Raw genomic sequence first — 121,896 nt, forward strand, 5'->3', positions numbered from 1 at the left:
AAAACCTTCTAACTGTGGTTTTGACCTCTATGTCCGGACAGTCGTTTGTTCTCCTCCATTTCTTTCATTTGTGATCTGTTTCCTTGTCTCCTCATTTTCGCTGCTTCCCTGAGTTGGTAGGGTAGCTTTGTGTACTAGGTGTCCTATTGGTTCAATGGGTCAGCCTCCCAGTTACCTGAGGTGAACACTCTTGGTGCACCCCTTTGTGGACTGTGTGGACAGCCTTGTTGTAGTTAAGTGTTGATTGTTGTTGGTGTCACTGGGAGGAATTGACCTCCAGGCCTATTGGCTGTGAGGACCCTCTGTGTCCATAACAGAAGAATTGCTGTGCTGAAGACATATTTATGGGACAGGTCTTGTTCCAGTAGGGCTTTGGTGCTCACTGAGTCTGCCTCTTGAATGTGTCCGTTATAAGAGTAGTTGAAATCTGGTGTCATCTCACACCAATCACTAGATACGCTACTTTCTGGATCTCCAAAGGGGAGCAGGTCAGCTACTGTCTGAGGCCCCCCAGCAGGAGCTACAGCAAGAACTATAGTTTTCTCCTCTTTGCTTGAGGTTTGGCGGTTTTGGAGCAGTCTGACTAGAGCTGCAGTTTATTTGTCTAAGCTTCCACAGAACAGGCCATTTATATGCAAAAGCTGCCGTGTGGAGCCTGGGCAGGTTTGTAGAATGTGCGGGGCAGGGTCTCTGGGTGGGGCAGGGTCTCAGGGCATCACTAGGCTAGGGCGTGGCAAACGGCAATGGCTCCCGTCAGCCGTCTTTGCCTTTTCGCGTTTCTAAGTCCCTGAACCCCGCGTTCCAGCGCAGTAAACAATGATTGCTGGGCGAATTTCTGCAAAAAAGTCACTCTCACTTTCTGACCTGATGGCCCACAGTCCAGCTTCTCCCCGTAGGCGTCTGGGTCCCCCGCGTGTCCCCAGAAACTGGATTTCAGAGTGATCGGGAGCTTGTCTCCCTTCGGGTTGGAAAAAAGCCACGTGCCCAGTCACCCACCACCAGTCCGATTCGCGCGCCTCTGAACCTCAGCTTTTCAGTGTTTGTGCTCCTTTCTCTTTCCTTCTTAGTTGTAAAACTTCCACTCAGCCAGCTTTCCCGTGGTTCTGGGTGGTAGACGTTTTGTCTTTTAGTTGGAGTTTTGAAATTGTTGTGCGAGGTGGCAGTTTAGTTGTTTACCTTTGCCGCCATCCCGCATCAGGAACATTTCTGGTAATTTCTTTAAATGTGTTAAAGTCAAACATCTTTTTGACCAAGGAATTTCACTTCTAGTTGCATACCCCAAATAAATGGCTTATATATACATAAAAAATGTTAAAGAAATGTATTTATAGCAGGTAAAATGTGGAAACAACTGAAAAATCTGTCATTCAATTAGATAAATTTTGCTACATTTAGTCAATACAATGCGACTCAGCAAATAAGGGAAAAGAAGAAAGAACTGGGGCGGGGGTGGGGTGAGGAAGAGTATACATAGAAACTAGAGGCATGATGCAAGCGATTTGTGCACAGGTGGTGGGCGTGGCCTGTGGGGATAGGCCTGCCATGGGAGTGCCACTCATCCTAGTCAGTCAAGTGGCACTCCCACTGTGGGAGTGTACTGACCACCAGGGGGCAGCTCCTGTGTCGATAGTCTGCCCCCTGGTGGTCAGTGTGCATCATAGCCATTAGTCAACAGGTCGTTTGGTCCTGGGCTTTTATTATCCTATATAATAATCCTATCTAATAATAGACAAATATGCAAATTGACCGCACCTTCGCTACACATAAGCCACGCCCACCAGCCAAGCCACGCCCATCAACCAATCAGGACGAGTATGCAAATTGACCCAACAAAGATGGCGGCTAATTTGCATATCAAGACAGTGTCGAAAGAAGCCAAGAGCTGCAAAGGGGAGTAAAGCTTTGAAGAAGCAAGCAAGCCAGGGGGGCGGGGGGAGGAGAAGGGAGGAGTGAAGTCAGGGCCGTGGGCGAAGGGAAACGAAGGCGGGCTGGAGGAGAAGGCGGGGCCGGCGGCAAGGGCGGAGCGGAGGCGGGGCCGGGGGTGAAGGGAAACGCGGGCGGGCTGGAGGAGAAGGCGAGGCGGGCGGCAAGGGAGGAACGGAGGCGGGGCTGGGGGCGAAGGGAAACGCGGGCGGGCTGGAGGAGAAGGCGAGGCCGGCGGCAAGGGCGGGGCGGAGGCGGGGTAGAGTGCAGCAGGAAATCCCATTGCAGGAATTTTCCTGCAACGGGAAAGCTAGTTCTATATAATAAAAGGGTAATATGCAAATTGACCCTAATGGTGGAATGACCAGTTGCTATGACGTGCACTGACCACCAAGGGGCAGATGCTCAAAGAAGAAGCTGCCCTCTGGTGGGTCATTGTGCTTCCACAGGGGGAGATCCACTCAGCCACAAGCTGAGCGCAGTGGTGGTGGTGGGAGCCTCTCACGCCTCCACAGCAGCACTAAGGATATTCGATTGCTACTTAGGCCCCTTCTCCCTAAAGGTTCCCGGCTGGCAGAGGGATGTCTGACTGCCAGCTTAGGCCCAATCCTCCGGGAAGCGGGCTTAAGCTGGCAGGTGGACACTGCCCCCGTTCCCCCCTCCCCCCTCTAAGGGTCCTGGACTGCGAGAGGGTGAGGCCGAGCTGAGGGACTTCCTTGAGTGCACAAATTTTTGTGCACTGGGCCTCTAGTACAGGATAATACTGTGGAATTCAAACCACCAAGGATAAAGAGTAGAGCCTAATGCTTTAAACATAGGGAGATGACCTGCAAAGGAAGCCAGTAAGTTTAGTTTTTGTCTGACAGGCCTAGCAGTGAATAGGTGAGATTTGTTTAATAGTATCTACATGCCAGATTGTATTCTAAAGATTTTAAAATTACAAAATTACTTATTCTCTACAACAACTTCATGAACTTGGTCTCAACATCCTCATTTTACAGGTAGAGAAACTAAGGCACTGACAGGTAAGTGTTCATAGTGTAGAAATACAGACCCAGAACTTTATCTCTAGTCTTATTCACTATGTTAAACTAAACCTTAAAATATTCAGAGAAAGCCATGGCCAGTGGCTCAGTTGGTGGGAGCGTGGTCCTGTACAACAAAGGTTGTGGGTTCAATCCCCAGGCAGGTGTGTACAAGAGGCAACCAATCCATGATTATCTCTCACATTGATGTTTCTCTCTCTCTTCCTTCCTCTCTCTAAAACCAATAAACAGGTGTGGCTCAGTGGTTGAGCATCGATTTATGAACCATGAGGTCACCGTTTGGTTTCAGGTCAGGGTACATGCCTGGTTGTGGGCTCTCCAGTGGGGAGTGTGCAGGAGGCAGTGGACCAATGATTCTCTACCCATTGATATTTCTATCTCTCTCTCCCTCTTCCTTCCTCTCTGAAATCAATAAAAACATGTAAAAAATCAATAAATCTCTCTCTCTTTTTCTCTCTTCCTTTCTCTAAAGACCAATAAACATCCTCAGGTGAGGATTAAAACACATGTTCAAAGAAAATTATTTAAAAATCTAACAATTCTATACAAAGCCAATCTATCAATAAAGTATAGGATCTAAGAAAATATATTCTTTGAGACAAGCAGGAACACAGAAAATTTATCATTTTCTGCATCCATTTGTTTCTGAATAAAAGTGGATTATGTGCTTCAGCAAAATGAAACAAATATCCAATAAAGTTTAACTATTGCTAATCAACTACGAGTGGAAATTACTCCGGAGTGCCATGTAAAGTAATTCAGAAGTTAGAACTCAGAAGTTCAGAACTCAGGCTCCATCCCAGACATAATGAATTAGAATTTTCATTTTAATAAGGTCTTGAGGTTATTTGTAGTCACTAAATTTTGCAAACATTTAACTACCATTCTGAGTAAATAGCAGTAAGTCATGAATGGGATGATAAAGAAAGCCTGTCTTTATCCTGCTAGCAGGCAAAATGGAAGACAGTTTGAATTTCAGAGAAAACAGAAAGTGGTCTTAGAAATCCCCAATCCAGCCCTAATCGGTTTGGCTCAGTGGATAGAGGGTCGGCCTGTGAACTGAAGGGTCCCAGGTTGGAATCTGGTCAAGGGCATGTACCTTGGTTGCTGGCACATCCCCAGTAGGGGGTGTGCAAGAAACAGCTGATCGATGTTTCTAACACTGTATCCCTCTCCCTTCCTTTCTGCAAAAAAAATCAGTAAAATATATTAAAAAGAAAAAAGAAATCCATGATCCATTATAAATGAAATGAAAAAGTGATATAATTGAATCATGTACAAGGAAAGAATCTATTTTATTTTGATAAATAGATGCTTCCTTTAATAGAGATATGGGCTTAGTGATTTAGGATGATACACATGCATTTCTTTTTTAGTTACAGGAGAAAATGTCAAAGTCAGTTAAATCAAGGAAGTGGAGTAAATTGTTATTCTGTGTTACTCAAGTTTGGCATTTATATACTAGAGGCCTAATGCACAAAATTCATGCAAGAGTAGGCCTTCCTTCCCCGAGCTGCTGGCACCAGCTTCCCTCTGGCACCTGGGACCTGGGCTTCCCTCCAGCCACCTGCAGGCACCTGGGACCCAGGCTTCCCTCCAGCCACCTGCAGGCACCTGGGCTTCCCTCGCAGCCCCGGCTTCATCTGGAAGGTTGTCTGGAAGGATGTCCTGTCTAATTAGCATTTACGCTTTTATTATTGTAGATTTTATTATTGTTTCACTCAGATTTTAAATTTGGCTGTTTTCTAGAAAAATAAACTTTCTGAGTTCTTTCAGTTGTCAGCAGCTCCACCTTTTTACAGGGTCCTCACAGTCTGAGTAAATAGCAGTAAGTCATGAGTGGGATGATGAAGAAAGCCTGTCTTTATCCTGCTAGCAGGCAAAATGGAAGCTAACCTGGGTTTCAGAGAAAACAGAAAGTGTTCTTAGAAAACCACGACCCATTATAAATGAAAAGAAAAGTTGAAATAGTTGAATCTTGTACAAGGAAAAAATCAATTTTATTTTGATGAATAGATGCTTCCTTTAATAGAGATATGTGCTTGGTGATTTAGGATGATATATTTGTTGGGTAATGTTTGTTTAAGCTTATTTCAATAAAATTTATTTGCTTTACAGTTCAAACAACTGAAATACAAATACACAATATTTAATCTTAGCTCTAATGCTGTATATAAATTCATATATCTTTTCCAGGAAAATATTATGCTCTTGGTGACTAAATTTGGGAATAGAAAAAGAAGATGAGGAAAGTGTAAGGACATTTCTTGCCTGCACCCTACACAGCAGTAAATAAAAACCTAAAGTTAATGAATTAAAAAAAAGAATGTTTATATTCATTAAAAATAATATAAAGATAATAAAAACAATTAAAAGTGAGATGGTAAACATATTATGTAGACCTGCTTTAGTCTGGTGTGGTGAACCTCCAGGGAAATTCTAGTTCTCACACTAGGATCATGCTGCTCATCTGATTATAATATCTCCAAACCCCAAGGGTCTCTTGGCAGCAGGATTGGGTGAATTCTGGGCTCCTTGTAGAAACCAGATCTAAGAGCACCCACATAAGTACTTGGCTGGCAGATCGTGGAAAGAAGCTCTCCTTTTGTCGGGATCCAGGTAAGATGCTATGGCCAGAAACAGAAGACCAAGAAGAGGAATGGTGAGAGCTAACCTGGAGAGCAAGGCATGGGGAGAGGAAGGCAGGTACTTAGTGGCAAAGGACTGCAAATCAGAGGTAGAAGAGGAGAGGTATTGGGAAGAGGGATTCACAGTGACAGGCTGAAGCAGAGGGTTATGAGAATTAGTGAAAGATCAGTAAGAAGCTTGCAAACAAACATTTCTTTCTAGGAGAAAATGTCAAAGTCAGTCAAGTCAAGGAAGTAGAGTAAATTTTTATGATTCTGTGTTACCCAAATTTGACATTTCTTATATATTTTATTGTTGTCTCACTCAGCTTTTAAATTTGGCTGATTTCTATTTTCTAGAATTATAAACTTTTTTAGTTCTTTCACTTGGCATCAGCTCCACCTTTTGCAGGATCATCACAGTCTGAGCTCTCTGATAGCTTTCTTATTAGAATCCATTTATATTTAGAAAGGAGGACTTCAAATACATCTTCGCATTTGGCCATTACAGAAACAGCTGGAAACAGGCAGAGCAATTTTTAAAGTTTAAGGTTTATAGATGAGGAGTCTTAGATGGGAATGGGCTAACAAGGCCTTACCTCCTGTCAAGTGTTGGGAGTGAGGACTATGACTTTCATCCTGGTGGCCACCATGTCCTTTATGCCCCAAACCTCTGGACACAGAAATCTGTTTGATATTTTTGTTTCCTGTTCCCAACTCCCTTCCTTCTATCAAAGCACATGCTGTCCTCAAACAAAAGCAGACACAATCTATTTAAAGCAAATGTAACAGCATTGTTTGGTCTTGGTCTTCTAATGCATGTACATAGCATGCTGCACTTCTGATTTTGCTACAGATATCTTTTGCAATCAGTAAGTATTTAAGTTCGATGTGGTATTCTGTATCAATCGTTTACTTAATGGCTTTAATTTCATCTTCTTTCTTTTTAAAAAAATATATTTTATTGATTTTTTACAGAGAGGAAGGGAGAGGGATAGAGTTAGAAACATCGATGATAGAGAAACATTGATCAGCTGCCTTCTGCACACTCCCCACTGGGGATGTGCCTGCAACCAAGGCACATGCCCCCGACCGGAATTGAACCTGGGACCTTTCAGTCGCAGGCTGACGCTCTATCCACTGAGCCAAACCAGCTAGGGAAATTTCATCTTATTTCTAAAGGGATTCCCTAAAGGAGTCATGAATGCATTTTCTCTTATTCTAATATTATTATAGGGGTTTTGTTTTGCCTTGAAATTCTTAATCTAAATGCAGGAATATGGAAAATAGGGATCTTTATAGTTTTATAAATTGTTAGCCATTTGGTTAACCATCATTTTATCATATATCAGTTCTTTTTTTCTAGTGTTAATCATCATCATACTCTTTACCCTTATTTATACCTTTTTTTGAAACTCTTCTGGGGTTATTGGTGGCTTTTCCTGTCATTGTAACTTTTTCTCTGCTGAATTTAATTTCTTGGACTGGTTTGGTGATTGAAATTTTCCTATAAAGTTATCCATTTTGTATCTCTTGCAAATAAAATATTATACTTATGCATCTATCCCATTGTATTTACCTTTAAAAATTTATCATACAGTTAAACATGCTTTTTCTACCTTTCTTGACCATTCTGGAAAAGAAATGCACATATTTTCTTTTTAAGTAATTAACTTTGGTTTTTATTGTTAACTCATTTATTTGTGCTTTTTATTTTTGTTATTTGACTTTTTTGACATTTATTTAAATATTTCCTAGCATCTTATATTGAAAGCTTACAAAAATAATATTTTGAATCCTTGTTTTCCAATAAATGTCTATCTTTCATGCTATCCATTGCACTCCAATATGTTGCCTCACAAGTTATGATATGTGGTTTTGTCATTTTTATTTAGTTTAAAAGATTGTTTTTCTCATTTATATTTTCTGGCATAGAGAAGATTTTTAATAAATGGATGTTGTTATTGCTTTGCAACCCTTGTTATTTTGTATTTATAATAAATTAATATTATTTGTAGGTTAATTTAATAGTCCAGTATAATATCTGAAGGATATTATTTTGTGTTTAAATAAGAATAAGTAGAATAAGAAAGAGAGATATTAGAAAAGACTTGGTAATTAATTGGCGTGGTGACCAGTAGAAACATATGAGTACAAAGCTCCCAGAGCCTTGACTTAGATAATTGGTTAATTTTTGTGAAAATTATAAGCTTTGCATAGAATCTATAGGAGTAAGAACAATTATAGGGGAAAATGACCAATTTGGTTTTGAATAGAGTGAATTTGATTTATCCATGAGAAATCCATATGGCAAGTCCAGAAGAAAGTTCTATTTTCAGAAACCTGGAAACCAGAGATAGTTTTCAGATATTTTTAAAAATTTTGTCATTAGATAAGTAAAAGATTAAACTGTGAAACGGGAAAAATAATTATTCAAATGTCTTGAGGATGGACAAATGGCAGATCCTTAAAGGATTTCATATTTAAGGTTCTTGGGGGCAAAATTAAACCAGAAAAAGAAGTTTATGGATGGAGCTATAATTATTTTTTTAGGGTGGTTCTTTGGACTATTCTGTTATCACATATATAAACATGTGTGTCTTGAGGATGTCTTTGGGATTTTTCTGGACATACCCCAGGAAAAATCTAATAATATCTACATTATAAATGTGACTTGATTTTTTTGGTGCTTTATTCCAGGATTAATAATTTATTTAAAAAATACTGGAAACCAGGTTTTTCATCATATCTATTGGGGGCTTTTATAGTCATGGATAATTTAATTGAAATGTTTGATTTCACCAAAAAGAATTACAGACTTTTTAAAGAAAATTTTAAGTAGTATAATATGGAAATTCTCTCTTCTCAACAAGTGAGTCTCAGAGTACCACTATAATGTTCTAAGTGATAAGCTATATATTCATTATGCCATATTCAATTATTCAAATATCCCTGTCTTCTCAGTCCCTCATTATGTTGGTCCTCAACAATACCAGTGCTCAGCTTCTGACCTTCCTCCTGACGGGTATCCCAGGTTTGAGAGCAGTCCAGGCCTGGATCTCCATCCCTTTTTGTCTCCTGTATGTCATCGCTCTGTCTGGGAACAGCATGATCCTGTTTGTGGTCCTCCGTGAGCAGAGCCTCCATGAGACCATGTATTATTTTCTCTCTATGCTGTCAGCCACAGACCTGAGCTTATCCCTCTGCACACTTTCCACTACCCTTGGTGTCTTCTGGTTTGAAGCTCGAGAGATTAGCTTAAATGCCTGCATTGCTCAGATGTTCTTTCTCCATACATTTACTTTCATGGAGTCTGGGGTTCTGCTGGCCATGGCCTTTGATCGTTTTGTAGCCATCTGTGACCCACTGAGATACACCATCATCCTCACCAATGCCAGGATAGCCCAGATTGGGGTGAGCATGTTGATAAGGAATGTTGCTGTCATGTTGCCCGTTGTGCTTTTTGTCAGGAGGTTGTCCTTTTGCAGTTCTGTGGTCCTTTCACATTCTTACTGCTACCATGTTGATCTCATTCAGCTCTCATGCACAGACAACAGAATCAACAGCATCCTTGGCCTGTTTGCACTCTTCTCCACGACAGGATTTGACTGCCCTTGCATCTTGCTTTCCTATGTCCTGATCATCCGATCTGTCCTCAACATTACTTCCTCAGAGGGGCGGTGGAAAGCCTTCAACACCTGCATATCCCACATCAGTGCTGTTGCCATCTTCTACATTCCTCTCATCAGCTTGTCACTTGTTCATCGCTATGGACATTCAGCACCTCCATTTGTCCACACCATCATGGCTAATATCTTCCTGCTCATCCCTCCAGTGCTCAACCCTATCATCTACAGTGTGAAGACTAAGCAGATTAGAAAGGCTATTGTTAAAGTCTTAATTCAGAAGCAGCTGCAAATCTAATCATTAGTTGTCTCAGAGTAAGAATAAAGCAATTTATGAATGAGTGCTTTGATAGAATGGGGTAATTGTTCCCAAAATGCCTAGATATGCTTCCAATAGTTCAAACTATGCAACTTATTGTTTATATGATATTTGCTTAGTTTTCTTCCAGGAAGTCCATATTAATAAAACCTAAATTATGATTTTATTTTCAATTTAAAGTGAGACACTGTATATAAACAAATATCTATATTTGCAAGTCATATAGTACCTCAATAAAACATTAATTCAGATTCAGCATATAATTCTAAAAGTCTAGATTTATGTTGGAAACTTTATTAATACACCATTGTGCTTTTCTGAATGATATACAAAAAGCACTTCAATTAATTGGATTTTCCCCCCTTAAAATTCTTGATTCTCTGCATGCTTCCAAAATATTTAAACTATAGAGTGAACCTTAAAATGAACATCAGTAAATCCATGGCTTTATAGTCAATTAATATTTGACAAATGGGGCAAGAACATAAAATGGAGTAAAGACAGTCTCTTCAACAAATGGTGTTGGGAAAATTGGACAGATACATGCAAAAAAATTAAACTAGACCACCAACTTACATCATACATATGAATAAACTCAAAATGAATTAAAAGCTTTAATGTAAGTTGTGAAACCATGAAATTCCTAGAAGAAAACAGAGGCAGCAAAATTTCAGGCATTTCTCATAGCAATAATTTTGCAGATATATCTCCTTGTGCAAAGGGGAAAAAAAAGAGAAAATAAACAAATGGGACTACATCACACGAAAAAGCTTTTTCACAGCAAAATAAATTATCAACAAAGTGAAAAGGGAACCCACTGAATGGGAGAACATATTTGCCAGTGACACATTTGATAATGGGTTAATTTCCAAAATATATAAAGAACTTCTACTCAACATCCAATTTAAAAAAAAATGGGCAAAAGATCTGAATGGACACTTCTGCAAAGAGGACATGTAGATGGCTAATAGACATATGAAGAAATCACATCAGTAATCATCAGAGAGATGCAAATTGAAATCACAGTGAGATAGCCATTTTCACTCCTGTCAAAATGGTTATCATCAGTAAACCAACAAACAAGTGCTGGTGAGGATGTGGAGAAAAAGGAATCCTGTACATTGTTGGTGGGAAGGCAGATTGCTGCAGGCACTATGAAAAGCAGTATGGAGTTTCCTCAAACTATAAAAAATGAAACTGCCTTTTGACCCAGTGATCCACTTCTGGATATTATGTAGAGTCATGTTGCCCTTTATTATGTGGACGGTCATATTCAGGGTAAAAGCAAAACGAAGCACTCAGAATCAGTTACTGTTGCTGTAAGATAAACTTTGTCTAGAATTCCTGTAATCATCTTGCCTCTATAATCTCTTACTTTAACCAAAAAAAGAGCATGATGTTATGTTTGGTTGCCTATTATCAGTGAAAGATTATATCCTATGTCTATTTTTTTTAGAATATGAAAAATCAAAATTAAAAAGCTTATAGGCTTCTTCTCTTCAGTGTTCTGCCTCACCTAATTTATTTATGGTAGCTCTCATCTCAAGCACATCCTGTCTTGTATTAACCCGAAGACAGAGACATTATTGTTGGCTCATCAACATTGATTCACTTATCTGTTCTTACTTTGTTCTAGGTCCAAGATGTTTTTGCTAGATCTTATTTTCCATTCTCTGTGTAAAATCATATGTCCTCCTGCAACATGCCATCAGAATTATAGCTTTTATTTACTTCCAATATTTAAAATTGAGGGCTAAAATTGATATTCTCTTCTGAACCTGATGGTCTAAGATACCAGCAGTGCTTTTGACCCTGGTATTTCCTTTCTGTTCTGTGAAATTAAATGCCTTTGGTGGCCAACAAATGTGAAGAGACTATATATAAAACATTGAAGAAAGGTGGAGCCTATGATAAATCTGAGAGCTTGTGATCTAAATCCATTCCCATTAATAATAAAACTAGACATTCTGATGACCAAACAGAACATATAGGTGGGCAGATTTCCACATAAAGTCTGTGATGATCTTAGATTGTATCTACTATGGTGGCATCCACTTAAACTTGGAGCCGCAGACGGATATATGTGGCCTTACCAATGTCAGAGATTAGCTCTCCCCAAAGCTGGCACCTGATGTGGGAACAGGATCACAAGAGTTAAATCTGTGAGTGAGAGTCAAATCCTACTGTCTGCATTTCCATGGAAGAGCCCCTCATTGACAGGCAGTGATGAAGCAAGTGGAATCATTGTTCCCAAGGAAACTAGGCGTCTGTTAATTCTCAGGAGGATGTGCCTATACTAGAGATGAGTATGAGACTATAAATAAGGATATGGATTCCAAAAATGTGCTGAAGCAGAGAAGCCGCAGAACATGAATAATCTGAATCCTCTCCACCTTGCTCTGGGATAAGACAACCAGGAACTGGGTTGGTGTCCTAGACACTCAAACTGAAGTTCCTTCAGAGGATTTTGTGTTTCTCAATGAAAATGTTGCAATTTATAGAGATTAACCCTATGCCTTTCAGAGTGCTGGAGATAAAAATGCTTCATGGGCTGTACAGCCTACAGGACAAAGCTACATTTGAGACAGGGTTAACAGTTGCAAAAGATTAGGGTCCAGCCCTGGCTAGTTTTGCTCAGTGGTTAGAGTGTCAGCCCATGGACTGAAGGGTCGTGGGTTTGATTCCAGTCAAAGGCACATACCTTGGTTGGGCACATGCAGGAGGCAACCAATCGTGTCTCTCTCACATCCATGTTTCTCTCTCTTTCTGTCTCTCCTCTTCCCTTTCACTCTCTCTAAAAAAATCAATAGAAAAATATCTTCAGGTAAGGATTAACAACAAAAAAAAAAGATTAGGGTCCACAAGTGGGGTGGGGTACATCTTTGTATTTACATGATGAACATAATTGGAAAAAAACAGTGTTGTCAACAGTAAGTCATATCTTTAGTTAACTGAGTTAGGTGGAATCTTGTCAATAAAGGTTTCAGACATGGAATCTTAGAAATGATCCATTTTGAGGGGACTCGTTGAACAAGAATGGACATTGTGCTATCATTTTTTTTCCTGTCTCAATCCCACTCCCCTGATAAGGACACACTGTGAACTGCCTGAATAATTGGTGTATACATTAATGTTTGAAAATTATTTTCCCAGGGCAACATGGAAGGGGAACCTAGAGTGTGTGTATTTTGCTAAAGCCAATTTTGGGGGAAATCGTAGAAGGAAATTATAGGCGGGCATTGCATTTGGCAGTATTTTCAGTAAAGATAGATGCTGTGTCCTTGAGGTACAGTGGATGGAGACCCACAGGACCTCCAACATCATGCATATGTCTCTCTCACTGATGACATTGTGAACTTCCACAAGGAAAGGGCTGCACTTTATTCAACTTTAAAAGTCTTTGCAATAAAGTACCTTGTCCATAGTTTGTGCTTAGTAGATGTATATCAATTTGAGCTGAAAGAATAGTCTTTAAAAAGGGGGCATCACATCTGGTAAAATGGCTGGCATAACAGTTACTAAATATTAGAGAACACATAATAATTCTGGAAATTTCTGAGAAAAGAGAAAACTAGATCATAGTACTATAGGACATTCAGCATGAAAGCTCCTCAGGTTTTGCCAGGGGTGAAGGGGGAGGGGGGGCAGGGGATGCAAGTGTGATTCAGAGAAGTCATCATCTAGGCTCTACTCCCCACTCTCTGTACCTGTTACCAAGAAGTTAACATTGACAGGGACCTTAAGGAGCCTTTGTGAGACAGAGGTTCTTCCCTCTAAAGTGGGGTAGCCCATAACACTGTTAATAACTGTCAAGTCACAGCACAGAATCTGCACCTCTGAGGCCAAGTGCACATCCAAACAACTTTGCTACTTGAAGCCCCGTGGTCCCATCTGTCACCTCTGGCATTTAAATAAAACCAGACTCAAGTGTTCCATGGACCTCCTAATGAGAAAGGGCCAGTAAAGACATTTTAGGAGCCACTAGGACTATGCCATCCTCATTTAGGAGGTCAGAGTCCAGGATTACTGCTAAGCAGTAAGATATACCAATAAGGTAGCTCCAGACTGAGGATTTAGAAGCCAACCCATAGAAGAAAGAATAAAAAGACCCCAGCAGACATTTTATGCCCTTTAAACTATCTGCTGTGATAACTTAGTCTTTCTTGCCAGGAAGGAGGCAAGATGAGTAGACAAGCTAGGGACTTAGCCAGGAAAGAAGGCTTCTGGTGTCAGCTCTACCGTTTCCTGTCACATAACACAGAAAGTAGTGGACTGAGAATTCAAATCCTGGTCTGGGACTCTCAACTCTTTATTCACATCGTTCTGCTCTCAGTAAATACATGGGAAGCTGGAGGTGGGTGTGTCAGGGAGAAGGAAAGGGTGGACTTTGGGAAATGAGGGTTTCTTGGCGACCTCATCACTGATGAAAAACATTGCCTCAAGACCAGGCTGTTTCCCTGTTCAACAATTTTAAAAGATTTGCTTTGGATTCAGGAAAATCTGAAAATAAATGTTGCATCTCTAATTTTATAGACTTGGGGTATTCTTAAATTCTCAGCCTCAGTATTCTCATTTTTGAAACAGAGAGATTAACTTATTTAATTCGTTGACCAAGAGAATATATAATACACCTTGCAGAGAAACTTGATACAATATGAGTAGATAACTATTTCTGCATTCCTGAAATCTATACTAACATGTTATTGTGTGTTCTTTTTTGGTGACTAAGTGAATTCAATTTGCTAATTTTCATTTAGTATGTTTTTTAAAATAAACATAAGAGAACAGTGGTATTTCAATGTCAGGAAATTTTTCAAAACATTAAAGCAGACAATTATAATTATATTAGTGGATGCTGAAAAGCAGTTGGTAGGATTCATTAAGTACACTTATTAAAAAATTAAAATGAAATATAAATGAACTATTTAAATGTTATAAAATTTACACAAAGATATAGAAGTCAACCATCATTCTAACAGGTGAAATATTAATGCCACTTTTATTAAAATGAGAAACAAGATTTGAATGTTCACTTTCACTCTTAATCTTTCATAATTGATTGAGTCCTAGGGAATTCAATAAAATAATTGAAATAATGTGCATGAATATTAGACAAAAGTCACCAATCACTTATTTTTACTTATATATGCTGTATACAAATAAAATCCCAAAAAGTAAAACAAGAAACTACTATAATGCATATGATAATTGGTAAAGTAGGTATCAATTCAAGATAAAAATATATTTATCTAGCAAGATGTATGTGGAAACAGAAATGGGGAAATATTTTATTTATAATAGCAACAAAATTATACACTTAAAAACTACATGGAAGTAAATTTAGTTAAAACTAATAATTTTATTAAAAATGTAAAAAAAGATGTTAACTAGGTGAAACATCAATCATATATTATTGGATGTAAAAACTTATTACCAAATGTTGATTCTCTTAGATTTAATCTATAAAAACAATGTAATTTCTCTTAGTATTCCAAAGCTCTTGTTTACTTTGTGAGAGGAGGATCACTATACCACATATTAACGAAATCATACTATGAGGCTATTGTAACAGCTCAGTGGTAAGTGATCATATATGTGACACATATATACAAAATCCATTAAAAGATCTGTAAAGTAATATATACAGACAGACATACATATTGTAAGAAATGGCATTCATACATAGTATTTTATTTAAGTGAGAAAAAGAAAATGTATTTAATAGATGATTTTGCCACTAGTATACATTGACTCTGCCTAATATAAGTTTGGACTTCTGACACAGAAAAATCTAAAATTAAAACTATTTCAACAACTTTAGAAGAAAAGCATAAAAGAGTGTATGTAAAACAAAGGACTCAAAGATACATTTTTAGAAGCGAAATATAAAACAACAAAATTACAAAGAAAAATAAAAGTGGGTTTGATTATATAAAACTACCTATATTTGTTTGCAATTTAATTGCCTAAACAAGGCCAAAGACAAACATTATATTGGTAAAGGAATAAAAATAGGATCTCTTGCAAATTTATATTTCACATATAAACAATAAAATAGAAACATGGATAAAGCTACTGATAAAGGGGACAAAATAATCAATAGACATGTGAAAGACACTCATTTTTCTTATCAGGAAAATTCAACATAAAGGTAAATGTGATAATTTTTACTAATAAAATTGATGAAAATTTAAGAATAGTGGTAACAGTGAATTTTGGTGGGTATGTAGGAAAAAGGCACACTCCCATGTAGGGAAGAAATATAAATTAATATAGCCTTTGGGGAAATGGATCTACCAATACTCATTGAAATAAAAAAATGTACAACCCTTTAAAACCAGCAGTGATGACCTGAATATCAGTCTTATAGAAATAAAAGCATAAGTGTACATGGATAGCTGCATAAGAATGTTTATTACAGCATTGTTTAGAGTGCCATAATACTGAAGACAACTCCAATATCTATTATGAGAAAATAGTTGAGTTAAATACAGTCCATCTATATCATGGGATATTATATAGTCCTTGAATGAATCCATGCTTATTTACTTTGAGGGATTTCTACCATAAGAAAAGCAAAATAAAGAAAGACATGTAGATTCTTATTCAACTTTCATGCTACAAAGCACGGCCCTTCTGTATGTACTAGAGGCCCGGTGCATGGATTCATGCACCGGTGGGTCCCTTGGCCTGGCCTGTGGGGATCTGGCTGAAACTGGCTCTCTGACATCCCCTGAGGAGTCCCAGATTGTAAGAGGGTGGTTCTTGGGTGACACACCCCAGAATCGGGTTCCCTCCTCTCTGGTTCCAGGTGCATCACCCAAGAACTACCACTGCCAAGTGACCACAGCTCAGCAGCTCCTGTGTTGAGCATCTGCCCCTTGGTGGTCAATGTGTGTCATTGGCCAGTCGCTTAGACTTTTATATATACAGAAAATGATTGTAATAACAAAGAAAAAATCATTAGGAATTAACCATATTTATAGAAAAAAAACTAGTTATAGTGTTCCTTTTTTTGCGGCAAACAACCATAAATCTTAGTTGCTTACAAATACAGAATTTATTGTAATGCTTGCTGATCATCAGGTTGACAGAAGTCCTTTTGATGTAGGCTGTTTTGACTTGATGTTTCTGCTTCAGGTCTCTAGTCAGCTAGGATTGGCTCCAGTGTATAGGTTTGCTCCATATATCTCATCTTGGGGACCAGGTAGAAGGTGCACTACTACCTGAGCTTAACATTACTCACAGCAAAGAAAGAAACCCCATTGTAAAAATCACACTTGGGCCTCTGCTCTTATCATATCCACTAATATCCTACTGACCAAAACAATTCATACAGACAATGTTGACCAGAGCAAGTCATATGTCCAAGCTCAAAGTAAAAGTGAAAGTAAGTATAATCTGCACACTCTGATCCCCAATGTGGGTGTGGATATATGATACTACCACTAAGACCAACAATTTCATCTACCATGTGTAAGATTCCATTTATATGTTTACATTTGGATGGCAATTTAAAGTAATTTTTACTTTTCAAATTTCTTCTGAATCATTTGAAATTTTAATCATAAATACCAACATTTTGAACTAAATGAAGGCTCTTCTTTTTCCTGATATGATCAGAGTTATGTAGCATATCCCTTGACATGAAGAGCCTAAATGAGATACTTACTTGTGTCCTCCTCTTTCATCCAATCCCTGTGGATACATCAGAATATCTACTTTTTATGAAGGCCCAACACTATCCATTTGAATAGAATGTTTCTGTCTTCTTTTTTCTTTTCCATGTAACTGCTTAACTCCTTCAATTTCCTCAGTTATTAGGATATAGATGTAGTGTAGAAATTAACAAAAACAAAACAACAACCAACATATTTGGACAGTTGTGACAAGACCTAGATTCTGGTCCTTTTAATGCCATTCATATGTAGTGTAAGGTGGTTAGACCACTGCCATTCTCTGGGGTTCATAAGGTTTCATTAATATACACAGGCACACATTTAGGAACAGGTATATCCATCCATGTGCATGTGCTTGTTTGTTTCTGACTGGCAATTTCATGCATGATGAACTGAGTTCTCAGTCATGGAAACCTTTGTATCTGGTAGTATTGAGTCCCCAAATATGGAGAGACATCCTTCTCACTGAGCACAACCTACCTTCCTGGGCTGCAACCTCTTGAGTATTTTCTCTCTAATCTCCTTCATCTTGACACTATAGAGAATAGGGTTGATCAATGGAGGAAGCAGGAAGTGGACATAGGAGAGAAGAGTATGAGCAGGCTGAGGGACTGGCATCCTAAGACGGTCAATGAGTGCCAGGAGGATCATGGGCACATAGAAGAGAAGCACAGCAGAGAGGTGGGCGGCACAGGTTTGACCAGCCTTCCAGCGATCCTCACTTGATCCCAAACCCTGCAATACCCTGCCAATTAGGCCATAGGAGAAGAAAATAAGCAGAGGGTCTAATCCCATGGCTGACAGGACCACGAAGAGGCTGTAGACTGCACCCCAAGCTCCTGGACAGGCCAATCGGACTATATCTGGGTGCAAGCAATAAGAATGAGTCAGAGCCTGTGGGTGGCAGTAGGGCATGTGGGCCAGGAGAAATGGCAAGGGCAGATGGAGACCCAGGCATCGGAAAACAATGGTGAGGCCAATCTTCCTAACAACTTCATTGGTGAGAAGTGTCGGGTAGTGGAGAGGGCGGCAGATGGCCAGTGCCCGATCAAAGGCCATGGCGAGTAAGACAGAGGACTCCATGACAGAAAACACATGGACAAAGAACATCTGCAGGAGGCAGGCTGAGGCAGGGACAGCATGAGCATCAGCAAGGGCAAGACCCAACAGGGTGGGCATCAGGGCTGTGGCCAAGCCAACATCAGATACACTAAGCAGGAAGAGGAAGAGGTGCATTGGACGGTGTAAGGTGGGCTCCATGGCAATGATCCAGAGGATAGTACTGTTGCCCAGAACAGAGAGAAGGTAGATGGTGATGAGGGGTGCCGTCCACCAGGAGGGGATAGCTGACAGGCCTGGCATGCTCACCAGCAGGAAGGTGGGGGTCATTGAAGTGCTGCTGTTGGGGGCTGCCTGGGTGGGGAATGTTGACATCGTTCAGGATCCCACTTTGAACTCTGGAACCTGAAAACTGATTAGAAAGATTTACTTAATCTTATGACATGTTTGCATCATCTTTCTAAAAGAGCCTTTCTTTGCTCCCTGCCTTAATAGCAAACACCCGGGAGAGGGTTTACACTCCTATGAACACTTTTTCTATTCCTCCCAATCCCAGGCCATCTGACTTCTGTGCTGCCTTAAACACACTCACATTTCAGTTCACTTGAACAGTTCTCACAAGTTCACCAATTAACCCTTTATTACTAAATCAAGTCGTTTTCCTAAACTGATTTATTTCTCAGTGAGCTTTAATTGTTGTGAATCCACTTTCTCCCTTTCTTTTAAATTCTACCTCCCAGAATTTAACTTCTTAATTCACCCTGCTGTGTCCCATCCAATTTATACATTACATTGATATTTTTGAGAGATCATTATTTGGCTCTTCTTTTTACTTAGTGGTCTATCTACTCTCATGACTTCAAATAAATTCCATAAACTGATGAATCATGAATATATATCACAGATTATTCTATATTCATTTCACCCTAGAAAGGCCTATATAAATATTCTATGTATTTTAAATTAAAATAATCCAAAACAAATCTCAACAGATGCATTTTAAAACCTCTTCTAGCTTCCTCAGTTAGGAAGCAGAGGTGGGAAAATTACAAAAATGACAGAAGGAAAAAAAAGAAGAAATATGTCTTGGTTTCCTGAATCAGGAGATGGCATCATTAGTCACCAGTTTTCCAACATAAAAGTCTCATGATAAAAACTCTTCACAAAAAAAAAAAAAAAAAAAAAAAAGGAATGTCCTCAACCTGATAAAGGTTATCCATGAATAAAATTAACATCATACTTGACTGCAAGATTTAGAATGATAAAAAGTTATCTGCTTTTTGCCACTTTTAAAAATATTTTTATTGAGTTTTAGATAGAGAGGAAGGGAGAGGGATTGGGACATAGAAACATTGATGAGAGATAGAATTCAAAGATGACTTTGGCCTTACTTGTAATACTTTATTTTTTATCGGGAAGCTGTATTCTTATAGCAAATGAATAACTATCAATTATTCAGTAAGCGCCATTGTCTCATCTCAAATTTTTCTCCTGTATTCAATTATTTTTCCCGTTAACTGTGCTTTGGCTTTTGCTGAGCCTTTTGTTCGCGTGATCCTGAACGGCCTCCTTGCTGCCAGTCTGCCTTCCAATCCTTCCTCTGTACAGATCCCATAGTGTTATTTCTAATTTGCAATCTGATAATGTGGTTGTGGCATCTTCCCGGAAAACCATCTGACTTTCCGCTGCTTTAAAATGAAGGCCACACCTTTATTTGTCATAGAAACCCCTACACCATCTGGCCCCAGACAATCTTTACTGATTAACTTACTTCTATTCTATTTCTACTTGAGTCTTAGCCTTCCAGAACTACTGTGATTCCTCAGATGTGTCATTGCTTTAAATACTTTCAAAAAAATACATTTTATAAGTGGAATTTCCTTTTCCCTCTCTGTATCATCATACCTCATTTGTACACGAAGTTCCAACTCTGCTGAACACCTCTCCTCCAACAGGCCCTGGGATAGATTGTTTACCCTCTCCTATCACCCTATGACACATTTCCTAATGTAGTCCCTGTCATTCCTAATGATTCATGTTTCTTCCTTTGCCTTCCTCCTCAATGGACTGCTAACTTCCTCAGGCAGATGCATAACAAACTAATAGGAATTCAAACAAAGAAGGTAATTCAAACTCATACATGCATTAAAAAATACAGAAATATGCAAATAAGTTAGAAGCACCTCTGAGTATGTACTGACATGTATGCATGTCCTCACATGAATAAGCATGTGGAAATAAAAGCACCCATACGTGCACATATGTTGTTATTATGTGTCCACTTATTTCCACAAATCGTGAGTGGAAAATGGTCTTAACAAACCTTTTGCCACCTCACACAATGATAGCCAGGAAAATTTAAAGATTCAGTAATTGTTTCAAAAGACATGTATGCAGCCAATGAGTAACTCTTATATCTTCACATACACACACATGTTCATCATATGTTCACAAACATCCCTTCAATGGTCAACACATATACATACATCTATACACATCAGAAATGCAGGGAATTTTATACATCTTACAGTCACATCTCACATCACTCAATTAAGCCATTCTTATTGCCCTTCAAATATCTGATACGTTTCTATAAAGAAAGTAAGATTCCTTTTTCTCAAACTGAAATCTTAATTTCTATAGCTTTAATTTTATGACAAAACCAAAAGTTTGGACATTCTCACTGAAGGATATTTATAAATACTGAATAATGTTTTCTAGGAGATGAGAAAAGTTTTATATATTATCAGATTAATTCCCTGACATCTGAAAGACAAATGGCTAAGGTTACTAAAATGATGGGAAATAAGATATTTGATTATAGGGGAGATCTGTCATGGAAAGATTTTGCAGCCACATAGAAATGACAGAGTATTATGAATAAATTTGCTTACTTTACATTTGTGTCCAGACCTGCTGTTTGGCCCCTCACCACAATCTTCCTTGCTACTCACCAGACCAGCATTGAAGAGTGTGTGTCAGACAAGGTCTTTGGTTGGAGATAAATGCTGCAGAATTATAATGGCTTCAAGAAGTGACCAATGTGAGAGGATTTATAGCATAAGCCAGAGTAGAAAGAAATGGCTAAAAAGTGGACGTATCTCCAAGACGGTGATTGCCCCTCCACATCTTGAGAGATCCCCCATTTGTCTCCACATTAATCCTGTCTGTACTAAGAGAGATATCTTCAGTGCTGAGTACCAGGAAATCTGCAGGAGCCAGGTGGTATGACCCATGGATAAATACCTAACAAAGTACGAGATCAAATCAGGTACATTATAAAAATGGATATGGTAAGAGACCTGTATATGCAGAAAGCATTTAAAAAAACACCCATCATAGCATGTGAGTGGCAAAATAAAACATTCTAGGGAAGAGAAATGATTAGAAGTCACAGGGCCCAATTTTAGAAACTAACTTCCCCCATTCTTAGTCTCAGATCCTCATGGATAGTTGAAATATAAGGCAATGATCAGTTTTGCTGCTCAGTATGTTCAAATTCTTTCTCATGCTGTGTCTTTACTAGGATTTAGCCTTGCTCTGAATAAACCAGGGGCAAGGACCCCAGCAGATTATCTTTGGGGTCAGGTAAGTAGAAAGCCAGCCCATACATAGGGTATAGAAGATTCCACCACTGAATTTTTCAAGGTTGCCCAGGTTCCACCATTTTGGCCTCCAGTAAACGTAGAAATGCACTATATAATTTTAACACATTCTTCAGTGATATGTTTGTCAGCAAAGTCTATCCCATGTGACTTCCTAAAGTATGATTTTTTAAATTAAAATTATTGGAGTGACATTGGTTAATAGAATTACATAGATTTTAAGTGTGCATCATCTGAGTGCTGCATTGTGTTCATAACCTAAAGTCAAGTCTCCTTCTGTCACTATATATTTGACTCTATGTTAAATTTCAAATAGTGCATGCTTGGTCATAATCCTTGCCTTTCTATCTGCAGTTATCTCTCTGCCTTCTCTCCATTTTCCATTTCAGGAAACAACTTATCTTTATTAGACCTCAGATGCTACCAGCTCCCATAGGCCTTGTAATATTTTACTCCTTTCAAATGAATCACTCCATCTCCTACCTCTATTCATTTCTCTAGCATAGTCTTGCACACTTATACCTCTTCCCATGCCATCTTACTACTCTGAGCTATTAGAAGACAAACACTATCTCTTACATTTTTTCATTCCTATAATAAGAACATCTTTCCATTAAACATGAAATAAGTTTGTTGAATTTTATGAGCTGTTTTAAAGAGTCTGCCTTTTTTAAATTTTCATTTTGGAATGTAAAGCTATTTTTAATTCAAGTATAGTTGACATACAATATTATATCAGTTTCAATGTACAGCATAGTGATTTGACATTTATATACCTTATGATGTGATCATCACAAGAAGTGTAGTAACCGTCTGTCACTGTACAGTTATTGTGATATTATTGACTGGATTCCCTATGCTGTACTTTACATCCCTGAGACTTATTTATAAGTTTGTACCTCTTAATCCCCTTACCTTTTGCCCATCCTTCCACCACTCAACTCTCTGGCCACTATCAGTTTGTTTTTTGTATCTTTGTCTTGTTTGTTCATTTGTTTAGTTTTTCTAGGGGGGAAAGAGTCCAAATACAAAAATGTTTCTCACTGCCCAGATTCTGAGCCCCAGATTGCCTTCTACAAAGGGCCCTATGATTTTCCGTTCTCTCCAATTGGTCCTTCCCAATTTCCAAGTAACAATATACTTTCCCACTCTTTTTTGAATGAAATAACTTCCTAAGAACAATCAAATTATTTTCCCAATCTCCTTTCTGTTCTTCCAAGCTCAGAAACAGTAAGTTCTACACTACCCCCCACCTTTTTTTCTCACTTTCTTGTTTCATCTCCCCACACACTAACCTCTCCCAATCTCAGTCTCACCTGGGGTCTGATCGTTCTTTCCTCCTGCTACTCCCTTTGTGCAGTTCACTCCCCACACTCGGTTCTCCCTCCGACCCTCACACTGGTGTTCTAGTGGACCGCCTTAGGTGTATTCTTTATGCTACCTTTGTTGTATCCCATCTGGGGGAGAGAAAGGGGGGTGGGAGACAGGAAAGGTGAGCACAGGTGTCTAGCCTCTTGTTGCCAGAGCCCCAGGGGGAGCCTCAGTGAGAATGCTGTGGTTAGTTAAGGGCCTGCTGTTCTGCCCAGAGGAAGCACCATGATAACCTTTGGACTGCAGCAAGAATGAATGAATCCTTCCATCCCCAGCATCCAGCCTTGCTCTCATAGTCCCTGAAGCAAGTCCTTTTCGACTCCACACTAATCCTGAGCTCAAAGGCCCCATAGGTCCTGAGGTCCTCTCTTGTCTGGGCCTGTCTTCCCTTTGACAATTACCACAGTTTACCCTCAGCCTTTTTTTAAAATTTTTTTTTATGAGCCCCAGACAGTGCCCCAAGCTCAGTCCACAGGGACACCTTCTGTTTTGTTGCTTGTCTTTGTTTTGACTAATTGTCATTAGCACAGTGGAGTGCCACATGGTACTAATAAGCGGGTCACGGTCACAGATTCCATCTCTGCAGAGATCACTTAGTCACTTTGCTTTGCATCCTTAGGCTAAGGCCTGAATCACTTCAAAGACTACCTGGGATATAGAATGACCTCTTCTCCTGTTAGGGTTTGATCCCTATCCCTGGCACATGCACACTGCTAAATAAAATCAGATCTGTCTGAAATTCAACAACCAGCCTGACTGGAACCTCTTACTCCTCTGGCCCAGTTATTTTGACTCACTCTTTTTTCCTCTATGATCCCTGTACTTGCACTTTCTTATTTCCCTAACATTTCTTGTTCTTTATAGATGCCCTGCTTTCTAGTGGATCAAGTATCATTAGACACCGCCACTCCCCACACCAGCTTGTGGCTTTTTCTTCACACCCTAAACTTAATCAACCTGGGCATTCATTGTGTGCCATGCCATCCACTGCTCCTCCCCTCCCTGAGACCTTTCAAGGGTACTTTTGTTTCTGTAATCCCTGAAGCAGACCTTGGTAACCAGATCCCAGCCCATGGGTTTATCCTGGCTCATCCCTGTCACTTCTGATCACCTTCAGAAGACGGTTCATTAATATCTCTGTGTCCTGGGTACAGGTAAACTTCTTCTGACTCAGATTACTGCATCTCTCTTCTCACTTCCTTTCAGACAACTCCCAACAGGTGTGATCTATTGGACCTGGGAGCTGCCCTCAAACTCTCCTGCTCAAGTTTAACACCATGGAGAATGGAGCTGAGGACATTGACTAAATCTGTCTTAGCTCCCCAGAACACTCACAACCCCATATCCAGGCCTCTGTTAGCTCTCCTGTTTAGTTCAATGTACAACTACCTAGGATCCAGAGCTGTCTTTACTCTGATCTCTAAACTATAGAAAGGGCCATTTCTCTCTGTACTCTGCTCTCTGTGATGATCAGGATAGCCATTATTAATGTGATACATGAATCTGGCCTAATAAGTTGGAGGGAGGGACAGAATTAAACCATCCCTGGCTTCTTCCCTTTCTCAGATCAACATGGTGTCATTTCATATTATTTATGATCATCTAGCTTTCAGATTTAGAATAGCTAGTTAAAAATTTTCACTTTGCCACATTTTGGCTGTAAGGCTGTGGACAAGTACTTTACATCTCTAAGCTCCAATTTCCTCATCAGTATAGAGAGTTTACATGTAATGTTTGTGAAGTGTCCAGGACAATGCCTAACTCCTATTATTACTGTACTAGTAGCCCGTTTGCACGAAGATTCATGCAATAGACCTTCATTCACCTGGCTGCCTGCACCAGTTTTCTGCCGGCACCGGGGACCCAGGCCTTGGCTGTGGCCACCGCCTTCTGCCTTCTTTCAGGGTCTGGACGGTGGCCTTGGGCTCGGCTGCACCCAGCGTCCCTGCTACCCGATCGCAGGAGCCGACCCGCAGGTTGGCTCCTGCGATCGGCGCAGGCACCCCGCTGGCGCCCAAGGCCGGGAAAGCCTCAGGCAGCTTTCCTGGCCTTGGGCTCTGCCACACCCCAACGTCCCTGCAACGGTTTCCTGGTGGGCGTGGTTGATGGGCGTGGCTTGGTTGGTGGGCGTGGCTTGGGCGTAGCGAAGGTGCGGTCAATTTGCATATTTGTCTATTATAAGGTAAGATGTGCCCATCAATTTTGGTTCTCTAATCCACCTCTTTGTATAAAATGGCTTTCTCCCAACAGATAATTTCTGAGCACTTGTTATATACCAGGTTGTCAGGGCCAGCCTGACGGTTGAACCGGGCTGAGGTAGGGAGGTGGGAATTGAGAAAAGAAAGAAAGACAGGACAGCGGGATCGGGAGGACTATGAGTCAATCGAGGAACTGTAGTGAGTTTATTAACTCTGTAATGCCTTTTATACACAAATACTGAATAGGAGGTCTGTGAAGAGGAATGTATTCTTTGTTCCTCTTAATCTCTAAGGGAGAGACAAAGCAGGAGGACAAATTCTTGATACAGTAAATCAGGCAGATTCTTAGTATAGTAAATTTCAGTAAATAATTACAGACTTCTTGGCAAGCCATGAATGGTTGCTCTCATTCTACTGATAACCGCCATCCAAACAGGCCTTGGAAAACTGTGTGGGTAGGAGGCCAAGCCTTGCTAGCCCCTTCAGGTGCAAGGACCGTGTCAGCTTACACCCTGTCTTCAATACCAGGTATCAGTCTAGGCTACAGTAGTCAACAAGGGAGGTAAGATCCCTTCTTTTATGGACCTTACCATCCAATAGGGAGTGATAGACAATAAATGAGTAAACAATGTGACAATTCCAAATGACTCTATATAGGGTTTAGGAGATAAGCAGAAAAAGGTCATGGGATAGTAAGTGGAGAGTGACTAAATACTATAGACAAGTTTACATTTCTGAAGGTGATATTTAAGCAGAGATCTAAATAGGGAAAATGAACTAGCCGTGTGGCAATATGGTTGAAATGTGTTCCAGGCAAGTTCTCAGGCAGAGAGGCAACAGAAGCTGGCTCAAGGCTGGCCAGCGCAGCAGCGGTGGTGGGAGCCTCTCCCACCTCCGCAGCAGCGCTAAGGATGTCTGACTGACGGCTTAGGCCCACTTCCCACAGGAATCGATCCTAAGCCATCAGTTGGACATCCCCCGAGGGATCCTGGACTGTGAGAGGGTGCAGGCCAGGCTGAGGGGCCCTCCACCCCCTGCCCCCAGGGGCCTCTAGTATACATATAAAAATTTCTATGGAATTCTTATAGCAGGTTATTAACAAAAGTTTCTTCAACAGGCAAATGAATAAATGGAATATCACCTATATCCATATAACGGATATCCATACAATAGAACACTTTATTAATAACACAAATAATTCTCAACTGTATTATGTTAAATGGAAGAATTTAGGGTTAAAAGATTATAGGCTGTATAATGAACCAAAATTCTAAGGTCAGACAACAGATGGGTAGCTGTAAAGGCTTGTGGTGGGTAGAGGGGTTGACTACAAAGGGATAGCAGGAAGGAATGTTTTGGGGCTGATAGAACTCTCCTGTATTTGGACTAGGCTGGTGGTTTTATATATATACTAGAGGCCCAGTGCATGATTGAATCATGCACGTGTAGGGTCCCCTACACGCTTTCGATCGCGGGGGAGCTGGGTGCCTGTCCGCTGGTGCACCAGGCCTTTCAGAAGCTTCCAGGCTTCTGAAAGGCCTGGTGCTGGAGCAGACAGGCACCCAGCTCCCCCGCTTTTGATGGTCCGCAGCGAGATGTGGGCTCGCTGCCCCAGAGTCCCCTTCTGTTCCGCAGCACAGGCATGGCGCAGATGCTGAGTTCGCACCGCCACTGGCGACAGGAGCTCAGCGTCCGGCTGGCCCAATCGACTACCCCGGACACCCTGAGTCCCGCCCCCTGCGCCTCCTGCTGGCCCAATCGTGGGCGTAGCGGAGTGATGGTAATTTACATATTACCATTTTATTAGGTAGGATATATATTCTGCATTTGTCAAAAGTCATAGAATTGTTCTACAAAAAGTGAATTTCAGTACATATAAATTCTAAGAAGTATTTTTAAAATACAAATTCTCATTAGACCACTTAGCATTTTAATTTAAAATTTACCTTTCAAGGCACATCCATCTTTTCTTAAATCTTTTGTGTTTCTCCCATTTTTCTCATTATGTATTCCTAGCTTGTTTTCTGCTTATTTACTTTTTTTTCCCTTCTGTCCTTAATTATTGGCATTTGGATTGAAGCATCTGTGACAAATTCTAGTAATACAGTTTTTCAAATGCCTCAGAAATGTATTAAGAATGAATACATAAAAAATAATATGTATTGAGAGAAATATTCACTCATTAATGCTAAAAATTAACTTGGTGTTATGAAACTGCCTAAGGATAGACAAGTTATATTATATGGTCTTACACATTATTTGCAACTGTGTTATCAACTTCTCATGTTTTTTTTAAATGAGGCTTTCATACAAAATCAAATTATGTGGCAATGAAATTATTTAAGTAGATGTAATAAGACATCTGTCTAATTCAGATTTGTTTAGTGCCAAATGTTATTAGAGTAATATTTTCTAAAGAAAGTGACAAGAAAAAAGAGAAATCTCATTTTCATAGTTAAAAGAAAGAAGAAAAAGGAAGAAATAAGAATAAGCAAAGCAATTTATTTTTATGTGAATAAAAAGTTAGGATGTTATTAAAAAATCCACACAGAATAAATAGAGAATTGGATTTGTATAGCATTGTTAGAAAAATATATATTAAAATATTTAAGGGGTAAAACCTTAGGATTTATTATTTATTTATTTATCTATTTAGTTAGTTAGTTAGTTAATACTCACCCAAGCACCCAAGGATACTTTTTCCATTAAATTTTAGAGAGAGTGAAAGGGTGAGATGGAGAGGGAGAGAGAGAGAGAGAGAGAGAGAGAGAGAGAGAGAGAGAGAGAGAAACATTGATGTGAGAAAGACACATCAATTGGTTGCCTTCCACTCATGCCCCAACCAGGCTGGGGATTGAACCTGCAACCCAGGTATATGCCCTTGACTGGATATTGAACCTGAGACCCTTTGGTGTGCTGACACTCTAACCACTGAGCACACAGGGCAGGCCAGGCGACATTATTTATTTAATGACATATTTTCCTATTTACATGTCTAGATAGATTGATTTATCAATGAGATATAAAAATTATCAAAATACCAGTTATGGTATATAAAAGAAAGCATAAACATTCTTTTTAAAGTTATGAATTTATGGATTTTGATAAATATGTGTGATACAGAGGTGAAGATGATGACTACCAAGCAGATACGCATAACTGTCTAAAACTCAACACAAGAATCAAGATCAGAAATGTTGATTTGGAATAAATCTTCTTATATTTGTAGAAGAATAATATGTAATTTCAATTGCCAAGGGATAAAGTGAAATGATAAAAGCAAGTTGTTAAATAGAAGAGGGAGTCAAAGACATGGGAAATGGAGTTGAGTTATATTGAACCTGGGAAGAGGCAATTTATTTATTCTGGGAATGTAAAAATGGGTGTGGTTGTATTTAAAGAAGGAGCTGAAAGAGGTGGATATTAAGAAAGATTGGATGAAATTATCAGTTTTTTGAGTGAGTAGGGAAAAGGTTTTTCTATAGAACATGATGGGGGAAGATGGAATGGGAATGGGGATCACAAATGTGAATATTTGAAATTGCTTTAGATAGGAATGGGATTAGTATAAAATTAAGAAAAATTAAAATAATTAATAGAGATAGATTCTCTAAATTTACAGAATCATGCAATCTGAGCTATTGCAAAATCAGTCTTCTCTATTCATCTTCAACTTTGAAGATGTTAAAATAAAGAAAAAGAGAGATGGTATCATTTGTTTAGTTTTATATTTGTGCTAGAAGTATATGACAGAAAGTAAAAAGAAATCAGAGTCCATGTGAGATACAAATGATGAACCGGTTTAAGTAAAAACCAAGAACAAAAACTTACTAGGTTAATAATAAAAATTGAAAAATGCAGTCAGACAGCAAGAAAAATTTATTCATTAGGGAATCATCTTAACTTTAGAATTCATGAGAAAATGGAATGGGAAATCATGGAGTCATTTTTTTTTCTTGGGGCATTTTTGTTCATTAGTTTTGCTGTGTTTTGAGACAAATAAAGGCAACTATTGTTTATTTTAGGGAATGGAAAGAGTGAAGTGGCTAAGATGGCCCTGAGAGACTGTGATTGAGCACTAATCAGCCTCTGGAATGACCCCCCTCCCCTCCCCGACACACACACCCCTTTTTCTATAGCCTCCTCAATACTATCTCATTTCCTAGACATGAGAATCTAGGAGGTAATTTGACAGCCCTAGAGAGACTCCTGCTCAATCCTGGAGCCACAGGGAATAACTTTGTTCATAGATCTGTGAAACTCTCTATGGAATGGTTTGGGGAGGGGTTTTGGAGCAGCTCAGAAAATAAAATTCCTCATGTGGAAGGTGGCAATGGTTTTGCCAAGAGAACTTCTGATTTTTAAAGAATCCTCTGCCAGCTGAAGATACTCTTAGCAACCAAGTAAGTTTTAGGGCAAAATCAAACGATAAAGTTGGCCTATCAAAATAATATAGTCAAATATCATCACTGGAATTTCTAATTGTTCCTCAACCATTTCTTTCCCTTTTCCTTATCTCTTATTTCTCCTTTGTTCTCCACCCCAAGCACTCTATGTTCTTGTATTCTTTCTCAATCACACATGCTTTAAGGGAAAGATGTGAAGACAACTTCTTTAACCTCATGATGAATAGGTCACTTTTTTTTAGAAGAGATGATATCTGTTTTTCTCTAGTGAATGCATTGCTTTAGAAATCAGGGAACTGCTAATCACTTGAACTAACTAATGTTGGAAGAAGGTAAGTGTCACCTATAGAATACTGCATATTGGTTAGACATTGGACTTTAAAAATGCCTTTCATGTAGAATGATTGCAGTTTGAGAATTTCCTGTTGAGAAGCTAAACTACCTCTACCATCAGGTGAGGAGTAGTTATTACAATTAATCTCTAGATCAGGAGGGTTTTTCTTCCTGTTTCCTCAGGTCCTCCTTGTCTATCATATATCCTGGCCTAATGAAGCACTAATCAGAAAATTTTATTTTCAGACCAGTCCCTTATTCTATTAATCATAAATACCCTAGCATGCCTAGAAACTTGGAAGTTTCCATAGTACTTATAGCAAATGGAACTCTCTTTGTTTGCTGCTATTCACACAATTGGGAAATTTTATTGTTCACCTGCTTTTTCAATTTAGGATCTATAATGAGGTCATGTACCTTGTGTTAGTCACAAGATACAGATAGAAAATACTTACACAGTGAATTTCTTCATAAATGTGTCAGTATGGACAGCAGAGGGTCAGGTCTAGATGAAACTTTTAAAGGAAGAACTTGGGATCTAAGAACCTAATCGTCAGGGGACATACTTGAACTCTAAGACACAGTGATTGTTCAGATGGCATGTTACACTCTGTTTGGGGGTCAGTACAGAGGCCCTAAAGGGGATCTGGAAGACATGTTCTTGTTGTCAGAATCAAAACAAAATCTAAAGACCCATATCAGGGAGTAAGAAACTTGCGAGGAATGGAGTTTTGACTTGGTCTTCTCTAACTGAACCCCTCAAGCCTTGTTACACTTATTTGCAATTTTTCTCAACAGGCTCTATTTCACATACACCCCTCCCCACCTTCTCATCTGTTTTGATACTAATGAGATGTTTGACTCCGGGAAAGTTATTTTCTTTACCTACGCTTCAATTTCTTTATTAGTAAAATGTGAAATGGATCAACTTTTACTTTTGCTATTTGTTGGATTCTGGTTTTCTCTTATTATTATTTTTCTCCCCTTCCCTCTCCTCATTCTATTTTCTCCTTCCCTCTTTCATTTGTTTACCTCTTAAACTTTTCTCTCATTTCAGCTCTTTCCTATAATTGTTTGAAAAACTTAAATATTTTTTTCTCACAAAACATCAATATACACAAAAACAAAGACAACAATTTAGTGGGAACACAGAAAAATGTATGTTGTTAATCTAATAGTCCATATATTTGTACTACTGTCTTTCATAACAACAATGGAAAGACATGCATATTTTATAGAAAAGGGGAAAATATGCTAAGATTAAAAATGGCTGAGGAGATCTGAATCAGAAATCTTCCAAAGAAAATCTGATTTCAAAAATAGTTCTAATATGTGTTTTGATGCATCATGAGCAGGGGCATCCAGAAGTGTATACATCCCTGGGGTTGAGACAACTCAATATTTGTAGAGCAGAAGATAGATTATTAAAAAGTTATAAGAGCCACAAAGTTAAATATTATTCTTGTTGATAGAAAGTATCTATCAATTTTTACTTCTACTAAGTGCAAATAATTCTGACCAAAAAATCCAAAACAGAAAAACAAAACAAAAGATAAAAAGAGAAACAAAATCAAACCCATTATTATGCTAAGAACATATGAAGAAAACTTTTTATTCCAAGTAATCATAATTAAAAGTATATATATATATTTTCCAAGGTTTTTGCATTTCTAATCCTCACATGGTCCCTGTAAGGTATTAGTATTGTCCACGGATTACATGTGTAAGGCTATCCTGAGGAGCAGGGGGAACTGGAATCTGATTTTTAAATGTGTGGGTCTACATGGCCTCTTAGTCAATTTGATTCCAATCAATTGTTGAAGGCAATTGATGAGTGTCTGAAGGTTGAGAGCTTCTCAAAGAGAGTCTACTCTATCTCTGACTGGCATTCATGTTTAAAGTTGAATGGCCCCATCAGGCAGTCTTTTGGAATAAATATAGTTACTGATTCTGACAACATGAGCTTTCTTCCAGATCCCTACTAAGGCCTCTATACTGATATCAATCAGAGTGTAACATGCTACTGATATCAATCAGAGTGTAACATGCTATACTGATATCAATCAGAGTGTAACATGCTAAGGCCTCTATACTGATATCAATCAGAGTGTAACATGTTATTCAGGTTGGTCACTGTGCCTTAGCAATAGGATTGTCAAATGGTCCTGGTTTAAAAAAAAAAAAAAAAGGCTTCAGGTAAGCTCTGGAAATCTCACTTTTTTTTTTTTTGGAAAAATAAAGTTACTTTATTTAAAAAAATATTTTTATTGATTTTAAAAAAGGAGGGGAGAGGGAGAGACAGACAGAAACATCAATGATGAGAGAGAATCATTGATTTGGCTGCCTTCTGCATGCCCCACACTGGGGATCATACCGGCATGTGCCCCAACTGGGAATCAAACTGTGATCTCCTGGTTCATAGATCAACGCTCAACCACTGAGTCACACTGGCTGGGCTAAAGTTACTTTAAAAAGAGAATTGCTCTCCTAAGTATAATTTGCTCCCTATTTTCCTAAAATTTCACTAGATTAAATATGACAAAAAATTTTATTTGCTATAATTAGAAGCTGGCTGTATGAGGTTCCTGGGATGAGAATGATTCTGAGGCCACATTCAGGCTCAGGGTAAAGGAAGGAGGGTTATGTTAAAATAGAAGCATAGACATGTGCACTAAGCATTTCTAACCCTGTCCTACATACAAAATTCATTTCCTTCATGAGAGTTCTGGTCATTTCCTTCATGAGTGTGATCAGTGGGAATGGAATCCTTTAGGGGAGCAAGTAATTCATATTTTATATTGATTTTGTCTTAGTTATTGTGTACTCAGTTTTCTCAACAGGGTATACTTTGTAGTAGTAATTTTAGGGATTGAGTTATCTCTTACTTAAACTCTCCCTGCCCCATGTAAAAATAAAATGGTTCTACTCGCAGGGAAGTCAGATTCTAATATCTTAATCCCTATGGCTGTATTTTCAGGAATCCATCCATCAAGATCAAGCTCCCTTCTCACGCCTATGTCACATTGGCTTCATGGCAAATGATAATTACTCCCACTTCCAACACCTTTATTTTGTCTTAACTGGAATTCCAGGGCTTGAACAAAAGTACTACTGGATGGCCTTCCCACTGGGTGCTATATATGTCATTGCCCTCTTTGGCAATGGTGTCATCATCTCTACCATCAAGTCTGAATTGTCGCTGCATATCCCCATGTATTATTTTCTGTGTATGCTGGCATTGGCAGACATGGGACTTGCCCTTTGTACTTTGCCCTCTATGCTAGGCATATTCTGGTTTAACTATAAGTTTATAGCCTTTGATGCCTGCCTTGTTCAGATGTACTTCATCCACACCTTCTCAGCCATTGAGTCTGGTGTGCTGGTGGCCATGGCCTTTGATCGGGTGGTGGCAATCTGGAACCCCCTGAGGTACAGCACCATCCTAACCAATGGCGTGGTCCGAAAAACAGGGGCAGTCATCTTGATAAGGGCAGTCTGTGTGGTCTTCCCTGTGCCTTTTCTTATCAAGCGACTCCCCTTCTACCGCTCCAACATCCTGTCCCACTCCTTTTGCCTCCACCAAGATGTCATGCGCCTTGCCTGTGCCAGCACCCGTGTCAACAGTCTCTATGGCCTCATTGCTGTCATCTTCACCAAGGGCTCTGACTCCCTCTCTATCCTCCTCTCCTATGTGTTCATACTCCAAACAGTAATGACCATTGCCTCAGGGGAAGGCCGGTTGAAAGCACTCAACACCTGTGTTTCACACATCTGTGCTGTACTCATCTTCTACGTGCCACTTATTGGGGTGTCTGTCATTCATCGTTTTGGAAAGCACCTTTCACCACTAACTCATGCCCTCATGGCTAATGCCTACCTTCTTGTACCCCCTGTGCTGAACCCCATAGTCTATACTGTGAAGACAAAGGAAATAAGAAGGAAGATCATCCAAGTATTTGTTAAAACCAAGATTACTTCAGAGAGTTAAGGTCTGCTGATTTGAGAGAGAAAGAATCTATTCTTTGAAAACTCAATTATGACTGACAAATAAAGGTTTACATTTTTTTTTACACTTCAATGTGATTTGAATTGGGCCAAAGGAGATTTCCCTGATCTCAGAGCATACTTTCTTATTCCTGTGCCAATCTGTCTTTTGCTCAGTATAGAAAGAGTAGAATCTATAGGAACTGTCCAATGTTTTGCTCTTTAGCCTTGCATTTATGAGTTGACACATAACAGCTGAAGATAGAAAATATTATTAATTTCATTTTGTAATAACACTTTGAACAAAATAGGCCATTAGTTTTATGCTTTTAACATTAAAGCTCATTAATTTAATTTAACATTCTAAATCAAGAGTTATGAATGGCTTCTATTAGCTCAATGGGAAAGAAACAAACTATACTCATTAAATAATAAGAGAATACCTGGTGAGGATACATTATTAAATAAGATATGAATCAGAAAAATGATCAAATTTTAAAATTAAGAATATAAATGTATATAATTGAGCAGGGGCCATGTTGCGTAATTTGGGATCAGAAGATTAAGGGTGAGTGTTAGCTCTTCTGTGTGTGACACTGGGTATTAGTTCTCTTACTTTCTCTTTGCTGCAATTTTTAATTTTGAAAATGGAAATATCCCTTGGTTTCCAGTGTTGTTACAAAATTAAATTTAATCATATAAATACAATTATTTGTAAACTTTGAAGTGTTGTTCACCTACAAGAAGTGTTCAAAAATATAAAATGCAAGAGTCTAAGAGAACATATATTTATAGATTGGCCACTAGGTAAAAGACAGTGTCAGAGTCTTTCCATGTTATCTCATTTGTTAATTATAGCATCCCTATAAGGGACAGTGTTATGTGCTCTTTTCAGATGAAGATATCAAAGCACAAAGTTATACTAGTATTTGTTGGCCGAGGCTCATGTAGGCAGATTTCTTGGAGAATGATGAACACCATGTATATTGTGGGTAATAGATAAAATGGGATAGGCAGAATATAGGAGATACTCATAATAGAAGTTTAAAAATCATTATGGATATTGATTGAAGGCAAACTACCTACATAAAGTAGAAGGAACAAAGGCACATGTGTACACTGAGCTATTTGTATCTCCTTACATGATCCAAGTGGCTTTTTCTAAAAATATTTACTGTTTTGTTGTTAAAATTCTAGACAAAAGATTCTTTGTGACTTGAGTGATGAATGTAATTATCTATTACTCAAATCAGTAGCTACTTGAGAAGTTTTCTAAGGCAGACTCCAGCCTAGTTAAGATTAATTCATTAAGATTATGCATACAAGAAATGAGAATTTCCATTTAAATACTGCAAAGAACTTATATGCATAGCCAATGGACATGTGGGATAGGGTAGTGAAGACCTGGAGGAGTGAGTATGGGCTAAGATGAGGGGGTTAAAGTGGGGGGGGGGAATGGCAGATATCTGTAATAGTATCAATAATAAAATATATTAAAAAATAAATACTGCTTTTGGGTTCAAGAGGCCCTACTGACTTAATCTTAGATAGGTTCATAAAAATTATCTTTATTAAAAAAACATAAGCACATTGCAGACATGCAACAAAATCATAAAGTATAAAACATAATTTACATATTCTGGATGTTGTGGGAAGATTTGAGCTTTACCACTCCTGGAGGCACAGTCCTGAGTCTGGAGCAGGGAACAGAACCCAGGGCTACTCTTGTTATTAAGAGGTTAGGTCAATCTGTTCTTTCAACATGGGGAAAGGTCCTTAGAAGCAGTGTAAAGTGACCAATATGCTCAGGAGATGAACAAGTCTCTTTGAGGACTTTCAATTCTTGGGTGTTTTCACCCATATGTGGTACTTGAAATTTAAGCTATGCCAAAATTTTCTAAATCACACTCTACCTTTTAGAGACAGATAGAAATTCCCTTCATAGCCATTATCTTTGGTGTCTTAAGTACATAAAGGCTGACCTCAGAAACAAGTGTACTGGTGAAGGAGTAGGTAGGTTTCTCTATGTCCCTTTTCTTCTTTAAAGATGAAGATGATGATAGCCACAGCAACAGCAGTACTAGCAGTAGTAATAGCTACAATATCACCTACTAAATAACTACAATAACTGATGTTTTAGACATGGTATCATTACTCCCAGAATTAACTCTAGGGGTGAATACAGGGTGGGACAAAAGTAGGTTTACAGCTGCAAGTATGTGAAACAGATTTTATTATTGTATTATTTTTTATTAGTCATTGTATTATTTTTCATATGAAAAACTGTAGACCTACTTTTGCCCCACCCTGTATATTGAGGGCAAGGGCTTAGGTGTCATACACCTCTGGGTTTAAGTTCTGGCTGTGCCACTTATTATCTGTGTATTCTAGGCAATATATCTAATTTATTTAATACTAATTGTTCTAATCTACAAAACCTGGATTGGACTATTATTTATTTTATAAAGTTATGGAGATTAAAGGAGTTAATGCATGTATGGCTTTGCCCAGGGCCTGGAACTAATAAGCATTGGATAAATATCAGTTGGTATTATTATTATTATTATTATTATAAATTGAAAAATACACACTGAGGCACAGGATATTTATGTAGCTTGGTCAAGTTCACATAGTAAGTAAGTGGGCACAGCCATAATTAAAAAAAATTTTAAATTGATTTTTAGAGACAGAGGAAGAGAGCCTAGGGAGAGAGAGAGAAACATCAATGTGGGAGTGAAACATCATATGCCCTGACTGAGAATTGAGCCAGCAATCTTTTGGTGCAGGGGACAAAGCCCAACCAACTGAGAGTCGCACCCACCAGAGCATACACAGCCACAATTTGAAAACACATCATTACTCCAGCTTTGAGATTAATAAGCAAGGGACTTTAAATATTTGTAATTCATTCAAATAAATCAAGTTGAAGGAGGATTGAGGGGGAAATGTTTAATTTGTTAATTGGAAGGAGGTCTGAGCCATGGAAATCACTGCTTTCATATAGCAATGGAAACAAAAGTTAGATTACAGGATCTAGAGAAGGTATTGCAAAGTGATGATGTGGAGTATATGTTCAAATTGCCTTATCCTAAGACAAACAATTTCTAACTAGATTAGAAACAGAACTAGATTCAAATTTAGATCTGTTGATTGTAAAGCCTGTGAATTGAAACTCGACTCATGTATCAAGGTTTCCTAGGCTTGCAAACAAATTCTAGAGACGGAAGGAACCTGTGATTTTAAGTTACAGATTAATGAAAGATAAGCTAGTAATAAATATTGTTGAATCTTTAAGAGGTTCATCTTGCTAAAATGAAACTAGACAGAGAGGCAGATTAAGAATAAATTTGCAAGACTGGTGTAGAGTTTACATTTTCCATGGAAATTACTAAAAATTGTTGGTGTGTGCAGAATGCAAATATCAACCAAGGTCTTAATATTGATGCTATCTAAATGGAAAACATGAATCTCAAACAGAACACATTTTCATCAATTTGCCTACAAAAAGAAAATAATGGAAATTTTATTTGTATTTAATTTTATCCCATCCATCAAAATATTTATTTTTCTTAATGTGTTACCGTATACATAAGATAGTAGTATAGTAGTATCTGTATATACTTTATATACAGATAAATATAATTTATATTTTTTATTAAAAAATAATTTATATTTTTTTACTTTGGTCACATCAGAGAATGAGAGGATGATGGCATTAATGGGCACTTTCAGCTAATTGTCTCTGTTATCACAGTTTGTGAATATTGGAAATATGGTTGGCTTTTATGCTTAGTCTGGTGATAGTTTTCAAATTTTTGGTTATGCATCTGTACAAGGAAATGAAAAAGACACTTCCTAATATATTTATATTCTATTTTATTCATTGAAAAAGTATATACAGATACTACTATACTACTATCTTATGTATACGGTAACACATTAAGAAAAATAAATATTTTGATGGATGGGATAAAATTAAATACAAATAAAATTTCCATTATTTTCTTTTTGTAGGCAAATTGATGAAAATGTGTTCTGTTTGAGATTCATGTTTTCCATTTAGATAGCATCAATATTAAGACCTTGGTTGATATTTGCATTCTGCACACACCAACAATTTTTAGTAATTTCCATGGAAAATGTAAACTCTACACCAGTCTTGCAAATTTATTCTTAATCTGCCTCTCTGTCTAGTTTCATTTTAGCAAGATGAACCTCTTAAAGATTCAACAATATTTATTACTAGCTTATCTTTCATTAATCTGTAACTTAAAATCACAGGTTCCTTCCGTCTCTAGAATTTGTTTGCAAGCCTAGGAAACCTTGATACATGAGTCGAGTTTCAATTCACAGGCTTTACAATCAACAGATCTAAATTTGAATCTAGTTCTGTTTCTAATCTAGTTAGAAATTGTTTGTCTTAGGACAAGTTACTTAACTGCTCTAAATCTCATTTCCACCATGTGCCGAATGTTGATAACACTTATTCTCAAAGATTGTTGGGAGATAATACATAAAGGCAACTAGCATTAATAGTTATTATTAACAAATTAAATGTGATATTTTTATGTAATACCTACTTGACTTATAATTGTATATATATTTCCTGGAAGAGAAAATGCCAGGGTTGAGCAGAAAATTGGTGGGTCTAGAATAATGACTGATATTCCATTGGTGTTAAATGTATATTTATTGAATGAGTAAATAACCTCCCTACCAACTTGATTGTGTACTGATTAATAAAATACTCAAAGCAGGTATTAGCATCAATACAAAGGTACATTGCATTTGACATACTCATCCCCACACTGTACACACTGCTTTCTTTTTTAAATATATTTTATTGATTTTTTACAGAAAGGAAGGGAGAGAGATAGAGAGTTAGAAATATCAATGAGAGAGAAACATCGATCAGCTGCCTCCTGCACACCCCGCACTGGGGATGTGCCCACAGCCAAGGTACATGCCCTTGACTAGAATCGAACAACCCGGGACCCTTCAGTCCGCAGGCCTACGCTCTCCACTGAGCCAAACTGGTCAGGGCACACACTGCTTTCTTAAAGTTTTTCCTAGTGCTGAAAATTTTCATTTGTCCTCATATGAAGCCCAGCAATAATTTTACTTGGTAAAGTTTTGCTGGATTCTCTAGTACACAGAAAAATAGATTTTACTAATGCTGAGAACATCCTATAAGGTCAGAACACTTATCATTCTATTAAATATATGGCAGAAAACTAGAACTATTATAAATCTGTAAAGAAGTAATAGCCCTTAAAAGAAGAGGTATAAAGTAACCACAAGTGTGTCCTTTCCAATTTTATTATAGGCACTCTTTATCCAATCAACACTAAAACATAAAAACAAATCTACTTAATTCTGTAACAGTTTTCTTTGCTCTATTTTTTATAGAAAAAATACTATCTCAGAAATCTAGCCTTCAACAGTGCTATAGGGCTTCTATAATTCTTTTAATGTAATTATTATTTTAATGATAATTAATGAAACAATACTTAATATTATATGAATAAACATAAGCATTATCTGGATAAACAGGTGATAATTTATGTCATCACTGATGCTCATCTTCAGGTTCAAAGAAGAAATATTATGTTGATTAAATTAGATTTTGCATGTGATTTAGCAAAATACAGTGTATATATGGAGTGTATATAGACCAAGAATGATGTGTGTTGTATCTTTACCCACAAGCCTTGCCCACCCTTTCATTTTACCCGATGTGTATAATTTGACTGCATTGTAACTGCTGAAAATGCTACATATTCTGCATCTTCCATTTGATTCCATTACTCTAGGTCCTGTTCCTTCTTCTCTGAAACATGTGGATGATCCGACTTCTTATCTGCTTGGTCTTCACACTATAGACAATAGGGTTTAGTACGGGGGGCAGTAACAGATAGATATTGGCCATGAGCATGTGCACTACTGGTGATAAATGCTTCCCAAACCTGTGGGTCATGGTGACACCAATGAAGGGAATATAGAAGAGGAGCACAGCACAGATGTGAGAGAAGCAGGTGTTGAGGGCTTTGAGCCTTTCTGTTTTGGAAGCAATGCCCAGCACAGTCTTTAGGATGAACATGTAAGAAAAAAGAATGATGAGAGCATCCATTCCCAATGTGAGGATGACTACGATGAGTCCATAGAGGCTGTTGATGCGGGTGCTGGCACAGGCTAGCCGCATTATATCTTGGTGGAGACAGTATGAATGAGATAAGATATTAGAATGGCAAAAGGGTAGCCGCTTTATAAGAAATGGCACAGGGAAGACAACACAGACTGCCCGGGTGAGGACAGCTATTCCAATCTTGCCAATGATGCTGTAGGTAAGGATGGAAGCATAGTGTAATGGGTTGCGGATGGCCACAAATCTATCGAAGGCCATGGATACTAATACTCCTGATTCTACCAATCCAAATGCATGGATAAAGAACATCTGTGTGATGCATGCATCAAAGGGAATCTCATGGGAATTAAACCAGAAGATGCTGAGCATGGAAGGCAAGGTGGACATGGAGAGACTAACATCAGTCAGAGCCAAGATGGAGAGGAAGTAGTACATAGGCTCATGGAGGCTCTGATCTACCTTGATGACAGCTAGGATGGTACCATTTCCCAGGAAAGTAAGTGTGTAGAGAAATCCCAGGGAAAAGCCCATCCATGGATTTTTACCTGGTATCCCTGGGATACCTGTCAAAATAAAACTATGGTGATTGATAAATGATGCATTAGAGTTCATCATGGTGTTCTCACCACCGGGTGAGGCTGGACTCTCCCACTTTGCTCACAGCTCCTAAATTGAAAACAGTTTCATAAAAGAGGGACAGGTAAGTGGCTTTATGAATATACAAGTGGAACAGCAGAGGGGATAATTAAGCTAAAAACAGCATCTAAAAGATTTTTGTATCACTGTTTTCTTACTTCATAGATAATCACATGGGATGACTTTCCTTCCCTTGAATTTAATTTGTTCATTTGAAAAATGGAAATAAAACGAATCCTCTAGTATTTAGACAGTAAAACATATGGATATCTCCTGTTTTAACAGCTCTTAAGGTTTGGCAAAAAAGAAGTAGCAACAACCAAGGACTTAATACCATAGAGAATTTTGCTAAATCATAAAAAAATTACTATGTTTACATTACCACACACACAGTTACACATATTCTACTGCCTTCACATATCCATGTCCACATGAATTTATGTGTGTGTTTGAATATGCATGTGTATACATATGTACATTCACATACATGCTCATATGTGTGCATATATTCTTCCACATGACTAGATATATATTTCACTGTATTTATAATGGCCTCCATTTGTAAATAGACACATTAGTGGATAAAACTGTTCAAAGTAATATTTAATATTCACAAATTTTAACAATTCTTAATTTTCCATTACCTCATTTTAAAGTTGCAAGGAATAGAAAATAAAGGTTATTGACCCACGAACAACCATACATGAGATATGAGAGTAACCACTCATAGGATTTAATTTTCTTATATTTAAAACATACTTTTATTGATTTCAGAGAAGAAAGGAGAGGGAGGAAAAGAAACATCAATGATGAGAGAGAATAATTTATCAGCTGCCTCCTGCATTCGCTCTACTGGGGATTGAGCCCACAACCTGTGCATGTACCCTTAACTGGAATCAAACCCAGGACCCTTCAGTCTTCAGGCCAACACTCTATCCACTGAGCCAAACAGGCTAGGGCAGGATTTTTATTTTGAGAATCTCCTATCTCGCCAGAAACTTGGGGCCATTTTTGAAGCCCCTTCTGTCATCAAACAGCATTTAACACTTTCAAACTCGTCTTCAAAACATATGAGATACAAGGAGGCATGGATCAGACTGTCGGGCCTCAGAGGGAGGGTTAGGGAGGGTGGGCGTAAAGGGGAGAGATCAACCAAAGGACTTGTGTGCATGCACATGAGCCTAACCAGTGGTTAAGGAAAACAGGGAGGTGGGGGCATGCATGGGGAGGGGTGTGGGATGGGAATGAGGAGATGAGGACAAATATGTGATACCTTAATCAATAAAGAAATTAAAAAAACACATATGAGATAATTATCTCCATTTTATATAGCCAATAAATAGTATTGCCCACTTCTCCCAGGCTAACTGATCATCCTCCTTCCAATAATTCTTCATTCTGTAGTCAGAATAAACTTTTAAAAATTACAATATGATTTACTCACCACACACAAAAGCTCCTTTAAGGACTTCTATTATACTTAGAATAGAGTCACAAATCCTTATCTTAGCCATCAAGGTAAGTCAAGAGTCAGCCTTATCTGCCTCTGGAGTACCAACTCACACCCTTTCTCTCTGCTTTGGTCTCTTCAATCCAGCCAAATTTGTGGTGTTTACGTTCCTGGATCTCACTAAAATACTTCCTGCCACAGGATTTTCACATATGTTCTTCCCTGTTCCTTAGGCCTTTCTCCACCTCCTGTACAGTTCCTCTTTGCCTAATCAAAGTCTATCTGTCCTTCCCAAGTAAGCCTTTTCCAAATGCCCACTGCTCTTTAAGACTCCTTAGTATACTGTTTTCACATTCTGGGCTTTTTTTTTCCCTTATAAATGAATACAGTCAATTAATCATTGCATAAGTATTTATTTAATGTCTATTTCTCCTACTAGAAGTTAAACTCCCTGAAAGAAAGAAATATTTATCAGCTCATCACCTAATAGGTCATATGCTAAACATATAGTAACTTTTTCATATGTGTTAAATAAAGGATTGAAGCAATGAATAAATTAGTTTGGATGACTGAATGTCATTCTTCTTTCCAGAAGCCTTAAAAACCCCCAAACTTCCACCTCATCTTCTCCATGTGGGTTGACAATTATAAATCAAGAGAAAAATCTGCTTTTCTAGGAGGGTCCAGACAAAAAGCTTATATGAGAAGTCCACTTACAAAGTTTGTGATGTGTGTTGCAAACAGAATCCAGACCTCTTTCCCAATAAATCACAACGCTAAGATCTAAACAAGTCACGCTGTAGTGATTGTCTACCCTGTGGCTGGAATTTGAAGAGGGGCTTTTGAATTCTTTGCATGGTAAGTGAGAGCTCTTCACTGCTGATTCCTCATCTCAAGTAATTCTGATGGCTTTCACTAGGGAAGAGTCAACTGGCTCATCCTTAATGATAATTTTTATTGGAAAGACTTGAAAATTCTTTGATATTCTTTAAATAAGCCCCAGGATCTGCCGAACTACTGTTGTTCTATGGAGAGTGTTGATTTTTGTTTTTCTTTTAACTTTAAAAAAAAAATGATTATTTTAAAAAATATATATCTTTATTGATTTCAGAGAAGAAAGGAGAGGAAAAGAGAGAGAAACATCAATGATGAGAGAGAATGATTTATTGGCCGCCTCGTGTACGTGCCCCACTGGGGATCAAGCCCACAACCTAGGCATGTACTCTTGACTGGAATCGAACCCGGGACCCTTCAGTCAGCAGGCTGACACTCTATCCACTAAGCCAAACCAGCTAGGGCTTTCTTTCACCTTTACAGCCTTTGACTCTGCTTATCCAAGTGTGTTTTACCCCATCTTCTCTTCTTTCCTCCATTCAATTTTCTATGCTCTATCTTCCTTTTCCATTTTCCCTAAATTTTCAGCCTCCCTCTTTTCTCTAGTTCCCAATTTAATTCTCATTTACTCTTCCATCCAATTTTTATTTCATTCTTCTCTATTCACTAGATCTTCCCCCACAGTATATGTCTTTCTTTTCTTAAGTGCAACTTCTATATTTTACTTTTTTTCTCTTTTATTTGCTTTCTGCCTCCCATGACACTCTATAGACTTCTCATCTGTTCTTATCATTTCTCTCATTAGAATTCCTATGAGGATTTAATAAGACAATGTTCATAAATAATCCTACACAGAGCCTGCTATGTGGAGGGCATGTAAAAAGATTTTAAGATTAATATATTACCTGTATCAACCTCTGGGCTCCAGTTCAGAATTAATTCGGCTTCTCTCCTTCCTTGAGACTAGCAAAGAGAGTACTTATAAGATTGCTCAAACCTCTGGTGGCAACTAGAGCCATCATGATTCTATAACAATTTCACAACTGCTCTGGAAAAATCCCTTGAGGAGTGTTATGTACTGCCACCTGGATTTTCCTGAGAACTCCAAACCCTTCCTCCATCTGTTAAATTATTTTTAATTCTGAAAACACATCTCAAAATTCTTTTTTCATTTTGATTTTATTTGCATCTTATCAACCAAGTTTGAAAATAAAAAAAGGATCTATTTCTCTCATTCTTATGTACATACACATGCATATGTCTATATCTGCCTTGTGTTAAATCACTAAATAAATTCTAGCATCTGTCCAGGTCTTCTGACTCCAAAGTCAGTCTCAGTCTCAGTGGTGACATAATGTGATTTTCTCTGAAATAGGGCTGTGGATTACTGTTGTTTTTGGATGGAAAGATGGATTGCCTGAACTCTCCATCAGGAACACAGAAGACAAAATTTTAAAAATTTGTTGGACTTGTTTGTAATGATTATTTTTCATCAATGAGGTAGTTCTTAAAATCACAGAAATAGCTGGTTATTCCATCAGTGTCTTTATGTGGTTAGTCCTTAAATAGCTTACAGACCCTTTCCACTAGCTCTTCATGTCCTTTTTCGTCTCACTTATTTTCTTCCATAGGCATAGTCACATTATAAAATGCATGATAGAAAATTATGGCAGAAGTTTATCTATTTATTTTTAACTTCTAAACCCATTTATTTCCCAGTGTGTATTACAACCTATAGGAGACCACCTATACCATAGACATTATGAGCAGTTGCTTTTTATTAAGTACTAGAGGCCTCGTGCATGAAATTTGTGCACAGAAGGGGCGGGTGTGTTCTCAGCCCAGTCTGCACCCTCTCCAATCTGGGACCCCTCGAGGGATGTTTGACTGCCCGTTTAGGCCCAATCCTAGTGGAATCAGGCCTAAACAGGCAGTCGGACATCCCTCTCACAATCCAGGACTGCTGGCTCCCAACCACTCGTCTGCCTGCCTGCCTGATTGCTCCTAACTGCTTCTGCCTGCTAGCCTGATTGCCCCCTAACTGCTCCCCTGCCAGCCCGATTGCCCCTAACTGCCCTCCCCTGCAGGCCTAGTCACCCCCAACTTCCCTCCTCTGCTGGCCTGATCATCCCCAACTGCCCTGCCCTGCCGGCCATCTTGTGGCAGCCATCTTGTGTCCACATGGGGGCGGCTATCTTGTGTGTTGGAGTGACAGTCAATTTGCATATTACTCTTTTATTTGATAGGATTTCTATATATTTTGAAATAATATGTTATGAATATGTTTAGACAATACCATGTGTTGTCAAGAATGTGGAGTATAGAATGTTTCAGCCACATTAGTAAACATTTGACATTTTCTTCAAAATTAGACAAATGCCTATCATACTACCCATTAATTTTTCTCCCATATATCTGTCAAAAAATGTCCACACAAAGACTACATGCTAATATTTGTGTCGGCATTTTTCATAATAGTCAAATGCTGTAAACAATCCAATGTATGTCAACTAGTGAATGGATAAATAAGTGTTTTATTTATATAATGACATACTCAGCAAGAAAAAAAAATAGACTATAAATACAAAATTTTATGTTAAATGAGAGAAACCAGACACAAAGGTAATTTATTGTACGATTCCATTTATATGACATTAATATGAAATTTCTAACAAATGCAAACTATAAAAAGAGCATAATCATGGTTTCCTGGATCTGGAGACAGGCCCATGGCTGACCTCAAACTACCATCTGGGAATATTTTTCTATGATGGAAGTTTTGTGGGGATTTTTTGTTTTTATTGTTTGATTTTTGTAAGTGAGTTAGTTTTATTTGTTATCATTATTATTTTATTTTTAAAATATATTTTTATCGATTTCAGAGAGGAATGGAGAGGGAGAGAGAAAGAAAAAAAATCAGTGCATTAAGCTGGGCTTATTGGTCTTTTCTTCTTGATCTTAAGGGACCTAATTTTCCTAATGCAAACCTTCCAGTGATGCCTTCCAGTGATGGCAACCTTCCAAATACAGAACCAATCTCAGTCTTACATGAATAGTACCTCACTAGCTTTATGAGTAAAAAATACAGCTTAAAACACTTTTGTTGCAATAATAAAACTTGAAACTCATATGTAGTGCAGGGGAGGTGGGTGAGGGGTAGGCAGCAATAATTTCTCTCACCAAATCACTGCGTAGGACAGCACAGGAGTGAGAGGAGAGAAGGAAAAGCCAGGAAACTTTGAGCTCAGCAGGGGGAGGTGAGCATCAAAAAACAGAAGATGCTGAAGCTGTGATGACCAGCATCATTTTCTTAAGACAACACTCAGGATTGTCATGATGGCTGGCTTTCATATGGGTTTTAAGTGTCTACAAACAGCACCTTCAATTTAAACTTTTCTATTAAAGTTCTTAAAATTTAGGGAGTGGGGCCTGGATAACTATGACATTATAAAAGGGGGGAGGAAGGGGAGCCAGGTCATGAAGAAGGCTTCAGAGGTCCCTGCTGGTCTGGGGACAGATACCTGAAGTGTCCAACATTGCAGTGAAAACTATTTACTTTTAAAAGGCAGAGAGTTTAAGAGGAGAGTGGGAAGGGGCAGTGCAGGTGAGTGCTCTCCCTTCCTTACTTCAGTTTTGGGTAGGGCTCTTAATTCATCCCAAAGACATCTTTCAACTTGTAGATTATTATTATAATTTTAATGAGTTAAAGAATGAAACATAGAGGTTATTAGGTAACTTGTCCAAAGTTGAAGAACCATGATTCAAACCCAGATAGTCTCTCCCTGGGGGATCTCATCTGACTGAACCAGCTGTTATTTGTAAAACTTAGCAAATTCTTGAGGGCGTTTCTGCTCCATTAGGAGTAGCAGATAAATGGATCTCAGAATTCCTTTCCAGATGTACCTCAGGACAGAGAAGTTTAATTGCGGAGAATGAAGAACATACTGTAGAAAAACAAAAACAAAACAGGGTCTGAGTAAATAAGACTGAATGGAAGACTTGGGCTATTTATGAAAGGTGCTAAAGCAAGTCTTCTCTGGCTCCTCTGGCTATTTTTTCTACTTCTACAATAACATATTACCACATATATTTATTATTTTACAATTCTGTAGGTCAGGAGTCCAACATGCCTCTTACTGGGCTAAAAGCAAGGTGTCAGCAAGTCTGCATTTTTTCCCGAAGATTCTGGGGAAAATCCTGTTCCCTTGCCTTTTCCAACTTCTAGAGCCTACCCACATTTCTTGGCTTCCAGTCCCCTTCCTTTAACTTCACAACTAACAAGTGATATGGGTCTTTCTGATGCTGCTATTTCTCTGGTTTTCTGAAGTGGGGAAAATGTCTTCACTCATATGATTAGATTTGACCTACCTGGATAATCCAGAATAAATTCCCCATCTCAAGATCTTGAACTTTAATCACATCTGCAAAATCCCTTTTGTCAGTGCAAGCTAACATATTCATGCTTCAGTGATTAGAATGTGAGCATCCGTATAAACCATTATTCTGCTTACCAGGGTATGTCCTTCTAAAGTTCTTTGGGAGGCAAAGTAACTTCTTCCTCCACTATCTGCTGCATGCTCAGGTCTTTTTAGTACCTATACACTCCTATGAGTGCAGAAGGTCAGAGTTTTAAAGTTCTTAAATAATATTTTTCTCATCTGTCTGTCCTACATCATGCAGGTGGAAAAATTGAGTCCCAGAGAAGATCATGTCTAAGTTCCAACAATTTAAGATCACAATCAAGATACACACATTTGTACACACCTAAATATCTGTGTTTATGAGCATCCATATGTCATGTTTGTGCTTGCTAGTATTTTCTGTATAATTATTGGCATCAGTATTCATTACCCATATAAATGTACAATGTCAAATTCTTCCTTATCAAAGAAGCAAGACAACTAACTCCTTGATGTTTCCAGATGTATTATATCCACATTGAATGAGGTGTTGATTGAAGGTTGGTGTTTTTTCTGCTAGATATTTTAATATATGATGTTCAGTAATAGAAATATTAGAAACATTGCTTCAGTGGTAGAAATATTGCTTCATGGGACAGGGCCATTTGTTTTTATATCAGATTGTGGACACAAGTGTGTTCAAATAATATTTAAGTCATTCTCTCTTATGACTACCATCTTAATACTACTGCCACTAATTCTAACTTCTATTGCACTATGTTACCACTCAATCAAACTACTGATAACCACCAGAGCTTCACCTTGACTGGGATTCCAGGAATGCCAAAGAAGGACTTCTGGATGACCTTGCCCCTCTGTCTTTATAATACCACAGTCTTGGGTAATGTCATCTTCCTTGTTGTCATCAAAGTTGAACAAAGTCTTCATGAACCCATGTATTATTTTCTGGCTATGTTAGCACCATGGATCTCTGCCTTTCATTTGATGCCTGCATCACTCAGATGTTCTTTAGCCACAGCTTTGAGGAAGTGGAGTTAGGTGTTCTGGTGGCCCCATGGCCTTTGATTGTTTTGTGGCTATTCGCTTCCCTTTGCACTATGCTACTATTCTCACTTATGCCTTCATCAGCAACATTGGGGCAGCAGTCCTGCTACGGAGTGTCGTGGCTGTGCTCCCTGTGCCTTTCCTCATCAAAAGGCTACCTTTCTGCCACTCCTATGTCCTATGTCATGCATACTGCCTTCATCAGAATGCCATGAGGCTTGTCTGTGCTGACACCCATGTCAATAGATTTATGGTCTGCCGACTGTGATCTTCTCCATTGTATTAGATGCCTTGATCCTTTTGGTTTCTTACATTCGAACCCTCCAGGCAGTATTGTGCATTGCTTCCCAGGAAGAGAGATTCAAAATTCTCAATACCTGCCTCTCTCATATCTGTGACTCTGATTCACTGATTTGGAAAGCATTTGTAACCAGTAGTACATACACTCATGGCCAATATCTATCTGTTGCTCCCTCCTGTGCTCAATCCTGTCATGTACAATGTTAAAATCAAGCAGATTAGGCAGAGGATTATCTGAATGTTCTGTGGGGTCAGTATTGGCCCTTAATTGGCATCTACTATTTCTGTTGAAATGCACAGAAGTCAGAGAAGAGTATCAAATTTAGCAATGGCTAGTAGAAATCCCTGCAGTCATGGAAATGGTCTAAATCTCTGTTGTTGAATACAGTAACCACTGCACAGGCTTTAGAGCACTTGAAACTTTGCTAATGTGACTGATGACCTGAATTTAAAAATTTTAATTAACTAAAATGTAAGTTTAAATAGTTACATGTAGCTCATAGCCACTCTATCAAACAGTACAAATCTAATGGGTTATGAATGCCATTGCCTAATGGTTTTGCTGAAATAAAGAATTTATATTAGATAGTTTGCTAAAAATACAAACTTTCCTTCCTCAAAATGATGCATAAAAACTTTTTCAACAATTTTATACAATAAAATTTACTCTTTTTGGTATAGAGTTATATAAGCTTTGATAGACACATAGAAGTCATGAAACCATCACTGACACAAGAAACCAAAAAATTACATTACTTTCCCAAATTCCCTCATGCTACCCTTTCATAGTCAACTTCTCTATCCATACCTAATCCCTGGCGGGCACTAATTTGTTCCCCATGCCTATACTTCTTATTTATCCAGAGTGTCATCAAACCCCGAAGTATGTAGTCTTCCATGTCTAGCTTCTTAGCATAATGCACTTGAGATTCACATATGTGTTGTGTATATTGAAAATTAATTTCTTTGTATTGCTGAGTAGTATTCCACTGTATGCTATGCTATTGTTTAACAACTTGGGGGTTGGGGGTGGCGTAGAGATGGGCAAAGGGGAGAAAATGACAGACATCTGTAATAGTGTCAACAGTAAATAAATAAATAAAAATTTCCAGATTGTTTTTGCTTTATTATAATTCTCTGGTATTCAGTGCTGAGCATAGATTATTTATTTTCTTTTGCCTTTTGTGTTTATTTATATGTTTTTTGAATATTTTAATAAACATAAGGTATGTATATGCAATGGGCTAGAAACAAGAGAGAAAAACATTAAAAAGAAAGCATGTGAAGAATATGAGAACATGGTGCATTCAGTGAGCTAGAAGACTAAGAAACTCTCTATATATTTTTAGATATCAGTTTCAACATCACCTCAGTCCAGAAGGTTTTTCTGACATGTCCTTTATTATACTAGAGTTTCTCACACTGCACTATAATTGCCTAGCAGAATATTTTTTCTGCTACTCTATATACTTTATAAGAACAAGGACCCTTTTTATTTCACTTCAGTCTATCCCAAGTATTCAATACAGTTCAGAACATATGGAAAACATTCGATGTATATTTTTGGAATTAAAGAATAAGTGAAAACCGTATCAAGATTGATCTCATGCTTTTTAACCTCTTTGTTTCATTTAATTTTAGGGGATGGGTGAAAAAAAGGTGAAGGGATTAAGCATTTAAAATTTCCAGAGGCACTCATCTTATTTATTGGGAACCAGTGAAAAGTGGTAGCATTTATAATACATTAATCAGATTACTTATTATGTAACTTTACGAAGTTACTTAGTCTGTCTAGATACTCATTGGGATAGGCAGCTTTGTTCGGTGAGAATATGGATTGGAAAATGTTTTAAGGAGGATAAAAAGTCAGTAATTACTAGATATGGTCAAGTTTATTTATTCCGTGCCTACTGGGAGAGTAAATTTTGGTCAAATGAGGCTTAAATCAGTTGTGGGGATGCAATTGGGAATCAAGACATCCATAGGATGGATAGGTTGAAGACCAGGTATTACAACCATAGTACCCAAATTTTTGATCAGAAGCAGTTGACCACAGAATGTACTTTAGTAATATTGGTTAAGATCAAGAAAGAGTTTTGGAATAAAATAGACATGGGTTTAAATATCAGCTCTGGAACTTGTTAACTTTTAGGTAAATAAAGTTGTTTAAAACCTCTCTGAGTTTCAATTTTCTCAACTGCAAAATTTTGGAGAATACTAGTAATACTTAATCCATAATCTTGATAATAAATAAATACAATATTTTTAAAGGCTACAGTACAATTTTTGGTATGAACTTATCAAGCACTAGATTATTTATTTTATTTTTTATTGAATTTATAGGGTGACATTGGTTAAAAAAACCATACAGGTTTCAAGTGTACAACTCAACAAAATATCAAAGGCACACTGCATCATGAGTCCATCGACATAAGCAAAGTCTCTTTCCATACCCCTTTATCCCCACTTTTCCCTCTTCCATTTCCTTCCAACCCCCTCCACCTTTCCCTCTGGATAGCACCATATTGTTGTCTGTTCTATGTATAATTTTATATATATACTAGAGGCCCAGTACACAAAATTCGTGCACGGGGGGAAGGGAGGGACCCTCAGCCCAGCCTGCACCCTCTCCAATCTGGGACCCCTCGGACACCCCTCTTGTAATCCAGGACTGTTGGCTCCTAACCACTCACCTGCCTGCCTGCCTGATTGTCCCTAATCACTCTGCCTGCCTGCCTGATTGCCCCTAACCTCTCTGCCTACCTTCCTGATTGCCCCTAACTGCTGTCCCCTGCTGACCTGATCACACCTAACTGCTCTCTGCTTGCCTGATCACCCCTAACTGCCTCTGCCTCAGCCTCCGCCACTGTGGTTTTGTACAGAAGGATGTCCGGTCTAATTAGCATATTACCCTTTTATTAGTGTATATATATATTTTTTCTTAATCCCTTCACCTCCCCCCCCCCCACGCCCCTCCTCAGCTGTCAGTCTGTTCTATATATCTATGCTTCTGTTTCTATTTTGTTTGTTAGATTCCACATATAAGTGAGATCATAGGATAATTAGTCTTTCTCTGACTGGCTTATTCCACTTAGCTTAATACTCTCCAGGCTCATCCATGCTGTCATAAAAGGTAAGATTTCCTTCTTTTTTATGGCTGAGTAGAATTTCATTGTGTAATTGTACCAAAACTTTTTTATCCACTCATCTACTGATGGGCACTTAAACTGTTTCCAGATCTTGGCTATTATAAATAATGCTGTAATGAACATAGTGGTGCATGTATTCTTTCAAATTAGTGTTTTGGGTTTCTTCAGATATATTACTAGAAGTAAAATCTTTGGGTCTAAAAGCAGTTCCATTTTTAATTTTTTGAGGAGGCTCCTTACTGTCTTCCACAGTGCCTACCTCAAGAAGCAAGCACAATCTCAAATAAACAATCTAACCCTACACCTAAAAGAACTAGAAAAAAACATAGCCCAGAGTAAGTAGAAGGAAGAAAATAATAAAGATTAGAGTGGAAATAAATGACATAGACACTAAAAAAAAAATGATAGAAAAGAGCAATGAAACCAAGAGCTGGTTCTTTGAAAAGAAAAACAAGATTGACAAACCTTTAATCAGACTCATTAAGAAAAAAAGAGAGAAGACCAAAATAAATAAAGTCAGAAATGAAAGAAGTAACAAGTGACATCACAGAAATAAAAAGGATTGTAAGAAAATAATATGAACAACTATATGCCAAGAAATTGGACAACCTGGGTGAAATGGAAAAAACTCTAGAAACATACCATCTTTCATAACTCTCAAACACTAGTTTAATTCTGCTTAGAAGTGGAGGTGGGCTACAGATATGACTCAGTTAATAGGATGGCTTCTTAGGAGAGGTGCCTGTATAAGAGGAGGTAGTTGGCAATGGCCAGGGGAACAATGACACCTGATAGGAAAAGTACAAATTAGAGCAAAAATAATTTGAGGGGTGGCTTTTCTTGCACACTCCTGATCCCTCTCTGACATTCAGGGAGCCTCCTTGGTTTAGAATCTGTAGCCTAAGGCAGGGTGAAGAGGAATGGTTATAGTTACCTGATCCAGGCAGGCAGTTTTTGAAGTACTCATTACTGTCAGCCTCCAGGGCCAGAGGACTCTGATGTATGAGGTTTGTATGGGCCCCCGAGCAGGGTTTGAACCTGTGTCAGGAAGATATGTCTGAGCTATTGTAGAGGAACATGCTTATAAGGGTTTGGTAACTCTTTGCTCCAACTCACTTATTGATGAAAATAGCTCTCTCTTGCCTAGTGACTCTACTGAGCTGCTTATAAAGCTCACACCCTTGGGAGCCAGGTTAGTTCCTGTTCTGTGATGGGAAGAAGAGAAGTTGGTGGTGTTTCCCTCTGATGTGAGCAGGTAAAAAGAATGCATAAATGGAAAGGTTTGGGAGGAGAGGGGTTAAAGAATGAGGAATGCTAGAAGGAGGGAAGGGTGTAATTGATTAAATGATAGAAGATACAAGTAAGATGGGATGAAAAAAAAAAGGATGTAATGGAGCCTGGATGAAATTGAGATAGGGTTATGAAAGACATAAGGTTAATAAAGGAAGAAAGAGGAAAAGAAATAGGACCCAGAACTTTCTGTCTGAGGTCAGTATTATTCAGCAATCAGTCAACATTATTAACTGAAGGTTTCTATTATTCCAGATCTTACTTCAGTAGCTTGCATTGAGAGGAAAAACAACAGGTATGCTCAAACTTTCAAGGGACTCACCCTTCAGGCAGATAAAGAAGATGACACTTGCACATAAAAATTACTAATCTCAGCCATGCCTCATTATTGAGAGTCAAATAAAAGATACAAGCATGAAGTAGTGCAGAGACTTAGAAACAAAGGGTAAGTTTCAGGTTAGCATGACCTGGAGCTGTCAGGGCAGGTACCAGATTTTGGAAAAAATAAATTTCAGTGTTGAGAAATAAACATTAGATGGGGACTTATAAATGAAGAGGATGGGTCTATATCATTATTAATGCCAGAAAGTAGGGATGTTGACCTTTGGATCACTTAGTTATTGAGTTGGGTGGATTCTATCCTCGTTTAATCTAGCCTTCTGTATATTAATTGGAAGATATTACCATCTTCCTTGATACTCAGAGGGAAAACTGAAGATAGAAAGCTCTCGCCTATTATTCTGGTTAGTAGTCAATGCAGAGAAAACCTTGATGAACTGAGGCACAAATTTTGTCTTACAACTGGTCCCAGAGTGTCTGAGGTCACTGAGTCTGGAGGAGGAGGAGCTCCGTTCCTTATGTTCACCTATCTGTATTCCATACAAAACATGTTCTATACCAGCAAAATGAGCCATTGTCTCCTCTCCTCTTAACCCTCACATCACCCAGGGTCATCTTCTTGCCTTTATGAGATATAATTTAAAGAGCAGAAGATAATGATTATCTACTTTATCTCAATTGCTCTTCTATTCCAAAACTCCTTTCTACATGCACCAGTACATAGAGACCCACAATACAAACATATGCAAAAATTCAAATATTCCCTTAAACACATACAGACTTACTTCATAAATATTCTTTTAAAAATAAGCTACGAGGACACCTTTCTTCCTTTTACTTATTTTTTCATTCCTTCTCTAAATCATATAGATGTATAATAAAATATAAGCAAGTCTTGTATTTTAAAATAATGAAATCATGCTGTCCAACTGTTTAGCTACTCCCATAAGCCTGGCTTCTCTAATGTTCTATGGTTTAGTAAAAAATAAGGAACTTTGGAGTTAGTAAATCTGGTTTGAATTTTGAATCTGTATCTAACTCTTTTACCTTTGAAATACTATTTTACCTTATGGAATCCTTTCTTTAAAATAGGAGAAATATATCTATATAATCCCCCCTTGGATTATATGAAATTATATATAAGGTGGCTATCAAATGTTGATATATACAAAGGATCTTAACTCTTTTCTTTTTCTTTTAATCTATCTCTGCTTTTTCTCCCAACCAAGGAGAGGAAAATTGCTCTCCTATGTTCCCTGGTGTCTGGAAAAATGTTTTCCCTAAAGCCCATCCTTCCTGCAAAACTTCCAGGCTCAATCTGTAGTTTTCTCATCTAGTCTTTATCCATCTCTGTTCAATTATCATTTATCCATCCATTAATACTTGTAGTATAAATTAGATTATTTGAGTTTTTATCATGTAGCAATATCTGTATTTATAAAAATTAACACACATGTTTTATGTTCCCAGAAAGCTAGCATTTTAGAGGGAGAAAGAAATGTGATCAGGCAATAAGATTTTAGTGGTATAAACAGCATACATAAAGTACCTTTGGAGAAGAGTGACTAGATTGAGTGATTTTGCATTCCAGAGAGATTCCTGAATTGTTACCACAGAGAAGGAGATAGATTCACTCTTAATACTGTATGTATATGTTTTTCAGATTGAGAGGAAGAAGAGTGAAACAGAAATCTTAGTAGCCTTCTGCTTTCTTGTTCCCTCATGTTCCCATGTAGTAATTGCCTTCCATGAATATTTTGCCTTGACTTCTCACACTATACATTCCATTAGGTTGAGAGACTTTAGAATACAGAAACTATTCTTAACTCATTTCTGTCTCTCTGGCCATCCTCATAATAACTGGCATCAAAATAGTCATTATGAGTCTGAGTGGTTGATTTTATTCAGCATTCTTATCCATATCTCACTTGGTACTAGTTTTCCTGATTCTTAGTGTTATATCTCAGCCATGTATAATATAATAATACTAAATATTATACCTGAAAGAGCAATTAGTCTATTTCCCCCTTTGGAGTAATAGTGATTATTTCTATCACTATCTTCAGTAGACTGAAGGAAGGGGAGAAAATTACTAACAATCCCTCATATTTGTTCTTATATAACAACTGGCAGGGTCTGTTACTAGTGAATTCCTTATAGCTATTCAGATGCAAATTCCTTGTATCTACTCAGGCAAAAAATCATAAAACATAGACAACTGAAAAATAAGAATACTATGGCTGGCCAAATCCACAGAACAAGTGGGCTAGGTGTATCACTCCTTGTTAACTGTCTGTTGAGGACTAAATGTCTTAAGTAAACATTTAGAAATTCGTTAAGATGACACCAACACTCAGTGAACAAGTCCTGAACAGAATTGTGATGGCCATCTTAAATATGGATTACGGATCATGTCTCCTTTTTGACACCATCTCTATTTTCTTTGCAGCTATCATTCTGTGGACTTTTTCCACATAGTGAACTATTTGATATTCTCATTTGTAATGTCACCTCATCTTTGTAATGCCTAATTGTCCCTAACTGACTCCCTTTTAGGTATTAGTTCCTATTTCTATCCAAGTCATGCTTTTTACAAAGTCATTCATCGCATGTTGCTGTGTTCCCATGCCTTTTATATGGTATTTTATCTACTATGCCTAGATTAGGACACCTCAAGTCATATATTCCAGAATGCTGTTTGAAATTTTTCACAGGATTCACAGGGCAGTCAACTCACTATGGATTGGCTCAAAGTCACATGGTAGATTTCCATGGGAAGGAGTAGAAACAAATACCCCAAGGTGTAAAATGGAATAAAGGAGACAAGACCTATTATTTCAGTGGTTCTAGAAAAGAGAAACAGAATTAGAGCACAAGATGAATCTAAGTCGCATATGCATATGGAGTGGAGAAGACGGGAATTACAGGAAAAGGAATAAAGAATCGCTGATACAAAAGGATATTTTCAATAGAGTATACTAGAAGAAGCTGATTGATGATTCAGGTATAAGGATACCTCTGGCTACAACATCCTAGAATAACTTCCAGCAAGGACATCACAGAGTTTGCTATTATAAGTACCTCGTGGCTCTTATGTACTTCCCATTATTTCTGGAGCAACTTATATAGTTTGGAGACCTAATACAAAGACCTATTGGTTATCACTGTTGTTCTATAAGTGTGTGTGCATATGTGTGATGTATGCCTATAAACATTGTCTATTTCAGATCAGGGCTTATCTGGGCAGTAGGGTGAGGATGAGCCTAGAGAGCTCGATGGCTGTAATTGGGAAAGGGTAGAGGGGAAAAATGAAACCAGATTCTGAAAAGAAAAATTAAAGATACAAGGGAATGATGTTATAGGTACCATAATTAAATTGGGGGTTTGAATACAGAGAAATAATTTTATGATTTGGAGTTTATAAAAGAGTCATGGATTGCAAAAAGGCTCAATATGACAAACAATCTCATTTTTGCTTCCTTTTCAGAGTGCATCCTTAACCCACCATGGTAATTTTCAATAACACCACATTATCCTCTTCAAACTTCCTCCTCACTGCGTTCCCTGGACTGGAAGTGGCTCACATCTGGATCTCTATCCCAGTCTGCTGCCTGTATACCATTGCCCTCTTGGGAAACAGCATGATCCTGTTTGTCATCATTGTTGAGCAGAGTCTCCACAAGCCCATGTACTATTTCCTCTCCATGCTGTCAGTTGTTGATCTAGGTCTGACCATTTCAACCCTCCCCACTGTGCTTGGGGTTCTTTGGTTTCATTCCAGGGAGATCAGCTTTAAAGCTTGCCTCATTCAAATGCTTTTTGTACATGCCTTCTCTTTCTTGGAGTCCTCGGTGCTGGCAGCCATGGCCTTTGACCGCTTCATGGCCATCTGTAACCCACTGAAGTATGCCACTGTCCTCACACACATGATGATTATGGTGATTGGACTGGTCATCTGCCTACGACAAGTAATTTTTCTCTTTTCCATGACTCTAGTATTGAAGAGTATTTCTTTCCACGGAGGCCAGGAGCTTTCCCACCCATTTTGCTACCACCCAGATGTGATCAAATACTCATATTCCAACCCTTGGATCAGCAGCTTTTTGGGCATGTTTCTTCAGCTCTACCTGTGTGGCACTGATTTATTGTTCATTCTTTTCTCTTATGCCCTAATTCTCCGTACTGTCCTGAACATTGTAGCCCCTAAGAAGCAACAAAAAGCTCTCAGCACTTGTGTCTGTCACCTCTGTGCTGTCACTGTTTTTTACGTGCCAATGATCAGCCTGTCCATTACACACCGCATCCTCAACTCCACCCCTAAGGTGGTCTGTGGCATTTTGGCCAATGTGTACTTGCTCTTACCACCTGTCCTGAATCCTGTAATTTATAGCTTGAAGACCAAGACCATCCGCCAGGCTGTGCTCCAGCTGCTCCAATCTAAAGGTTCATGGGGACCCAATGTGAGGAGTCTTAGAGGTGGGTAGAATTGAAGGGGAGAAATTGCAGTACATAAATCATATTTAAGGGGAGGGGTTTGGGTTCATCTCATCCTCAGGCATTTTGGTTACAGAGGCAGTTTCAATTAAATTCTTGGAACAGAAAGAAGAGAATAATTTCCCCCTAAACTTATCAAAAAGTTTTTTAAAAACCACTGCAATTCAAAACCAAATTATTTATGTATATGTTACTCAAATATTTAAAACAATTACACTGACTCCTAAGCACATTAAAAGAACAATTAGGTAATTTTATTTTAGCTGAACAATTTACTTATGCTTAAAAATGGTAATTCTTAAACAGAAAACAAATAAATGACAATTTTATTTTTTGCATTCAGTTGAACAAAATCATTTAGTCAAATTTCCTAGGGGCAATACAGATTTTTACTTGAACTGGTAAATGAAAAAGTTACAGGTGTGTGCAAAGGCATGTGCATAGAAATTTGTGATTTTAAACTGTAGGACAATGTTGCACACTCTTCAGTTCCTAGAGTCACCTCTAGAGAGCTCTGTTTCTTTACAAATGCATTCCTCTATCTTTTCTTTAATCCCCTTTCTCTTTAGTAAAAGTGAAATTTTCACAGTTTCAATTGCTCTTTATTATACCTCCAATGAATTCAATATATAAGATCACACATTGCCTTATTATTTTCTTCATTGCCTAGATATTCTAATACAGTTCTGATTTTGATTCCACAGATCCTTTGCACCAGGACTATACCTTTTATCTCTTTGCCCTGTTTTTTTGGTTGAGCTGTTAGGCTTCTCAAACTTTTACTATTCTTGTCACTGTAGAATTTCATGGTGACTGATATTTTATAATGGGAAATCTTTGAATGACCTTTATTTGTTTTGTGAAGAAGTAACTTCTGGATAGGGATGATAGGATGTTGGGAGAACTTTTCTTGCATACACCGAGTTATGAAACTCTGATAATTATTCTGATAATTGTTTCCTCGTGATAATTCATGTCTGAGCCCAAGGAACCAAGCAGTTATTATGATTTAAGATACTTGTCTCCGCCCCTACATCAACTTCTTACTCCTGTCCAACTGGGACTACCACTCCAAAACTCTGGTTTGTTTGGTTCAAGCTTTCTGTTCAACTCAAACACTGAAAACTTTTTGACTTTACTTTTCCCAAATCACAAACCCCTTTTCTCAACTCATTAATGATAATATCACATATTATTTCTAGTTAAAATTGTTTGTGTGATTTCCCTTTTAGCCAACATATTCAGGTACTTTTGATATCTCCCTGGTGTTGTGTCCCATACACAAAAGTGTGTGGCAGAAGCCAGTATTTTAAGTGGAGACTAAGTAGTGCAGGATCATACAGAAACTAGTGCAACTGGGAATAAAATTCAGTTTTTCAGAATTCAAGGCCAGCATTGCCACTGGAATGTCTCTTGGCATCATGCACTTTGTGGGAAGTCTTTGTATTCCATTATACCACAATTTTGTATTTCAAATTTCAGGTCTTTATTCTCATATTAGTTCCGAATAAATGTTTATTTGGTTCTATCCCCCTCAACAGGATAAAACATGACTGCTATGCCAAAGTTCAAGAGTCACAAGATGCATCTGATTTCTAGATATCTTGTTCCAGAGCACAGATTAAGGATAGAAAATGTTTTCTTAGTCACATTGTCCCTTAGTAAGCCCAGAATAAAACAAACTAAAGAAAAGAGACTACAGAGAATTTGTGAATTTTGAATATGTGATTTAGCTAAGAATTAGAGGCATGGGGATGGAGAGAAGAGAACTGTCATAGAATTGAGCATGTTAGAAGTGCTAGATTAGGTGACATGGTATTCTCTGAGGACTTTAGGGGATGATATAAAATGCCAAGTATTTCTCAATATTCATGATTATAAGCCCAGATCTTGCTGTGCTTAGAGAGGGAAAAGGACTTGTACTGAAGCAAAGAATGGCCAGTGGGGATGAACTAGGAAACAGGAGAGAAGAGAACATCACACAACAATGGAGACTGATCCTGAAATCAATCTGTGTGAGTAGAAATCCCACACCACACCCTGACCTGACCATCCAAACTTGACCTCATCAGTTCTTACGAATATCAATGGCTCCTTAATTGCTCCTTTGGAAGACCTTTGTAAAAGTTTTGTTTGTTTGCTTGTTTTAAGATCCATAGCTATTCACAATTTATAAATTTAAAAACATCTGGAAAAACACTTAAATTTTTTTTCTTAAGTTTGTTGCTAAAACTTATTGGCAGCAAAAGCTAAGATAGACTGATCCTATCTAATAAAAGAGTAATATGCAAAATTGACTGTCACTCCAACACACAAGATGGCCTCCCCCATATGGCCAAAGATGGCCACCCCCATGTGGACACAAGATGGCCGCCACAAGATGGCCAGCAGGGGAGGGAGGGACCAGGCCTGCAAAGGAAGACAGTTGAGGGCGATCAAGCCTGCAGGATTGGGCAGTTAGGGGTGACTGGGCCGGCAGAGGAGTGCAGTTGGGGGCAACCAGACCTGCAGGAGAGGGCAGTTGGGGGGAACCAGGCCTAAAGGGGAGGGCAGTTGGGAGGGACCAGGACTACAGGAGTGGGCAGTTGTGGGGGGACCAGGTTTGCAGGAGATGGCAGTTGGGGGGGGACCAGGCCTGCAGGGGAGGGCAGTTAGAGGTGACCAGGCCAGCAGGAGAGGGCAGTTAGGGGCAATTGGGCTGGCAGGGGAGCAGTTAGGTGTCAATCAGGCTGGCAGGGAAGTGGTTAGGGGGTGATCTGGCTGGCAGGCAGAAGCAGTTAGGGGCAATCAGGCAGGCAGGCAGGCGAGCGGTTGGGAGCCAGCAGTCCTGGATTGTGAGAGGAATGTCCAACTGCCCGTTTTGGGATCGGGCCTAAATGGGCAGTCAGACATCCCTTGAAGGGTCCCAGATTAGAGAGGGTGCAGGCTGGGCGGAGGGAAACACACACCCCTGTGCATGAATTTTGTGCACCGGGCCTCTAGTGTGAATATAATTATGGTCATTATTTATTCAGTATTGAGTGAATATTCACACATTTCACTTCAGAAATATAGCTGTGTTTGACTATAGAGTAATGCCTCAAGGGTTGTAGCGTCTTTTTAAAGTATAAAAAATTGTAAGATAAAAAATTGTAAAAATGTGCAATCATTCTTCCAGTTTTGTGATAATCAATGTATAAAGTAATCTGCAGTATGTATGTTAATCTTTCATTGTTCTAAATAATACTTTTCACATCAGTCTCAAAATGCAACTCACTTGCTCAAAACAAAAACATTTTCTATAGTAATTGTTAATAAAACATGAAGTTGTCCATTATTGTTATTTCAAGGAATGTATTTAATATGTTTAGAGGTTGTTCTAATTGCTAATGTCACATTTATACATATATATTTTCCACATATATGCAGGTTGGGGCAAAAGTAGGTTTACATTTGTTTGTATGGAAAATAATACAATAATTACTAATAACACAAGAATAAACTGCGCTTTGTATACTCACAACTGTAACCTACTTTTGCCTCATCCTGTATTGTATTTCATTAAATTTTTGTGAATATATTGAGAAACTGAGAAAAATATTACAAATTTTCAGAAATTACTCTTGATACTATTGAGAGATTACATAAAATATGATCTAATCTCTTTATTAAGCCAATACATATGCACATACATATACATTTATAAATTAGTATAATAGTGAATACTCAAGTGTATATCTTATTTATTTAAAAATTGTTTTTGTATTTAATTATTAATTTATTTTAGTTTATTTTTGTGTGGATAAAAGATCAGACACAAACATGGTTTTTAAAATAGGTTGTAATTTTTTCTACCAGTATTATTTGAATAATCAATCTATTTTCAATGTTGTTTGATAGTCCTTAAATATATATTATTTCATATTATACATAGTATATTATAGTGTGTTTGATCTATTTCTTTATTTTTCCTATTGATTTGGTGGGCAAACTACTCACAATTTTATACTGTTTAATAAATGTCACTATCATATGAAATTTATTTTAGTTTTTATTTTTTAAAATTTTATATTCTCTAGTTTCCGCTTGTAAATGTAGTTTTAGAATTATTTTGGTAAATTCTCAATAAAATGTTGCTGGAAGCTTGATTGAAAAATGCATTAAACCTATATTATAATTGAGGAAAACAAATAAACTTTAGCCTCTTCACTCTTCTAATCCAGAAATAATGTCTATTGACATCTTCAGACGCGGGCTGTTTCTGCCTTGTAAAGATTTGAATTTCTGAGTTGAAGACAAATACTAGAAGGAAGATTAGTATTCCTCCATATTTCTTTCATGACAACCTGTTTGCTTTTTTTGTCTGTTTTTTTTTTTTTTTTTTTGTGTGTGTGTGTGTGTGTGTGTGTGCATAAATAGGACATGAACTGTTTTTCAGGGCATCTCTTTTGACTTAAAGACTATTAATTACTGCCTACTGATCTTGGCAATAGTTTTCTATCATTCCAAATGTTCTGCATGCTTGTAATTATCATCATATTCTGAATTGTCAAAGGCTTTTTGTTGTTTTTACTGTTTTTTTTTCCTAAACAAGTTGGGAAATGTATCATTGGTATACACTGCACAAGTACTGGAGCTATGCCAACACACTTGATGTGTACAGTTCCTTTGAAAAAAAACAGAGTGCAAGTAAGAGAGACAGACATGTGAACTAGCAATTAGAACACAATTTGAAACAACCTGGGAGGAAGTGCAAAAGATTGTCCCTCCCTTCCTGGATTAGGCTACGGTTCTAGATAGGTTCAGTTATTGAACAATAAGAATTCAGTTGAACTCACCTGGAGACACAAAATGTATAAGAATATTTATTAATCAGAGAACTTCTTCAAAATAATTTTTAAATGGAAATAATATTATTTGTGAGTTCACCTTAGACAGTAAAACATTGAAATTTATTACCAATGGTTTTCTCCCAATACACAATACAAAATTTTTAAGGGTTGATTGACTTATTCTAAAGTTTATGTTTTATACCTTTGTCTGCTCTGAAGTACTTAAAAATAACATATGAACAAGAAACAGATAAACATTACAGAAAATCATTTGAGATAGCCATTCATCTTCAGTTTGCTATTTATCTTTTTATAATAGAACCACATATGCATGAATACAGTTTCATATTATCATATTTTCCACTAGTATAAAATGATTTATAGCTTGTTTAGTGTAATTGAAAATATCAAAATTCAAAATAACAAGTACCTGAACAAGCATGAAAGCCATTATTTAGAACAAATATTTTAGAGTAATCAATAACATCAATGCTTTAACATTTTCTGTACTGTTACTTTCCTATTTCTCTCCATCAGTGAAGTAGTCCCTCTGTGCCCCTTTTAGTAACTATACCTTTTTGGAACTCTGTTATATACAGAAAAAAGATGGTCTGTTGTAAAGAGGGAGTTTATTTGTCATAATTCAAATGGGAACGACCATGATTCTTTTAACTGAAAAAGAATCACTGGTGGTTCCCATTTGATTATTAAGGAAAGAGCAAAGAAAGAAAATCTTAAACAACTCATATTTGATAACAAACTTCTTTCACTTAAATGGGAGATCAAGGATTTGCACTAAATTGACCGCAGACCCCTCAACAAATACAATATATCTGAAGACTCTCTGAAAGAAAATCAGTAACTGGATTGGAGTAACATCCTTTAACTTCTAGCTCCTTTAATATTCATTCTCTATAAAAGTGTACAATTTTTACTTCCAAGTATGCTTATCCTTATGCTGTAAACATTGTGTCTAAGATTCCATATCAGTGTACTAATTCATGATTTTAATGATATTGCAGATGTACTTGTCAATGCCCAGATCAATCCCAAGTTCACAGATCTCAGTGCCCAGTCCGTGTATTGTGCTGATTGCAAGAATGATTAAGAAACGAACAAATCATCCATAATACTTTTTTAGAAAGGTATTATTTTAGTCTCTGATCTTGGCTGGCCCTGCCTCATTTCCCCTCAGACCTTTATTTTATACCAAATTTCCCTAGAATCTTCTCACGGATTTGCCGTGTCTTGACACAGTATACAATGGGGTTCATCAGAGGTGGCACTAGCAAGAAAATGTCAGCAGCGAGGATCGTGGCACTTTGAGACTTGTGTTTGCCAAAGCGGTGCATAAAGGCCAAAGCAGTTATGGGCACGTAGAAGATGAGCACAGCACAGATGTGAGAGACGCAGGTGTTGAGGGCTTTGAGCCGTTCCTTATGGGATCCAATTCCCATCACGGTCTTCAGGATGAATACATATGACACAGCAATGAACACACTATCTAACATCATACAGAGGGCAACAAAAAAACCATAGAAAAAGTCAATTGTGTTGTCAGAGCAGGCTAGGTTCATGACATCCTGATGGAGACAATAGGGGTGAGAAAGCAGGTGTTTCTTACAATATGTCAAGCTTTTGAGAGCGAAAGGAAATGGGAGCACTAACAGCAGGCTTTTTAGGAAAAACACCAGGCACAGCTTGGCAACTCTGGCATTGGTGAGGATAGAGCTGTATCTCAGAGGGTTGCGTATGGCCAGAAAGCGGTCAAAAGACATAACCAGGAGCACGGAGGACTCCATATCCATGAACCCATGGATAAGGAATTCTTGAGCAAAGCAGGCATTTGGGGAAATTCCGGTAGCATTGAAAGCAAAGGTCCTCAGCACAGTGGGGAGGGATGAGAGGGACAGGCCCAGGTCAGAGATAGCCAACATGGAGAGGAAATAATACATGGGTGCATGGAGCGAGGGTTCTGTCCTGATCACAAAGAGGATGCCACAGTTGCCGAGGATGGCCACTAGGTACATGAGGCAGATGGGAATAGAGATCCATACATGAGCATGCTCCAGTCCTGGGATTCCAATCAGAAAGAAGGTGGGCATCTCAGTGTTAGAGGAATTGATAATGTGCATGATACATCAGTTGGAAAATATTTCCAGATTTGAAAGGACACTTTCAACATGAATCTATTATGCTCATCTCACCTCCTTTCAGCACTTTTATCTGAGACATAAACAAAAAAATACAATTTTGAGACATTGCTCATATTGAAGAATGAAGAATGAGATATTTCTTCTAAACAGACAATTGATAATAGAGACAGATAATGTTTATTGACAAAGACAACCACAAATATAAGTAGTGTCTTGATCAATCACACTTCTTCACAAGGTCCTCAGGAAAAAAATACCTACATAAAAATGAATTCCCCCTTTACTATTAGGCTTTGCCCCTCCCTATCCCCAAACCAATGAAAAAATTTTACAAGGTAATTCTTTTTGTTTGGTTCTGAGTGAGACTAGAACTTAAAAAAAAAAAAAAAAGCCCTAGCTGGTTTGGCTCAGTGGATAGAGCATGGGCCTACAGACTGAAGGGTTCCAGGTTTGAGTCTTATCAAGGGCACATGTCTGGGTCGTGGTCTTGATCTCCAGTCGGGGGCATGCAGGAGGCAGCCAATCAATGATTCTCTCTCATTATTGATGTTTCTATCTCTCTTTCCCGCTTCCTTCCTTTCTGAAATCAATAAAAAACATACAAACAAATAAAACATATGGTAAAAGCAATTTTAAAAAAGGAAACTGCAGGAATTAGATTTTAAGAGAGCCAATAATAAATGGTTTTTCCAATTTCTAGAGTTTTTTTGCTCCAAACAATTTTCAGGCCAAGCCTGGAGCTTCCAAAGGTGATTTTATTCACAATTTCTCCACAGGAAGCAGTACCAAGAAAGGACAGAAAGTAGGTGATGTGAGCTTCACTGTTAACCCTATCCTTAAGTACAGTGAAAAATCCCATGTTTTTGTATGGAAGCAGACAACATGTTCTTAAAAATGACTATCAATAGCAGTAGTGCTCTCTATCCTTGAGCATGGGAGGAGAGAAGGGGTTCTTGAACTCTGTCTACAGTCTAACACAGACTGTCATAATGTGGTTTAGTCAACTGGACTGTTGATGATGAGGGAGATTGGTATTCTCTAAATCTATTTTTTTTTGACACCATAAAATAAATAGATGTTCTATAACTATAGAACTTTTTTCATGGACAACTGAGTTAACTATGTACCTTTGAGAGGTTTCTCTTTGTGGAATTAAGTTCATCACGAACAATCTACACTAATAAAAGAGAAAGATGCAAATTTACCGTACCTCCATGACACCCACCAGCCAATCAGGAGGGAATATGCAAATTAGAAGGACAAAGATGGCGGCAGCCCCACCACCCAGCCGCTCCGCAGCAAAGATGAAGATGGCAGACTCTGGCTAGAGTTAGCAGCAAAGGCGACAGACTCCGGCTGGAGTGAAGGCAGAAGGCGGTGGCCAGAGCGAAGGCCTGGGTCCCGGGTGCCAGAGGAAAACTGGTGCTGGAAGCCAGGGGAAGGAAGGCCTATTGCATGAATCTTCGTGCAACGGGCCTCTAATATGGTTCTAAGATACATAAAGCATACTAGTTTCTACCACTTTTGGCTAGAGAAAGTTCGGGTTTAATTGAGAGGCTCAGCTTTGTCAGATGACTTGGCAACAGTATTAGGAATTAGAAACCCAGCTTTCAGCTAGTTCAGCCTCTAGAATGAGACATTAATGAGTAGTCATTTAAGGACCAATCTTCTTCTAGGAGCCTGAACTGCCTTCCCAAAAGGATAAAGCAGTGGTTAAGTCATGATCTGAGTATTGGCCACCCTCTCACCTCTACACTCCCCAGCATGAAAGTATGAAGAGGTCTTTTAAAAGTGTTTTCAGCTCTTTAGCAACTCTAATCAGGCCAGCTCAGGAGTTGCTTGCTCCTTGAAGTCTTCATCCTGATCACTCCAAGCAGAATTTATGTACTTCTACTATAACTTCTATCTCTTTTACTCTATGCATCTGAAATTGTCCTGTGGCTTGTTATTTACTTGTCTGCCTTCCACAGTAGCCAGTAAGTTCATTAAGATCCAGTTGTGTCTTAATGTTAATGATCTTGATTAGGGGGTGAGGGGACATCCCACACAACATCAAGCAATTGTCAGAACACCACCAGGTATGTAAATTGCATGGTGGTGTTCTGGTAATTGCTTGGTGTTGTGTGGAAAGTCCCCTCCCCACTAATACATGTTGGAATTGGGTCTCAGAATAGAAATTAATTCAGTTTAATAAAATTCAATTAATAGTAGATTGAATGTGTTCTATTTGTCAGGAAATGTGCTCAGTGTTGCTAATATAAATAGATAAGATTTGGAAACAGCCTAAGTGCCCATCAGCAGATGAGTGGATAAAAAATATTATGGTACATTTACACAATGGAATACTACATGGCAATAAAAAATAAAGAGTTCTTACCATTTGCAACAGCATGGATGGACCTGGAAAGTATTATGCTGAGTGAAATAAGCCAGTCAGAAAAAGATAAGTATCACATGATATCATATGTGGAATCTAATGAACCAAATAAACTGATCAAAAATAGACCCAGAGACATAGAAGCATGAACAGACTGTTGAACCTCAGAGGGAAGGCAGGGAAAGGTAGGTGGGAAGAGATCCACCAATGATCCTGTATACATATATGCATAACCTGTGGACACAGACAATGGGGTGGTGAGGGCCTGGCAGGGGAGGAGGAATGGGAGCAAGGTTAATGGGGGGAAAAGGAAGACCTATGTAATATTTTCAACAATAAAGGTTTTAAAAAAAAAAGAATAGCTCCAGGGTGTTATAACATTATTCACCTCAATTCTGACACTATCTAATTTGAAATAGCATCATATTACACAGGTTAAGGGCTCAGTCCTACAAGATAAGCCCCTTCCCCAACTTTAGCTGCCAATCAAAAGTCTAGGTTATCAATTGTGTTTCTGACGAATTGGCTACAGATATTTGCATATAAAACCCCCTCCTTGGGCTTTATATGCAAATCACAAATCTGGGTTGTTATCTGTACTTATGACCAACTGGCTATACTAGTACATGAGAAGTTCCCAAGCCCTTAACATGGGTTTGATTTATTTGCTAGAATGGCTCACAGAACAAAGGAAACCCATTGACACACTAGATGATCAGTGTGTTATGAAAGGATATAACTTAGGAACAGCCAGATGTAAGAGATGCATAGGGCATGGTCTGAGGAAAGCACCCAGAGGTTCCATGCATCCCTGAGCATGCCATTCTCCTCTGCATCTCCATGAGTTCATCTTCATGTATTTAGCAACCTGAAAGCTCCCCAAACCCTGTTCTTTTAGGCATAATTGATTATTCATTAGCCATTGACAATTGATTCAATCAATTGCTCCTTTCCCCTCCCTGGAGGTCAGAGGTCAGGAGTGGGACTGAAAGTTCCAACCCTCTAGTCTTCTGGTTGGTTCTCCTGGCAACCAGCCCCAATCTCAGATGAGGTCCAAAAGTCACCTCATTAACATGACAAAAGACATCTTTATTGCTCCCATCACTTAGGAAATTCCAAGAGAGCTCTGTGCTAGGAACAGGGATGAAAATCAAATGCATATTTCTTATTATAAATCACAATATCACAATGAAAAATTTCTTTAGCACACAAAGCATTTTATGCCCCTTAAGTATCCCTCTGCTACAGTTAATCTTTCAGCATGGATTTAACCCTCTGTCTCTGGGAGGATCGGAAGTGATGCTTGTTTCTTGTCTCTCTCTTCCCGATTCCCTGGGCCTTTTTCTCAACTTCATTCTCTATGCCATTGTCAAAGTTATTTTTAATGCCTCCCTTTCTCCCCCCAGCCTGTTTGCAAAACTTTTCTATATAATATATAGATTAGATATACTTTTATTTAAAAGTTTAATTATCAACATAAAAGCAGCAAAAGTCATACATGGAAAAGTTTTTATTATGCATCTAGTGTCTCATTTCTTTGATATTATCTTTCATATTTATAATAAAATCTATATGTATTTTTAAAATTTATATTATAATTGAATTATTACATATGTTCCTCCCCATTCTCCCATCAACCTCCTTGATAAGGACTAATAGAAACCTCTCTAGTGTGCTACAACCACATTTCTTCATGCTGTTTCTCAAACATTGCAATAGGTTTCCCCTCTCAGGACTACGGTAATTGCTGTTTCCTTGGCTCTAACTGCTCTTTCTCAAAAGTCACATCCTAAGAGAGGACTTCCCTGACCACCCTAGCTGCCTCAGTCATATGCTATTCCATTGTTATTATTTTATGTAGTTCTTATCTAGTTTTTACCATAAGAAGGCAAATTTCATTGCACAACTAACTTTGCTTTGTTCACCTCTGGTATGAGGACTTCTAAGAACTTTAATATCATACCTCCTGGCCCCAAATTTGGATTTTTGTAGCTTGAGCTCTGAAGCTGCTTGTAAGGCATGACTGCTCTTTTGGGCTCCAGAACCACCACAGAGCCAGCAGCCCCATTGTGCTGATTGTACTGTTTGATAAATTGTACTTGCATTGTTGATAAATCAGGCTTCTTGTGCCATTATTGTGTGATCAGAGATAGTTTTATTGTTCTACATGCCTGGGCTGAAACTAGGACTTAATAAATGTTTAATCATATGTATTACCCATTGTTCTCACTTTACAACCCCACTTGCTCAATCACTGAGTCAGCCAAGTATTGAAAGTTCAGTTGCTTTCACCAATCAAAAAACAAATGATGTAAGTTTATGGCCTCGTTTCCCCTAGCAAACCATCTCTTTGATCATCACCTCCTTGCAACTTTTGCCTTTATGAGCCCTGCCCAAATCCCTCCATTCTGGAATATATTCTCAGTTCATACTGAAGGTTGCATTTCTGGGTTTATAAATTATTGCCTGAATAAACTCCCTTTAAAAGTTTAAATTTTTGTTTATAAGGATACATATAGTAAACTCTCAATAATATTTATTAGATAAAGTAAATAAGTGAATATCTTTATTAAAAAACTATCTGTATTTATGGATGTAACAAAATATTTTATTTTTTTTTATTTATTATTTTTAAAATATATATTTTATTGATTTCAGAGAGGAAAGGAGAAGGAGAGATAGAAACATCAATGATGAGAGAGAATCATTGACCCGCTGTCCCCTGCATGGCCCCTACTGGGGGTTGAGCTTCCAACCCGGACATGTGCCAGAATAGGGAGTCAAACTGTGGCCTCCTGATTCATAGGTTGACGCTCAACCACTGAGCCACACCAGCCAGACTATTTTTTGTATTTTGTAAATTCAATTTAGAATATTGTAAGTTTAGCATTAGTTGAAAATTTTTCTTTATAAAATATTAAAATAATTCAATACAAGTACAATAAATAAATACATAAAATTAAAAATACAATTATCAGGATAACTCATTAGCCTTTGCATATGTTATTATGTCACTAGTAAATAAATAAATAAATAAATAAATCATTTCAAAGATAGATAGATAGGATAATTCATCTTATTCCCAGATGTTTAGTTTTGGAGAAGAGAGGGAAAAAATTAGAGTGGATTGAAATAGGAAATAGGGAAACATGAGAAACAAGGGATGAATATTAACCTTTATTGCATTGTGCTGGATGTTTTATATTTGTTATTTTATTTAATCACTACATGGTACTATTATTCCTGTTTTCCAAATTTGAAAATGAAGCACAGAAAGATTAATTAATTTATTGAAAAAATCCTCTACATATTATTATGAACAGACATAAGTTTTGAACTGATGTCATTTGATTTTAAGCTTTTTAATTATACCATGCTTTCTATGTTGTATTACTTAATATGTTTAAAAATGGAATAAATCACAAGGAGACTGCATTATAATGGAGGACATATAAATAATTAGTGATTTAATAAGTAATATAAATATGAAGGTAGCCTGAAGCCTTGAACTGTACTACACAGCCAGTTCCAATGCTTTACCTCTAGAGCAGTGATGGAGAACCTATGACAGGCGTGTCAGCACTGACAAGCGTAGCCATTTCTGATGACACGCGGCTGCTGAGGTTTATTAAATATAATTATATATAACAATTATACATTTATGTTATTTAAACTATAAATATCACAAAATAATGTTTTTTCCTCAAAGTGACACACTACCCAAGTTATGCTCAGTTTTTTGGCGAAGTTTGACACACCAAGCTCAAAAGTTTGCCCATCACTGCTCTAGAGCTATTTTAATTAACACCAGTCATTTCAATTTCATTTCTGAAAAAATGTCATTAGAGGGGAGATAAATGGCCCATAGAAATTGTTGGTAGCAAAGTACAGCAAGTAGCATGAGCTGTGAAACAGTAAAAGCAAAGGGGCATGATCAATACCTGTTCAGCCAGATCCAGAGGTGAGGAAGATAAGAGATGGCTCTTAACAAGGTGGGGGTGAGGGAGGGGTAGATATTTTTAAAAGTAGGGAAAAAGAGAACATTGGCAGGGATTACTGTGTGCAGACATTGTGTTAGATAATTTTAGCAGTCAGATAGTTCCGTTTTCAAAATGTTTGCTCTACTTTTTATGTGACCTTGAAAACAGATATTTATCTGTGAGGCCTTGTAGCCTTACTGATGCACAGGAAGTAGTAAAACAGCAGAATTATTTTGAGGATAAGAGATATAGTTGGCAAATCCCTAATCAACCTGAAATATAATAAACATCTTACTAGCAATAGTTATTGTTAAAAAGGACCCAATGAATTTCTCAAGAATGGTGTCTTATGTAGAAAAATTACTCAAATATTTCTTAAGTAAATTGATTGTCTTGAAAGAAAGCCTCAAACTTTTGTTATTGATAAGAATTAAAATTCAGGGATACTTTCTCAGATGAATGACATATTAAACTCTCTCTATACATACTTTTATTTAATTCTCAGAGCAAGTACTATTATTATCTCTGCTCTATAAGTTAGGAAAGAAAGCAACAACTCGTAAGAGATAGAACTGGATTCAAACCTAGTTGTGTCTTACTCTCCCGCAGAATGCCACTCCACTGTATACAGCTCTTATATTACTTCCTTTCCAATTTCATGTGACTCATTTGGCATAACTAAGTCGCTCTCTTGTTTCTAGTCTAAAGTTCTAATAACTTGAGATCATAATGTCATATTACTTGTCCTCACTTCTCAGACTACAGCCTTCTCCTCTGAGTTTAGTCTAGTGGCTAAGATGGTTATCCATGGTCTGACTTCTGACCCTGGGATGTCTGACTTGCAGTTCTTTGGTTGGGCAGATAAAATGCAGCCTTTCATCAGACTAGTTTTCTCTATCTCACATAGAGTTCTGACTCTATCTAGCATTTTGTCTAACTGTGCTGAATAAATGGATACTTTTTAACCATAGATGGGTGAAATGAATAGTGACAATGGGTGGCCAAAAGGAGACTTAGTGCATTTTAAATGTTCGTAGTTTCTTCCCCAAATTTAAGTTAAACTCTCCTCTTCTCAGGAAAACATAGCTCAAAGAAAAAATTCCCTTCATTCCTCATGCAACTAAACATTAAAAAAAAAAAATTAAGTCCCTCCTATATAAAAACTATGGAAGCTTTCAGACAGTCAGCCTTATTCAGAATCCTCTCTAAGTCCCGGTCCTTAGAGTACTCTTGTTTCACACACACTTCAGGAGACAGACACATTGTAAGACAGTATTATGTTAGGATCCTGTTGAACTTACCATTTCACCACCGAGGGAAACAGAAATGACTGGAGGCTAGAGGCTTCTCAGCTTCTGTGCCCAAGACCTTTACTTATAGGTCCCAGGCTCCTGGAGCTGTCTTCTGAGCTCTCCACTCATGGGACACCAAGTTCTCCAGCTCTGCGGCCTTCTCTAAAGAAGTTATTTCCCTAAGGAAGATCCAAGAAATTCCCAGCAGAGGGCCTGGATCAGGACCATAGTTTGTGGAGTCCTGAACATATCAAGGAGAACCTGCCTTGCCCCAGGGAAAACAGCTGAGGATACCAAGAAATCATTTCATTCCAAATAAATTGACATTTTAGTTTAGGTTCACCATCTTTGTTTCTTTTTATTCCCTTATAATCAATGATGATTTTCCCCCTTTATTATTAAAATATAATTTACTTATAGTATGATGCAGAAATCTGAAGTGACCAGCTCAAATGATTTTAACTTACATATGTAACCAAGTAGCATTCAATGGAAGGAAGTGCTAAAATCTCCAAATCTGATTATGAATTTGTCTTTTTCTTTTTGGTTCTGTTACTTTTTCTTTGTGTTTTTTGAAACTTTCCTATTACATGTAAAGCATTAAGGTTGCTATGAGTTCTTTTATCTTTGCAAAATCTCTCCCCCCCCTTTTTTTTTTGGTGACATGGCTTGCTTTAAATTTCATATGCTCTGATAATAATATGGCTACTTTCACCATATATGTTGGTATGTAAGGCATATCTTCTGCATCCATGACATATCTTTTTACTTTTAACCTGTGTCATTATAGTTCATATGCAACTTTTATAATCAGCATGACTTTTAATTCAGTGTGACAAGTGCTGTATTATAATTGAGGTCTTTAATCAAGTACATTTAATATAATTATTAATACATTTATTTTATGTCCATCATTGTTTAGTTTCTTCATTGTCCCATCTGTTTTATCTTCTCTGTTATAGCTTTGCTCATTTCTTTTGAATCTCAAGCACTTTGCAATGTTGTGTATAAGCCAGAGCCTACCCATCGAGGCTCTAACTTAAAAGGAAGCAGATATTGGCAGTTGGAAGTCTGGCTGTCTTATAATAAACTGTTAAGTCACAAGAAGACAGGATGGTCAGCAAAAATATCCTCTAGAATGGCCCATTCTGATTTTTAAGAAGTCATTTTGGTTCAGATGCTCTCATATCTCATGGAGAATGTTTAATCTCATTTTTCAGATGATAATTGATTGTCTTATCCAGACATGAAAACCAGCAATGAGTAGGCTTATCCCTGCTCAATGTTTTGAATTTCTGTTCCTTTCTTATTCACAGAGATGTGTATCATGTATTTAAGCCTGGCTATAACTATTTAAATTACACTTTTGAATTTTATCAAATATATCATTGTTTATTATTAATATATGATCTAACTGCATTATTCATACTGAACTTTCTCTTAAGTAAGGAATATATAAAATCAATATGTATTGATTTTAGAGAGGGAGAGGGAGAGAGAGATAGAAACATCAATGATGAGAGAAAATCATTAATTGGCTGCCTCCTGCACACCCTACACTAGGGATGGAGCCTGCAACCAGGGCATATGGTCTGACTGGGAATTGAACAATGACTTCCTGGTTCATAGGTTGATGCTCAACCACTGAGCCATGCCACTGAGCCATACACACACACACACACACACACACACACAACACACACACACACACACACATTCTAGTATATTTACTTAAATTATCATCAAAATATCATATCACTTCATAACCTTCAGTAACTATTATTTAATTTAGATATTGAACCACAATATAGGACTTGTATAATTATAAAGATATAATGAAACCCTGAAGATAGCATTTAAATAGCTTCTAGTGAATGCAATATATACTTAGTATAGAAGGCATGTAATTTTGGGATACCTGGTTGGAAATCCAGCACTGAGTGGCAGGACATGTCTATTTCAGTGGCATTTGTCAAACATTCAAAGGAATAAATGGAATAATCAGTAAGCCATTCTGTAGTTTGTAAGATGCTTGCATGGATATTTGATACTTGTGTATTATGATTTCCGTTTTGTGGCTAATTAAGCTGAGGTTAAATAAATAAAGTAGTCTGACCTCAAACTGAGATTAAAATATTTTGCTCTTTTAACTATATTACATAATCTCTATGAATGTTACATGTCAAGCTTTCTCGATCAATGTGATTTCCACCTCTCACTTGAGTGGTTTTCCCTTTGCTTTGCATTACACCTCATCTCTTGCTCCAGCTGGGGATCCTGGATACCAAAGAGTTAACACATTCAGCCCAACACTTTCTCTGTAAACTCATTCAGAGATCCCAGGGAGCAGGCTGATTTCTATTTCTCCCAAGAGTCTACAACCCTGAGGGAAAGAGGAATAGGTACATCTATATAAGGTGGAAGTAAAAGTTGAGACATATTGAGAATATTGACATATTGAGCATCCAGTTTTGGTAAGTGCTAGTAGCTGAAAATCCCTTTGGAAACTTAAACCTATGGCTTTGTTAAACAGTTTACTTCTGAAGAAATGACTAAGAGGAAGTGGTGTGTGTGTGTGTGTGTGTGTGTGTGTGTGTGTGTGTGTAAGGGGATAGGATTGCATGGCCTGAAGGTTAAAAAGGATTTTATTAACTCTGATAGCAATAGAGTCCCATTTACTTGATAGTATGACAAATAAAAGTAAGTCTTATTGTCAATTAAAAGAAGAAAAAAATCCCTCTTAAGGCAATCAAGTACTTGACATGGGAATGATTTTATAGGAAATTTTTGTTGAAATAATTTGCACTGCTATTGACTGATTATGTAAATTATGTTAAGTCATTTATAATAATATATAAAATTACTACTTTAGATAGATACTGTTTTCTACAGTATTTAACAGAAGAGCAAATATCTGCTTGGAGGCCTAAGCAGCTTATCCAAATTCAGTGCCAAGCTGACATTTATACCTAGATGTTTTTGCATCAAACTTGAGGGCTGATTTCTTTTAAGAAATTGAAATTCTAAGTGATCTGGGTGATGTTAGACCTGATGACTATCCTTCTTGGGATGTTGTCTTCTTTGTTAGCCACTCCATCCACTCTCCTAGATTTTTTCCCATATTAATGGATTGGGCAAGATGCTCTGAACAATCTTGCTACTCATAATTCTAACTGAAATTTAAATTTTGTGTTTGTACATTTTCCTGGGTGATATCATCTACTTTCATGAATTCAGATACCAACTGCATGTCAATATTTCTGACCTGACAGCTCTATAGGGTTATTTCTCTTGAAATTCAGAGTCCATGTCCAAAAGCTCACTTTGTGTAATGTCAAGTTTACCACTGAAAATGGTGAGTAGAGTGAGCATAAATTTTCCTTGGGTACTATCATAGAAGAAAGGGAGAAGGCACTAAGAGATGATTCTACACGTCTTACATTTTTTTCCACTCACATGCATTCTTTGCATGTTTGCTGAGAAACTATGTTGATGACAGATATATGAATATAAATAAAATCTTATCTATGCTTTGTAGTATTTGGCAGTCATTATATATGGCGGTAGTGGGGTTGTGTTGGGTAGAGATACATAAAAACAATACATTATAAAACAGTGTAGAAACTACCATAATAAATATGCATGACAGAAATATTTCCTGGAAGAACTAAGGCAATATTCATTTGCCAAAGATGAAAATAAAATAAAATAAAAATTAAGTGTTTGTGAAAATGAGAACTTTTCTTATGACTCCTGGGAAAGAGGGGTTAGAATAAAATTCGTTAAATAGGCATTCTGACAGCTTATATACAGCTTATATATAGCTGCTACCATCTAAAATATAACTTCTCTGGGCTTGGCATTTGGTTTGCTGACATGATAAGAGATAAAAAGTCATTACAAACTCCATTTGCAGATGCAGTTCCATTCACAAGCTGAAAAAAACAAACACATATTTGTGTATAATGTAACCCTAAAATATTAAATATCAGTCAAGGTCTGCTTGTTATGTATTACATTTTTCTTGGTTATTCTCTAAAGAATTGTAAATTACAATTTTAATTCACAATCAAGCTTTAATTTAGAGTATCCCCAAAATTTTTATTGTCCATGTATTTTCCATTGTACAGTGATGATTTTTCCTCTATACAATTTGAATTTAAAAAAAATTCTGGAGTGAGGTTAACAATTCATGTGAACTCTTGCTTTCTGTGGCCTCTCCTTTTATTTTTGCACCTTAGTCTTTTATATTTGCATTTTAAATTATAAAAATAATAATTTCTATTTACTTATGCATGTATTCATCAGTCTTACTAAGTATAGATGGGATTTATGATGGTTAACTTAGATGTGTGTGTTTCTCCCATAATTTATACTGATTATTTAACATTGATATACCATGAACTCAAAAAATTGAAAATGTCATAAGCTTGTATATTTACATTGGATAATATATGTTAACTCCTTAAAAGAGACCCTAACAACAAAATCAGGGTTTAATTTAATATGTAGGTGGATTTAAACATTTTACATTACAAAAAGAAATGGAGTTATTTGAGTATTTTTTCACTTAGAATTTCTTTTCCTAATTTGCTCAGAGATAAAATATAAGATAATTTGCTTAAGAGAGCTAAGATTAACAAGCCCATGATATTACTGTATGGCTTCAACACTTTCTCTTGGGATAATAAAATGAAGTGTGACTCATAGGTGCTTGAGCTAGGAACTATCCATTTCATGAAGGAGTACAAACATGAAGACAATAAGGATACATAACTCCCAAAGGTGTATCTGAGCTCTTTTTCTCCCACTTCTTTTGGAAAAAAATTGTATAATCAATATTAATATTTTTATGTTTGTGCTTTATTGAACCTAGATTGGTGTTTATACTCACATATAAAATATCCTATCTAATAAAAGAGTAATATGCAAATTAACCATCACTCCGCTATACCCACAAGCCATGCCCACCAGCCAATCAGGAGCGAATATGCAAATAAACTCAACCAAGATGGCTATGGCCACAGAGAGTAGGAGGGAGGCTTGGGTTTCCCAGGCAATGGAGGAAGCCAAGCTTTCTGCCTGCCCTTGCCAGCCTAGGCCTCCACTCAAGGCTTCAAAGTTTCAATGATAGAAGATACATAAATCCAAACAGAAATGGCTGCAGCCATGGAGCTGGAAAGAGCAGGAGGATAGGGTTGCCCCCGGCAATGGAGAAAGCCAAGCTTTCCACATACCTTGGCTGGCCCAGGCCTCGGCTTAAAGTTACAAAGTTTCAATTATAGAAGATACATAAATCCCAACAGAAATGGCTGCCCCCATGGAGCAAGCAGAAGGCTTGGCTCTGCTCCAGGCTACAAAGTTTCAATTGTAGAAGATAAATAAATCCCAGATACCAGGGCCTCCGCTTGGGTTGCCAGGGGGCGTGGCCAGCTTGCAAACCACCACAGGCCCCTCTCCCAGGCCACCCCATGCCCCAAGTGAACCCCCACCCTGATCCAGGACACCCTTCAGGGCAAACCAGCCGACCCCCACCTGTGCATCAGGGCTCTATCTTATCTAATAAAAGAGTAATATGCAGATTTACCATCACTCCAATATACAAGATCCTGCCTCCATGTGGACACAAGATGGCCACCACAAGATGGCCAGCAGGGGAGGGCAGTTGGGAGGGACCAGGCCTTCAAGGGAGGGCAGTTGTGGGCGAGCAGGCCAGCAGGAGAGGACAGTTAAGAGGGACCAGGCCTGCAGAAAAGGGCAGTTAGGGGTGACCAAGCTGGCAGAGGAGAGAAGTTGGGGGCGACCAGGCCTGCAGGGAAGGGCAGTTGGGAGAGACCAGGCCTGCAGGGGAGGGCAGTTAGGGGTGACCAAGCCAGCAGAGGAGGGAAGTTGGGGGCGACCAGGCCAGCAGGGAAGGGCAGTTGGGAGGGACCCAGGCCTGCAGGGGAGAGCAGTTAGGGGTGACCAGGCCTGTAGGGGAGGGCAGTTAGGGGCAAACAGGTTGGCAGGGGAGCAGTTAGGCATCAATCAGGCTGGCAGGGGAGTGGTTAGTGGGTGATCAGGCTGGCAGGGAGAAGCAGTTAGGGGCAATCAGGAAGGCAGGCAGGCAAGCAGTTGGGAGCCAGTCCTGGATTGTGAGAGGGATGTCCGACTGCCAATTTAGGTTCAATCCTGGTGGGATCGGGCCTAAACGGGCAGTTGGACATCCCTTGAGGGGTCCCAGATTGGAGAGGGTGCAGGCTGGGCTGAGGGACACCCCCCCTCGTGCACGAATTTCATGCACTGGGCCTCTAGCAGATAATAAATACCTACCTCATAATTGTAAAACTTAGTCTATACATGTACTTTCTAGCATTTAATACTTATTTACCATAGTGTAGGTGTTTTCAAGGATCTCTGATTATTTTCTATACATGTACTTTCTAGCATTTAATACTTATTTACCATAGTGTAGGTGTTTTCAAGGATCTCTGATTATTTTCTTAGACTATTATTTTTAAACTTTCTTCCAAGAAGTTAGGGATTTTGTCATGAAACCAAGAGAGAACTACTGAAGATCATGTGAGAAAAGAGAGGGAAAGATCCTAAGTGCCTGTCACTGACTTAATCAAAGCAGCTCTGTTTTGAAACAATTTTCATATTTGGATAAAACTATTGGAAAACTACCACCTTAGGATAAATTGTTGTAAGTAAAATTCCTGTGTTGGAGTCATAAAAATGTTTATGGACTTTTAAGAAATATAGAAAATTGCATTTTATTAATAGAATGAAAAAATATGTCTCTAAATAGAGTACATACATGAACTACTTATCCATACTACACTGAGTTTTATCTAAAAGTGTGACTGTTTTTGTTTATGTGATTTCAGATCTAGATAAAGAGCTCATATTTTCACTCATGTCTATTTTCAATAACTCTGAAGTCCAGCTTTTTCTTTTGATTGGAATCCCAGGACTGGAACATGCCCACATCTGGATCTCCATCCCCATTTGCCTCATGTACCTGGTTGCCATCCTGGGCAACAGCACCATTCTCTTTATCATAAAGACAGAGCCCTCACTTCATGAGCCCATGTATTATTTTCTTGCCATGTTGGCCATCTCTGACCTGGGCCTGTCATTTTCCTCCCTTCCTACCATGCTGAGAATTTTCTTGTTTAATGCCATGGAAATTTCACACAATGCCTGTTTTGCTCAAGAATTTTTCATCCATGGATTTACTGTCATGGAATCTTCAGTGCTTCTGGTCATGTCTTTGGATCGTTTTCTTGCCATCCACAATCCCCTGAGATATGTTTCTCTCCTCACTAACAACAGAGTTGCTAAAATGGGACTGATTTTAGCCATCAGGAGCCTTCTCTTAGTTCTTCCATTCCCCTTCACTCTAAGGAGGCTAAAATATTGTCAGAAGAATCTCCTTTCTCACTCATACTGTCTGCATCAGGATACCATGAAGCTGGCCTGCTCTGACAACAAGATCAATGTGATCTATGGCTTCTTTGTTGCTCTCTGTACTATGCTGGACTTGGCATTAATTGTTCTGTCTTACATGCTGATCTTAAAGACTATACTCAACATTGCATCTCTGGCAGAGAGACTCAAGGCCCTCAATACCTGTGTTTCCCATATCTGTGCTGTGCTCATTTTCTATGTACCCATCATCACCCTGGCTGCCATGCACCGCTTTGCCCAACACAAAAGCCCCCTCATTGTAATCCTTATTGCAGATATATTCTTGTTGCTGCCACCCCTAATGAACCCCATAGTTTATTGTGTAAAGACTCGACAAATCCGGGAAAAGGTCTGGGGAAAGTTGTTGACCACATGTAGGAGATACAAACTTGAATATTGAGGTAATAAATTATCAAACAGTAACTATTTATGGGCACCTACTATGTGTTCAGTGCCCCAGTGGTCATTATCTCATGGAAAACCCGAATGGGAGTATGAAAAGCTGTGCTGTAGAGAATTTATAATAAAGTCAAGAATACAATATTAAACAGGAAAGATGAAATAATCAGGTGACATATTATATGATTCACAGAGGTTTAATGAGTATTTTAAGAGTAGTTGAAACAAAACACTATGTAATGGAGCAGGTAGATTTGAGTCAGCCTTTAAAGAAAGAATATAATTTGTAAAGATTGATATTATTTTTCAAATAGCATCTATTAAATTTATAGGTATACAATGCACAGTCACTCCATACTATGGAGGAGAAGTAGACTAGCAGGGAACATAACAGCTAAGAAGGATGTTGGTCTGACTAGAATAGAGAGTATAATTTGGCAAATAATGAGAAAAAATTTTGTATAGTATGAATAAAGTAGATTTTTGAGTACCTAGAAAAGCCTTGAAATGTCTAAATTTATGAGGTCCTTGAACAGACAATTTCATTGCTACAACAAACACCTAACATGATAAATCAAATTTTAAGAATGGCACGTCTGCAAGCGCGAGTAACATGGACTGATTTGAGAGAGATGAAGAAGAGAGATCAACAGAAGACTGTTGTAATAATTCCACTAAAGTGGTGATTCTGAGAATGGGCAGAGAGAGGGTGAAGGAAATTATTTAGGGTTTCTGTTGTTGTTTTGATGTTATAAGACAAACGTAATTTATATGTAACTCACAAATTCCACTAAGCAACTATGTACAGACATATGTGACTGATTTTTCGAAGACAGACATCTGTATATAGAGTTTTAAATAGAAGGCTGGCATGGTGCTTACTTGTCATGACTACAAAAACAGCCTTGTCCTCAATTGCAAGACAATAACGATTGGGTGTAGGCACAAAAGTAAATACCTATTTTAAACAGGATTTGATCATCAAACTGTGAAGATCATCCATTGGTAAGATTCTCTTTCCCCCATTTACGGTATTCCCACTGCAGCTGTTTTAATTCAGATTTAAATCTTCCCCAGGATTAGCCTATCATCTTGAACATTAAGATTAACCATTAGAAAGATCTTTTTAAAGGCAAATGTAACCACACTTGAAACCTTTCAATAGCTGTCCAAAAAGTTTTGAGATAATGGCAAGGCTCTCAATATGCACAAAGCTTTTCCGTCATTCAATACCTGCTTTCCTCACTACCTTATCTGTAATCACTTGGCCTTGTACTTCAACACTATCAAACAAGTACACCACCATGTTACATATAAAGCTTTTCTTATGGTGTGTTTTATGTCAGGATGCTATACTAGTTTTCTATTGTTGCATAATAAATTATTATAAACAATGGTTTAAAACAACTCACATTTATTCTATTACAATTCTGTAAGTTAGACACCTGACGTGATTCTTACTGGGCTAAAATTAGGCTGTTGGCAAGCCTGCGTTCTTTTCTGGAGGCACTAGAGGAGAATCAAGTGCCTTTTCCAGCTCCTATGGTTACCTGCATTTCTTGACTCTTGGCTCACATCCTTCATGTTCTCTCTTGCCTTCCTTCTATAGTCAGGTGTCCCTCTGACCACAGCTAGGAAAGGCTATCTGCTCTAAAGAATTTTTGTAATGATGTTGAATCACCTGAGAAATCCAGGATAATCTCCATAACCCAAAAATCTATAAATTTAATTACATGTGCAAAGTATCCTTTTATCAGATAAGGTGATATATTCACAAATTTTAAGGATTAAGACATTGAAATCTTTGTAGGGTGGGAGGGTGAGGAGGATTTAGTATGCCTAAAAACAAAAGCATTTCCTCAACTTTTCTTTCTCCCAATTAGCTTAGCAGGATGTAGCTTAAATATACGTCATCTGTTATTTTGCTAACATCTTCTTGCTCCAAGTATACCAAATTTATATCTGAATTTTGTCTCCTTTCACAGTGTACTGATTTCTACAATATACTTTTTTAAAAGAATACATTTTTATTGATTTCAGAGAAGAAGGGAGATAGAGACAGAAACATCAATGATAAGAGAGAATTATGGAACGGTTGCCTCCTGCATACCCCACCTTGGGGACTGAGCCCGCAACTCTGGCATGTGCCCTGACTGGGAATCCAACCATGACCTCCTAGTTTATAGGTCGACACTCAACCACTGAGCCATGCCGGTTGGGCACTACAACATAATTTCAACAATCATTAACCTTTAATTGTTTGAACATTGTTTGCCTTTGCTAAATTATAAATCCCATGACTTATAAATGTCTGTAAGTCTTATTTATTTTTGCATTGCTTAATACATACTTGGGCAAAGAAGGGCCTGAAAAATATGTCAGTTTGTGAATTCATGAGTAACCATCATTGAATAAAAGTACTGTTCATTTTCTAAGCTCAAAATCTGGAGCATCTCTGCGACCAGAGGATTGAAATATACCATGTCAACCACTTCAGGTTAGAGCACATGATCGCAGCCTTAGGCAGCTCCTTTCCTACTGCTATAATCACACCGAACCTAAAGCAAAAGCTGTGGTGTTTGCCTAATTTTGCTGTCTGCTTTGTTAAAGACCAGAGAACTTAACCTCCCCTATTACTTCTCTCAACCCAAATTTATTCTTACATCAGTGTTCACTACCTCACCTTATTTTCCATATTTAAACTGGCACAATTGCTATAGAAGTTTCTCAACCAATTATCATTTTTTTCTGTTATTTTTTTCTCTCTCAACCATTTATTATTGTTTCTGTTTTTTTTCTATCTCTTCTGCAAGAATAATCATCTTAAATCATAATCTTATGCAAGAACTTTTTATGGACTCCTAATTTGGCTGCTTGCATCAATCTCACCCTCCACTCATTCTACCTTGGTACTTGTTACGACTATTTGTTTTCTGGATGACTTTAACGGCTTCCTATTTACACTTCCTTATCAATTCTTCCCTAATTAATTTTCTATATTATAGACAGTGTGAATCTCTTATGTAAATGTGTTTGTTTTTTACTTTCCTAGATAACTACTTCATTGATTCCTCATTACCCTGAAAGTATAGTTTCTACTCTTTTTAAGACATACACTACCCATGACACTCACATAAGTATTCCATTTTACTCTATTTTCTTTGTTTAAGTAATCTAGGATCTTCTGCATGATATACCCATCATTGCAGAAACAGACAGGATGAGTTAAATGTCAAATGTGCTAGGTAGTCATGAAGAGACCAATCTCATGTGAGAACTAGCTCCATATAAACCTCATAGAGAAAGATTTTGCCTTTGGCTCTTTGCCACTCCCTTTCTTGATCCTGCACTAAAACTGCAGGAACATGACATCCTCATACTTCCCTCTAGATGTTCAAAGCTTTTCTTGATAGCATCTTATCCAGGCTTGCTTTCCTAAGAGATACCTCAAGTCAAACTTACAAATACTGTATTGACATATATTACTCAAAAGATTTTTTTTTTTCAAAATCTGGGCAATGTGGAGGTACGCTTATAATGCAAAGATAAGAGGGCATAAGAAATTGTCTCTTTTTGGTTCATTGACTCCTGATCTTTCTGAGATAGTCAGTGCCTCAACCTGTTTTCAGTTAGCCCTTCACCCCCACCCCATGTTTTCTACTCTTTTCTGACATGTGTGAAAACGACAACATAAAACAACTTCAGATATTTCCCTGAATGCATTTCCTCTCTCACACCTTTGCTTCAGCTTTACACATGCTGTTCCTTCAGACTGGACTGTAATTTCCTACTTTGACTTCCCAAGTCTTATATGTCCCTTAAGGCTCTCAAGACAGGGAAACCTTTCTTGACACTCTCTTCCCCCTGCTGGAGGAAGCTAATCTCTTTTTGCTTCTATATCAACTTCTTTTTACTATGAGCAATACAATCCTATGTATATACTAGAGGCCCAATGCACGGAATTCGTGCAAGAATAGGCCTTCCTTCCCCCAGCTGCCAGCACCGGCTTCCCTCTGGCACCTGGGATCCAGGCTTCCCTATCAGCCCCGGCTTCGACTGGAAGGTTGGCCAGAGGGACATCTGGTCTAATTAGCATATTATGCTTTTATTATTATAGATTTGTTTAGTAAATAAGTAAAAGCCTCCTTCATTTTATGCACATTAGATATTACAAAGATAGAGAAGTAAGAATACACTTAAGGAAATAATGCCTCTAAGACTAGAGCCAGCTAGTAACAAAAGACATGGGTCACACGATCTCGGATCTGTTTGGTCTTCACACTGTAGATGATGGGGTTCATCAGAGGAGGGAACAGAAGATACACAAAGCCCATGATCACTTGGACCAGATGAGGTGCCTGCTTCCCAAAGCGGTGGATGATGGACAAGCCGATCATGGGAGTGTAGAAGAGGAGCACAGCACAGATGTGGGAAACACAGGTGTTAAGAGCTTTGAGTCTCTCAGCCTTGGATGCAATGGACAGCACAGTACGCAGAATCAGGGCGTAGGAGAAGAGAATGAGCAGTGAGTCTATACCCACTGTGGATACAATGACAAACATGCCATAGATGCTGTTGTCTTTGATGTCTTCACAGGCCAATTTCATCACCTCTTGGTGGAGACAATAGGAATGGGAGAGGATGAGGGAGCCACAATAAGGGAATCTCTTGAGCATAAAAGGCAACGGGAAAATGAGTGCTACACTGCGGCCCACGGAAGCCAGGCCAATTCTGCCAATGACCGTGTTGGTGAGAATGGAAGCGTAGTGCAAGGGGCGACAGATGGCCACAAAGCGGTCAAAGGCCATAGACAGTAGCACAGAGGACTCCAGGAAGGACAAACAGTGAATGAAAAAGAGTTGAGCAAAACAAGCATCCTGACTGATATCTCGTGCCCCAATCAAAAAGATGCCAAGCACTGTAGGGAGTGTGCAAAGAGACAGACCCAGGTCAGTCAGAGCCAGCATGGACAGGAAGAGGTACATTGGCTCATGAAGTGAGGGCTCTGTTTTAATGATAAAAACAATTGTGCAGTTGCCCAGGATGGAAGCCAGGTATATGAAGCATAATGGGATGGAGATCCAAATGTGCATGTGCTCCAGCCCAGGAATGCCACTCAGCAGGAAGGTGGAGGAAATGCTGCTGCTGTTTGCCAGGGATCCCGATGTCATTGTGTGTGGAGGGAAATGGTATTGGATTCCCTCTCAATTCCTGAAATGAATTGAGAAAAAGCTAGTGATTGCACCTGGAAACAAATTTTAAAAGAAAAAAAAAGATTAGAACTGTACAGCTCTTCCACAGAACCATTTCCTTCTGGACCATGGTTTCCTCTCAACATTTTTATATAATTTTATAGAAAAATTATTTTCTTTAAAGTTTTTTCTCCTTGCTCCTTCAGGTTAAGAGGTTTGAACATCTTTACTATTCCCATTAGTTATACTTAACTTTGCCTACCCCTTATGAGAAGACCTTTAATTAATTTTTTTCTCACATGTATGTTTTCTGCCAAGACTTTCACGAACATTACACATTTTCTTTAAATTCTCTTCCTTTCTCTTATCTTACCTTACTTCCTTTGCTATTTATTTTTTCCTACTTTCCTCCCTCCCTCCCTCTTTCTTTATTTTTCTTTCTTTCTTTCTTAGCCACATATAATTGTTAACCTTAGAGACAAATTTTTTACTCACCCTTTTCTCTGTTCTTTCTGATATAGAAGCCTAGCTTAATTCAGATAGAGCATAAATGCTACCCAGCTCACAAAACTCCATAGAGAACTGGAGAGTATGTGAATGGCTTAAAGTTATTCTTGATGGATGGAATAAGAAATCAAAGCTCTGATCCTCACATCAGTCAGTAAGTGGCATTTCCTAGAAGTTTAGGAATCATCTGATGTGAACGTAAGTGGGAGGAGAGATTGAAGTACCATCAACCATGGGCACACTGCCAATCAAAATGCAGAGTCCTTGAGAGTCCACAGAACAAAAGGCAATGATGCTGGTAGGGCTCAGTCTTCTACAGATGAAGAAAAAGGGCTCAGAAGGGGACAGCCACTAGACAGGGGCCATATATTGATTTAAGTCTCCTGACTTCCAGAGCAGTGGTCATTTCACTCCCAATTAATAATCCCACTATAAAATGAGCTCAAAGATAGCAGGGGCTTTGCTTTGTTTACTTTGTTAAAGAGTGCTTAGAATGTGCCCTGGTATGCATATGTGCTCAGCAAGTTTTAAAAATGCATGAATAAGAATCAAATTTTATTTAATTAGCTGTTGCCAACTTGACTCACGTTTTATTTACTTAAAATAATTCTGTGAATAAAGTTATATTAATATTATAATGTTATAGATGAGGAAACAGAGGCCTAGAAAAAAATAATATTTACAAGATCAAAGGCATAGTAAATGGTCAAAATGGAATTTGAACCGAGATCTAATTTTTCTTTAGATTCCAGTCTCTAAACAAGATTACACATTCTTCTCACATTGATGACATGATGACATTTCACTGTCACGTAGCAGAAATTAGCACAAAATCAAGGGCTTAGTAGGGACAGTCAAACTACATAGTGGTTAACAATCTAACTCCTAAATCCTGAGGCAGAAGAAAGTTTTTGTCATGCAAATGAAGTAGAGTGGTGAGAAAGAACTATAATATCTGATGAACATTCACTATTTATCAGACACTGTACTAGGAACATTGCAAAAGAAATAGCATGAGGCCTTAGTAAAGCCTTGAAAGTTAATATTATTACCTCAATTTGCAAATGAGGAGAAGGAACCTTAGAAAATTTGATGATATGCCTGAAGTCATTCAGCCAATCAGTGGCAGAGCTGGAATTCAAACTTAAATCTCGGAGCTCCAAGGCACATTCTGAAAACTTGGAAACATTTAGGTTAACAAATCCAAACAGTGAAGAGATGTGAGAAAGCTGTTGTCTTCTTTCTCAGTTAGTTCTAAATGAGACCTGGGATCACATGAAGTCAGCAATCTCTGACTACAGCAGTCTCCACCTTGGGCAGGTACCCGCTATAGCCATTCTCGTGCCTCAAAGTCTTTTCTCTCCTTTCTCTCTCCAGAGCTCTGGCTGAGCATTCTGGGATTTCTTCTTGGTTCTACAACTCAACATCAAGTACCTGCCTACTATTTTGACTCTTCACACACCACGGCTACATCCAAAGACTCTAGGCCTTACATGGGAAGAAGGAAGGCTAAAACTAGAGACTCTGGTTCTGGGAATATGGAGAGACTGGAGGGTGAATGCTTAAATCCCTGATTTTTATGCAACTACCTGAGGTCCCCATGGAGAACCTTTTAAGGATCTTTAATCATTTCCCTACTCTGTCTGTCTCCCTCAACTTCATTATCTCAGACCTTGGGGAAAGAGGAAAGAGAGGAGAAGAGAATGATCATGTTAAATGTCTGGAAGGGGGGGCCCAAAGGATACTATGTACTTGTAGCTACAGTTGAAGGGTTTGGTAAAAATTTTAAACAACCTCCACTACTTCAGGAAAGAAGAGCGGGTACTATTGATATTTTTTTATGTGTGATGTATCATAACTGTATAGTTTATGCACATTGGATGTGAGAGTGTGAATGTTGGGTATATATAACCATATGCAACCTTTAAAAGGGCTATTTAATTAATGCTTTTTCTATCACCAAAGAGAAAGCAAGAAGTCAGCCCAAATTCTTGGAAATCTTAACCCTGTGTTTCTAATTGGAGAAATTAATCTATTCTCAGAACTTGTGGGCAACATAAACCATTGGGAAGGATATTAAATCCAAAAAGGAGTTTTACATGTTAAAACAGAGGTATGAAGAGTTAATCACCTAGTTTTGGACTCTGAAGCCTGAGGATTTAAGGGCCATTTCAGTGTTTTTATTTCCCAGGTTATTAGTATCCAGTTTATTGGATCCCTTTTGGGATTATAAAGGTATAACTAGTAAGGGATACTCTAGAATTCCTAATCCAGCTGTAAGAAATTATTCCAATTCATTGGTTTAACTGGATCCTTTGGACTGGGGTGGTCATCCTCTTCTGGCCACATTCCATTAATCTCTGGTTGAGCATGTATATATATACATTTGAGTGTTATGAAATAGTATTATTCAAGTCATAGTACCCAGATAAGCAGGATCAGAACCATCTGGGATGCTTGTTAGCATACAGGTCTCTTGGGCCTCATCCTTGCAGAATCAGAAACTGACATTTGTGACAACCACAAAAGTTTAGGAATTTCATGTATCCTTTTATTATTTATTTATTTATTTTTAAGTCTTGGTGCATTTATTTATTTTTTAATTTAAATTTTTTATTGTTTAAATATTACATGAGTCTCCTTTTTCACCCATTGGCCTCTCCCCAGCCACCCCAACCCTCCTGCACAAGCCCTCACCCCACTACTGTCTTTGTCCATTGGTTATGTTCATATGCATACATACAGTTCTTTGGTTGATCTCTTACTCCCTCACCCTCCGCCTTTCCTCATAGCCTTTTATTAATGATTTGTTTTCAACTCTGATTTCAGAATTTTCTATTTCCTCTATAATTAAAAATGTATCTTCAGTTTTAGCCTGGAATTCATTCCAAAGTACAGTTACCTCTTATATTAGATTTTTAAAAAATATTAGATTTATAGGACTACAGTTACAAAATACCACAGAATGGGTGGCTTTAATAACAGAAATTTATTTTCTCAAATTTCTGTAGGCTGGAAGTCCAAGATCAAGATGTTGGCAGGTTTGGTTTCTTCTGAGGCTTTTCTCCTTTGCTTGCAGGGGCCACCTTCTCACTATGTCCTTACCTGGTCTTTCCTCTATGCATCAGTATCATTGGTGTCTCTCTCTCTCTTTTTTTTTTTTAATATTTTTATTGATTTCAGAGAGGGAGAGGGAAAGAAAGAGATAGAAATATTAGTGATTAGAGAGAATCATTGACTGGCTGCCTCCTGCACACCTATCAATGGGGATCGAGCCCACAACCCGGCCATGTGTCCTGACTGGGAACCGAACTGTGATCTTTGGTTTAGGTCAACGCTCAACCACTGAGCAATACTGGTTAGGCTCTTCTTCTAATAAGGACACCAGACATAATAGATTTGGGCCCACCCTAATGGCCTCATTTTCATTTAATCACCTTTTTAAAGACCTACCTCAAAATACATTTAGCAGTACTAAGGGTTGGAAATCAACCCTTTTTCGTAGAAGGATATAACTCAGCTCATAACATCTGTCTATGTATATATCCTATCAGTTTTCATATATTTAGAAAGTATTTTATAAATAATACTCCTCCTACTCACAAGTAATATGTATTTACAGCTTATGAGTCTAAGCACTGACAAGAGATAGGTAGTACTAGATGTGCTTTGGCAGAAAAAAAATTTTAATCTCAGTTGTTATGAAAAGAAAGAAATATAGAAAAGATGTAAGGGAATATCTCATACACAAAGGTGGTTCCTTGAGAGGAGACAGAACTAAGAGAGAATGAAAATGAGCCACAGTCCAATCCAATGAAAATACTATTGGATTAGACTGAAAGAATTGAAGCTAAAATTAGTGTGTGTGTGTGTGTGTGTTTTTATTTCAGCATTTTTTTTTGTTATTGCAATTTTTCCATGACCATTAATTGGTAGAATTTTATGAAGAAGACAGGCAATTTAGAAAAAAAATAGTTAACAACCCCCCTTTGCTTCTCTTCCTTCTCCCCCCGCCCCACAAACACATCCTAGTTGTAGTGTGAGTAAAGTTGTTTCCATCTACATTTACTTGGTGCCTGCAGTATATAGTCCTCACGAATGTTCCATGCTTTTTTACATCTCTTTGTCTCTTTATTTCTATTACTGCAATAAAGAAGTCTCAGTTGTACCTGTGGGAAAACTAGAATTTGGAAAGTCTAAACAGCAGAAAATCTAAATATTTGTTGAGATTTGATATGTGGTAGGCACCTTTAGAAATTTGCATGAATTATCTCACTTAATCTTAAAAATGTCACTACATGAAAGGTATTGCAACTATTTCCATACTTATTATGCATTTGAGGGAACCAAAGAACAGAGAAGTAGGTAATTTTTATAAGGTTGCACATACATTACGTAGTATTGTTAATTTGCTTTTTTCTTGATAATTGGAGTTTGTTACTTTTGCCACGGCATAGCTAGAACCAAAAATACCTATGAGCTATATGCCACAAACTTTGTCCCTACTGAAAACACCTAAGGGATTTTATGAATGCAAACTTCTTAGTGATGCGTTGGCGGATTTGCTTAGTCTTGATGCTGTAGACAATGGGGTTCATGAGAGGTGGTACCAGCAGATACACATAAGACATGAGGAGGTGGACCATGTGGGGCAGATGTTCACCAAAGCGGTGCACAAGAGACAAGCCAATCATGGGGATGTAGAAGAGTAGCACTGCACACATATGGGAGACACAGGTGTTGAGAGCCCGAAGTCGCTCCAGGCGGGAGGCAATGCTTAGTACAGTACGAAGGATAAGGGCATAAGAGAGGAAGATAAGCAGCGAGTCTATACCCACGGTGCAGGCCACAACAAAGAGCCCATAGATGTGATTAACAATGATGCTAGAGCAGGCCAGTTTCATGATCTCTAGGTGCAGACAATAGGCATGGGCCAGCACATGGGAGCGGCAGTATTGGAAGCGCTTCAGGAGGAATGGCAGGGGGAGGATGAGTAAGGCACTTCTAAGCACAGAGATCAGCCCCATCTTGACAATTCGAGCAGGTGTCAAGACTGTGGAGTAACGCAAGGGGTTGCAGATGGCCACATAGCGGTCAATGGACATGGACAATAGAACTGAAGACTCCACTAAAGACAAGGTATGGATGAAGAATAACTGAGTGAAGCAGGCAGGAATACCAATCTCTCTGGCATCAAACCAGAAGATTCCCAGCACAGTGGGCAGTGTAGAAAGGCAAAGGCCCAAGTCTGTGAGAGCCAGCATGGCCAAGAAATAGTACATGGGTTCATGAAGTGTGACATCAGTACGGATGACTTGGAGGATGGTAAGGTTTCCTATAATAACTGTCAAATAGATGAAGCAGAAGGGAATAGAGATCCAGCCATGGAGATCTTCCAGACCTTGGAAGCCTGTCAGGAAGAAAGTGGCTTTTTGGAGGCTGCTATTATAAAGGATTGTCATGGCTTTGCAATCTTGGATTCATCGATCTGCAATATAAAATGAGATTCCTGGAGAGTGACAGGGCCCAGAGAGTCAGGGTCTGCAAATAATTGGGGGACCTGATCTATTAGCCTTTTCTGGGGGGCTCAGGAAGGGCTTTTAGGAGGGTTTTTAAAATATATATTTACTTAGCATAATGCTCTCCAGTAGAATATAATGAACAACATAAACTGATGAACAAAAGCAGATCTAGAGACAGAGAAGCATTGATCAGACCGTCAAACCTCAGAGGGAAGGCAGGGGAGGGTGGGGGTAAGGGGAAGAGATCAACAAAAGGACTTGTACGCATGCGTATAAGCATAACCAATGGACACAGACACCAGGGGAGTGAGGGCATGAGCGGGGGAGAGGGGGGAAGTGGGGGATGCAATAGAAGAATAAGGACACATATGTAATACCTTAATCAATATATATACCCACACACACACATACATACTAATAAAAGGGTAATATGCTAATTAGACCAGGAGACCTTCTGGGAGACCTTCCGGACATCCTTCCAGACAAAGCCATGGTGGCAAGGCTGAGGCAGAGGTGGTTAGGAGTGATTAGACCAGGAGAGGAGGGCATTGGGGGTGGCCAGTTTGGCAGGAGGGGCAGTTGGGGGAGAGCAGGCTGGCAGTGGTGGCAGTTGGGGGCAATCAGGCCAGCAGACAGAGTGGTTAGGGGTGATCAGGCAGGCAGAGGCGGTTAGGGGCAATCAGGCAGACAGACAGAGGGGTTAGGTGTGATCAAGTAGGCAGGCAGGCGAGTATTTAGGAGACATCCCCCAAGGAGTCCCAGATTGGAGAGGGTGCAGGCTGGGCTGAGGGACATCCCCACCCTGTGCACGAATTTTGTGCACTGGGCCACTAGTGTGTGTGTGTGTGTGTGTGTGTGTGTGTGTGTGTGTGTATTTATTTACTATATAAAAGTAAATATATATATTTACTTTTACTTTCAGAACAGTTTTCAATTCACAGAAAAATTGAGAAATAGTAGTGAGTTCCCATATACCCTGAACCCTGTCTCTTTAATTATTACATCTACATTAGTATGGTATATTTGTTAAAATTATTGAACTGATATTGTTATTAACCAAAGTCCCTCTTTATTCAGATTTCTATCGCTCATGGCACCACGTGGCTTACCTTTAAGGTGGTATGTTCATCAGTGTTGGACTCTTAGTGGTTCAATGAGGTTATCTCAGATGGAACTTATTTCATGTCTTTCTCCCTGAAAAAAGAATCTCCAATTCAATCAGTAGAGCATTCAGAATCTGTCTCACATACATGGGGAACTGGTACTACACACCGTTTTTCATAGTTGATCAGGTGCAGAGCATGTGCCTTTAAGATGTATTTATATTTTAGCTGGGGATGGTGTTTCATTCCACAATGCCTGGCCTGCAGGGAGTGCAAGGGAAGCACTGAACTCCCTGAACTTGTAACTTGTGACCAGAGCGATGCCTTCCCTGAGTGCACATGAAAGCCTCTGGTGGCTCAGGAGGGAGGTGTTGATGAGCAAATCTGAAATCTGGGACTGAGAAATGTCTGGGAAGAAGTGGGGTTTCTGGAAAACGATTTTAGAAAAAGGTACTTTGGGGCTTAGTTCTGGTAGGTATCAGCAGAGATATGTGTCTTTAACATGAGAACAGTTAAGCTGGGGCTAGATGTAGACATGGGCATGGTATGCACCAGATCTGAAACAGAAATATCCCAAAGAAACCTAAAATACAGAGGAAAAACCTCTAATCTATAGCTTATAAAGAGGAAATGAAATCTTTAGCGTCTCAGAGTGAGCTATGCCTTTGGGGCTTGGATCAATATGATACATAAGTATTGATCTGTCCTTGTTACTCACCAGGACATTCCTTTACTCCTGCTTTGGAACTTTTATTCAACTGCATTTATTGCAAGCCATACCATAATGTGTCTATGAAAACAAATATGGTGTGACTAGTATATTTTCATCACATGCATAAAAAGCTTAAAATAGCTAATACTTATTAAATCTGTTGTGTTTCTGATTCTTTACTAAGTGCCCAATGTACATTATGCCTTTCTACTCTCATAGCCTTCATATGAGAGAAGTTCTATTCTAAGGAGCATATTACAGGTGAGAAAATGGTGACACAAAGAGGTGAAGTGACCTGTGTATGGTTATAAAGAAAGTAAGTGTTGAGGATGGAATTCAAACCCTGATAGTATACTTCAAGTCTGTATTATTGTCGTACATCATATTTTCTCCTCCTTACAAAAGTCATGCAATTAAAAAATAATTTAAAAAACCCAAACTATAATTTTTATACTTTGGCACATCTTTGGATAGCCATTTCCATTATATGCATAACTCTAAATGGACAAAAATGGGTAACAGTAGCCCAGACAGTGTAGCTCAGTGGTTGAACGTCAACCCATGAAACAGGAGGTCATGGGTTCAATTTCCAGTTAGGGCACATGTCTGGGGTAGGGGCTTGATCCCCAGTGTGGGAAAGTTAGAAAGCAGCCGATCAATGATTCTCTCTCATCATTGATGTTTCTATCTCTCTACCTCTCCCTCTCTAAGATCTCTCTCTCTCTCTCTCTCTCTCTCTCTCTCTCTCATATTTTCTTGATCCTCCCTTCAGCGAGAGAGAGAGAGAGAGAGAGAGAGAGAGAGAGAGAGAGAGGAAGAGAAGCCTTTTTAATATATACTGTATATGTATATGTATATATATGCATATATATATATATATATATATATATATATATATATATACAGTATATATTAAAAAGGCTTCTCTTTTTCTCTCTTATTAAAATAGAGGGACATTGAAGGGCTAAGGATAAAAAAAGAAGAAAAATCCATACCCACCTTTTGCCATTCATACTTCAAATCAAAACAAGTAATAATACTAATACGACAAAGAATAAGAATAAAGCCCCTCTGGTTTTATGATTCCAAAGGAGAAATGGGAAATGGATATAAAGAGGCACATATAGGAAAGTGGAGAAATGAAGGAGACAAGTGGAGACTTGGAAAGAAGTAGGTCTGTGAAGGAAAAAGAATATTTTAGGATTTGGAGAGCATGCTCTGGGTGGCAGAGGCAACAATGCAATCTCACTCTAATACTGAAAGGAAACTTGTAAAAAAATAAAGAAGGCAAAATTTTCCATCAATTAAAGGGAGATGCAAAATTTTCTATCAATTAGGGGGAGATGGGTGGCTTTTCTGCCATCAGACTTAAGTAAAGCTGGTTTCTATGTATCTCACACTGAGTCATTTCAGGAAGTTTGTGAAATAGAAGAAACATGTAGTGGTCATTTATTTCACTCTTACATCTCCAGACAGAAAGAATCATTGTGCTTGCTTAGTGAGGAGCTATAGCCATAGTATCCCATTCCAGTTATTATCCTTCTTCCAAATACATTACCTGCATATTATATTTTGGGTATGAGTAAGAGGCTAGTGTGCCAGGTAGGGGGATGCAGAAAAACATCGAAGGAAGTCGAGCTGCACTGAAGAGATGGAATTTCTGTATTACTAGAGTCCTGCAATCCTTGCACAGGTTTGGAACCTAATACAGTATGCTGAATAAATGCATGAATGGATGAATGAGATAAAATGCAGTAAGGATTAAATAGAATAATTTTTAGTGCAGTGACTCTCCAGTTTCTTCTCAAAGGCACTCACCTCCAGACTAATGAATCAGAGAAAGTGTCAGATGATTTCTCCACTAGAAGATATCATATTTTCTTGATCTTCCCTTCAGCTCCAATTTCTTGAGGTAAAGGGATGTCACCCTAGGGTCTATGGTGGAAACAGAGGAGAGACAGGCTGAGCAGAGACTTTGATAACACTCTACTCTCTCTGACACTTATTCATCATATAATTGCAAACAGAGCTAATTAAGATGATCAGCATCTGTGTTGATGACGCTCTGCAAAATTACTTCCAAGGACAAGCATGACCTTATAGGAATAAAACACTTGATTGTTAAAAACACTGCCAAATTCATTGTAATATTTAATTATCTTAATACATTTAAGGCAAGGAAGGTAGAGATTGCAATTTCAATTTTAAAGATAAAGGAACTAATGCCCCAAATGACGAAAAAAGAGATGAGAAGCAGCAAGGATTAAACCGAATGATTAAGATGACTTAAAAAACAAATAACACACCTCAGTTTATTGGAGTGGCAATGGTTAATAAAATTATATAGGTTTCAGGTGTACAATTCTATAATACATCATCTGTATACTGTATTGTGTGTCCACCACTTCAGGTCAAGTCTCCTTACAAAATCACACACAGGGACAAAATAGGACTTGACCCACAGGTCTCCTATCCTCAGTTCATCTGCCACTCAAAACTCTCTTGACTAATTTGCTGTGGGGGATTTACTAGCAACTAGCAAAACTGAGAGCTTGGTGTACGGTCCAGGTTAGATGTGCCCCAGTTATCTCGCTGTTTCTGACTATTCTCTGTGATTCTTATAATACATACCTGAGCACTAACAGCTGCAGAGAGAGGGGCTTGGAGTGCATATTCCTCTCAGTCGGAACTCAGCTACAGCAATATTCCCTGCTTAAAACACAGGGTCTTTTTGAAGAGTCCAGCAGCTTCTCCCCAGAGGCCTTGGTGGAGGCTGAGAATCCCCTGAGGCGTTCTCAAGACCCTTAGCTGAGGATAGAAGTCCTGGGAGGCTGAGAAATTTCCATCCAGTATGTGAAGGAATAAAGATGTTGGGATGTTTGTATTTATAGATTTCAATTTCTGAAACTGGTTAAGAAAGACCTCACTAGGCCTGGAGAGCAATATTCTGAGAGAGTATTTTTTTTTAAATTCAGATTCAGATAAAAATAAAGCTGATTCCAATCTTGTCTCTGGTACTTTCTACCAATGTGACTATACACTCTAGGACACGTTAGTTAATCTCTTAGAAAGATAATTTCCCTATATCTTAAAAAGGGAGCATCTCCCTTCCTTTTGTACACAGTTCCTGGTACTTTTAGGCATTTTCATGTGGTTTAGAGTATAATTTGGTTTACATTTAGGGAGAATTATGGCCCTCAGTCTTAACTATAGGTTTATTAATTTCTATTGACCATTTCTTGTGTTTTCTCCCTAGCACACATGTGGTCTGTGTCATAATTCAGAAGGCTGTACTCCAAAATGCTAATTTAAGACCTTCAAAAGGTTTGTCAACCCATTTTAACTACCACTATCTATATTGAGAGTTCTTCCAGAATCAATTTAAACAATTTTGAAATATCTGAACAGAATAACTGATACTTAATGGATTTTCAATAAACACCATTTAAAAATAATCAGGAGTGTGACCATGATTATAGTTTGCCAAGAATGAGCCTAATTTATACTTACTATGTTGGTTTCCCAAATAGTTTGGAATCTGTCCCATCTTTTTCATTTTACCTCAAGTGTTATATGTAACTGTATTAAAATCAGCCAGGATGGGTAGCTAGATCTTTCCTTTGTGCTTCAATTTTCTGCTGCAGTTTCATCTAATGGCCTATGAGATATGTGTACAGTGAACACAGTTCCTACTTTAACACATATCTAAATCTGATAGATGATCAGTATTGTCTCATCTCTCTCCTTGACCATATCCAATGCAATATCAGTAAAGCTGCAAAGACAGCAGGTGATAAAATAAAATTCACTGGTATACAAGCAGGTAGATAAAGTTAACTGTTCCCAGGTTCAACTGGTGGTGGTAGACATATTTGGCAATGCTACCCTTACAGGTACTCATTTTATTTTTTTTAAATCAACCACTTGTGATGCTTATCTTGCCAAAGACTGTGAAATGAATGAAACCACTGGGCTGCCAGTAGCCTGGGATCAATAGGGAATAACTTAATTACATGAACAACAACAACAACAAAATGCTTGGGGAATAAAGACTAATGAATGTTTAGTGTTAATCATTTATTATAAACATATAATTCATTTCATTGTTTGGTAATCTTATATTTTAATAAGTCCATTGATAAAAAATGAAAGCTCATACTTTGAAGTTAAATTCTTTATTCTGTTTCTCAGGAAATTTGATGATGAACTTATAATGTAAGCAAAATTTTTGTCAATATGTGCCACTGCTATGGTGGCTAAATTGATAAAATTGATCACATGATGACCAGAAGAAAAAAAATCAGCATCCACTTAAAAAATGTCTGAATTCTCGTAAGAATATGGTATCTGGAGGTAGTAATTTAGCATACATAGTTACTGAAGATAGATTTTATGTTATATTAGAGGCCCAGTGCATGATTCACTCATGCACGTGTAGGGTCCCCTACACACTTTTGCTTTCGATCGCGGGGGAGCTGGGTGCCTGTCTGCTGGTGCACCAGGCCTTTCAGAAGCCTCCGGTGCGGCAGGGGCTTCTGAAAGGCCTGGTGCCGGAGTGGACAGGCACCCAGCTCCCCCACTTTTGATGGTCCATGGCGGGATGTGAGCTTGCTGCTCCAGAGGCCCCTTCTGTGCCGCAGCACAGCCATGGCACAGACGCTGAGCTCGTGCCGCTGCTGGCGACACAAGCTCAACGTTCCACTGGCCCAATCGGCCACCCTGGCCACACCAAGTCCCGCCCCCCCGCGCCTCCTGGCCAATCGTGGGCATAGCGAAGATTCCTATTTGCATATTTGCATATTTGTCTATTATTAGGTAGGATATTCACAATTTTTCATGTAGATTAAATAACTTCATTTAAATGAATTGTGTTTTCCTTTTATTGCAATTTTCCCAGTCATTGTGAAAAGGGAAGGGATAATTGTTAAGGTGTTGGCTCCATTAGCAGAAGATAAATTATGTTCATTTTAAGCCACTGCTCAGATGCTTCAGAAAGAAAATCAGTTTTTTCAACTTTATTATTTTATTAATTTTTTCAGCTTTATTGAGATTTTATTGAGACATAAAATTGTGTGAGTTTAAGGTATACAGTGTGTTGGTTCAATACACTTATATATTGCAAAATGATTACCACCATAGAGTTAGCTACTACCTCCATTGTCACTTAATTAACATTACTTTTAGGTAGTGAGGACGTTTAAGATCTACTCAACATTCAAGTCTGTGATACGTTACTGTTAACTATAATCACAACACTGTGTATTAGATCTCCAGAAATGATTCCTCTTCTAACAAGTTTGTACGTTTGACCAACATCTTCTCATTTCCCTGTGGTTAACCACCCAACATTCTACTCTTTGTTTCTAAAAGTTCAGGCTTTTTTAATTTCTATTTAGATTCCACATAGAAGTTATGTCTTTCTGGGTCTAACTTATTTCACTAACAGAATACCCTCAATGTCCATCCAAGTTGTCACAAGTGGCAGTATTTCTTTCATTTTCGTGGCTGAGTAATATTCTATCATATATGGATATACCACATTCCTTATTCATTTATCTATTGATAGATAGCTTTTTTCCTTATCTTGGCTATTGTGATTAATGCTGGAATGAATACTGTAGTATAGATGTGTCTTGGATATCCTTTTATATATCTCTTTTAGATATATACCCAGAAATGAAGTCACTGGGTTATATTATAGTTCTATTTCTAATTTTTTGAAGAACTTCCATACTGTTTTCCATAGTGGCTTCATCAATTTACTAGTATAGTCCCACCGACAGTGCACAAGGATTCCCCTTTTTCCACATTTTTGCCAGCACCTGCTCTCTCTTAACTTTTTATGACAGTCATTCTAACAGGTATAAGATGATATCTCATTGTTTTTATTTGTATTTCCCAAATGATTGGTGATGTTGAACATCTTTTCATGACCTATTGGCCATTTGTTTTTTGTTTTGTATTATATTTTTAAAATATTGTTGAAAGTATTGCATATGGCTCCCTTTTCCCCCCCACATTGACTCCTTCTAGCTCACCCTGGCCCCTTCCCCAGGCCTTTACCACTCTATTGTCTGTGTCCACGGGTTATATATATATGCAGACAAGTTATTTCGTTGATCTCTTCTCACCCACCCACTCACCCACCCCTGCCTTCCCTCTGAGATTTTGCATATCTTCTTGGAAAACTATTATTTAGCTCCTCTGCCCATTTTTAAAAGCAGGTCACTTGGTTTTTGTTATAGAGTTGTATTGTTACAGAAGACTGGAGAAAAACCAAGCAATGCTTAGAGAAAGGGAGTTACATTTTATTATTAAACTAGAGGCCCGGTGCATGAAATTCGTGTGTGTGTGTGGGGTATGTGTCCCTCAGCCAAACCAGCACTCTCTCCAATCTGGGACCCCTCAAGGGATGTCCGACTGCCCATTTAGGCCTGATCCCACCAGGCAGATGGACATCCCTCTCACAATCCAGGACTGCTGGCTCCCAACCGCTTGCCTGCCTGCCTCCCTGCCTGATTGCCCCTAACTACTTCTGCCTGACAGCCTGATCACCCCCTAACCACTTCCCTGCCAGACTGATCAACGCCTAACTGCTCCCCTGCTGGCCCAATTGTCCCTAATTGCCCTCCCCTGCTGGCCTGGTCACACCTAACTGCCCTCCCCTGCCAGCCTGGTCACCCCTAACTGCCCTCCCTTGCCAGCCTGATTGCCTTTAATTGCCCTCCCCTGCAGGCCTGGTCACCCCTAACTGCCCTTCCCTGCGGGCCCAGGCATCCCCAACTGCCCTCCCCTGTAGGCCTGGTCCCTCCCAACTGCCCTCCCCTTCAGGCCTGGTCCCTCCCAACTGCCCTCCCCTGCAGGCCTGGTCCCCCCAAACTGCCTTCCCCTGCAGGCCTGGGTCCCTCCCAACTGCCCTCCCCTGCTTGTCTGATTGCCCACAACTTCCCTCCCCTGCTGGCCATCTTGTGGCGACCATCTTTGACCACATGGGAGTGGCCATCTTGTGTGTTGGAGTGATGGTCAATTTTCATATTACCTTTTTATTAGATAGGATTCTGCACAGGGCCAGAGAAAAATGTGTCTTTCAAATTCTGAGCCCCCCAACATGGAGGAAACTTTTTCTAGTTATACTTTTTCTAGCTCTTTGTCTCCCAAATTTGGAATGAGACTTCCGGGCCTTCTGAGAAAGAAGGCCTGTGTGCTGAGAAGGGGCCATGAGATCATATCTCAAGGCCTAGCCTGGTGCCAGCACTGACAACTCTGTCTGGGACATAGTTTATGGCCTCTCTGGAATGGGAGTAGTGTTGTTTTCTTTATTATTTAAGCAAGCAAGCATTTACAGAAGCCAAAATAGCAGGGTTAAAATTTCAAACAGCAGTTTTTATATAAGATGTATGCTTCAGTATGTATTTTAGGTATTAACATTTTATCAGATATATAGTTTGCAAATATTTTCTCCCATTAGGTAGCCTGCCTTTTCATTATGCTACTTATTTCTTTTGTTGAGCAGAAGCTTTTTGGCTTGATGTAGTCTTACTTCTTAATTTTTGCTTTTGTTATCATTGGTTCTGCAAGTGATGCTTTTCTATTGGCTCATGGGAGGACTTCCTGATGAAATTCACAACACAGTCCACAATGTCCCTTAATGCTCTCTGAGAATTTAATCTTCCCCTCTACTGATCCCTTCCCTCTCTCCAGTCATGGAGATTCTGATTCAGTATTCTGGATGCTATAAGAGAAATAAGTCTCTTTGGCAGCATCCTGCACAGCTGTGAAAGCGTAGCACTCATCACCTGATCTTCTTTTCACTTGCAGGAGAACTCAAGGGCTAAGAAGTTCTTGTCATGCCCTAGCCAGTTTGGCTCAGTGGATAGAGTGTTGGTCTGTGGACTGAAGGGTCCCAGGTTTGATTCCATTCAAGGGAACGTACCTCGGTTGCAGGTGCAGGAGGCAACCAATTGATGTGTTCTTTCTCTCACATCCATGTTTCTCTCTGTTTCTCCTTCTCCCTTCTACTCTCTCTAAAAGTCAATAGAAAAATGTCCTCGGGTGAGGATTAACAATAAAAAAGAAGTTTTTGCTTAGCTCTAGACTTTGCTGCCTTGAGGAGGGGTGATGCAGACACAGTCAAGCTGTTCCTCTAACTTCCATTCATCTACACTCATTTTATTTTTTTGCTCTAGTGGAGTATTGGAACTTCTCTGGAAATATAAACTTCTCTTGTCTCGGAGTGACTGCCCCAGCCAGTGTTTTCCAGAAAGTAGCAGACCAAGGCCAAGAGAGGCTGGAGCTGGAGCATAGGTTTTTGTGGAGACCACAGTCAGTACTGAGGCCTATCTGCCTATTACTCAAAGCATAGGTGGGTATGACCTCTTCTGAGTCCCTTGACATATGGTGCTGGATCCCACAACTCCCACAGAGGCATGTTTGTTCATGGATGAATGCTTAATTTGGGGGGTGAAGGACAAATGAAAGACATTTTCTGTCACCATGTTGCTGATGTCACTCTGAAAAGCAATCCTATCTAATAATAGACAAATATGCAAATTGACCATACCTCCGCTACATCAAGCCACACCCACCAGCCCAAGTCACGTCCACCAGCCAATCAGGGCGAGTATGCAAATAAACCGAACCAAGATGGCTACAGCCACAGAGAGCAAGGTTTCCCAGGCAACAGAGAGAAACAAGCTTTCCGCCTGCCCTTGACAGGCCTAAGCCTCCACTCAAGCTACAAAGTTTCAATTATAGAAGGTAAATAAATTCAAACAGAATGGCGGCAGCCACGGAGCTGGAGAGACCAGGCCAGGGTTGCCTGCGGTAACGGAGAAAGCAAAGCTTTCCGCACACCCTGGCCGGGCTCAGGCCTCTGCTTAAGGCTACAAAGTTTCAATTATAGAAGGTGAATTAACTCAAACAGAAATGGCTGCCGGTGGAGCATGCAGGAGGCTTGGCTCTGCTCCAGGCTACAAAGTTTCAGTTGTAGAAGGTAAATAAATTCCAGATACCAGGGCCTCCACTTGGGTCACCAGGGGGCGTGGCTGGCTTGCAACCCACCACAGGCCCCTTGTTCAGGCTGCCCCATGCCCCAAGGGAACCCCCACCCTTATCTGGGACACCCTTCAGGGCAAACCAGCTGGCCCCCTCTTCTGCACCAGGCCTCTATCCTATCTAATAAAAGAGTAATATGCAGATGACCACCACTCCAACACACAATATGTCTGCCCCCATGTGGTCAAAGATCCTTCCCCCATGTGGACACAAGATGGCCACCACAAGATGGCCAGCAGGGAAGGGCAGTTGGGAGGCACCCGGCCTGCAAGGGAGGGAAGTTGGAGGTGATCAACTCTGCAGGGGAGGGCAGTTAGGGGTGACCGGGCCGGCAGAGAAGGGAAGTTGGGGGCAAACAGGCTGGCAGGGGAGCAATTAGGCATCAATCAGGCTGACAGCAGAGTGGTTAGGGGGTGATCAGGCTGGCAGGCAGAAGCGGTTAGGGACAATCAGGAAGGCAGGCAGGCAAGCAGTTGGGAGCCAGCAGTCCTGGATTGTGAGAGGGATAACCAACTGCCCATTTAAGTCTAAATGGGCAGTCGGACATCCCTTGAGGGGTCCCAGATTGGAGAGGGTACAGGCTAGGCTGAGGGACACCCCCCCTCCGTGCACGAATTTCGTGCACCAGGCCTCTAGTTAGTTATATAATTATTTATTCTAATATATGACTCAAATTTAACTTTTTAAACATTTATTTTGGTCAGATTTCATTCTGTAAAACATCTGGCCTTGATTTGAATGTTATTTATTTTGAGTTCAGCTTAGAAACTCAACAACAGAAATACATTTTTTAAATGTAGAGATGATATAAATGCATATTTTATTACAGTACAATAATGTGGAAAGAACAATGTTCTTATGAAATCAAGAATTTTTTGTACTTGGAATTGGTTATAGTTTAAACATAATGATTATAGTCAGGCAATTCTTCTAGTCTCTTTTCTTTGCATACATATTTAGAGTAATTGGACTAGAAAAGTTTGAGACAAAGCTGATATTTAATTTAAAAATATAAAAACTTTAGCATTATGGTACAAACTTTCTCTTCTGCTCATTACCTTCAACAAGATTTTAAAGATATGTGAGCTTCTGAAGGAATGCTTGGTAAACCAGACTAATTTGGTGACTGAAGTGAACACATATTTTTCAGATCCCAGTTGAAGCATAATTTCTTGGGGTGACCCAATAATCAGCGAGCAAACAGTGGTGTAAGTACTTGGCCCTTTCTGATCAGTAGGGAACTCCTCCATAAAGCAATGTTTGTTCTTGAGTCCCCATTTGGCCTGGAAGAGAATTCATTATCTGTGAACATGGTCTAATGTCTCCCCTTACGCAATGTCTCCTCTCTTTTACAAATTTAAGTTCTTCACATGCTAACTCTGTCTTATCATCTGCTTTCCAGAGAACCCAATCTCTAAATTTCTAAATATGTTTTGTTCAAAGTAGGTTAGATATCTTTAATCAAACTATCTAAACATTGGAATACCAAAATATTTAGCTTTGATGTTTTTAACAAATGTAAATTATTTACTAAATCAAAACTTGAAAAAAGAGCTTATATATGTTCTATAGATTGCTTTGTTTTTAGAGGATATTTTATATTTGAAAATACATTTTGTTTTAAACTGTTTTACTAACCAATCAATAAACTAAAACAATTTGCCAATTGATATATATTGATATATTTTCAAATGCCAATTGAAAAATACATTATATTGTATGTATACATATTGCATAAGTACATGTATAATTATGAAATATGTGTATAGTGAATCATGAAATATGTACAATTATGAATATGTTACATATAATTATATTTATTTTTGTAGCCCTATTAATTCTCAAAAGTGTCTAATTGTTACCTTTAAATGTTTTAATTAAATAAGAGTTAATGTTTAGAAATTAACTTTCTAAATTAATGTTTAGAAATTAATTTCTAATTTAAGAAATTAGAAAAAGTAACACAAAATATGATTAGACAAAATTAAAGATAGTTAGTAGAGCTTAAAATGATTAATATTATTTTAAAAATGTATAGTAGAAAGATAAATGCATACATGTTTGCCAAAAAGAGAGATTATTGCACATTTGAGTTGTTTGAGAAATGCAAATGTATTTCATAACATAAATTCCATCAACATATCTGCCATTCTGTGATTGTATGAGTATGGACAGAATATGAGACAAGGTTTTAAAAGTGTTCCTACCATTGCCAAGAGTCTGGGTGAACTACTGGAATTTTGTTCATGGGTTGTGAAACATCCTACAATAAGCAGAACATTCCAATCTGGTATTTTCCTGACTCAAATGCAAGTTGTGCATCTTTTCAGAAACACTACTCCCTGTTAATGTTAGTTGCCTGGAGGGTTATTGTGATTTGGTCATTCTGCGGGGTAAATAGAGAAATAAAAAAAGAAGAGGCAAGAAACAAAAGAATAGAAAAATATGTAACATGCATTCATGTTAAATGTATTTGTGATGTATATGTATATATAGCACTATACATAAATACATTAAATACATTAATATAATAAATTCACGAGAACTGGGAAAGTTGAGGAAGTAAAGTTATGTATCTCTTAAAATGTTTTTCTTTTAAAACAAACATGCTTATAGACTGAGAAAGGATAGCTAATAAGTAGGAAGACTGAAAAAATTGGAAACATACAGAAGGTGCAGCAAGATCTTTTCAGGCAGGGAGGAATGAAATTTACCTTTTAGGGGTTATGATTAAATTTTGATAGGGAAGAGTGGCATTCTTCTTAGGAAGAGGAATGGAATACATTGGTAGAATATATATAAAAGACTTAAGGTCAGATGGTAAAAAAAGAAGGGAGTAATTCATGTTTCACTGCTTTTAAAGGAAGCATGCAGGTAAGGAGCAGAGTAGAGATAATAAAGAACCTGACAAATGCTTGGTATGATCTTTGTGAGAAATAAATGTGGGAGCTGACAGGAGAGTAAAATAACAACACTCCAAGTGATATTTGATGATCAGCTGAGATAGTAGATGTTGTGGCACCAATTTGAACAACCCCATGCTTGTCTCCATCTGTGCTCAACAGGGTACTAAGGGTATCGAGTATCAAAAACCATTCACTCTATGAGCTCTGTCTGATTATAAAACCCAAGGACATTCTACTATACTATGCTTTATGCCAGCCACACGTTCAAAGTTTGTTTAATTGTCACTTACTCATGTATTCACTTTCTCATTCCTTTAATCATTTTTCTTTTTGGACAAAGTTTTTCCACAACCTTTTCTCGGATTTGACGGGTCTTCACACAGTACACAATGGGATTCATCAGGGGCGGCACTAGTAGGAAAACATCAGCCATGAGGATGTGGGTCAGAGGTGACAAATCCCTGGCAAAACGGTGGAGCATTGCTGCACTCAGCATGGGTGCATAGAAGATAAGGACAGCACAGATATGAGAAATGCAGGTGTTGAGGGCTTTGAACTGCTCTCTGGGGGTTGCAATGCTCAGGACTGTCTTTAGGATCATTATGTAGGAAAAAGTAATAAACAACAAATCCATAATGGTAGAAAGAGCAGCAAAGAGTCCATAGACAACATTGACTCTGTTGTCAGAGCATGCCAGCTTCATGACATCCTGGTGGAGACAGTAGGAGTGTGAGAGCAGATTTTGATGACAGTATATCAGCCGTTGCAAAAGAAAGGGCAGTGGAAGGATCAAAAGAACATTTTTTGACATCAATAAGACCCCTGTTTTGATGACTCGGGAGCTGGTTAAGATTGTGCTGTATCTCAGAGGGTTGTGGATGGCCACATATCGGTCGAATGCCATTACAGATAGCACAGAAGCTTCAGTGACTGTGAATAAATGGATAAAGAACTCCTGGGCAAAGCAGGCAGCTGCCTGAATTTCATCGACACTGAACAGGAATAGTCCCAAAGTGGTAGGTAAGGAAGAGAGGGACAACCCTAGGTCAGAGATGGAGAGCATGGAAAGGAAATAGTACATGGGTTGATGGAGGCTTGGCTCTGTCTTGATGAAAAAGAGAATGGTAAAGTTTCCCAGGAGAGAAAGAAGGTACACTGATGAGAAGGGAATGGCTATCCAGATGTGACTCTTCTCCAATCCAGGGATTCCAGTAAGGAGGAATTTAAGAACTTCAATGTTTGTATCGTTAAGAGGAGACATGACACACGAAAAGATACCTAATCAGATGCTTACTCAGGGTACTTGAGATTTCTTCAATGAAGTCTGACAAAAGATGTCCTTTTCTGGTACAATGTAGGTCATAGATACTAAGGTAGCAGTCAGAGACTTCTTATAAGGCAGTCTATGTTTCTACTGTCAGTTTAGACTGTCAAAAAAGTCAAACACAGTAACAAATGAGAAGGATCTGACTTGCTTCCTCATCCAGTAATTTGTTTTAATTTTGTAAAAGTGTCAGCCAATTTGGACTTTGCACATTTAAGAATCCCAGGCAATCCTTTGACCACATGCAGCTACCCATGACTAGATCGTATAAAACCAGGTCTCCAATTTGATGATTCTCTTATTTCAATTTTATAAAACAAAATCTTAAATGGAAAAGTAATGTTTACTGTGAATTGTGGTGGGGGAAGTAGAATTCATAAATTGTTCCATAGTTATGTTCAAAACTGTATATCTCTAATAGGATAACATATCAAGTAATGACAGAACTGAAAGTTCATAATGATACAGTCTTAGAGTTAAAGGGCCCTTAAAAACATGTAGTCTTAGTCTCTTGCTTGTACAAAACCATTCTAAATCAATAGGTTACCATCAGCTAACATTTTATACCTTATTTCTAGTATTATCATATTAACTACTACCTAAAGCTTTCTACTTCATGACTGAACACTCAGATTATTTTTCTTTCTTGAATTGATGAATGTTTCTAAAAGTTTCCATCTTTTCTCTAAAGGTACAGAATCTAATCTCATTTACACAAAATAGCTTCTTCTTCTTCTTTTTTTTTTTTACATATCTTCCTTATTTTTACTTGATTGATTTCTGTCTTCTCTCATTACTAGACATTAAGGGTAGGGAATCATGGTTACACTGTTCATTACTGCATTGACTGTGCCTAGTATAGTAACTAGAACATAGTTGTAGCTTCATAATTCTTTATTTAATTGAGTATAATATCTCAACGTTGAAGACAGTAATATTTTCTTCCATTAGTTATCTCTTTTTCAGAATAAACTTCCTATATTCTATCAAACAACTGTGTCATTTTGATTGTTTGTTTTGCTTTAGAGTCTTCATTTGGTGCTCCTCAAACAATGACAAACTATTGATACCTCTTAACATATGACTACAATTCCTCAAAAGAGTATTTATCTCTTCCACAGTCATCCATTATAGGTTTTTTTCACCATTTTCTTCATGATCTAAAAATTAATGACACTATTCAATCATCCAAACAATCTTCATCATTTTCAATTACCTGTCAGGTTGACTCTTTGACTTTTCCAAGAATATTGAGAGTATGGATAAACCTTGGTTTTAAAAAAAAGTGTAATTACTCTTAGTGTTTCTATATCACATTGTCTGCTGTTTTGCTGGATTTTGCTTTTTACCCAACTTCTAAATGGGTGAGTACCCAGAGTACTGTCCAAGGACCTGGCTTCTTCGGAAAACTATAGCTTATTTAGGGTAAGTGTTCAGAATTTAAGCGAAAGGCCTAGCCTACAGATAATGACATGATATCCACCGGTTTATTAAATTATCAGTCTTCTGAAACTCCTTATCTGAGCCATAGAATTTGCCTTTCTAATTGTGCTAGATATAGCTAAAATTATTTTACATAAATAGACTGTGGCCATTTGTGTTCTGGCCTTTGCCTCATCATTGTTTTTAAAACTGCATTCTTTAGAAGTAGGCACTATTGAGATTTAATTTAAATGTATAAGATAAGCATCCATAAATTTAATTATTTTATTATCTAGTGATTATTAATTTAACTTTATTATAAATATGACCCCTCTTAATGATATATATAGATTTTCTCATTTATATTCTTATGCTATTACTTTAACTATTTTATAGATAAGGAAACAAGTCTTAGAGAGGTAACTTGTCCAAGGTCATGTATCTACCTGTCAGGAGACATGAAGAAGAAGAATCATGTAATACTTGAAATATACACCATTCTCACACATATCATCCAGACTGAGCATTTCTAAAACTTCCCTGGACACATACTCGCACCAACATGTGCATTCGTCTCTCCTTGGTAGCTCTGTAAAATTCTCAAACTCCATGGGGATCTGCTGATTTCCTTTTGTTTCAACATCTAGCCCATTTCTTCAGGATCAAATGAGGTAGAAAAAGCAATGCAAATTTTGTCAAATATAATGAAAGAGTAGAATTATATCTTACCTTGTTTTGTATTTTTTTTTTTTTTTTTTTTACAATATGATACTCAACCTTAAAGTCAATGATAGAAAAAAGATTAGAAGCATGGAAGAATCTCTTAGACTCCCCTTTTCTGCTTTGTAAGCACTGTTTTATAAAGTCCAGAGAGCCCATGGGATTGACTCAAGGGACGTTTATCTAGCAGTGAGCTCATAATGCAGGCTCAGGCTGAGAAAATTGAGTTTGATAAGATCTTGGGGGCCATATTAAAATTCAACAGAAACACTTAGTGCTCTGATCTGATTGATATAATTTTATATACCTAAGAAAGCATTGTGGAAACAGATGCAATCCCTGATGTGAAAGCTAAAATGTAGTCAAGATAGATAATTTTAGGGTGTAAAAGATAAGGTTTAACTCAGAGTTAAACCTTAGTTAAACCTTATCTTTGTGGAAGTCATTAAGCCAATCTTCAGAATCTCAACCTTTTCAACTGAAAAAATAGAAAAAAAAAGCTTTATAAAAATGGGTTATTGTGAGAATCAAAAGAGAAAATATGCCTAAAAATTCCAAGAAGTGAAAGGATTTTAGAGAGTGGCAGTTAGGAAAAGGGGGAGAGGTCCATGGGAGAGGAATGCACAAGTGATGGGCAGAGTCAGCTCCAAGCCACCAGACTACAAGAATGTTAACAAGATAAGGGGAAGAAGAAGAGGGGGACACTGTGTGAGTTTTGAAACTGATACTGTGCAGGGAAAAGGCGGGGTGAGGGGGTGGGGGAAATGGCCAATTAGGAAAGAATGGGGGACATAAAATAAGGAATGTTCCAGTTAAAAAGTGGAATGAACAGACAAAGAAGCTACCAGCACTTATAAACCTGTAGACAAAGAGATTCATGGGACTAGGTTTTTTCCCATTTTGAAAGAGAGCTGGGCTCTCCCATTTTGGGGACCCCTCCTGAGGGGATTACCCACTTGGAAACCCCTCCCTGCATGGGAGTTTGTATATGCTTACAATAAATTTCCACACTTTTGCCTAAAATCTTTTAGTCCATGGATTTATTCTTCAAACTTTGTGAGACAAGAACTTACAAGGAGAGTCCCAGCTTGCCATTTGGGGTATCAGAATAACCTTCAAAACTTGTATGTCATAGGACAAATTTTTATCTTTTTCTTGGGTCCACGCATTGACCTAAGTGCTCTTCACATACCACACCAATTCTAATCTCATCAGGTGAAACAAGAGACAATAGCTGAGACAAATGCTTAAACAGCAATAATCATCCAGGAACTAGATAGTACTTTACAATCAATGAAATTTTTTTTACAGAGGTAAGCATTGTTTTTGAATCTCTAATATAGGCAAAATATACTTCTGATAACAATTCCCCATTCCCCAAACATAGCCTCATTTTTACCTTCAATTGATAACAATTATTTATTGGAGATCTACTCTGCATTAGAAAATCCTAGATTAGGTACAAAGGCATAAAATATAGATATGTTTTCTCCCTTCATTGGTAGCATAGTTTATTTAGGAAGTTGAAACAAATAGAATAAACATAAGCAACTATATCTGTAATTAAAATTATAATAATAATAATAAGTATAAGAAAGAATAAATGATAACCAATTTAAGATATTTTTTTAAAAAAGAGAGGGTCATAATTTGAATTGAGGGATTAAGTAAACTATAATGAAATTAAGTTGAAATTTAAAAGAAGTAACAGAAATGAAATATAAAATTGGAATCAAGAGTATTCTAAAAAAATGGGTCAGATATGAAAACTTACCAGAAATAGAAAAGTGGTAAATGTAACAAATTTTCAGAAGGCCAACATAGCTGAAATTTGATAATGAGATATTGTTGAAGAGGTAGAGAATAGTCTTATAGTATGTACTTTATTGCTTTAATTTTATTCCCAAAGAAATAAGAGTTCATACTTTAAAAAGACATTACATCATTCAATTTGTCTTTTAAAAAGATTACTCTTAACTTGCATAGATAGTTAGAAAGCAGCACGAGTAGTCATTTAGAAACCAAAGAGGCTAATGCAGTATTTCCCTAAAAAATGCTAGTAACACATTACGATGATTAAAGCAAAGGAAACAAAATGAAGATGTAACTTGTGTCTAGATTAAAAAGAACTTAGTATAGATAAATTGAATATGGGGATAAGGAATCTATTTCTGTCAGAGGGATAGACACTACCATTTGTCTGTCTGGATTTGAACTTATTCCTTTATTTTTTGTTAACTAGATGGAAACCCCAAGAAATGTATTTCCTGTTCTGGTTTTATGCCTATATTCAGTATCTGGCTTAAAGAAAATAAAGCTTACGATATTAACAGGAAAAGCATATTGATGATTATTTGTCAAATATTAGATTTTCTCAAACTCACCTTTAATCTCTTACCAAAGATATTCACTCAATTAGGTTTATTCTATATATGACTGCTATATCTGCTTTTTACATAATTTTGCTACAACTCTTATTCTAATCTGCCTCGTTTTTATACAGTACACAATCGGGTTCATCAGTGGAGGCACAAGTAAGAGAATATTTGCCATGAGAACATTGAAGAGAGGAGAGGCATGCCGGACAAAGCGATGGACAATGGCAAGGTTGATTATAGGCAGATAGAATATGATCACTGCACAGATATGTGAAGTACAAGTATTGAGAGCCTTGAGCTGTTCTTTCTGGGATGCAATTCCCAGCACAGTCTTAAGAATCAGAATGTAAGATACAACAATCAGAATAAAGTCTACCATCCCACAAAGTGCTACAAAAAAGCCATAGATGACATTGATTTGGTTGTCAGAGCAGGCCAACTTCATTACATCCTGGTGAAGACAGTAAGAATGGGATAATTGGCTTTTGTTACAATATTTCAACTTTCTCAAAGTGATGGGGAAGGGAAGCACCAGGAGGAAGCTCTTAAAGGAGAACACTACTCCTATTTGGGCAACTCTGACAGTAGTAAGAATGGAGCTGTATCTCAGAGGGTTGTGGATGGCTAGGAATCGATCAAATGACATGATCAGGAGCACTGAGGACTCACATGCTGTGAATCCATGGATGAAGAATTCCTGGGCAAAGCAGGTATTGGCAGAAATTGTAGGAGCATTGAACAATAAGGTCCTCAACATGGTGGGCAGAGAAGATAAGGATAAACCCAAGTCAGACAGGGCCAACATGGACAGGAAATAGTACATGGGCTCATGCAAGGAGGGTTCTTTCTTGATGACAAAAAGGATGGTGCAGTTTCCTAGAATAGCAACAAAATACATGCTACAGATGGGGATAGAGATCCAGATGTGTGCATATTCCAGCCCTGGAATTCCAACCAAGAAGAATGTGGTGATTTCAACATGTGATGTGTTGATAATTGTCATGATGCATTGAGAGGCTCTGCAATGAAAGATTTTTGAGTTAGTAACATATCAATATCTGAAAATTTGTTTTTTTTTTTAAAAAAGCAGTTGTTGAAGGTTCCGGCTTATTTCCAGCTCTCTTTTGACAGAACAAAGCATTTATATAACTTATTATGTAGTGTGAAGTGAATGCTATTTTAGACTAGAATCTACCTATATCATAGATTAGAAAAATTACTTTTGGCATGTGTTCTCTATAGAGAAACTAGAAATGTATTTTTAAAAATTTATCTTTATGTTGAAAGTATTACAGATGTCTCCCCCCACCATTTACTCCATTGACCCCCTCCACCCACCCACCCTTGCCTTTTCTACACTATTGTCTGTGTCCATGGCTTATGCATATATGAATACAAGTTCTTTGGTTAACCTCTCCCTACCCACCCACTCACCCCTGCCTTCCCTCTGAGATTCATCAGTCTGTTCCATGCTTCTATGTGTCTGAATCTATTTTGTACATCCGTTTATATTGTTCATTAGATTCCACATATGAGTGAAGTCATGAAATACTTGTCTTTCTCTGCCTGGCTTATTTTGCTTAATACTCTCCAGGTCCCTCCATGCTGTCTCAGAGGGTAAATGATCCTTCCTGTTGCATTTCCTGGTGTAAACGTACCACAGCTTTTTTATCCACTCATCTATTGCTGGGCAATTGGGCAGTTTCCAGATCTTAGCTATTGTACATTGCACTGCTATGAACATAGGAGTGCATATATTCTTTCTGATAGATTTTTCAGGTTTCTTAGGATATATTCCTAGAAGTAGGATCACTAGGTCAAATGGCAGTTCCATTTGAAAAGAAAAACAAAATACATTTCTAGTTTCTCTATAGAAAACACATGTCAAAAGTAGGTTCTAGTCTAAAATAGCATCCTGATTTAATTTTCCCTGTGAAATATTGTTAAACCCTAGTCAATCTGGAATCCTTTACTACTTGCTTTCACATCTTAGATAAGATGTTAGGTAGAATATATGATTACTAGAATAACACTATAGGAAAGCAAAGGAATCTCACAACTCAATTTCTTCCTACCTCCTGTAACTCCAACAAAAGTAAGATTGTCTCAAAATCAAAACACCCTTAGTTTTATTCCCTATCTTCTAAAAATTGTTGATTATTTAAATATTCTTTAAAAAATTTCCACTATCTTCAAATCATGTATCTATTTGTAAGGGCAGTCAGTGCAGAGATGTCTGATAGGATATGTTTCATTTCTCCTGGCCAGGACTTTATGATCAATTGCATCATGCTGATAGGAGAATAATAACCTGAAGTGTCAATATCACATTTAGAAGAATTTGAATTCTGCTAAAGGCCAATTTCTGGAAAGATGAGTAGTCCATTTATATAATATCTGAAGAAAACAATTTTCCTAAAAATATGACTTTTGGAGGCATGATGTTGTATGTGGTTGGCTGTCAAAAAAGAGAAATACAGTGAAAGTCAAATAGATAAGAATATCTGAGTACTTACCAGAAAGTAAATATTTTGGAGAGCACTTTCGAGACTGGCTAAAAGATTTCAGCATAAAATTTCAGAAGTCACCCAATTCACTTGATACCAAAGACTCCACCTTATATAAGAGGGTTTGTTTCTTTCTTCTTCCTAATCATCTGCTCGAGGGGCACTGAGGTCTCTAGGGATTGCAATCAGTTCATATCTGGTCTGAGAATAAAAATAAACATGTAGAGATGCAGTGAATCCACAGAGATTGTTAATACTTTGGCATAAGTACACCCAGAATTTGGGACTGTTTTGCTTAGAGAGGTTCTTATTAACCAAGTATGGGAGAAATACAGTAACTGCTATGCAAAATCTCTGACACTTCTGTTGGGTATTTGGCTCAGATATTACTCCTCTGCCCTGAACATAATTAAAGCACAGATATTTAGAGTAGAACATGTGCATTAAAGGAAGTGATGTAGGACAGACACCTTATGACATGTATTTTTAGCCAAGGCTTTACCCCTGAAGCCTAGATTGATCCTTCTAAATACTACTGGGCATCACTAACTAATACAGAATAATATTGAAAATTTAAAAAAAGAAATAGCATCAATATTATAATACTCTTTCAGAGACTAGAATACTTTCTAACTGGTTTTATGAGTGATATCTAAACCAGACAATCTATAATAATAAAAGCGCAACATGCTAATTAAACCGGACAGCTGAACAACCTTCCGGACGTCATTCTAGATGTCCTTCCGGATGAAGCTGAGTCGGTGGGGGCCGAGGCAGAGGCAGTTAGGGGTGATCATTCAGGCAGGTGAGCAGTTAGGGGAGATCAGGCAGGCAGGCAGAAAGAGTGGTTAGGAGCCAGCAGTCCCAGATTTTGAGTTGGACATCCCCACAGGAGTCCCAGATTGCAAGAGGGTGCAGGTCGGGCTGAGCAATTCCCTTCCCCTGTGCATAAATTTAGTACACTGGGCCTCTAGTATATTATAAAAAATTTAATTAATGGGTAATATCTTATAAACATAGATACAAACATTTAAAAATCAGCAAATTCTGTATAGTGGTATATAAAAAGGATACTATATCTTGACAAAGTAAAGTTGATCCTAAGAATACAGTTTCAAAAATCATGACTATACTTCAAACTGACAGAAAAATAGAGATAAAACCATATGATAATCATCCTATCTAATAAAAGAGAAACATGCAAATTGACCATACCTCTGCCATGCCCACCAGCCAATCAGGAGTGAGTATGCAAATTAACCCAACAAATATAGTGGAGGCCACAGAGCTGGAGAGAGCAGGAGGCTTGGGTGGCCCATGGCAATTGGAGAAGCAAAGCTTTCTGCTGGCCATGGCCTTCCCTGACCTCTGCTCAAGGCTACAAAATTTCAATTATAGAAGATAAATAAATTCCAACAAAAATTGTGGCAGCCACAGAGCTGGAGCCAGCCGGAGGCTTGGGTTGCCCCTGGTGATGGAGGAAGCCAAGCTTCTCGCCCTGGCTGGTCCTGGCCTCTGCTCAAGGCTACAAAGTTTCAATTATAGAAGATAAATAAATCCCAGATACCAGGGCCTCTGCTTGGGTCACTTGGGGGCATGGCCAGCCTGCAAACCACCACAGACCGCTCACCCAGGCCACCCTGTGCCCCAAGGGAACCCCCACCCTGATCCAGGACACCCTTCAGGGCAAACCAGCCAGCCCCCACCCATGCACCATGCCTCTATCCTATCTAATAAAAGAGCAATATGCAAATTGACCATCACTCCAAAACACAAGATGGCTGACCCCATGTGGACACAAGATGGCTGCCACAAGATGGCCAGCAGGGGAGGGCAGTTGGGAGGGACCAGGCCTGCAAGGGAGGACAGTTGTAGGTGATCAGGCCAGCAGGGGAGGGCAGTTGGGAGGGACCAGGCCTGCAAAGGAGGGCAGTGGGAGTAATCAGGCAAGGAGGGGAGAGCAGTTGGAGGGGAGCAGGCCTGCAAAAGAGGGCAGTTGGGGGCAATCAAGCCTGAAGGGGAGGGCAGTTAGGGGTGACCAGGCTGGCAGAGGAGGGAAGTTGGGGGTGACTGGGCCTGCAGGGAAGGGCAGTTTGGGGGACCCAGGCCTACAGGGGAGAGCAGTGGGAGGAACCAGGCCTGCAGTGGAGGGCAGTTGGGGGGAACCAGGTCTGCAGGGGAGGGCAGTTAGGGGTGACCATGCCTGCAGGGGAGGGCAGTTAGGGGTGATCAGGCCAGCAGGGGAGGGCAGTTAGGGGTGGCCAGGCCTGCAGGGGAGGGCAGTTAGGGGCAATCAGGCTGGCAGGGTAGCAGTTAGGCACCAATCAGGCTGACAGGTGAGTGGTTAGGGGGTGATCAGGCTGGAAGGCAGAAGTGGTTAGGGGCAATCAGGAAGGCAGGCAGGTGAGTAGTTGGGAGCCAGCAGTCCTGAATTGCGAGAGGGTTGTTCCAATAGGATTGTGGCTAAATGGGTAGTTGGACATCCCTCGAAGGGTCCTAGATTGGAGAGGGTGCAGGCCGGGCTGAGGGACAACCCCCTACCATGCACGAATTTCATGCACAAGGCCTCTAGTATTAAATAAAATTCAAACACTTTCTCATGGCAAAATCTTTGAGCAAATTGAAATAGAAAGGTACTACCTTAATTTGAAAAAAAAAATATGTAAGAAATACAACAGCTAATATTATTTTAATGAAAAAATATTAAAAACTAGAGGCCCGGTGCACAAAATTCGTGCACGGAGGGGGGTTGTCCCTCAGCCCAGCCTGTACCGTCTCCAATCTGGGACCCCTCAAGGTATGTCCAACTGCCCGTTTAGGCCCGATCCCTCTCACAATCCAGGACTGCTGGCTCCCAACTGCTTGCCTGCCTGCCTTCCTGATTGCCCCTAACCGCTTCTGCCTGCCAGCCTGATCACCCCCTAACCACTCTGCTGCCAGCCTGTTTGCCCCCAACTTCCCTCCTCTGCCAGCCTGGTTACCCCTAACTGCCCTCTCCTGCAGAGTTGATCACCTCCAACTGCCCTCCTTTGCAGGCTTGGTCCCTCTCAACTGCCCTCCCTTGCAGGCCAGGTGCCTCCCAACTGCCCTCTCCTGCTGGCCATCTTGTGGTGGCCATCTTGTGTCCACATGGGGGCAGGATCTTTGACCACATGGGGGCAGCTATATTGTGTGTTGCAGTGATGATCAACTGCATAGTACTCTTTTATTAGATAGGCTAGAGGCCTGGTACAGGGGTGGGGGCCAGCTGGTTTGCCCTGAAGGGTGTCCCGGATCAGGGTGGGGTACCCTTGGGGTGTGGGGCGGCCTGAGCGAGGGGCCTGTGGTGGCTTGCAGGCAGGCCATGCCCTCTGGCGACCCAAGTGGAGGCCCTGGTATCTGGAATTTATTTTCCTTCTACAATTGAAACTTTGTAGCCTGGAGCAAAGCCAAGCCTGGGGCTCCCTCCGAGGCCCGCAGCCATTCATTTGTGTTGGGGTTATAATTGAAACTTTGTTGCCTTAAGCGGGTGGGCCTGGTCAGGGTGTGTGGAAAGCTTTGCTTCCCCTGTTGCCGGCAGCAACCCTGGCCTGCTCTCTCAAGCTCCATTCTGTCGCCATTTGTTTGAATTTGTTTACCTTCTATAATTGAAACTTTGTAGCTTGAGTGGAGGCTTAGGCCTGCAACGGCTATCGGAAAGCTTGGCTTCCTCGGTTACCTGGGAAACCTTGCTCTCTGTGGCTGTAGCCATCTTGGTTTGGGTTAATTTGCATGCTCGCTCTGATTGGATGGTGGGCGTGGCTTGTGGGCGTGTTGGAGGTATGGTCAATTTGCATATTTGTCTATTATTATATAGGATTTTTCTATTAATGTCAGGAAAAGTCAAGATTGTCTCTATTAGTATCCCCCTGAGTGCTCCAGACTGTGAGAGGGTGCAGGCTGAGCTGAGGGACCCTCCTCGCACCAAGTGCACAAATTTTGTGCATCAGGCCTCTAGTTACTTTATATACTGTGATCACATTGATTGTGGTAGTGGCATAGGGATTTCCACATGACCAGTTTTTCCAATCAAATTAAATTCATATCATGGGTATAGTGATCTGTTCTGCTTTAGGATATTAAGAAGCTATATTCAATTCTTTCCCTATATCTTTAAATAGAGCTGAAGATGTAAAAAGGGTCCTCTCTGCCTATTTATCCAACTTGTGACCATTCACCACACCATGTGGGTTGCCTTCATTCAGGGAAGGGAGTGAGAGTAGTGCTAATGACCTATTTTCAGCACTTAAGTATGCTAGAAATACTCAATCTAATTGACTTTATTAAACAATTCATGAATCAGGCAACCGTTATGACAATATCTTACCTAAACATGTTTGTTTGATTTTTAAGAAAATATTATTAGCTTTGTTGTCACTTGAAATGGAATATGTATCTTACTAGAACAGGCTTTTTGGTTCTCAGAGTGAGTTTGAATTAACTTCAGTCAAGGATCTTTTTAGTGAGGAGCTGATTATACACTCTATAGGCATGAGATTACTCTATTTATAAGTGATTTTCAAGGACTATTTTCACTTGCTTTTATTTTTTTATGCCCCAAGTAATTAATTTGTAGAATAAGTAAGCTGTATATTAATGAGGTTTCCCAGACATAGTTTAATTGCTTCTTTGATTATCTATCAGATATTTTATTCTTATCTTCAAAATTGATTAAAACCATAAAATTTTAATAAACATACAATTAACAACTAGGATGTTACAGATACTTTGATGGATACTGACAAAGAGAGAAGTTAATATCTACTTATTAAATCACTTGTACATTGAAGGTATAGATATTAAGGATAATACTGTTCTTTAAGATTATAAAGTGATGTACAGATTTGGATAAAAAACAATTATCCCAATATACATGTAAAGGAAGGGATTCATGCCCTAGCCAGTTTGGTTCAGAAGATAAAGTGCTGGCCTGTGGACTGGAGGGTGCTGGGTTTGATTCCAGTCAAGGGTGCATGCCCTGGTTGCAGACTAGATCCCCAGGAGGGGGCGTGTAGAAGGCAGATGATCAATTATTCTCTCTTATCATTGATGTTTCTATTCTCTCTCCCTCTCCCTTCCTCTCTCTCCAAAAAATCAATAAAAACATATTTAAAAGAAAAGTGATTCATGTAACCTATTGCAAATAATTGAAAATGTAAATAATAAAGTATTTTCCAATATATTATTTTATAATTTTAATCATTTTATGTATGTGATCCTTATATCTCTAAACATATTTCACAATACTTAGGACAGGAGAATTTTTAATAGTTTATATAAATTGTTGATGACTGACACCCATACACACAATAAATATTTAGGGGCTTTTGAGTATATGTGTGGTTGAATGTGTGTTTTATCTTTCAGCATTCTTCAGAACTGCTGATCATGGCTGAGTTAATTAGAGCAATGTTTGTTTTTTTCCTAAACAAACATTATTTTACCTTAAAATGTTTTTGTTTAAAAAATACTTTAAAAATAATATTTAAAATATCTTTAACCCTTTGCACTTGCTTGCTTTTTTCTCGATTCCTTTATTCTAATGCTAACCGTGTCGAGTCACACTTGACATCAGAGTGCAAAAGGTTAATTCTAATTAAGACTTGATTGCTATAGCTAAGGTTGCCATATAGCTAATTGTGTAGAGAGAAAAGTCAGTAAAGAGGTGGGAAACTTATGTAAAAAACAAAATTCAGCTGAGTAAATTTGAAAAACTAATTGACTTTATTAAGCAATTAATGAATTTGAATCTAGCAGCCTCTCATCTAGCTACTAGAGGGGCACTGGGTGTTGTACAAAATGGAAGGTTTTTATAGGAAGAAGGATTTGGCAAGGGACACATTAACAAAGAAAATAAAAGATTATGTTTAGACCAGGATATTTGCTTTTGGGGGGAAGGAAAGAGCAAGGGTTTTTATCATGAAGATTGTCTCTTCTTTCTATGGAGAGTGGGGGTGGAAGGGGTGAAGAGGGCCCATGTGACAGATTGCCTTACTGGTGCTCAACCAGAAAATTCCAGAGTGGTTGATTAACTTATATTTCTAGGAAAGTTGAAACTGCAATTAAATTGGATATTAAGTCTATAATGGCCATCATGGGCTTTTAGCATGAGTGATGCCATTTTGACTCTGTGGTTTTCTTTTTAACATTTAGTTATAAGGTTATAACCCTAAGCCTTACTGCAAAAATCACATACTCTAGATTGTTGTTGCTGCTGTATTAAACCAATATCTTTGCATTTTATGGGCCTACTAAGTATATGCAGTCTATTATTTTTTTTTCATTACCATTTTCAGATTCCCACATTGTTCAGAAATTTCTAACTGAGCTGGGTTTTTATATAGCCAAAATTTCCCATCAACCTTGTTTGTGACATAATTTCACCAGGATCCGATTTCTAATCTGCTGACTCTTTACAGAGTACACAATGGGATTCATTAGTGGGGGAACCAGAAGGAAGATATCAGCTATGATGACCCTAATAACTGGAGAAACATTTTTGGCAAAGTGAGGAAGGGCAGCCAAGGTGACAAGAGGCACATAGAAGATGAGCACAGCACAAATGTGGGAGATGCAAGTGTTGAGGACCTTGAGGCGGCCTTTGTGTGAGGCAATGCCCAATACTATTTTCAAGATCAGCATATAAGACACAGAAATGCACACCAAGGCTAACATAGTGTGCATTTATGGAGCCGCAAACAGTCCATAGATTACATTGACCCTGTTGTCAGAACAGGCCAGCGTCATGACATCCTGGTGAAGGCAGTAGGAGTGAGATAGAAGGTTTTTCTTACAGAAACTCAGCCTCTTTAGAATAAAGGGGAAAGGGAGGACAAATAAAATACTTAATGCCACAAATATCAGGCTGATTTTAATGACTCTGACACTGGTCAAAATGGTGGTGTATTTCAGAGGGTTGTAGATAGCTATGAACCTATCCACAGACATGATAAGAAGAGCTGATGACTCCATAGCTGAGAATCCATGAATGAAAAACTCTTGGGCAAAGCAGGCATCAGGGGAAATTCCAGTGGCATTGAACAAGAAGATTCTCAGCATGGTTGGAAGCGAGGAAATGGACAGTCCAAGGTCAGAGAAGGCCAGCATGGAGAGGAAATAGTACACAGGCTCATGCAGAGCGGTCTCTGTTTTTATGAGAAAGAGGATGGTACAGTTCCCCAGGATGGCAATGAGGTACATGAGGCAAATGGGGATGGCGACTCAAATGTGAGCATGTTCCATCCCTGGGATCCCAACGAGGAAGAAGGTAGAGATTTCCACTTTAGAGGTGTTAAAGACTGACATTACAGGGCTGTGATAGAATCAGGATACTGGTCTCAGAAGAGCCTTCCTGCAATGGCATAAATAGATTAGCTCAAATGTGTATGCTTTAATCATCTGGTTGATATGAATCTTGAGATTACAGCTAGTTTCTTACAATAATTTTTTGAACTAAAACACTGCTGTATAATATGTAAATAAGAGCAATATCAGGAACAATGTAAGTAAGATATTAAGAGAAACATAAAAATATATTAATCTGCACAATTAATCACCAACACAATATTTCAAATGCTTTTCTTGGACTTAACATACAGAAAGAAAATAATAAATTTCGCGGCTTCTATTTCCTATAGCAACTTTTTGGATAGTGGTGACATTAAATTTGACAACTGTATAGATAAATGTAGGATCAAATAAAGGAATCCCTTAATACAATTGCATTTGTAGTTATTGAATAATATTAATTTTTAAGAAATATGATTCTTTCAAAAACGGGGCTAGA

The 121,896-nt window shown here is 38.4% G+C and overlaps 11 protein-coding genes and 2 pseudogenes across 11 annotated transcripts; 5 read left to right on the forward strand and 8 right to left on the reverse strand.

Annotated features, from left to right (window-relative positions):
* The first annotated feature begins 8,569 nt into the window (after positions 1-8,569).
* Positions 8,570-9,520, forward strand: LOC103304126 (olfactory receptor 51F2). The gene has a single exon (XM_008161062.2). The coding sequence runs from the start codon at positions 8,570-8,572 to the stop codon at positions 9,518-9,520; it is 951 nt and encodes a 316-aa protein (XP_008159284.2).
* Positions 9,521-17,682: 8,162 nt separating this feature from the next.
* Positions 17,683-18,654, reverse strand: LOC103304125 (olfactory receptor 51S1). The gene has a single exon (XM_008161061.2). It carries the CDS (start codon positions 18,652-18,654, stop codon positions 17,683-17,685), a length of 972 nt encoding a protein of 323 aa, XP_008159283.2.
* A 14,569-nt stretch (positions 18,655-33,223) lies between these two features.
* Positions 33,224-34,180, forward strand: LOC103304153 (olfactory receptor 51H1-like). Its single transcript, XM_008161085.2, has one exon. It carries the CDS (start codon positions 33,224-33,226, stop codon positions 34,178-34,180), a length of 957 nt encoding a protein of 318 aa, XP_008159307.2.
* A 5,805-nt stretch (positions 34,181-39,985) lies between these two features.
* LOC103304152 (olfactory receptor 51H1) lies at positions 39,986-40,936 on the reverse strand. Its single transcript, XM_008161084.2, has one exon. The coding sequence runs from the start codon at positions 40,934-40,936 to the stop codon at positions 39,986-39,988; it is 951 nt and encodes a 316-aa protein (XP_008159306.2).
* A 7,482-nt stretch (positions 40,937-48,418) lies between these two features.
* Positions 48,419-49,274, forward strand: LOC103304151 (olfactory receptor 51H1-like; annotated as a pseudogene).
* Positions 49,275-57,290: 8,016 nt separating this feature from the next.
* LOC103304149 (olfactory receptor 51T1) lies at positions 57,291-58,268 on the forward strand. Its single transcript, XM_008161083.1, has one exon. The coding sequence runs from the start codon at positions 57,291-57,293 to the stop codon at positions 58,266-58,268; it is 978 nt and encodes a 325-aa protein (XP_008159305.1).
* A 6,020-nt stretch (positions 58,269-64,288) lies between these two features.
* LOC103304124 (olfactory receptor 51A7-like) lies at positions 64,289-65,224 on the reverse strand. Its single transcript, XM_008161060.2, has one exon. It carries the CDS (start codon positions 65,222-65,224, stop codon positions 64,289-64,291), a length of 936 nt encoding a protein of 311 aa, XP_008159282.1.
* Positions 65,225-79,792: 14,568 nt separating this feature from the next.
* On the forward strand, positions 79,793-80,746 carry LOC103304123 (olfactory receptor 51A7). Its single transcript, XM_008161059.2, has one exon. The coding sequence runs from the start codon at positions 79,793-79,795 to the stop codon at positions 80,744-80,746; it is 954 nt and encodes a 317-aa protein (XP_008159281.2).
* Positions 80,747-84,974: 4,228 nt separating this feature from the next.
* On the reverse strand, positions 84,975-85,916 carry LOC103304122 (olfactory receptor 51G2). Its single transcript, XM_008161058.2, has one exon. It carries the CDS (start codon positions 85,914-85,916, stop codon positions 84,975-84,977), a length of 942 nt encoding a protein of 313 aa, XP_008159280.1.
* A 5,030-nt stretch (positions 85,917-90,946) lies between these two features.
* LOC103304148 (olfactory receptor 51G1) lies at positions 90,947-91,906 on the reverse strand. The gene has a single exon (XM_008161082.2). The coding sequence runs from the start codon at positions 91,904-91,906 to the stop codon at positions 90,947-90,949; it is 960 nt and encodes a 319-aa protein (XP_008159304.1).
* A 14,133-nt stretch (positions 91,907-106,039) lies between these two features.
* On the reverse strand, positions 106,040-107,017 carry LOC103304147 (olfactory receptor 51A4-like). The gene has a single exon (XM_008161081.2). The coding sequence runs from the start codon at positions 107,000-107,002 to the stop codon at positions 106,040-106,042; it is 963 nt and encodes a 320-aa protein (XP_008159303.1). The 5' UTR covers positions 107,003-107,017.
* A 4,629-nt stretch (positions 107,018-111,646) lies between these two features.
* Positions 111,647-112,588, reverse strand: LOC103304121 (olfactory receptor 51A4). Its single transcript, XM_008161057.2, has one exon. It carries the CDS (start codon positions 112,586-112,588, stop codon positions 111,647-111,649), a length of 942 nt encoding a protein of 313 aa, XP_008159279.1.
* Positions 112,589-120,467: 7,879 nt separating this feature from the next.
* LOC103304146 (olfactory receptor 51A7-like) lies at positions 120,468-121,415 on the reverse strand (annotated as a pseudogene).
* Between the last annotated feature and the right edge of the window lie 481 nt (positions 121,416-121,896).

Source organism: Eptesicus fuscus, chromosome 13 (genome assembly GCF_027574615.1).
Source record: "Eptesicus fuscus isolate TK198812 chromosome 13, DD_ASM_mEF_20220401, whole genome shotgun sequence".
NCBI lineage: Eukaryota > Metazoa > Chordata > Mammalia > Chiroptera > Vespertilionidae > Eptesicus > Eptesicus fuscus.

What these genes read in the sequence shown, in the direction of transcription:
- LOC103304152 (XM_008161084.2), bottom strand. Translation starts at nt 40,936, where the DNA reads ATGATGAACTCTAATGCATCATTTATCAATCACCATAGTTTTATTTTG.
- LOC103304126 (XM_008161062.2), top strand. Translation starts at nt 8,570, where the DNA reads ATGTTGGTCCTCAACAATACCAGTGCTCAGCTTCTGACCTTCCTCCTG.
- LOC103304153 (XM_008161085.2), top strand. Translation starts at nt 33,224, where the DNA reads ATGGCAAATGATAATTACTCCCACTTCCAACACCTTTATTTTGTCTTA.
- LOC103304124 (XM_008161060.2), bottom strand. Translation starts at nt 65,224, where the DNA reads ATGCACATTATCAATTCCTCTAACACTGAGATGCCCACCTTCTTTCTG.
- LOC103304147 (XM_008161081.2), bottom strand. Translation starts at nt 107,002, where the DNA reads ATGTCTCCTCTTAACGATACAAACATTGAAGTTCTTAAATTCCTCCTT.
- LOC103304123 (XM_008161059.2), top strand. Translation starts at nt 79,793, where the DNA reads ATGTCTATTTTCAATAACTCTGAAGTCCAGCTTTTTCTTTTGATTGGA.
- LOC103304121 (XM_008161057.2), bottom strand. Translation starts at nt 112,588, where the DNA reads ATGACAATTATCAACACATCACATGTTGAAATCACCACATTCTTCTTG.
- LOC103304125 (XM_008161061.2), bottom strand. Translation starts at nt 18,654, where the DNA reads ATGTCAACATTCCCCACCCAGGCAGCCCCCAACAGCAGCACTTCAATG.
- LOC103304122 (XM_008161058.2), bottom strand. Translation starts at nt 85,916, where the DNA reads ATGACATCGGGATCCCTGGCAAACAGCAGCAGCATTTCCTCCACCTTC.
- LOC103304149 (XM_008161083.1), top strand. Translation starts at nt 57,291, where the DNA reads ATGGTAATTTTCAATAACACCACATTATCCTCTTCAAACTTCCTCCTC.
- LOC103304148 (XM_008161082.2), bottom strand. Translation starts at nt 91,906, where the DNA reads ATGACAATCCTTTATAATAGCAGCCTCCAAAAAGCCACTTTCTTCCTG.